General features: G+C 42.5%; 5 protein-coding genes across 7 annotated transcripts; 1 reads left to right on the top strand and 4 right to left on the bottom strand.

The window, feature by feature from the left end:
- Positions 1-1,644: 1,644 nt before the first annotated feature.
- On the bottom strand, positions 1,645-38,711 carry abcg4a (ATP-binding cassette, sub-family G (WHITE), member 4a). The gene is made up of 15 exons (XM_029701714.1): positions 38,040-38,711; positions 31,739-31,985; positions 15,098-15,215; positions 14,741-14,873; positions 14,307-14,357; positions 8,340-8,485; positions 8,050-8,173; positions 7,495-7,609; positions 7,173-7,318; positions 6,833-6,940; positions 6,469-6,637; positions 6,130-6,230; positions 5,760-5,918; positions 5,422-5,540; positions 1,645-5,171 (listed from the first exon to the last, which is right to left on the bottom strand). Exons 1-15 carry the CDS (start codon positions 38,085-38,087, stop codon positions 4,946-4,948), a joined length of 2,010 nt encoding a protein of 669 aa, XP_029557574.1. The 5' UTR covers positions 38,088-38,711; the 3' UTR covers positions 1,645-4,945.
- Positions 38,712-44,714: 6,003 nt separating this feature from the next.
- si:ch211-117m20.4 (inactive serine protease PAMR1) lies at positions 44,715-48,829 on the bottom strand. Of its 2 annotated transcripts, none has more exons than XM_029701713.1 (5): positions 47,879-48,829; positions 47,488-47,643; positions 47,045-47,212; positions 46,501-46,704; positions 44,715-46,190 (listed from the first exon to the last, which is right to left on the bottom strand). In XM_029701713.1, the coding sequence occupies exons 1-5, from the start codon at positions 47,967-47,969 to the stop codon at positions 46,177-46,179; spliced, it is 633 nt and encodes a 210-aa protein (XP_029557573.1). In that variant the 5' UTR covers positions 47,970-48,829; the 3' UTR covers positions 44,715-46,176. The 2 variants fall into 2 exon arrangements, with proteins under 2 accessions (XP_029557573.1, XP_029557572.1); XM_029701712.1 differs by having other exon boundaries at positions 44,715-45,057.
- A 77-nt stretch (positions 48,830-48,906) lies between these two features.
- Positions 48,907-53,938, bottom strand: hinfp (histone H4 transcription factor). The gene is made up of 9 exons (XM_029701711.1): positions 53,227-53,938; positions 52,786-53,012; positions 52,403-52,514; positions 52,005-52,157; positions 51,800-51,877; positions 51,559-51,679; positions 51,219-51,357; positions 50,847-50,971; positions 48,907-50,602 (listed from the first exon to the last, which is right to left on the bottom strand). The coding sequence occupies exons 1-9, from the start codon at positions 53,390-53,392 to the stop codon at positions 50,266-50,268; spliced, it is 1,458 nt and encodes a 485-aa protein (XP_029557571.1). The 5' UTR covers positions 53,393-53,938; the 3' UTR covers positions 48,907-50,265.
- An 18,234-nt stretch (positions 53,939-72,172) lies between these two features.
- dpagt1 (dolichyl-phosphate (UDP-N-acetylglucosamine) N-acetylglucosaminephosphotransferase 1 (GlcNAc-1-P transferase)) lies at positions 72,173-85,181 on the bottom strand. Its single transcript, XM_029701709.1, has 9 exons — positions 84,498-85,181; positions 84,253-84,373; positions 81,139-81,352; positions 80,639-80,785; positions 80,385-80,469; positions 76,098-76,286; positions 75,838-75,925; positions 75,514-75,669; positions 72,173-72,958 (listed from the first exon to the last, which is right to left on the bottom strand). The coding sequence occupies exons 1-9, from the start codon at positions 84,650-84,652 to the stop codon at positions 72,893-72,895; spliced, it is 1,221 nt and encodes a 406-aa protein (XP_029557569.1). The 5' UTR covers positions 84,653-85,181; the 3' UTR covers positions 72,173-72,892.
- Positions 85,182-90,527: 5,346 nt separating this feature from the next.
- c2cd2l (c2cd2 like) lies at positions 90,528-135,424 on the top strand. 2 transcript variants are annotated; one of them, XM_029701708.1, is made up of 15 exons: positions 90,528-90,809; positions 91,285-91,725; positions 110,540-110,635; positions 110,782-110,901; positions 111,583-111,690; positions 118,446-118,559; positions 118,914-119,025; positions 119,115-119,247; positions 119,484-119,548; positions 122,744-122,865; positions 123,115-123,283; positions 124,634-124,741; positions 132,998-133,131; positions 133,396-133,621; positions 133,928-135,424. In XM_029701708.1, the coding sequence occupies exons 2-15, from the start codon at positions 91,351-91,353 to the stop codon at positions 134,176-134,178; spliced, it is 2,133 nt and encodes a 710-aa protein (XP_029557568.1). In that variant the 5' UTR covers positions 90,528-90,809; positions 91,285-91,350; the 3' UTR covers positions 134,179-135,424. The 2 variants fall into 2 exon arrangements, with proteins under 2 accessions (XP_029557568.1, XP_029557567.1); XM_029701707.1 differs by having other exon boundaries at positions 123,115-123,298.
- Positions 135,425-144,179: the final 8,755 nt, after the last annotated feature.

The following is a 144,179-nucleotide window of genomic DNA, read 5'->3' as shown; positions in this document are numbered from 1 at the left end:
TTGTGAAGTGCACCAGTCCCTCCTGCAGCAAAGCACCCCCGCAACATGATGCTGCCACCCTTGTGCTTCATGGTTGGGATGGTGTTCTTTGGGTTGCAAGCCTCCCCCTTTTTCCTCCAAACATAACGATGGTCAGTATGGCCAAACAGTTCTATTTTTGTTTCATCAGACCAGAGGACATTTCTCCAAAAAGTACGATCTTTGTCCCCATGTGCAGTGGCAAACCGTAGTCTGGCTTTTTTATGGCGGTTTTGGAGCAGTGGCTTCTTCCTTGCTGAGCTGCCTTTCAGGTTATGTCGATATAGGACTCGTTTTACTGTGGATATAGATACTTTTGTACCTGTTTCCTCCAGCATCTTCACAAGGTCCTTTGCTGTTGTTCTGGGATTGATTTGCACTTTTCGCACCAAAGTACGTTCATCTCTAGAAGACAGAATGCATCTCCTTCCTGAGCGGTATGATGGCTGCGTGGGCCAATGGTGTTTATACTTGCGTACTATTGTTTGTACAGATGAACGTGGTACCTTCAGGCATTTGGAAATTGCTCCCAAGGATGAACCAGACTTGTGGAGGTCTACCATTTTTTTCTGAGATCTTGGCTGATTTCTTTTGATTTTCCCATGATGTCAAGCAAAGAGGCACTGAGTTTGAAGGTAGGCCTTGAAATACATCCACAGGTCCACCTCCAATTGACTCAAATGATGTCAATTAGCCTAACAGAAGCTTCTAAAGCCATGACATAATTTTCTGGAATTTTCCAAGCTGTTTAAATGCACAGTCAACATAGTGTATGTAAACTTCTGACCCACTGGAATTGTGATACAGTGAATTAATTATAAGTGAAATAATCTCTGTAAACAATTGTTGGAAAAATGACTTGTGTCATGCACCAAGTAGATGTCCTAACCGACTTGCCAAAACTATAGTTTGTTAACAATACATTTGTGGAGTGGTTGAAAAACGAGTTTTAATGACTCCAACCTAAGTGTATGTAAACTCCCGACTTCAACTGTATATAGGCTAGTGTTCCATCAACAGCTGTTGATCAGAGACAGGGTTGTTGCCTGAAGTAAAGTTCCAGTGGCAGCAGGGGGCTCCCTTACCCACAAACTGCTGTCGTCTGATGCTGAGGATGATGACATCAGTAGTTCAAAGAAACATACCGGTATCTGCCAAAATAAAGGAAACACTTGAGTAAATGAAGGATACAAAGTATACTGAAAGCAGGTGCTTCCACACAGGTGTGGTTCCAGAGTTAAGTAAGCAATTAACATCCCATCATTGCTTAGGGTCATGTATAGAAAGGCCCAGTTGCCATTATTTTGGCTACCATGGATACAATAAGAGATCTCAGTCACTTTGAAAGAAGGGTCTCAAAGGGACATAGGGTGTTTAAAGGGTTGTGTGACGGTGTGTGTGTGTCAGTCACCAGATCTTAACCCGATTGGGAGATTCTGGTGAGGTGCCTCAGATAGCGTTTTCTACCGCCATCAACAAAATACCAAATTATGGAATTTCTTGTGAAAGAATGGTGTCGCATATTCTTTCCTAAATTAGATCGGACATTTATGTATATTCTCTAATTAAAAAAAACATCTCACCAAAACATTAATATTCAAACAAATCTTATCTTGGAACAGGTTATAAATAATTGTCTTTATTGTAATCTTCTGAACTGCGTTCAGTACACAGAACTTGCATTGTTGAAGTTGATAGAACAATTACATCAACAGAATGATAAACAAACCAAATAAACACAACAAGATAAGACATTATAGTAAGACAAAAAATAAGTTTGGTGGTGTAAACAGTCTGTTATTCCACTGTAAATAATCCATATCCAGCAGCATCATTGCCCATCATACCAGTGCAACACTCGGAAGGATAATCAATGATCATCATTAGCCATGCATGAATACAGTGCAAAATTGTGCACTGACTGGCATTTCCCAAAATGTGTCATATGCGGAGCTTAACACAATGCAAACATAACATGATAGATTTTCTGGCTGAGCCACAGTGGCACGTCACATTCTTCTCGCCCTAAAATCAGTCTGCAAAGAGGTAAAATGCCCTTGGATGGGTATTGCACACATAGCATGGACAGGCTACAGCAAAAAATTCTATATCATTTGCAGAACATATTTTGGGGGGGATATCCAGCTCTTGTACAAAGACGTTGGATGTGCATCTTTTTCCATACAGAAAACAACTAAGCAGGTCAGAGACATAACATGAGCACTGTAAAAACATCTGAAGGGGAGAAATTAGGTAAAACTGACAAAGCAGAGAGACTATTGCTATTTGTAAGAGATTCAAGACAATCTGTTCTGTTGTCTTTCTTTATTAAGAGACTTAGACTAAGCCACAGGAACAGAGACTAAATATACATTATCATTCTAATCCTGCTTTAAGGCTGAATTCACATACAGCTCCCCAACCACACATGTAGCCTGGTCCCATACTGTATGTGAGGTAGCCAACTCTTCTATCTTGTCATGCCAAACAGAATGTATAATCGCATGGCAATGATAGAAGAGTTGGTTACAGCACATACATTTCTACTCAACTGGCTCTCCCTCTATAATAGAATATTGCACAATGGACTTTAAACTAGGTATAATAACATCCTGGTATTTTTTTGTAACAGAAATTACAATATCGGTAAGTACTATTCAGACAGCCTCAGACTTCTGTGTCTGCTGTCTAGTTCACATCTTTGTATCCCTGCTTTAGAATGTACACCATCACTGTCAAGGAATCATGGGTATCCAGAGTAAATGTCAAAAAGAGAGAACAAGTAAAACTCTGGTACCAACTTGGGTAAATATTTGGGGAGGGGATAAGACAATACTTTAGTGGGTCACCATTCCTCTATATAATGTTTCAAATTGTATAGTTCATTATTTCCTTCCACAAATCATCATGCAACATCTAGTTGCTGACCCCTTCAAGCAACACGTTTCACATGGATATATAAAAATAAAATAAAATACAAAAAAAGAAGCAATAAACATACATCAAAAAGTGCATATGTACATTTTCTTTACAGCATAACATACTCGCTGTACAATCATTTGATTATATACTGACATTATTATTATAAGTTCTGAATACACAGGACATGGTGGTGTTATAAATCCATTGTGCCAATTATAATGAGGATTACTACGTAGCATAGTTTGAGTCAGAAATCTTTCCATAGCAATATAGCCTATTGGAAAAAAAGATTTGCATTGCCTTGTGACACAGAGAAGCTTGGCTAAACATAGCTGTGTGTATGGTTGTTCGTGTGTGTGTGTGTGTGTGTGCGTGTGTGTATCTATGTCTGTGTATGAGTGTTAGCATAGGGTCTATGTGCAAATAATGTGCATTGAAGCGAACAGAGCTCAGACCATTCCAGTGCAGAGGCACAAAAACTGCCCAGCCAGTATCTCAAGTACCTAGCAACAATGTTTTTCACAACACACGTGACTGTCAGACTGCCAGAATGCAGAACAACATAGAATAGAACAGTAATTGAATTTCTCTAGAAGAGAAGGAGTCAACATTCTTTTAACAAGCAAAAACAAGCAGTTTACGCTTTTTGTCTTGGGTCCAAATGGTGACACCATTTGATTTGCAGGAAAAGCACACATCGTCTACCACAGAGTTGGCTATTGCAATTACACAAACAAACAAAAAATAAGTCACTCCTTAAGTTCAGCCATCAAGTCCCCCTCATGTCAAGAAAAACACTGTATTATCTTCTGTTGAGGAGGCTGCAGTCCAGTGAAATTTCTGTGAAGACCCACTATGTTTTAGAGTCCAGTTCTGGAATGTTCTCCCAATCAACTACAACACAGCATGGTTACAATAGAAGCATAATGTTGGGTGTCAATGTTTGGGCAGTAGACCCACACCCTCTCTCACTCTCCTCATCTGAAATGCATTCTGATTATGGGGCTGTGTCCAGATTCTCAACACTTCTCCAAAAGTGTACACAGTCTTGCATACCACCCTGTCAGGGAGTTCACATTCTCAAGTCCACTTATGTCCATCCATCTTTGATTTAATTGACAAAATGAAACCTGCCATATTCTGTGGTCCACATCCAGAATAGTCAGGGTGGTGGGCTTACCCAAAAGATCCTGGGAAGACAATGACATCACAGGAAATGGAGACAAATGACGACATATTGTTATGGATCCTCTGGCTGTCTTTCGGCCATGTCTGGTGTATACTCTTATAGAGAGAACACTGTCCAGTGATTTGAAATCCCTGGGACTCTGTTCCAAGACCAATTCTGTGATCCAGTGGGCCTCAGTTCCAGTTCCATTGCAAACAGCCAAAGGGAGAGGGAGGGATGTTTTCAGAGAAGTTTCTTTAGTCCAGACCTCCCCCAGCCCTGAAGAGTCCTCTTCTCATGTTCACCACATGTCTATATTTCAACCTTTTTGTCCGGGCACCGTGTTTGTGCAATTGTCCTTTGTGATGTCTTTGGGTTTCAGTGGGAATGTATAAGGACAGGAGATTTGTAAGTCAAGTGTAGCCTTGCGGGTGGAAACAAACTTACACAGTCCTGTCCCATCTTGGACCAAGAGGTTTGTGTATCCTTAACCTCCGTAAATAGGACAGGACTTGAGCTCTTGGACGCAGTGCAGTGTGGGATGTTGGGATTGTCCCCCACCAGCTACTGTACATCTCCTCTTCAATCCATAGAGACACATGCTTTATACTGTAATTACTATATTGGGTATCTGTTTGTTTGTGTATAGTTCTTTTACACAGTATTGTTGGATAATAAAGGTTAAATACTGTAAACAAATTGGATTACTGTAAGGACATTTTAAACTAAAATGACTTATAGTAAGGGAGGGGAAACTATAATTTGTGGTCTTAAGTTATTGTCCTTTTTTAATAAAAAGATAAAACCTTGCAAAAAAAATTCAATGTACTCTTCGTCTTATCGCTCTGCTATAACTTTATATTTGAGCACCAGGTATGTAGCCAGTCGGAGGACCAGGAAGAACACACCCAGAACCAGGAAGTCCACATAGAGCTTAGCATCCTCCACATCCAGTAGCTGTAGAACCTCCTCAGGCTTCTGGAACTTACACACCACCCCAGGACACTCCAGCTCCGAACGATTCATCCCATAGATGGACAGGATCACCCCCTCAAAGCCATACCTGGTAGGAGAAGTGGAGAAGGAGAAGTTGAATGAGTAACACAAACACCTTGCACAGAGTAACATAATGAGCAGGTTTGTCAGATTGTTGGAGAGCATTCCACATAACCCAAGCTGGAAGAAACAGCATAATATCCTCTTAACACATCATGATATTCTATAATTGGTTAATTGAATGTCATAGACAGGAGCACGAAGGTAGCAAAGGAAAGGATTCAAAGGATTTTATAGCCCCAACAGAGCAGACCCACCTGACATAGGACACATAGGAGCTCCACTGCAGGTACTTGGGGATGGTGTCAAAGTTGACAAAGAATCCAGAGAACAGGAGCACTGGGATGGCTGTGACTGGGCCCACGAAGGTCGCCACCTGGAGAGAGGGAAGTTCAGTTATTCACAAAACACCACCACAACTCCACTGAAGAGTGGGAAAGTGAGTGAGTCAGTGTGCAGGAGCAGACTGCTGTATCATTTTGAAATGATAAAACAGGAATATCTGCTGTGCTGCGCAGGCCGATTGGCCGACCGACGGTCGGTTGTGCGTGGTAGTACCGGTCTGTAAACAGCTGACCCATGTGATGTACAGTACCTGTAAGGAGGTGGAGGCGGCCCCAATGAGGAGGCCTAGGGACTGGGCTACCAGGGCTGTAGAGGTGGACAAGGCCATGAAGAGCAGGTACCGCACTGCCTCAGGAGGCTGCTCTGTCATCCAGTACACTATACTGCAGTACATGATGGGACAGATCACCTGGGGGGGAGGGATAGGGAGAGGGGAGACATAAAGACAAAGGGAGGGAGGGGAGAGTGGTAAAGAGAGTGAGGGAGCAAGAGGGAAACACATACAGAGATAGATTGAATGTAGTTGTGTCATACCCTAAGGAAGAGACCATATAGTATTATTTTCTCTTGCTGTTTTGTAAAGAAAAATAAATCAAAGTCAACTTAGCCACACAGCTCACCTGGAAGGGTATGTCCGCCATGGTTTTGGCCAGGAAGTAGGCCTTCAGGCTGTACCAGTAGTTGAGATGTTCCCTCAGAAACACTGACATCTCCAGAGGAACTGTGAAACACATAAACCGCGTATGAGTACAATACATTTCTTGTTAATAGTACAACAACTAGTGTGGTCTCAGATCTGTTTGTGCTGTCTTACCAACTCATATGGACACATCATAAAGTAGACCACAGGACCATTAGGCAAGACAGCACAAACAGATCTGAGACCAGATTGCAGATTGCAAGAACATGTTCACAAGGTAACATTGCTCCACCCTCCCCATGTTCTCGCTGTCCCTTACAGGTGAGGACGGTGGGCATCAGGGCAGCGAACATGAGGAAGAGCATGGAGAAGAAGAGGAAACCAGTGTTGTTGAAGACCTTGCTGGCATCATTGCCAATGTTGAGATAGAGCAGACCGATCAGAATTCCTATACATATGTGGGACATCACTCTGAGGTGGGTTAACACCTGCGAACACACACAGAAAAGCATGTCTCAATTTAGTACGCAACATAATAAACAGTACTTGCTGTTCACTCACCCACACAATGTATTGATTCACTCGATCATTTTCTTTTTAAGTTTACTAATTCATTTCAGACACACACAACGCAAGTCAATATTAAGATTAAGATTATTATTATTATTATGTGAATTGTTTACCGTATCCCTGCATATCGTTAATAGTGTTCTTCTGAACAGAACACAGAACTGTGACCAGGTACTGGTGGCAAAGCTGTGTTTCTCCATCGTTCCTGTGTACTGTGTATCCTGTGGACAGACAGACAGACATAGAGAGGACAGGACATAGGACACCATTAGATCCCTTACACAGTTGGAGTTGAAAAGGCATGCAATGAGTGAATAGGTAAAGACGTATGGGTATTGACTGAGTGAGTGACTCCTGAGTGATCTCATCACGCTGCATGACTGTGTGCTGCAGGTCAGTGGTGTGGGACTGTGATGGCGAGTGATTCCTGTCGGTCAGTGTGCCAACACTCACGCTGTGACTGTTAGAGTGGCCAGATGAGGCTGGGTCACTCTTGTCGCTGGAGTTCTTCTTGCCCTCTTCTGAGCAGAGTCCTCCCTGCACAGCCTCAAACAGCACCGAGTTCAGGTCGCCATACTCCCCAGAGGCCACCTCAATAACTAGAGACAGGGGACACAGAGGAAAAACAGAGAACAGAGGACAGAGTGAGTTAGTGAACTAAGAAGAAGAACCTTGATCCACTAAAAAGGACTTTGAAAAATGTTTGCATTGTCACACTCATGCACGCACGCAAGAATGCACGCACGCACGCACACAGGATCTTATGCTGACTCACTGAAGTCTGCAGGGTTGTGGTAGGTAGGACAGTGAAGGCCCAGGTTCTTCAGGTAAGGGATGAGGTAAGGGACAGTGCCATGGTATATACACTGGCCCTGACTGAGGATGTAAAGCTAAAGAAGGAAACACAGAGACATTCACAGTGTTATTTACATATCTTTGCCTGATGTAATATCAGTCTCTGAATTATACATGGCTAATGCCTTTATGTATTATGTATGCTAATGCTTTACATAACAACTGAGCTCGAAATACGGTCTAGAGCCTTCAAACTCAACTCTGGACCTTGAAGCCAGTTCCACTGCTTTTTTTCATTGTTCCCCTCTAATCAGAGACTGATTTAGACCTGGGACACCAGGTGTGTGCAATTAATGATCAGGTAGAACAGAAAACCAGCTGCCTCCGGACATCATACACAACAGTATAGACCTCACTTTCATTACGACAGTTCAAATAATGATTAGGCTAATGACAAAGCATATGGCAGTCAGTCCTAGATACTGTACAATATCATACATGCTGTGTAATGGCATAAAAGCTTGAATTTAGTTACCTTATCAAACATCTCAAAGAGCTTGGCGCTGGGCTGGTGGATGGTGCAGATGATTGTCCTTCCTCCCTGAGCCAAGGACTTCATGAGAGAGACCACCTGGAAACAGGATGCGCTGTCCAGACCACTGAGAGAGAGAGAGAGAGAGATGACAAACGTTAGTTTGTGCTTGGTGACTATTGCTTTACGCAGTGCAGCAACAAAGCAGATTCCCCACCCAACATCATTGTTATGCAGTATTTCCTCTGTGTCAGTGTGTACCAGGTGTGTCAGTATACCAGGTGTGTACCTACCTGGTAGGCTCATCAAAGAACATGACAGGGGGATTGTTGACCAGCTCCTGTGCGATGGCCAGTCTCTTGCACTGCCCACCAGACAGAGAGATGGTGCGGGTCTGGGCACACTCCTGCAGTCCCAGGGCCGTCAGGATCTCATCTACCTGGTGGTCAGACACAGAGAGACACAAACATACACTACTATAAACATTTGAACGTTAAGATTTCCAGGCAATGTCTTTCTAGTTGATATGGCGTTGCCCTGGAAACCTGGGATGTTATATGTACAGTATATACAGTATTGTAGCGCAGCCCGGCCCCCGAAGTGACTCTTCTTATCAACTGTATGCAAGAAATTCCTCTGTGTTGTCATTATCTCTCAAACCCCCATTGTCTCACCTCTGAGAAGCAGGAGTTGCATCCTGTAGGTCTGATATCTGATTGGAGTTTAAAGTAATAGTATTGGTCAACAACTCAGTTCATTGTCTGTCTCTCTTATTTGTTCCTGACCAACTGTGGTGACACACACACTCTCTCTCTCTCTTTCTTTCTATGTCTCTTCCATGAGCTATGGGCCATGGCATTATTTCTCCCTCACTCTCTGATCATGCCTAGAATAATGTTATTATTCCTTTTACAAAGTAATTAAATACACTGCAATTATATACACTGTATACACACACAATATTACCCCACTACAGTAAATGGTGACGTGTGTGGACACCTGCTCGTCAAACTTCTCATTCCAAAATCATGGGCTGATATAAGCCTCCACTCTTCCGGAAAGGCTTTCCACTAGATGTTGGAACATTGCTGCGGGGACTTGCTTCTATTCAGCCACAAGAGCATTCATGAGGTCGGGCACTGTTGGGCGATTAGGCCTGGCTCGCAGTCGGCGTTCCAATTCATCCCAAAGTTGTTTGATGAGGTTGGCGTCTGTGCAGGCCTGTCAAGTTCTTCCACACCGATCTCGAGAAAGCATTTCTTTATGGACCTCGCTTTGTGCACAGGGGCATTGTCCTGCTGAAACAGGAAAGGGCCTTCCCCCAAACTGTTACCACAAAGTTGGAAGAACAGAATCGTCTAGAATGTAATTGTATGCTGTAGTGTTAAGATTTCCCTTCCCTAGAACTAAGGGGCCTAGCCCGAACCATGAAAAACATGCAATATATTGGCATAAATAAGAGCAAATCTAAGATGTTAATTCTAGAGCTTGTTGAATTTTTACTCGGGAAAACAGAAAACTATGATACCACTGTGAAGTCCCAGAGGACATATGAGCTCAAAATAGAGCACTTCCAATCAAAACTCCAGGCATGTCATTTCTACTCGACATGCAGAGAGATTCAATATAACAGAGCACAAATAGGCACCATAGTGATTTGTCTGTTTCGTATACAGTCCAACCTACGGGTGTGGTGTGTGCATCCATGCTGCTCTCTGGTGTGCGAGCAGACCAAGCTACCTAAATATTGTCCATTGCAGTAACTGGGACAGGTACAGAGGTTAATCCCAAACAACGCACAAGGTTTTATTGTGATTTCTGTAAAAGGGAAGGGCATATGGTCAGGTGCTGTTGGAACGTAGGCAGAGGAAATCCTCCTGCACATTTTAGACAGCCTGCCGGCCCTCAGAGTGGTACCAACTAGGGAAAGGGGGATAACTAGTCAGTGGTCCAACAATGTATTCAACTGAAATGTGTCTTCCGCATTTAACCCAACCCCTCTGAATCAGAGAGGTGCGGGGGGCTGCCTTAATCGACATCCACGTCTTCGACGCCCGGGGAACAGTGGGTTAACTGCCTTGCTCAGGGACGGAACGACATATTTTTACCTTGTCAGCTCGGGGATTCGTTCCAGCATCATTTCAGTTACTGACCCAACGCTCTGTTAGGTTTTGTAACTCTTGCAGAAGTAGTAATACGATGCAGAAATGTTGGGATTTGGGGTTTGGTAGACCGTCTAGATTCTACTTTCAGCATAGGTTAGATTTGGAGCTTTCTCCTAAAACATTGGATGTTGATTATTTGACGATGATGCGTTAATAATTTCTTCCTTTGCAACTCAATCATTTCTATATCCATTTGTGATGGCTATATAGATTACTTTTGTGGATCTGCTTTCTTTGATGTATACAGAGTGATAGACAAAATGTAATGGCTACTGTTAAGACCCAAAGAATAGTTTGTTTTCCTATGCGTTATGTATAGATGTGTGTGTGCTATGAAAAGTCATTGCTTTGTTTCTCACAAAATGGCCTTATGCTAATGTTGGGTGCTTTAAACTGAGATGCTAAATGTGAAACTAGGCGCATGTCGCGTGTCACTACTTCACAGGAGTGCCATTTGAACGTAAATGTTTTTTTTGGCAGAAATGCCTTCTGGAACATGTGAACTTTCATGTGCCTTAAAAACAAACTTATATAACATCTGTAAATACGAATAAAATCGTTAAATTACGAGCCTAGTTGGTGTAGCCATGGAAAAAGGCAGCAACCGTCCTGCTAGTCATGATTGGCTGAGATAATGAGTGGGCCCGAAATGCCCCCAGATGAGTCTGCCATGTAGCACGCTTCTGTGTATAATATGAGCTGGTCAGTACGTGTAGGTAATCCATTCTAACACTGCTTTAAAAAGAAAATATATATCATGTAGGAGAACTGCATAAGTGTTGCTCTCCACTTTCTGGAGAACTGAGTTTTGAAGTAAGTGGAATTAGAGTATGATTGCTAAGGAGATGGAGAAAATTCTGCCTTTTGTTTGCAAATATGGGGAACACTTAAACAACACAATGTAACTCCAAGTAAATCACACTTCTGTGAAATCAAACTGTCCACTTAGGAAGCAACACTGATTGACAATAAATGTCACAAATCATTTTGAGCAAATGGAAGAGACAACAGGTGGAAATTATAGGCAATTAGCAAGACACCCCCAATAAAGGAGTGGTTCTGCAGGTGGGGACCACAGACCACTTCTCAGTTCCTATGCTTCCTGGCTGATGTTTTGGTCACTTTTGAATGCTGGCGGTGCTTTCACTCTGGTGGTAGCATGAGACAGAGTCTACAACCCACACAAGTGGCTCAGGTAGTGCAGCTCATCCAGGATGGCACATCAATGCGAGCTGTGGCAAGAAGGTTTGCTGTGTCTGTCAGCGTAGTGTCCACAGCATGGAGGCGCTACCAGGAGACAGCCCAGTACATCAGGAGATGTGGAGGAGGCCGTAGGAGGGCAACAACCCAGCAGCAGGACCGCTACCTCCACCTATGTGCAAGGAGGAGCAGGAGAAACACTGCCAAAGCCCTGCAAAATGACCTCCAGCAGGCCACAAATGTGCATGTGTCTGCTCAAACGGTCAGAAACAGACTCCATGAGGGTGGTATGAGGGCCCGACGTCCACAGGTGGGGGTTGTGCTTACAGCCCAACACCGTGCAGGACGTTTGGCATTTGCCAGAGAACACCAAGATTGGCAAATTCGCCACTGGCGCCCTGTGCTCTTCACAGATGAAAGCAGGTTCACACTGAGCATATGTGACAGACGTGACAGTCTGGAGACGCCATGGAGAACGTTCTGCTGCCTGCAACATCCTCCAGCATGACCGGTTTGGCGGTGGGTCAGTCATGGTGTGGGGTGGCATTTCTTTGGGGGGCCGCACAGCCCTCCATGTGCTCGCCAGAGGTAGCCTGACTGCCATTAGGTACCGAGATGAGATCCTCAGACCCCTTGTGAGACCATATGCTGGTGCGGTTGGCCCTGGGTTCCTCCTAATGCAAGACAATGCTAGACCTCATGTGGCTGGAGTGTGTCAGCAGTTCCTGCAAGAGGAAGGCATTGATGCTATGGACTGGCCCGCCCGTTCCCCAGACCTGAATCCAATTGAGCACATCTGGGACATCATGTCTCGCTCCATCCACCAACGCCACGTTGCACCAGACTGTCCAGGAGTTGGAGGATGCTTTCGTCCAGGTCTGGGAGGAGATTCCTCAGGAGACCATCCGCCACCTCATCAGGAGCATGCCCAGGCGTTGTAGGGAGGTCATACAGGTACGTGGAGGCCACACACACTACTGAGCCTCATTTTTACTTGTTTTAAGGACATTACATCAACGTTGGTTCAGCCTGTAGTGTGGTTTTCCACTTTAATTTTGAGTGTGACTCCAAATCCAGACCTCCATGAGTTGATAAATTGGATTTCCATTGATTGTTTTTGTGTGATTTTGTTGTCAGCACATTCAACTATGTAAAGAGAAAAGTATTTAATAAGATTATGTCTTTCATTCAGATCTAGGATGTGTTGTTTAAGTGTTCCCTTTATTTTTTTTAGCAGTATATTTTATATTCATCTGACTGATTTGATATAAATACATTTGAATTTTCTATTGACCAATCCAAACAGATAAACAGACAATTTTATGTTAATTGTAATGTGAATTAATCAGTGATGTTCCTTCATTTCTGTGTTTTGATCTTGCAGGAAAGGTGTAACATAACTACATTTACATGTCTAAAAAAAGACAATTCTACCCACCAAAAGGACACACCTGAAGTGATGCTGCTAGGACCATGAACTGCTGGTCTGAAGATTGTCTAGTGACTGTCCGGTTTTGAACACTTCTGTCTGATGCAGAATGAGATGTGTTCAAGAGAGGATTATATAGGGCAGCCCAGCCCCCATAGTGACTCTTCTTATCAACTGTAGGCAAGAATTTCCTCTGTGTTGTCTTAGTAGTGCCTCGTTATCTCTCCAACCCCCATTGTCTCATCTCTGAGAAGCAGAGGTTGCATCCTGTAGGTCTGATATCTGATTGGAGTTTAACTTTACAGTAATACTATTGGTCAACAAACTCCATTTTCGAATCCAAACAACTCAGATGCTTATAAAATATTTTAGATTAATTGTCTGTCTCTCTTATTTGTTCCTGACCAGCTGTGGGGAATTTCTCTCTCTCTCTCGGCAATGGCACAAGCCATGGTTTCTTTGTTTATTTCTCCCTCTCTCTCCGATCATGCCTAGAATAATGCCTTGTAATGCTTGTTAATGCTTTGTGACTTAATCTTATGCTTTGTATAATGTTATCAAGTAGTTAAATACACTTGTATTTAGAATTCCATTCTCAGGCATTTCTTGACCTTTCTATTACTGCAACTCAGCTATTGTCTCTTGCATATTGTTAAATAATCTTTATGGAGTCAGATAAACATTTTAATAGGACAATTGCACAGTCTTATCATGAGTCACATGATGAAATCACCAACAAACTATCATGGTCCAAACACACCAAGACAGTCGTAAAAAGATTTGGCATGGGTCCCCAGATCCTCAAAAAGTTGTACAGCTGCACCATCAAGAGCATCCTGACCGGTTGCATCACCGTCTGGTATGGCAACTGCTCAGCATCCGACCGTAAGGCACTACAGAGGGTAGTGCGTACGGCCCATTACATCACTGGGGCCAAGCTTCCTGCCATCCAGGACCTACATACTAGGAAGGCCCCCCCCCAAAAAAATCACCAGAGTGCTAAGTCCATGTCCAAAAGGTTCTTTAACAGCCATAAAAATGCTGAACAATTAATCAAATGGCCATCCAGATTATTTACATTGACACCCCCCCCCCCCCTTTGTTTTTACACTGCTGCTACTGGCTGTTTATTATCTATCCATAGTCACTTTACCCCTACCTAAATTACCTCGACTAACCTGTACCCCCACACATTGGCTCAGTACCGGTACCCCCTGCATATAGCCTTGGTATTGTTATCTTATTGTGTTACTTTTTATTTTATACTTTATTTTATTTAGTAAATATTTTCTTAACTCTATTTCTTGAACTGCATTGTTGGTTAAGGGCTTGTAAGTAAGCATTTCACGGTAAGGTCTACACCTGTTGTATTCGGCGCATGTGACAACATTATATTTGATGTGAGGTATTTATAACATTATATATATCAAATATTACCCCACTACAGTATATTAAGTCAAACTCACCAATTCCTTTTTCACTTCCATGCTCTCTTTCATCTTCAGATTGGCAGCCACCTAATATAAGAGAGACATAACATGAGAAAATGGACCCTAGAAGGGTGAGGTCCATGCCAACCACCTTATCCAACAACATTGTCTATTCATCAAACAGTGACCTCACCATCATGGTCTCCATGGAAGTAATAAGGTTACCTCACCATCATGGCCTCCCGCGTGGTGCGGCATGGCAGCAGCATGTTTAACTGTGATCTCATCATCCTAGCCTACATATCTGAGGTGACCTCACCATCATGGCCTACATGTCTAACAGAAGGGTGAGCTCACCATCATGGCTTCCTGTGTGGTGAAGTGTGGCAGCAGCATAACTAACTATGACCTCACCATCATCTCTGTGGTGATCTCACCTTCAACATGTCTAACAAGCAAGGTGACCTCACCATCATGGCCTCCCGCGTGGTGAGGTTTGGCAGCAGCATGTCGTCCTGCATGATGTAACAAGACATCTTCCTGAAGCTACGCAAATCCCTCGGCCGCCCGTTCACCAGGATCTGACCCTTCATCCCCGTCTCTCTGTTACACAAACATAGAAACAGACAGTAAATGAGTGATACTTGCATCTGATCTGAGTGATCAGAGACTGTTTTATTCAATATAGTCTTCCTGCATCTTGGCCACTTTCTCAGATCAGAAAAAGTCCATGGTTTCCTATCTCAGTACAGTAGTGTAAGACTGCTATGTAACAGTTCCCCCCCCACATGTCTCACCTGGACCAAGCCCATTCTGACCCGTCTCACCTGTACCCAGCCAGGATGTTCATCAGAGTGGACTTGCCAGCCCCTGACGGCCCCATGATGCCGATGAGCTCCCTGCTACAGAACCTTCCTGACAGACACTTTAACAGGGCCTTGTAACCTGGGGCGGGAAACACAACAGTCAGTAAACAACAACAGGCTCCAAACACTTGAGCTTCAGGAAGATGTCTTGTTACGGCTGGATAAAAAACGTACCCGATTTAATCTGATTATTAGTCCTGCCCAGAAACTAGAATATGCATATAATTATTAGCTTTGGATAGAAAACATTCCAAAGTTTCTAAAACTGTTTGAATGGTGTCTGTGAGTATAACAGAACTCATTTGGCAGGCCAAAACCTGAGAAGATTCTGTTCAGGAAGTACCCTGTCTGACCATTTTCTCCCCTTGTTGATTCTCTCTATCTATTACAAGGGATCTCTGCTGTTACGTGACACTTCCCACGTCTCCAATGGGCTCTCAGAGCCCGGGAAAAACAGGAATGACGTAATTCAAAGCCCTGGCTGAAACACACGAGAGCTTTTGCTAAGTGGTCTATCAGAGGACAAAGGCTTAGGCGCATGACCTGCCCCGCCCCCGTCTTTCTGTTTTTCCCTCAGTTTACAGACACGCAGATTCCCGGTCGGAATATTATCGCTTTTCTACGAGATAAATTGCATAAAAATTTATTTTAAACAGCGGTTGACATGCTTCGAAGTACGGTAATGGAATATTTAGAATTTTTTTGTCACGTTATGCACCATGCGCACGACCGTGATTTACCATTCTGATAGTGTCTAGAACGCAAGAACAAAACGTCGTTGATGGAACATAACGATGGATTATTTGGGACCAAACCTACATTTGTTATTGAAGTAGAAGTCCTGGGAGTGCATTCTGACGAAGAACAGGAAAGGTAAGACCCTTTTTCTTATAGGAAATGTGATTTTGGTGAAGGCTAAACTGGGTGGGTGTCTAAATAGCTAGCCCGTGATGGCTGGGCTATGTACTTAGATTAACGAGAGTCTTGTCTTTAAATAGCTGTAAAATAGTCATATGTTTGAAAAATGGAAGTTTTCGAATTTTAGAGGAATTTGTATTTCGCGCCACGCCCATCATTGGATATTGGAGCAGACGTTCCGCTAGCGGAACATCTAGATGTAAGAGGTTAAGGGGTCACTAAGGGGTTAACCTCTCTAGGGCAGGTGGCACCAAATCATCCCACCTACGTAACAGCCAGTTGAATCCTGTGGCGCGATTTTCAAATACCTTAGAAATGCTATTACTTCAATTTCTCAAACATATGACTATTTTACAGCTATTTAAAGACAAGACTCTCGTTAATCTAACCACACTGTCCGATTTCAAAAAGGCTTTACAACGAAAGCAAAACATTAGATTATGTCAGCAGAGTACCCAGCCAGAAATAATCAGACACCCATTTTTCAAGCTAGCATATAATGTCACAAAAACCCAGAAGACAGCTAAATGCAGCACTAACCTTTGATGATCTTCATCAGATGACACACCTAGGACATTATGTTATACAATACATGCATGTTTTGTTCAATCAAGTTCATATTTATATCAAAAACCAGCTTTTTACATTAGCATGTGACGTTCAGAACTAGCATACCCCCCTCAAACTTCCGATGAATTTACTAACAATTTACTAAATTACTCACGATAAACGTTCACAAAAAGCATAACAATTATTTTAAGAATTATAGATACAGAACTCCTCTATGCACTCGATATTTCCGATTTTAAAATAGCTTTTCGGTGAAAGCACATTTTGCAATATTCTAAGTAGATAGCCCGGCATCACAGGGCTAGCTATTTAGACACCCAGCAAGTTTAGCCTTCACCAAACTCCGATTTACTATTAGAAAAGTTTGATTACCTTTCCTGTTCTTCGTCAGAATGCACTCCCAGGACTTCTACTTCAATAACAAATGTTGGTTTGGTCCAAAATAATCCATAGTTATGTTCCAACAGCGGCGTTTTGTTCGTGCGTTCAAGACACTATCCCAATGGTAAATAAGGGTCACGCGCACGGCGCATTTCGTGACAAAAGATTTCTAAATATTTCATTACCGTACTTCGAAGCATGTCAACCGCTGTTTAAAATAAATTTTTATGCCATTTTTCTCGTAAAAAAGCGATAATATTCCAACCGGGAATCTGCAATTAGGTAAACAGCCGAAAGAAAATACAGCACGGGGTCGACTCGGGCACGCGCCTAATTCCTTTGTCCTCTTATCGGCCACTTGGCAAAGGCGATAATGTGTTTCAGCCTGGGGCTGCCTCGATATCGTTCAGCTTTTTCCCGGGCTCTGAGAGCCTATGGAAGCAGTAGGAAGTGTCACGTTACAGCTAAGATCCTCACTCTTCAATAAACAGAGACAAGAAGAACGACTCCTTGTCAGACAGGCCACTTCATGCATGAAATCTTCTCAGGTTTTTGCCTGCCATATGAGTTCTGTTATACTCACAGACACCATTCAAACATTTTTAGAAACTTTAGGGTGTTTTCTATCCAAAGCCAATAATTATATGCATATTCTAGTTACTGGGCAGGAGTAGTAACCAGATTAAATCGGGTACGTTTTTTATCCGGCCGTGTAAATACTGCCCACTAGCCCTAACAGGTTAAAGCAGGTGAGGGCATGGGGTTTAATAAAAGAGAGATGATCAGATGGTAAACAAGTGAAAGGTTGAGAGGGAGAGGGAGGGATGGAAACAGTGAGATGTAAAAGGGATAAGGGGCTGTCTGTCAGTTTCAGCCTATACAGTGTTCTGGAGCTCTCTCACTAGCAACATACATTCAGAGAGCATTACATTCATTCAGAGAGCAACAGTAGTACACAAGGTATGTCTGTCTGATAACAATCCAAAGTCTATACAGCATTGTGGAGCCCTCTCACACTCAGCATCTAACAAAAACACAACAAAATACAATATACAGAATGCTTGTTCACATATCATTGGTTACTGTTACAGGCTTTGGTTTTTCCATTTATATTTAGAGGTTGGACGTTAGCACATGGGGCGCACCGATTGGTTTCACCTCGTTAGTCAGTATGTGTTACACCGGCGCCCGTTTGTCATCTCATTAGTGGGAAGGTGTTTTACCTGTGCTGTCCCAGGGCTCCTGTTGTCTTGAGAGATGTGGAGGTTTAACACCTTTAGTTTGCTCTCCCTATTTGATTTCTAGACAAACAATGCTTTATCTGATCTTCCCTGTTTCTGTTTTGCTCCACTTTTTGGTTTGCTTCCTGTCTTAAGTTTGGTGTGGGTTTTTCTTTTGTTTGCCTCTTCTTGGTCAAATTTAGTGGCAGCTCATGGTGGGTGTCTTTCTGGTCCCAGTTATTGTTGCTAGTCAACTTTCAGTGGACACCCCCATGAGTGTCTTTTAGAACCCCTCCTAAAAGCCCTCCTGTTTTGTTTTGGTTGTTTTCAGTGACTCTGTTAGTTCCCCTTTCTGTTTGAACGACAATTCATTTTTTTTCTTGCTGGGGAACAGTTACATATCAGCACATAACATTGGCATAGATGCACTGTGCATTCCTTGCTCTGATGGAAAAGTAGTGATCAGACCCTGACCCAAGTAGCTTAAGAACACCTGCTCTTTCAATGACAGACTGACCAAATGAATCTAGGTGAACGCTATGATCGCTTATTATTGTCATTTATTAAATTTACAGTGCCTTGCAAAAGTATTCATCCCCCTTAGCGTTTTTCCGATTTTGTTGCATTACAACCTGTAATTTAAATAGATTTTTATTTGGATTCCATGTAAATTAACATACACAAATAGTCAAAATTTGTGAAGTGAAAACAAATTAAATAACTTGTTTCACAAAATAAAAAAAACTGAAAAGCGGTGCATGCATATGTATTCACCCCCTTTGCTATGAAGCCCCTAAATAAGATCTTGTACAACCAATTACCTTCAGAAGTCACATACTTAGTTAAATAAAGTCCACCGGTGTGCAATCTAAGTGTCACATTATCTGTCACATGATCTCAGTATATATACATCTGTTCTGAAAGGCCCCAGAGTCTGCAACACCACTAAGCAAGGGGCACCACCAAGCAAGCACCACCATGAAGACCAAGGAGCTCTACAAACAGAGCAGGGACAAAGTTGTGGAGAAGTGCAGATCAGGGTTGGGTTATAAAAAAATATCCGAAACTTTGAACATCCCACGGAGCACCATTAAATCCATTATTAAAAAAATTGAAAGAATATGGCACCACAACAAACCTGCCAAGAGAGGGCCGCCCACCAAAACTCACGGACCAGTCAAGGAGGGCATTAATCAGAGGCAACAAATAGACCAAAGATAACCCTGAAGGAGCTGCAAAGCTACACAGGGGAGATTGGAGTATCTGAGATGGGCTTTACGGAAGAGTGGCCAGAAAGAAGCCATTATTTAAAGAAAAAAATAAGCAAACACGTTTGGTGTTCGCCAGAAGGCATGTGGGAGACGCCCCAAACATATGGAAAAAGGTACTCTGGTCAGATGAGACTAAAATTGAGCTTTTTGGCCATGAAGGAAAATGCTGTCTGGCGCAAACCCAACACCTCCATCACCCCGAGAAAACCATCCCCACAGTGAAGCATGGTGGTGACAGCATCATGCTGTGGGGATGTTTTTCCATCGGCAGGGACTGGGAAACTGGTCCGAATTGAAGGAATGATGGATGGTGCTAAATACAGGGAAATTCTTGAAGGAAACCAGTCTTCCAGAGATTTGAGACTGGAACGGAGGTTCACCTTCCAGCAGGACAATGACCCTAAGCATACTGCTTAAGCAACACTCGAGTGGTTTAAGGGGAAATATTTAAATGTCTTGGAATGGCCTAGTCAAAGCCAAGACCTCAATCTAATTGATAATCTGTGGTATGACTTAAAGTTTGCTGTACACCAGTGGAACCCATACAACTTGAAGGAGCTGAAGCATGTTTTGGCTAGATGTACCAAGCTTATAGAGACATACCCCAAGAGACTTGCAGCTGTAATTGCTGCAAACGGTGGCTCTAACAAAGTATTGACTTGGGCGGTGAATAGTTATGCACTTTTTTGGTCTTATTTCTTGTTTGTTTCACAATAAAAAAAAAAGGTATCTTCAAAGTGGTAGGCATGTTGTGTAAATCAAATGACACAAACCCCCCCAAAAATCAATTTTAATTCCAACAAAATAGGAAAAATGCCAAGGGGGGTGAATACTTTGGCAAACCACTGTACTTCAGTCAGTGTAGATGAAGGGGAGGAGACAGATTAAAGAAGGATTTTTAAGCCTTGAGACAATTGAGACATTGATTGTGTATGTGTGCCATTCAAAAATGTAAGTACCTTTGAACGGGGTATGGTACTGTAAAAGGCGCAACGATTTGTGTCAAGAACTGCAATGCTACTGGGTTTTTCACACTCAACAGTAAACCGTGTGTATCAAGAATGGTCCACCACCCACCAAAAGGACATCAAGCCAACTTGACAACTGTGGGAATCATTGGAGTCAACATGGGCCAGCATCGCTGTGGAATGCTTTCGACACCTTGTAGAGTCCATGCCCCAACAAATTGAGGCTGTTCTGAGGGCAAAATGGTGGGGTGGGTGGTGCAACTCAATATATCCACTGGACTCGTCTCCAGCCGCTAATGTGAGAATACAATATGTCTGGCAACGCGATACGATACATCCACTTATCATGACACCTACTGAGTGCTAACAGTGCCCTATCAAGTCATTGCTACCCGGCTGACCCCATCCTCACCAGCCTAATAGACAGTTAGTTTAGAGTGAGTCTGAGGCCCAGTGATCTTTACTGAACGCTCTCCTGCCTGTCTATCTTCTGCCTCTCTCTCTATCCTGCCCCTTTCTCTATCCTGCCTCTCTCTCCTTTATCTCTATCCTGCCTCTCTCTCTCTCTCAAGTGGTCCTGTTGGAAGGTGAACAATCGCCCCAGTCTGAGGTCCTGAGCGCTCTGGAGCAGGTTTTCATCAAGGAAGTCTCTCTGTACTTTGCTCCATTCATCTTTCCCTTGAACCTGACAAGTCTCCAAGTATCTGCCACTGAAAATAATCCTCACAGCATGATGCTGCCACCACCATGCTTCACCATAGGGATGCTATTGGCCAGGTGATGAGCGGTGCCTGGTTTCCTCCAGACGTAACGCTTGGCATTCAGGCCAAAGAGTCCAATCTAGGTTTCATCAGACCAGAGAATCTTGTATGTCATGGGATAACAGTCCTATAGGATCCCTTTGTCAAACTCTAAGCGGGCTGTCATGTGCCTTTTACTGAGGAGTGGCTTCCGTCAGACCACTCTACATTAAAGGCCTGATTGGTGGAGTGTTGCAGAGATGGTTGTCCTTCGGGAAGATACTCCCATATCTCTACAGAGGAACTCTGAAGCTCTGTCAGAGTGACCATCGGGTTCTTGGTCACTTCCCTGACCAAGGCCCTTCTCCCCCGATTGCTCAGTTTGGCTGGGCGGCAAGCTTTAGGAAGAGTCTTGTTGGTTCCAAACTTCTTCCATTTAAGAGTGATGGAGGCCACTGTGTTCTTGGGAACCTTCAATGCTGCAGAAATGTTTTGGTACCCTTCCCCAGATCTGTGCCTCGACACAATTCTGTCTCGACCTCATGGCTTGGTTTTTGCTCTGACATGCACTGTCAACTGTGGGACCTTTATATAGAGAGGTGTGTGCCTTTCCGAATCATGTCCAATCAATTGAATTTACCACAGGTGGACTCCAATCAAGTTGCAGAAACATCTAAAGGATGATCAATAGAAACAGGATGCACCTGAGCTCAATTTGTAGTCCCATAGCAAAGGGTCTAAATACTTACGTAAATAAGGTATTTCTGTTTTTTATTTTTTATAAATGTGGCAACATTTCTAGAAACCTGTTTTTGCTTTTTCAATATGGGGTATTTTGTGTAGATTGACGAGGGGAAAAAAATGCATTTAATTGTCACATCTTCTCCGGCCTCCTAACCACCAGTCCTGTCAACCCATCTTTACGCACACCTGCGTCACACCTGGACTTCATTACTCCCTGATTACTTACCCTTTATATAGCTCTCTTTTGTTATCAGTTTTGGTTAGGCAGTATTGGTTGTTTTTTGTCTGACGTTTGTCTTGTATCGTTCTATGTTCGGTAATATTAAACTCACTAACTGCACCTGGTTCCTGACTCCCTGTGTCAACATTACAGAATACTGCCTCACCAAATGGAAGCAGCAGTTAATGACGACATCTCCCAGATGGTCAGCGAACAGGGACACCTACTTTGCCAACACCATGACCAGCTGGCACAACTGGATGAGGTCCTGCGCGTTCATCAACGTCTCAACATTTCACTCGGGGTGTCACCTCAAACAAGCGGAGGACAAGTCGACCCAGCACCCCAGTCCATCCCAACAGCCCGCCCAGGTCAGCGATGCCCGTTTGTCCCTTCCCTCTATTTCACTCATCAGATGGGAGCCCCCACCACGGAGAGGTCCAAGGTTGCCACGGTTATTTTCCTGCTGACCGGACAGACATTGGAGTGGGCTATGGCCATCTGGGAGAGAGGAGGAGCTGGGTTCCTAAGAGGGGTTCATGGCTCTGTTCACGGGGGTCTTCAACCATCCACTGGAGGGCAGAGAGGAAACGCTAACTACAGCAGGATGACCACAGCGGAGTACGCGCTCACCTTTTGGACAGTGGCAGCATGCAGCACATGGAATGAGCAGGTGCTCTGCACCCTATTCAGAAGAGGATTGCGTGAAGAGGTCCAGACGGAGTTGGCGTGCTAAGATGACAAACTAATCTTCTTCGCGAGCATTGGCACCCCCATCGCCTCTCTCCCTCCTTCGTTGACCGTTCTGAGTCAGAGCCTGAAGGGGCCACACGCCTCCCCGCGGTTGAGCGACGCCGTCAGAGACAGTTAGGGCTATGTCCTTATTGTGGCCAGGAGGGGCACCAGCTTCTACGGTGTCCGGTACGTCTCAACCCGGAATCCACAAGAGCAGAGGGACGGCCCTGTGATCATCCGTCTCCTGGGTTAGGCATGAGTACTCCATCACTTTGCGCCAAACCTTTTTTTGTACCGATTTCACTAGCTGGCTGTCCCTCATCTATTGTTTCTTCAGCTCTAGTGGATTCCGGTGCCACAGGGAATTTTATTGACCAGGCCCTTGCCTCCTCCCTGCACATCACCTCATACCCGGTCTCCTCTCCATTTCCAGTCCAAGCGTTAGACATGCAACCATTGGAACCCAACACTATTACGCACATCACAGCTTCACTCACCCTCACCGTGGGACCCAAGCACCAGGAAAGCCTTTCCTTCCTCATCACCTCCGCACCTGTGCACAAAGTCATCCTTCGCCTTCCGTGGATCCAACTCCATAATCTCACGATCTCCTGGTCAGAGAGGAGGATTACCGCCTGGGGACCAGGATGACATAGGACCTGCTTTTCCGCACCCTGTGGTTCAACGTCAGTGGAGGGCCCTGTGAGTGTCTGCCAGCCCATCAATCGGTCCCCCATATCAATGGCCACGTGTTTTGGGACGTGGATGTGGACATCCGCCAGGCTCTGGAGAGGGAACCCACTCCTGCCACCTGCCTTCCGGAGTGCATCTACGTCCCCATGGGGGTCAGAGATCGGTTGCTGACCTTGGCACACATATCCCTCGCCATTGGACACCCAGGTATCACCAACACCACTCAATCCCTTTCTAAGAAATACTGGTGGTCCACTTTGGCGCAGGATGATGCTGTGTCAACTCATGTCAACACATGTTCAGTATGTACACAATTTAAATCTCCCCGGCACGCTCCAGCAGGTAAACTCTTTCACTTTCCCGTGCCTCAGCGTCCCTGGTCTCATCTTTCCATTGATTTTGTCACTGATCTCCCCTCCTCTGATGGGTTCACCATCATTTTGGTGGTTATGGACAGATTCTCAAAATCATGCCGTTTCATCCCTCTCTCTGATCTCAATACCGCTCTCTAGGTCGCTGAGGCACTGTTCCAGCAGGTCTTCCAGCACTATGGCCTTCCGGGGGATATCGTCTTCGATCGTGGCCCCCAATTCACATCTCATGTATGGAGGGCTTTCATGGAGAAGCTGGGTGTCACGGCCAGCCTCACTTCCGGGTACCGGCCTCAATCTAATGGGCAGGTGGAGCGGTTGAACCAGGAGCTGGGGAGGTTCCTGATGAGTCACTGCCAGGACCGGCAGGGGGAGTGGGCCCGATTCCTTCCTTGGGATGAATACGCCCAGAATTCATTGCAACATTCCTCCACCGGGCTGACTCCCTTCCAGTGTGTTCCGAGTTATCAGCCGGCCCTGGCTCCATGGACTCCGAGCCAGACCGAAGCTCCTGCGGTGGAGGAGTGGTTATGGCACGCAGAAGAGGTATGGAACAATACCCACGTGAGACAGCGTGCCATCCGCCATCAGAAAGAGCAAGGGATCACCACCACAGTGAGCTGGCTATCAGATGTTAATGCAAGTGTAGCGAAATGCTTGTGCTTCTAGTTCCAACAGTGCAGTAATGTCTAAAAAATAATCTAACAATTCCCAACAACTATCTAATACACACAAATCTAACAAGTAATCTACAATTCCCCAACAACTACCTAATACACACAAATCTAAAGGGGTGAATGAGAATATGTACATATAAGTATATAGATGAGTGATGGTTGAGCGGCATAGGCAAGGTGAGCGGCATAAAATACAGTATATACATGTGATATGAGTAATGAAAGATATGTAGACATTATTAAAGTGGCATTATTTGGAGTGGCATTGTTTAAAGTGACTAATGATCCATTTGTTAAAGTGCCCAGTGATTGGGTCTCAATGTGAGCAGCAGCCTCTCTGAGTTAGTGATTGTGGTTTAGCAGTTTGATGGCTTTGAGATAGAAGCTGTTTCTCAGTCTCTCAGTCCCAGCTTTGATGCACCTGTACTGACCTCGCCTTCTGGGTGATAGCGGTGTGAACAGGCAGTGGCTCGGGTGGTTGTTGTCCAGGAACCTCCCGCTCCTCCTGTCCTGTAAGAAGCTGAGTCCCCGGGGCCATTCAAGGTCCTCCGGAGGGTCAACGAGGTAACTTACAAATTACAACTCCCCACTAACTACCGGATCTTACCATCTTTTCATGTTTCCCTCCTCAGGCTAGTGGTTCCTGGTGTCCTGGCTGATGCCGTCCCCCACAACCCCCCTCCGCCTCCCTTGGACATCGAGGGGAGCCCTGCCTCTGCTGTCAGATCACTCCTAGACTTCCGACGTCATGGGGGGGGGGGGGGGTGTACAGTCCAGAGGAGGGGTGCTGAGTTCCAGTGGACGACATTCTAGATCCCAACATCATCCGAGAATTCCACCTTCGCCGTCCTCATCCTGCGGCTGGAGCCGCGCGCCGGGGGCAGGTATTGTCACGTCTACTCCTGCTCCCCCTCTCCGGCGCTCGACGTCGCCGGTCTACTAACCACCGGTCCTGGCCACCCATCTCTATGCACACCTGCGTCTCATCATCAGTCACACCTGGACTTCCTTACTCCCTCCTTACTTACCCTTTATATAGCACTCTTTTGTTATCAGTTATCAGGCAGTATTGGTTGTTTCCCTGTCAGACATTTCTCTTGGTTTGTATCGTTCTATGTTCGTTAATATTAAACTCACTAACTGCACCTGCTTCCTGACTCCCTGCGTCGACGTTACATTAATTAATTTTATAATAAGGCTGTAACAAAACGTGGAAAAAGTGAAGGGGTCTGAATACTTTCCAAACGCACTGTATACAGCCAATACATACAGGTAGAAAAAGTGCAGTTCATAATCAACAATTCATCTGTACACTACATACATAGTACACATTAGTACACTATGTCAACTACAATATCAACTGAATGCCAGCCCGCTGGTCCTACTAGTGTCTTTTAATACAGTATTATATAGTATTGTATCCCAGTATTGTATGGAGAAGCTGTGTCTCTCATATAGAAGCTGAATGGGTTATTCAGTTCACAGAGATTATTTAGAGTCTGACTGTGACTGAAACCCTCTGGCAATATTACAGGTCACCTTCACCACATACAAACACACACACACCCTTCTTCATCCCCAGCACATTACTCCTGATGTCTAATGGCTGCCACCCACATCCTCACCCCTCCTCCCCCTCCCCTGCAGTGTATTACATCCATTGGATACATCACAGACAGACAGGGGAGCAGCCTCCTGTCAGAGAAATAGCTCTGCCTGCGTGTGGCGCATACTAATGATCTAACCTACTGCTGCGGGTGGAGTCTAACCCTGTGTTGCTGATGTCGCATACTGATGTGGTTATTCACCCTCACATTGTCTGCTGTGTCATAGACAGAGAGGTGAGATGACTTCCTCCATATTGTTTATGTCACATACGGTAAGACTTTTGCCCATTCACGCAGAGAGGGACAGAGACCCAAACACAGACACCAGCATGGGCACAGACGCACACACGCACCCACACACCCTTCTTCAGCCTCCCTTACACTGCTCTCATGTGGCTATGGGCTCAGGGTAGTCTGGAACTTTCAGTCTCTCTGTGGGACAGCACAGGAGATCAGAGTGCATCACACAGTCTTCAGTCCAAGCAAGCCTGGTTTGAGATGTGTCCATATACTGTAAACAGGATGATTAGGGAAATCGTTCTCGTTGCAAAGCATTTAAATGTTTGAAACAAACTATTATATTCATCTGACTATCCAAAATAATAGCATTATTCTGTGCATGTAAACATACTCAATATGTCTAAATGATTTAGTGCCAGTAGTTACCTACAAGCTGAAATTCCACAGGCCTTGTGAATGAAGCAGAGCCGTTGTGGGACGTGAGGAGTGAAGAAATGACCAGATGTGTGTGTGTATATGCGTGTGTGGACCAGATAACAGTAAATAACAGAAGGCAGAGCTCCAGACACCTGCGGGGGGGAGCTGCATGACAGGACCCACTCGAGGCTCTGTTCTGTTCAGAACGCCATCCACCCCCTCTCCTCAGCTTCAAATTACTCACACACCCACACTCCATGCCTGAACTGACGTTACGTCATCCGTAATCTCCCGTTGGAGGTATATGCCCTCCACACGAAACACCGTCTAAGGAGTAACCTTATTTATCCTCATCCATTCTCCCAGGCATAAATGGGCATCCCAGGGATGGCGACTATAAAAATGAATGAGAAGGGGTGGCTGCCATGCCCCACCTGACCCTCACATCTCTGGGTCTTTACTCCACTCGAGAGCCGACCAATCAAAGCAATGGTCCTCTCACTGATTGACTCTCCTTAGGCATCCAGTTCCACTTCATGTGAACCACAAAAATCCTCAGATATTACGGCTCCTTCTCAACCTTTATGTTCCGAGTTCTCTCTCAGCTGAATCTCAGAAATCATCTGTTATTACAGCTCCCTCTTCACCCTAATGTGTTGTGTTACTCTCTCTGAGAATCACACAGACTCCTGAGATATTATGGCCCTCTCCCTGGGCCCCTCTCCACAGCCTCCTCCCCCCACCCTTCTGCTGAGATCTTCATAATAACTCTTGGGTGCAAAAGCATACCCTGGAGCACCATGCTCAGCTCCATCACGTTTTTGCTGCTCATTATACAGGTTTAATTTTACACTGCAGAGGGATCTCATTCTCTCTCTGCTCATTTTGATGAAGGAATTTTTTTAAGGTGGCTCAAAAAAGGAAGAACCAAAAAATATTACTCAATCTAATGACTAAGCCTATTAGAATATAATGACATTTGAACCAAATGATAAGTAACAGGTAGTAGAGTCTTCTAGGGATGCAGTGGGTCTGTGAGAGAGATACGACGCAGTGAAGGGTTAAATAGGGCTAATGCCAGGAAGGTTTCAGTCAGACTCAAAATAGTCTCTGTGTGAACTGAATAACGTACAGTATTCAGCTTCTATATGAGAGACTCAGCTTCTCCATACAATACTATATTAAAAACCACTAGTAGGACCAGTTGGCTGGCCTTTAGTTGATATTGTAGTTGATGGCATGTACTGATGTGTAGAGTGTATATAATTTACAGATGAATCATTGATCGCTCATGAACTGCACTTTTTCAACCTGTATGTATTGCCTGTATATGTCCTTGTCTATGCTTGATTGTGTTTTTATTATGTATGCACACCCTCCTGTATTTCCACACAGGGATAACACAGTCATTATCTTATCTTAGACATCCACCTATGCATATCTATGTTATCTATGTTAGTCAAACTCTAAATAGTCTCTCAATGAACTGAAGATATAGTCTGCAGCCTCTATGCAGCCTCTATGGGAGACAGACACCACTTCTTCATACAATACTGGGATAGGCTACAATACATGTAGCTACACATATAAATAAGGGCACAGACCACAGACATACCTTGACATGTGTATATGGATAACGGGGAAAGGCTAGGAGAGGTTAGCTACATGCAGAGTTGAACAACAAAACAGTGGGTGAAAACCACTGATTGAATGGAGAATGCTGATGTAACAACGTTACAATTCAATGCATGAACAAAGGGGTTAGTTATCGATCAGACCAGCCTTCAGTCAGGAATCGCTCTCTCTACCCCGTTTCCCATTTGGACCCAGACACGCAGGCGCATACGCACATTCGCATGTGCGCATGCTGGCACTATACATACGTACGCACACACACGCACATACACACACTGTCTCCCAGTCTGACCATGTGATTCCATTACTGTCTGCCCCTTTTGTTTCTACTATCATTACTACTAGACATGAAGGTACTGGACCACTTCCACCACACTGTCCCTAATGGACATCAATAACATAAGACCAACAACAGTAGTGATGGAATGTAGATCTGACTTACTGCAACACCATGCTTCATGTTCAATGATTGTGGTTGTGTTATCTACTAGTTGAATGCACAGAGCCCCTCTACAAACACAGTGGAATACACATCTACCCAACACCCATAATGGACATCAATACAACATAAGATAAACAACAGTAGAAAGACAGGATGTATGATAAGATCAAACATACTGTAGTAATATGCGCCATGTAGCCTATAAACAAAGAACCCGTAGAAGACACAAAGACATGGTGTAGGGGTTGGTCTAAGGAGGACGTTGCCCTGACAGAGAGGTACGGCCAACCAGAACCATTTTGCGTCATTCTGGAGACTCCAAGGCTCCGAAGTTGCTCATTAATCAGGCTGGTGGGTTTAAATGCCATTAATATTTCATGTGCAGATCAATCGTATATTGGGCCTGTCTGTCTGCCTGGTGTAGCCCATAACCTGGGTGTATCGTACATCGTGAGATGGGTTGGAGGGGGCAGGCTGCTAGTGTGAATTATTTATTGTGTCTAAACTCTGCTGAACACAGCACAAATATACAGCAACCACACAGCCTGGTAGAACAGACGTGTGCGCGTGTGCATGTGCGTGTGCGTGTGTATTGCCTACAGATCATTGGTCCTTTGAGCTGGATACTCCAGACACACAGAGAGAATAAGAAGAGTACAAGGAGTAAGAAAATCTACCAAGATAGGTCTGCTAAGGTCTGCCAGGAATGATGCTGCTTTGGACATGATCACATCTCTATCAAAGTGTTTGAACACCAGTTACAGTAATGTGTGTACGGGTATAGCTTGAGTCTACATACAGTTTGAAGTCGGAAGTTAACATACACTTAGGTTGGACTCATTAAAACTTGTTTTTCAACCACTCCACAAATGTATTGTTAACAAACTAGTTTTGGCAAGTCAGTTAGTCTACTTTGTGCATGACACAAGTAATTTTTCCAACAATTGTTGACAGACAGATTATTTCACTTATAATTCACTGTATCACAATTCCAGTGGGTCAGAAGTTTACATACACTAAGTTGACTGTGCCTTTAAATAGCTTGGAAAATTCCAGAAAATGATGTCATGGCTTCAGAAACTTCTGATATTCTAATTGACATAATTTCAGTCAATTGAAGGTGCACCTGTGGATTCATTTCAAGGCCTACCTTCAAACTCAGTGCCTCTTTGCTTGACATCATGAGGAAATCAAAAGAAATCAGCCAAGACCTCAGAATAAAAATTGTAGACCTCCACAAATCTGGTTCATCCTTGGGAGTAATTTCCAAACGCCTGAAGTTACCACGTTCATCTGTACAAACAGTACGCAAGTATAAACACCATGGGACCACGCAGCCGTCATGCCGCTCAGGAAGGAGACATTTTCTATCTCCTAGAGATGAACATACTTTGTTGTGAAAAGTGCAAATCAATCCCAGAACAACAGCAAAGGACCTTGTGAAGATGATGGAGGAAACAGGTACAAAAGTATCTATATACACAGTAAAACGAGTCCTATATTGACATAACCTGAAAGGCTGCTCAGCAAGGAAGAAGCCACTGCTCCAAAACAGCCATAAAAAAACCAGACTACGGTTTGCAACTGCACATGGGGACAAAGATCGTACTTTTTGGAGAAATGTCCTCTGGTCTGATGAAACAAAAATAGACCTGTTTGGCTATAATGACCATCGTTATGTTTGGAGGAAAAAGGGGGAGGCTTGCAAGCCAAAGAAAACCATCCCAACCGTGAAGCACAGGGGTGGCAACATCATGTTGTGGGGGTGCTTTGCTGCAGGAGGGACTGGTGCACTTCACAAAATAGATGGCATCATGAGGAAGGAATATTATGTGGATATATTGAAGCAACATCTCAAGACATCAGTCAGGAAGTTAAAGCTTGGTCGCAAAAGGGTCTTCCAAATGGACAATGACCCCAAGCATACTTCCAAAGTTGTGGCAAAATGGCTTAAGGACAACAAAGTCAAGGTATTGGAGTGGCCATCGCAAAGACCTGACCTCAATCCCAAAGAAAATTTGTGGGCAGAATTGAAAAAGCGTGTGCGAGCAAGGTCTACAAACCTGACTCAATTACACCAGCTCTGTCAGGAGGAATGAGCCATAATTCACCCAACTTATTGTGGGAAGCTTGTGGAAGGCTACCCCGAAACGTTTGACCCACATTAAACAATTTAAAGGTAATCAAATACTAATTGAGTGTATGTAAACTTTTGACCCACTGGGAATGTGATGAAAGAAATAAAAGCTGAAATACAAAATTCTCTCTACTATTATTCTGACATCTCACATTCTTAAAATAAAGTGGTGATCCTAACTGACCTAAAATTGAATTTTTACTGGGATTAAATGTCAGGAATTGTGAAAAACTGAGTTTAAATGTATTTGGCTAAAGTTTATGTAAACTTCAGACTTCAACTGTAGATACATAAATTCATCTATATGATATATACAGCCATCACCAAATAAAGATTCTCATGACTTGGCCATCATGCTCTGTGATGTTATCAGGGTCGTGTTCATTAGGGATCAAATGAAAGAAAACTGACTGAAACAGGGAGGGACTATCTGAACTTGTCCAATAAGACTCTGGAAGACATTTTGCTACAGTGCGCCCTAACAAATATGACCCTGTTGTATTGTTTTTGTAGAGGTGGTGTATGTGTGGATGTATAGCTCAGCTACCTATCTATCATTAGTATGTGTGGTGTAGGGGTGGTGCATAATGTCTGGATGGTGTGTGGGCTGCAGTACCTCTCCTCCTCCAGCAGGGGCCCTCTCTGATGGTGTACGACAGCTCAGTGAACTCTATGTCCACAGCAGAGCGCCGAGGCAGGTGGGAGAACCGCTGGGCCTCCGTAATGTGGTTCTCCACTTTCTTTAGGTGGGTGAGCAGCGGGGCCTCCGTGGGCACACCCCCACCCCCAGGGAGTTTGGTTTCCTCCATGGGGATGCTGACAGAGACAGACGTCTCCAACGTCCTCTCAGCCATACTAACAGACTGGAAAAGAGGGGGAAAACTGTCAGTTATTATAATACTACAGATTTCATGTTATTATTACACATGTTATTATTGTGATGAGTGGGCATATGAGATGAGATTCTAAAAGTAGGTTACCCAGCAAACCAGGAACATTCCCAGAACATTGCCTAAAATTCCCATTAAGTTCTAGTTAGAATTTTATCTAACATTAGGAGAATATTCCAAGGAATATTCTCCTAACATTCACTAAAATGTTGTGCACAACATCTGTAACAACAACCACAGAACATTCTCCAAAAGCTATTAGGTTTCCAGAAAATATAATAACAGTAATGTTTTCCCAGCAAACCAAAATTGGTTCTGTGAAAGTTCCCAGAACATTTGTGAGGTTGCGGAAAATGTTCTCTTAAACCAAAAACTATCCAGTCATGCTGATGATTAAGGTTTGTATAAAACATTCACCTGATGTTGCAAGAACATTCCCAGAATGGAGATCCCAAAAGATATGTTCCCAAAACGCAAAAGACAGATGAAATGTGTTCTAGGAATGTTCTTGCAACATCAGGTGACTGTTTTTACACTATAGAAGAAACAATGTAGAATCATCCACACAAGTGGACAGAATTTGTGTTTTGGGAACATACCTTTAATGATGTCCCCACAATGTTCTCACCAGAATGTTCCAACAACCTAATGAAACATTCTGGTAACCTTTAAAGAATAGATTAAATGGGTTCTAGGAAAGTTCTTGCAACACCAGACAAATGTTTTATACAAATATTCTATAGTCATCAGCATGACAGGACAGTATTTGTGTTATGAGAACATTTGCTGCGACCTACCAAATGTTCTGGGAACTTTCACAGAAACAATTTTGGTTTGCTGGATATTCTGTTAAATCCCAAAGCAAATGGGGCAGAATAGATCCATATTATGTTATCATACCATGGGATATAGATAGACCCAATTCTCTGCCATGGGCTTGGAGGTTTGAGTATTGAAATGTAATAAAAGTGATAGATTATCAAGCAATTGAGTGAATGATGACATGACTAACTGACATTGATTGACTGAAAAACAAACTCTGCCAGGCCTACTCCATAAGGACATGACCTGGACAATCAGTTTGTAATGTAGGGATGGTGTTGCTCTATATAAAGCTGTGAATAGCGATGATGAGACAGTGGAAACAGTGTTGTAGTGATTGCAGACATGCTAGACAAGCTCTTAGAGGTTCGATGGTTTTGGCCGTGCTAATGTGATTAGGGCTATAGACGTCACAAGTCACACCCTATTCCCTATATAGTGCACTACTTTCTTACCAGAGGCCTATAGGGAATAGGGGGCCATTTGGGACACAGATTTGGTCTAGTTGTATAATGCTGTAAGAGGTTTTATTAGGTCTACAGTATAGACAGGCTGGATGTGAGGGATCTGATTCCCGGCCAGTACGAGGAGTGGAGGATTTGGTTACAGACTAGCAGAGCCTTATAGTGCTGAAATGGCTAATTCACGAGAAACCTCCTGGCCTACACGGAGTATCCCCCCTCCCCCACTCCTGACTCCCCACTCACTCTGGCCTGGGCAACGTGGAGACACGTAGCACCACACAAGCCAATTAAGAGGAAATACACCAATATTTCACATTAGCTTTCACACACACACACACATTTTATACTACCTGTACACCTACGCTTACCACACCACAAAAAAAAGTCCTTCCTATCGAAGGTTGGTTGGAACACGAAACCTGTCTGTTTTTTTCTGGTTCCCTTGTTTTGTAACTCGCATATCAAACCTGCTCTATTGATTCTAGCTCCTATGAATTATTCTAAGGGGGACTTGGTTTCCCTACTACAGCATGAAAGGCAGGCAGGCAGAGCAACACCAACACTATTTATGGGTTGCACGTTGTCACAATATTGTTGTGAATGTTTTTTGGAAGACTGACTCCCGACTGAACGTTCTACTCAAGCTGTCTGAAGCTCATAGCTAGGCAGTCATAATATACAGTACACTACAGTGCATTCGGAAAGTACTCAGACCCCTTGACTGTTTCCACAATTTATGTTACAGGCTTATTCTAAAATTGATTAAATAGTTTTTTCCTCCTCATCAATCTACAAACAATACCCGAATAATGACGACACAAAAACAGGCTTTTCGAAATGTTTAAACTGTATTACTAATAAAAATGGAAATATCACATTTATATGAGTATCCAGACCCTTTACTTAGTACTTTTTTGAAGCACCTTTGGCAGCAAATACAGCCTTGTGTCGTCTTGGGTATGACACTACAAGCTTGTATTTGGGGAGTGTCTCCCATTCTTCTCTGCAGATCCTCTCAAAATCTGTCAGGTTGAATGGGGAGCGTCGCTGCACAGCTATTTTAAAGTCTCTCCAGAGATGTTCGATCGAGTTCAAGTCCGGGCTCTGGCTGGGCCACTCAAGGACATTGAGACTTGTCCCGAAGCCACTCCTGCGTTGCCTTGGCCGTGTGGTTAGGGTCGTTGTCCTGTTGGAAGGTGAACCTTCACCCCAGTCTGAGGTCCTGAGCTCTCTGGTGAACGTTTTCATAATGGATCTCTCTGTACTTTGCTCCATTCATCTTTCCCTCGATCCTGACTAGTCTCCCAATCCCTGCCGCTGAAAAAAATCCCCACAACATGATGCTACCACCACCATGCTTCACCATAGGGATAGTGCCAGGTTTCCTCCAGATGTGACGCTTGGCATTTAGGCCAAAGAGTTCAATCTTGGTTTCATCAAACCAGAGAATCTTGTTTCTCATGGTCCGACAGTCCTTTCGGTGCCTTTTGGCAAATTCCAAGCCGGCTGTCATGTGCCTTTTACTTCCATCTGGTCACTCTACCATAAAGGTCTGATTGGTGAAGTGCTGCAGAGATGGTTGTTCTTGTGGAAGTTTCTCCCATCTCCACAGAGGAGCTCTGGAGCTCTGTCAGAGTGACCATTGGATTCTTGGTCAACTCCCTGACCTAGGCCCTTCTTCCACGATTGCTCAGTTCGGCCGGGCAGCCATCTCTAGGAAGAGTATTGGTGGTTCCAAACTTCTTCCATTTAAGAATGATGGAGGCCACTGTGTTCTTGGGGACATTCAATGCTGCAAAAGTGTTTTGGTACCCTTCCCCAGATCTGTGCCTCGACACAATCCTGTCTTGGAGAGCTATGGACAATTCCTTCGATCTCATGGCTTGGTTTTTGCTCTGACATGCACTGTCAACTGTGGGACCTTATATCGACAGGTGTGTGCCTTTCCAAATCATGTCCAATCAATTGAATTTACCACAGGTGGACTCCAATCACGTTGTAGAAACATGTCAAAGATGATCAAAGGAAACAGGATGCACCTGAACTCAATTTCGAGTCTCATAGCAAAGTGTCTGAATAGGTATGTAAATAAGGTTTCTGTTTTTTATTCTTAATAAATTTGCAAAAAAAATCTAACAATTAATTTTCACTTTGTCATTATGGGGTATTGTGTGTTGATTGATGAGGGGTAAAAAATATTTTATTCATTTTAGAATAAGGCTGTAACATAACAAAAGGTGGAAAAAGTCAAGGAGTCGGAAAACTTTCTGAATACAGACATGGGGCTTTACCTGTAAAGTACTGTCTTTTTGCAGGTTCAGATTTCTGTCTCAATGGGGTAGGAGGTAGAAATGCAGCAATTTATTTGCTCAACACCTAGTCCTGTTACAATATGTAAAGGCCCAGTCAGTGAGTCATCAGAGTATACTGTAGGTGCGGCTGGCTGCAGCCCCTTATGACTGCCTAGCTTCAGACAGCTTGATTTATCCACAAAGAGCTTTATAATAAGTTGCAGTGTGAGAAAGCACACTTACAAGCAATGGACGTATACTTGACAACATATTAGAGGTAGTTTGAAGTGTGTTATTGTGTATCAAGTCAATAGGAAGTCGCATAGGCCTAAGCTGCCACATACAGTTGAAGTCTGTAGATACTTTTGTACCTGTTTCCTACAGCATCTTCACAAGGTCCTTTACTGTTGTTCTGGGATTGATTTGCACTTTTCGCACCAAAGTACGTTCATCTCTAGGAGACAGAACACGTCTCCTTCCTGAGCAGTATGTCGGCTGCGTGGTCCCATGGTGTTTATACTTGTGTACTATTGTTTGTACAGATGCAGGCGTTTGGAAATTGCTCCCAAGAATGAACCAGACTTGTGGAGGTCTACCATTTTTTTTTCTTTGGTCTTGGCTGGTTTCTTTTGATTTTCCCATGATGTCAAGCAAAGAGGCACTGAGTTTGAAGGTAGGCCTTGAAATACATCCACAGGTCCACCTCTAATTGACTCAAATTATGTCAATTAGCCTATCAGAAGCTTCTAAAGCCATGACATCATTTTCTGGAATTGTCCATGCTGTTTAAAGGCACAGTCAACTTAGTGTATGTAAACTTCTGGCCCACTGGAATTGTGATACAGTGTGCCTAAGTGAAATAATCTGTCTGTGAACAATTGTTAGAAAAATGACTTGTGTCATGCTCAGAGTAGATGTCCTAACCGACTTGCTAAAACAATAGTTTGTTAACAATAAATTTGTGGAGTGGTTGAAAAACTAGTTTTAATGACTCCAAACTGTGTATGTAAACTTCCGACTTCAACTGTAGTTTCAACTGTAGTTGAAATGATACACAGCAGTGCAGCTAACATATCTCACAGCAAAACTGCAAAGAACCAACACTGTATCACATCAGTTTCTTCCCTGAAGGTAGAGTTGCCCTTAAGACAGACGTAATAAAGAAAACTCCAATCTGCATTGTGTGGTGCTGTTATAGGCCTACTGTAAAGTGTCAATTCTGTTTAGCATGGCTCGAACCTTACATCCTAGATTGTGGAAAAGGAGAAAACCAACTGACCATGGCTTCTATTGATTGACATTCCATTAGTGAACTTCAATTAGAACACTGCTTTAAGCACTAGAACCCGTCCGACCACTAGCACACTGCTTTAAGCCCTAGAACTCAACCGACCACTAGAACACTGCTTTATGCCCTAGAACCCGACCGACCATTAGAACACTGCTTTAAGCCCTAGAACTCAACCGACCACTAGCACACTGCTTTAAGCCCTAGAACTCAACCGACCACTAGAACACTGCTTCAGGCCCTAGAAGCCGACCGACCACTAGCACACTGCTTTAAGACCTATACAGAACCCTGACAAACCAATGGACTCAGCATTTTTACAAACCATTTGTATCCAAAATGGCACCATGTTTCCTATATAGAGTGCTACTTTTTATCAGAACCCTATTATCACATTATGCTCTGCAGAACCCTAACGAACCATAATGGGTTCATCCCAACAGAACCTGTGTATCCCAAATGGCACCCTTTCCCAAGTAGTGCACTATAAAAGGAATAGGGTGCCATTATGGACGCAGACAGACAGACCATAATGGGGTCTCTCTCTGTGAGATCAAGGCTGCCCTGTTCTTTCCTCTCTCATGCAATTGCCCTGCCGCCTGGCCACGTGATGGAATGGGGAGGAAATAAGGTGTCACATCTAAAGACATATGGTTAATGTCTTTCGTCCGTAGCCTTAGCTGATACATTCCTGGCAGTAAGGAATCCAGTGCTTGTCTGTCTTAATGAGTAATTACTTGGTAATAGCCTAGAGAAGTGACACAGGTTCTCTCTTTCAGAGGCACCTGTTACTATGTTCCCTATGATGAGGTAAACATCAAACCATCTATTGAAGCTGTGTTCTTTGAGCTCTCTACCTCTCCACTAGAACAAAGGCTAAACCTAATTATGGTTGTACTGCACATGGGCTAATATGAACATACTGTACAATCCTGAGGTGTTTGGAAGGAGGGTGGACTGAGTGAAAGAAGAGAGGTTGTTCCATGCTGTTCCATGCATTACATCACTAATACATGCATGATCTGAAATAGACTGCTATTCCACAAACACACACAGGCCTAGATGCAAGCATAAACACAATACACACAAATATAAACAGCTCATTTTCAATTCTACGCATTATGAAACATTTACAAATGATGCATTAGTTAATCCAACATACCTTTTCTTGAGTGTTGACTTGACCAACAATAGAGCACTCCGTTCCCATTTATGAAGAGAACTGCTCAGTTCATCACTTTACAATGAAACAGCAGACCCAGCAACAAGAGATGGTTCCCAACGATCTCAGTCCCGTGCCAGGCAAAGATCGTCACTGTGTTCCAGGCTCCATGAAGGTTCGGTTCGGTTACGGCGCGATGGAGGATGAGGAAACGATGTTTTCCCCCCCCAAAAAAAGATCACTCGGTGCTTGTTAGGCTACATAACGTTCTGCACACAATATCTACCGCAATTATTGTCGAAAATTATAAAATCCCCCTTCTGACCGGAACAAGTGTGGTATGATGATTGTCCGAGATTAATAATTCAACAAATGCTGCATCTTTAGTCAATCAAACAGGAGTGCGTTCGATTTCTGACAGGTTATAGGCTAAATCAGATGGGTTTTACTTATTTCATTCCCATATCCAGAACACCCATCAGACTACTCACAAACGTCCTTGCGGTGTAGATTATATTTTATTTCCTCCGTCTAGTCTCCACGTCCTCTTCTGGCTTGCTGCAGTAGCTCAATTGCACGCAGTACGGTTATCTTGCCGGTCAGTGCCTCTCTGGCACGCCCGTCGGTCTGGGTTTCAGGGCGTTACTGGCAGGTTTTGCGAGGAGATAGTCCACAGGAAGCCCGGGCTGAATGCTTTATAGAGCCATGATGATGTGTTTATTGTGTTTTATGTGTAGGACACATATGAATCGGGCTTATGGGTTTTCATCTGAATGAAATCAAAACAGAAATTGGTAGACCTATAGGCTACCGACCCCACACAAAGTTGCATTATGGGGTGCCAACAGTAGTTTACAAATGCGATTAACATATAACACAGCAGAATAATACTTGAATTGTGCAATTACAAATATTTATCGCACTATTTTTGCTATTCCTTATTGGGCAGAACGATTTGGAATGATTTGGCACATAGCCTATAAGCATTGACGAAAATGTCGTAGCCTATGCCTGTGCCGTTGTCCAAAGCTACAAAAAAATCTGATTGAAAAGTCGATACACCAATCCATTGTTTGTTTATTTCATCTTAGTGATGTAAGCAATACAAACGTAGGTTGTAGGCTATCGAATGCACCCACTGATGTGAATTTATCCGCGCGCGGTCTCTTTAAAGACCGCACCTGCGCATCTGTCTGGTGCTGATGCTGCAGTGCCCGGGTTATTTTCGGTGAAACAGCCGGGGTTACTCCCGTTCAAATAACGCCCTAAAAATCACTCCGTGGGAAGAAACCAAAACATATTTGGTCTGAGTGTTTTTATTTCACCAGCCAACGTTGAATATTAGCCTACCTCATAAGGTACCATAAATAAGCAATTATGTCATGCTCGTCTTGAGCGGGGATAAAGTACCTTACGCGTGTGGATGCTTGCAAAGACAGGCTAACCATTTAAAGACGAATAAGACACTATCTGTTTAAAAAGATAGTTGCACAATGATAATTGTGATAGTCCACTAAGTCCAATGATAAGATTAATGGCTGCAATTGCAGTTATTCCGTACAATAGCCCTATAATTAAATAAGAAAATATAAATACAATGAATAACTATTCTAGACATATCTGTTTAAGAAAATACTAGGCCTACTCCCCTCTTCTGATGTAATTTGCTGTGACTTTGTGCATCATAGATAAAGTCAGTAATTGATCTAAGATGAGTATATGCATATTGGACAGCTGACCTATAAAGATGCACTCCTTACATTTGCATAGGAACGATTTCATAATACAGTTTTTTTTATAGCGTTGGTGCAATTTTCACAAGTATGTGGTACATTGTCAAAACTCCTAGTACAAAACTCTAAACAGATTATCAAAAAGGCAATTCTTTTGAAACTAAGGACAATATAAATTGACTAAGGACATTACACTAAATCATAGTCACTTTTTCACCAAACTTAATCAGTGTTTCATCTAGAAATACATGTTTGACATTGCAATACATGTTAATATAAAGTAATTGCCTTTCACAATGCAATGCTCATATTACTTTTAATATGATTCTCTTCTCTTTTGTTAAGACATTTCACCATTACTTAATCTGACTGCTCTTAATTGATGATCACTTACATTTTAGTCATTTAGCAGACGCTCTTATCCAGAGCGACTTACAGTAGTGAATGCATACATTTCATACATTTTTTCCTGTACTGGGCCCCCGTGGGAATCGAACCCACAACCCTGGCGTTGCGAACACCATGCTCTACCAACTGAGCCACACGGGAACTTTTGGTAAACCTATAGATTTTACATGTACATATTTCTACAGATTGAGAACTAAATAATGAAAATGTCTGAAATAGAAACATGAAAAATAGGATATATATACACACACTTGAACATACTACTATAATTATGAATTTACTTCACAGTAAGTTTAAAAAAAACTGATAGACAGGAACAGATATACTGTATGTAACAAATCAAATCAAAGTTTATTGGTTGCGTAAACAGATTAGCTGATGTTACAGCAGTTGCAGTGAAATGCTTGTGTTTCTAGCTCCCACAATGCAGTAATACAATATCCAAATAATCCAGAAAGTCCAAAACAAATAATAAATGCATCCCCTATACACTGAGTGTTCAAAAGACAGTGCTCTTTCCATGACTGATCAGGTAAAAGCTATGATCCCTTATTGATGTCACCTAAATCCACTTCAAATCAGTGTAGCTGAAGGGGAGGAGACAGGTTAAAGAATGAGTAGCGCATATGTGCGCAAATTTATAAAAAATAAAACGTAAATATCACATTTAGATAAGTATTCAGACCCTTTACTCAGTACTTTCTTGAAGCAACTTTGCCAGCGATTACAGACTTGAGTCTTCTTGGGTATGACGCTACAAGCTTGGCACAACTGTATTTGGGGGAGTTTCTCCCATTCTTCTCTGCAGACCCTCTCAAGCTCTGTCAGGTTGGGTGGGGAGCGTTGCTGCACAGCTATTTTCAGGTCTCTCCAGAGATGTTCGATCGGGTTCAAGTCCGGGCTCTGGCTGGGCCACTCAAGGACATTGAGACTTGTCCCAAAGCCACTCCTGAGTTGTCTTGGCTGTGTGCTTAGCGTCGTCATCCTGTTGGAAGGTGAACCTTCACCCCAGTCTGAGGTCCTGAGCTCTTTGGAGCAGGTTTTCATCAAGAATCGCTCTGTACTTTGCTCCATTCATCTTTCCCTCGAACCTGACTAGTCTCCCAGTCCCTGAAAAACCGCCATGCTTCACCGTAGGGATGGTGCCAGGTTTCCTCCAGATGTGACGCTTGGTGTTCAGGCCAAAGAGTTCAATCTTGGTTTCATCAGACTAGAGAATCTTGTTTCTCATGATGTGAGAGTCTCGGCGCCTTTTGGCAAACTCCAAGCGGTTTGTCACGTGCCTTTTACTGAGGAGTGGTTTCCGTCTGGCCACTCTACCATAAAGGCCTGATTGGTGGAGTGCTGCAGAGATGGTTGTCCTCCCTGACCAAGGCCTTTCTCCCCCGATTGCGCAGTTTGGCTGGGCAGCTAGCCCTTGGAAGAGCTGGTGGTTCCAAACTTCTTCCATTTAAGAATGATGGAGGACACTTCTTGGGGACATTCAATGCTGCAGAAATGTTTTGGTACCCTTCCCCAGATAAGTGGAGAATCCTTTCTTGGAGCTCCACAGACAATTCCATCTATCCCATGGCTTGGTTTTTGCTCTGACATGCACAGTCAATTGTGGGACCTTATATAGACAGGTGTGTGCCTTTCCAAATCATGTCCAATCAATTGAATTTACCACCGGTGGACTCCAATCAAGTTGTAGAAACATCAAGGATGATCAATGGAAACAGGATGCACCTGAGCTCAATTCAGTCTCATAGCAAAGGGTCTGAATACTTAAGGTATTTCCGTTTTTACATTTTTTTTTATAAATTAGCAAAAAATGTCTAAAAACCTGTTTTCACTTTGTCACAATGGGGTCTTGTGTGTAGATTGCTGAGGATGAAACAAATTATACATTTTAGAATAAGGCTGTAACTTAAGTAAATGTGGAAAAAGTCAATGGGTCTGAATACTTTCCGAAGGCACTGTAAGTGCCTTTGAACGGGGTATGGTAGTAAGTACCAGGCGCACTGGTTTGGAGTATGTCAAGGAACTGCAACACTGCTAGGATTCACGCTCAACAGTTTCCTGTGTGTATCAAGAATGGTCCAGCACCCAAAGGACATCCAGCCAACTTGACAACTGTGGGAAGGATTGGTCAACATGGGCCGGCATCCCTGTGGAACACTTGACACCTTGTAGAGTCCATGCCCAAAGGATTGAAGCTGTTCTGAAGGCAAAAGGGGGTCCAACTCAATATTAGGTAGGATTTCATGTATCCAAAATTAAGCTGCTGGGGTATTTTTAATTTGGCGGGGGGGGGGGGGGGGGGGGGGGTCACACCACTTTACTAAAATTGCACTGGCCAATACAGTACTCTAATACCATGATACAGTATATGCCATTTACGTAAACAGACACTTTTGTCCAAAGTGACAACACTCCACATTTTGGTATGTGACCCCATTGGGAATCGAAGTCACAACTCTGGTGTTGCTAGTGCCATGCTCTTATGAACTGAGCCATGTAAAGGACCACTACAATACATAAGTACCATACAATGTAGATGGAAGATGTATGACTGCCATCCCCATAGGCGTACCACTCTCCTTCAGGCCATGGATGAGGCATGCAATGATTTTGATCCAGACCTATGTGAGGCTTGGATTCACCATGCCAAAAGGTTTTTCCCCAGGTACATGAAAAATGAGGATGCTCAAGACAGGTTTGATGCAAACTAGCGCCTGCTAAACAATGTATTTCATTTGATTACATTGTGAAAGATGTCTTCAATGATCACACATGGGATAGAAATGATGGAAATGCGATGTTCAGTCAATTTTAAAATGGGTAGTGCAAGTATATTGCCGAATGAGAAAAGTGTAACGCACTGTCAATTTACAGTACTGTAGCATACTACATACATTCAAAGGTATCTTACATTTTTTGCTATTACATTAACTGGTTGTTAAAATAATTTGTCATTATGTTGTGTTTTGGTGATTAAACCAATGTACTCATTGTATTTCACAGTAGGATTATATTGTGGCTCAATGGTTGTGTGGTATGTCTCCCCTCAAAAAAATGAATGAACAATGAAAGCTTTTGAACAGAAGACTGGCTGCGTTACAAATGTTAAGTTTGGAGTTCTGTCCTAAGAGTTTTGAAAATTCACCACATAACACTTGTGAAAATAGTACCAAAGCGATAAAAAAAGAACTAAGAAACTGTGTTGCAGCGGTTTCCAAGCCTTTGATGTTGGGACTGCAGCAACACCATGTGGTTATTATAGATATTAAAAACACAGTCATGGGTTACTTTGAGATTGTTGACATTGAGCACAACACAGCAATGCTAGGAAAAGCTTTAACAACAATATATCACGTTTTGGCCAGTATTGAAACTCTGGATTCTGGAAAACTGCGGAAAAACATGTTTCAACAATACAGTTATTGCAAAGCCTTCAGAAATCAACTGCTAATTTGATCAAGGAAATTCATGCATTAAGAATAGAGCAGAAAGCTCCCCGAGGTTCTATCTGAGGAAGGATTAAGTCCACTTAGTGTCCATTATCTCCAGGCCACCATGACACCTGAGGGGAACACGGGGTCAGAGGGCGAAGGCAGATCATTACTCAACGCCAATGCAGGTTTCCGCTTCATTATATCAATGACAAGCCAACACATCACTTTTTCACAACATGCTTGTAGAATGGCCTTGTGAAAAGTTGTTAAAATGGAGCAAAAGGGAACATTTGAAAGAAAAGCCATTTTCTTAGGCGCAGTCTTGACTTATCATACACGTGAGTTCTTAAAGAACGTGCTGACCTTATTCCACAATGCCTTTTGCTGAATGGATAAATAAGAAACATAAACCATGGCATCATGGGGCTGGAATGTGCTCAAACTGGGATCACTGGGGTCAGGTACAGTAGTAGAAGTGCTCTTGTGCATGTGACAAAGCAAGAGACATCTGGATTGAGACGCAGGTAGAACCATCGTAACGGCACCAAGACTTACAACTCTCCTCTCTGTGGTTCTTCTGCAGCTGTTGATACTGGGGACACTCGCACAGGGAGGTGAGTTCCAATTATATTTATTGGGTGCTCTGACATATTACAGTTATAGTGCCACATTCACATCTATATATTGTGCTGCTATAGGTCGTGTCCTGCAAACAGTATCGCTCATTTCTGTTGATTGAATATGAAAGTAAAATTCTGCGTACACATTAAACTGTCACTAATACTACATAATACTATTACTTGTCTTTAAGTTATGGTTATCATTGTTTCATATTGAACACTAAAGAGAGTACATACCCACTTGAAGGGTCATAATAAGCCTTCATTATCTTGGGTTCTTGTTGCATCTTGTAGGTCCAGTGAGGGTGGCAGTGCCTATCAGGCTGTCTGTGTGAGAGTGAGCTGTCCAATGGAGAATTGGTCAGGTATACTCCAGCTCTGTGGTGGAAGGGGGAGTACTATTGGGGCCCATGAGGAGACTGGAGGACACAGACCACGACTTTAAGTAAGGAACATTGGTCAGTATTAGCATCATTATTAACACTAATCACTAATTTAAATACGTTTTATTAGACAGAGAAGTCTAAATAATCTCTTGTATAATCATACATTTTCAGGCTTAATTCTTGTCAATTTTACAATTACATACTTCCAGAAATCAAAGTCAATTTCTCTTATCAAAATGTTGTACGGTATGGTCAGTCATCATAGCCTATCCTGCCTTGTTGTGCATGATGAACTTACACTTGTTGCTCTCCATTTAATAGGTTCACAGGGAAGGGAAAGAGTTACCCAGACGTTAGGCTGCCCCTGGAGCGTGTGAATTGAGTGGCTGGAAACGAGGCCAATCAGACCTCCTGGGAGCTACTGTCAGAGTCCTCTGGGGTTCAGACCAAGATGGATGCAGGTTGGTGTGGGTCTAAAACAGTGCTTATGAATCATCTCTTATTCTTCTGTTCTCCCTGTATGTGCAACGCTATTGTATTGTATTCTATTCCATTCTGTGTGTAATAAGCAGTTGTTAGCATAGCATTACTAAGACAAAATAATGTTTGACTTGGTCATGTTCATTTCATTGCAGGAGTTGGCTGCTACAAACCCAAAGAAAAACATATCCTGAGGCTCAGCTCTTGATCTAAACCACATAATTAAATAGATTGGATTCAAAATAGAATGAATCTAAATCCCTATGGTCTAAACACAGAGTTGAATTTATAGGACAATGACAAATCATCATTGTTAGTGAGGAAGCACCTTTGACTTTGGACAACCATCTACATCTTAAAAGCAATACAGACAGTCCAACCAATGGCTGTAACATAAGGAGAAATGAAGATACACTTTGTTAATATTGTATATCCCATCCATTTAGAAATACACATTGCATATTATGCATTCCAAGCTATCTCCACATGCAGTATAGTAAACATGCTGTTAGATGGTTGAACCTGGTCCTCCTCTCTGACTTCCACCGACACCTCTCCTCTGGGCTGCGGTGGGTAACAAGATTAAGGTCTCAGCTCAACAACTAGCTCATTCTAGGTTCCAGGACAGATTGAATGAGCAGGTTGAGCTAAAGGACAACTCATTAATCCCAACAGAACCTCTACACTCGGAGAGGCCTCCCCCTCTACCGTCAAAACTGTTCATATACGCTGCGTGATGAGTCCTTTATGTGGTCAGGGAGTTTGTTTAGGAAAATGAGGAAAAGTAGCGTCTTCGCCTCCACTGTGTTCTATACGTTAACCCTATGAGGTTGTTGAGGTTAGGACCGCCGTCTCTGGCGACAGACTGTTGTTAGTTCCACAGAGATGTCTCTCTAGGTTTCCCTTTCATCCTCCTTCTGACAGCAGATGAAGCAGCAATAGTCCGATGAGGATTCGAGCATTCCGATTGAGATTCCAATGAGGATCTGTGATGTTAGGCTGTTCACTGATATTTCTTGTGATGGTTTTGGAATACATATTCTAGTCACTCAATAGTGGAATTTGTCCGTCTTTTAACCTAAAGATGCTTGAAGATAAAATACATTGTGGGGAAGTGTTTGTTGTGTGGGCCAAAGATTTTAGAACTTGTGAAATATGAATGGGTTACCTTAAGTTGGATATAAACACGTTGTGAACAAATGTAATGCTAACAAATTATTAACCACACTCTAGAGTATACATTTTTCAAGAACTCAAACTCACACCCATTCCATCCATCCATTGAAACCAGCTAATCTGGTTTAACTTCATTGCCTGCCAGTTGACATGTCCAGTTATTTAGCCATCGTCAGTCAATGGACTGTACCACTCAAGGGCGTAAAATGTTTACTACTTACCACAGGCGATGTGGCAATCACACAGGCACGTGTCACAGCGGGTGAACCAGCGCTTCCAGTCAGGATTCATCTTCCTGCAGTTGTCCATGCCGTAGCAGCCCTGCTTAAGAGGCCCCATGTAGGACTTAAGGGGACAGGTGGAGGAGCAGGTAGCTGTTTCTAGCTCCTTCTCAGTGATCTCCACACGGCCCTGACGACACACCCCTGGCCCAGGGAGAGAGGATGGACAGGGGTAGAGGGGATGGGGTGTGGAGGAGCAGAGACATGAGGTGGAGGTGAGAGAAGGAAAGAAAAGGTAAAGGACTTAATGTAGTACGATAGTGAGTGTACTAAAATGTGTGTTCCCTGAGGTGTTAAGGCAAAATTAATGGTGATCAATAAGCCTGTATGAACAAACAGGCTACTCACTGAGACTACTGTGAGCTGGCTACATTCACACAAACACATCAAACGCTACTTCTTCACACCTACAGGGAGTAGTGATGTGTAGTGGAGGCAAATTAGTGGGGTGTTTGATCACTATTGAACAAAATGGGCAACTCACTGAGACAGGAGGGTTTGGGGGTCCAGCCTCCATTGGATTGGCAGGCTCGGGCAGGGTCCCCCACCAATAGGAAGCCAGAGCGACAGGCGTACCGGACAACTGAGCCCACCCACCAGTCGTTCCCGTACACCATCCCGTTATAGTCCACGTCAGGCCTCCCACAGTTCACTGAACCACACAGGACAGAACAAACACCATAGAACAAGAGCAAACAGGACAAACAGAGCATGAGCAAAGTAGAGAATAATCCACATGACTAATATACTGTATGAGAAGATAAAAGGTAGTACAATGCATTTCCAATTTTAGTATACTGACAAATTCATTTCCTGCTGTTAAGGAAAATACAATTTGATGGAATTTTTATGTAATTATTGTGAATGTGCAACACTACAGTGAGAGAGCAGGGTACGGCAGATACAGGTTACACGTGTGAGTGGTACCTCTGCAAAGGGATTTATAGCCAAACCAGCAGCAGTCAGAGTCCCCACAGCGATCCTTCTTCAGTTCCTGGTGTCTCCCCTTACAACCTCCCATACAGATGGGGGCTGTGCCTGACCAGTAGGTGTCATCCACAGGTTCTGGCTCTGGAGTCACACCTGAATCAGATCAGTTCCATCAGATAATATACACCAAGTTACCTGTCAAATCTGAATGAATCATTTCAATTTCATCAGATTACATACATTCTGGAGCTGACTTAAGTCACTTTGGATAAGACAAATCGCTAAATGACTAAAATGTATGTACTGAACCAAGGGTAAACCTCACGAAAGTTAGGCACTTTCATTCAATAACCATCACGAGTAATACTGTTCTAGTAAAATATCTTACCGCTACCTTCCTCCTCCATTAACTCAGGCAGCTGTGTGAATACCCATTGTGAGGACCCCAGGAGCAGTAGCAGCAGTGAGTACAGTCTCATGGCTGCCTGTCTTCAGTCCCTCAGTAGCAGTCTCTACAAGCAGGAGAGGTAAACACCTCTCACAGCTTAGTTCTGAACCAAAGAAAAAGCATGCATGGATGTTAATGAGTTTATCTTCAAACTTCCATTTAAATCTCCATAAAAAGGCACAGAAGCATGCTTAGTAGTCTTCAGGTGTTCTGCATGATCTCTATCTGCAGAAGGGTCCAGAGATAGCGACAGAGTGAGGAAGCAGAGCACAGTGAGTGCTGCTTACACTAAGCTCCTAGGACTGGTTAATCTTTTAAACACAGCTAACAACAACCCATCCACTACTACTACCACCACCACCACAGATATAATACTGTGTGCTGTGCTTACACAGAATCATAGCATGGGTTGCAGATATATTCATGTACATTATACAGTTTTGTATGGATGTGCAATTGTAGTGTATAAGAAATGGAGGCGAGAAATAAGATATTGTTATAAGAACGGCTTTCTTGAGTGCATTGCAATAGCTGCACGACGGCTGCAGACTTACTAGAGAAAAAAGTATTGATTCCATCTCTGCCGTTGAATAGAGTGGCAACAATCAAGAGCCTCTGAACATCCCATTTCAGCCCTGTACATAGCCTCTCTGTGTCTGCCAGTCTTGTCCATCATTGGAGGAAGTGTCTGACGGGCAACAAGCCGGATGTAAGAACACCACTAAGTGGATTAGATTCTAGGCCAGAGAATGCGCTCTCTTTCACACCATGCACACACACGCAGTAAATCTATTTCTGTAGGATAATTAAGTGCAAAATATAGATAAGTATTATACACAGCGTTCTGCTTCACTTGATAGAGAATCATCAGTTCACATCTACAAGCAATGTCCTGAAATTTGCATCAAACTAAATATACAAGCTCGAAATGGTGAGTGACAGCAATGCAAAATACGATACAAGCCAATAAAAAGCACAATCTGTTTATTGCGCAGAAAAAAATACAAATGTCAAATCAAACAGCTGAGGGGTATAATAAAAAGCAGGATCAATGAGTTAGCCAGCCAACTTAGATAAACAACCAGCAATAACTATTGATTTTCTGGTTCAACACTTTATTTTACTTGAATCAATTGTGTTCCCAACACATTTTTGTTGTACCCTCAATGAGTTGAATTCGAGGAAATTCTCCAGAGCAACAACAAAATCATGTGTTGTTGGGTGTATTCGAGGACTGGAGTTGGAAAACACTGAATTAAGGCGTCCGCATGCTTCCCAGCCAAAACAATTTGGCAGAGTTAGCGCATATATTAAGATGACATTTTGTGACGTTTTTGGTTCGTTTTGGACTTCGTGAGGGTTTTTTCAGCTGTTCGGTCACAAAAACAATTCTGGAGGAAAGCCGAAGTTCGGAGCCGAAGTTCACACCCCTTTGTCTGTGATTGGTCAACAGTATGGATTCTTGAATAGTCTGTTGTCATTCAACGAGAGACGACTCATTTTCATGCACATTTTTTCCTTTGAAAAATACTGCACCAAAACCTCTTAGTTTGATGTAAAATTGCGCGACTAAGATCTCTTCGTCAAAAACATCAAAATTAATGACGGATTTCTTGAGTCATCTTAGATTAATTCTGATTAGACAAACAGTACCATTGTCGCTTTTTTTCCTCATTTTTCAAGCAAAGGTCATTTAAGGGAGTATGCGAGCACACTCATTCGGCTAGCCAAGTTTGGCTAGGTGCCAGCCGAACTGAAGCATGCTGACGCCTTTAGACCAACCCATTTCAAACGTAAAAAAAAAAAAAAATAAATAAATAAAAAATCGATATATAACAAGTTATATAAGACTACTTAGTCAGCTGGCTAACTCATTGATCCTGCTTTATAGTATATCCCTATGAAGTCCATTCAGCTCAGCTCAAAGTTGTTCATAATGCAAAACATAGCAACTGTCTTGGTCTCCAACAATGGCAGATCAGACGTTGGAAAACAACTCTTCAGTCCAAGAAATCACATCCACAAAATCAACTCCATATCTTCTGACAGAGTGCTATGAGGAGTGTGGGCCCTGCAGTGAGGGCAGCTAAGGCCAGTCCTGCTGGTTAAATCCCAATATTTAGGAGCCACTGTTCACTTCAATCCACACTATGTGAATCCTTGAAGAGTTCCCCCTCCTCATCCTCAGTAGACAGGTGTGCTCAAAAAACGGTAAAGCTCTCCCATCCTTCCCTTAGTCCTGGTACCTCTGTGCTGTGTCACTGCTCAGTATCTCAGAGGAACAAGCCATTAGATGAGCAGCATGTCTATGTGAGGGGTTGTAGTGGTTATACTACCTGCATGCCCAGCTGCTGAGCAGTGTCCTGTAGCTGCAGGATCACAGTGTCCTCCCCTGCCTGAGACGAGTCCCCCCCAGTCAAATCATAGAACACACCCTCTCCCTGCTCCCCCTCCAACAGCACCCCTCTCAGCTCCACCTGTACCTCCGTGGAGTGTGCTACTACCCTGGCATCCTCCCCAGGCCCCAGGATATCTGTCCGGGCAGCGTCCTCCCCCTCCCCCTCATGGCCCTCCGGTCTCTCTCTCATCAGTTGCTCGGTCAGCTCCACGCTCTCATAGCGGATCAGTTGCAGACGCATGAAGCCGTCCTCATGCTCCCTATACCTGGGAGAGAGAAGGAAGACGGAGGTGTTAGCCAGAAGACCAAAATGATGCCCGAACGATGCTCAAGACTTTCTCATTCACCTAGTAATGATTCTGGAGTCAAACTACTTACATTGAATGAGGCCTTGTTAATACAGACCATCTCCACATAAACATGCTGTTAGATGCAATCTCAACCACATGCACTTCAGAATTGGTTGTCCTAGTATGCTGGCTATAAATGTTACGCTTGCTGTGTTGGTACCTGAATCGGGGGTGTCCAGGGGGCCATTTGAACTGGTGCTTCTTGCGGAGGTGGGCAGTGAGGTTGTTTCCCCTAGTGAAGCACTGCTCACAGACATGACACTTGTAGCGAGCCACAAAATCTCCCTGAGTCATCAACACAAAAATCAAACATCTTAGAAAATAGGTCACGCATCGTTTTGGAATTGATCACAATTAATAGAGTTGTTTTTTCATGCCTGACTTACCATATAGAGCTGACACAAACCGTACTGGCTTCATATTGTCCTTTTCAGCACATTTCCACCAACTATGATGGACGCATAACCAGGCCAGCCCAGCACAGTGCAGCAGTGTAAAAAGGGGTAAACATTTGTAAATCTCCCTAACTCACCTCATGTACTTTCTTGTAGTGGTTCTTGATGGAGTGCAGTGAGCGTGTGGTGTAGTCACAGTTGGTGAAGTCACAGCGGTAGGCCGGCTCAGTGCTGTGGGTGTCCAGGTGTTTACGAAGGTCGATCAGGTTCTTACAGCTGTGGAGAGACACACACACCACAGGGAAGACGGGTTAGGATGGGTTCTGCCTGTACTATCGTTAACACTTTTGCACACACTAAACAGGTACTCCTTCAATATAATTCACTTTCGTAATATTGAAATGGATGGTGTTGGCTTATATTACTGACCGGGAGTCCTGGGCATTACCTAAGTATTTGTCTAATTTATTAACCTACCTGTACTCGCAGTATTCACAGCTGTAAGGCTTCTCGTTGCTATGGCGGAACTTTATGTGGTTCCGCAGTGATGAGGGGGACGGGCAGGTCATGTCACACAATGGACACTTGTAGTGATTTACTAACAGCAGAGAAGGAGAGAGAAGAAGAAAAAAAAGATACAGATCAGAGCACAGTACTACTAGGCATCAAACGACAGCAACGTGTAATAGAAATACAAAAGGGAGTTCAAGGGACTGACCATGATTCCTCATGTGGTCCCTCAGTAGTCTCTCCGTTGCAAAGCGTTTGGAGCAGTGGGAGCACTGGAACCTCTGGCCTAGGAGAGACAAGGGACCACAGACACACAGTTACGGTCAGTCATTAAGTAAATGTGTTACTGGGTTATACTCCACAGTGTTAGCAAAGCCATTAATCCAATCCACCCCGGACCTTCCCCCTCTCACCCTCGATGGTGGTCTGCCGTCTGATGTGGTCAAAGAACTTGGTGTTGTTGGCGAACATCCCTCCACAGATTGGGCAGGCCACCACCTTCTCCCCAGTGTGGCTCCGCAGGTGCTCCCGCAGCTTAAACCGCCCTTTAAACATGGCCTCGCAGTCTGGAGAAAAGTCAAGGGAAAATAAGTACGGGTGATACTCTCAGTAGCAGTTACACTCTGGTTCCAGGTCACATGACATCGGCAATAACCTGCTTTTACCTATTTTATCCACCCGCAATTCCAAAAGAATCAAAAGCCCCACATCCTTCAATTGAAACATACAGACACCTCTGTTTCTCCTGAAAAGTTGTAAACTAGCCTGTGTTATTCACTGCTGCCATTTGTACAGGGGTCAGTGGACTCACCCTTCCAGCCACAGCGCACCAAGAGCTCCTTATCAGCAGAGGGTACATCCATACACATACTATGCATCTCCACATGGCGGTAGAACCACTCTGGGTTGGCAAGGGAGGGTTGCTGCAATCACATACACACAAAAACATGTTGCTCTCATAGTAATGAACTTATTAAGACCAACAAATGTGTGAAAACTTCACCACTTAAACTGATATGCTTAAAAATCGGTCCACTTGAATAGATTTGAGCCCATCTAAATGAAAGAGTTGTGTGTGTGTGTTTTCGTGCCGGACTGTTCACGTCCCTGGTCTATGCCCGGCTTAATGCTATGTCTGTCTGTCCACAAGCTTCACATCTAAGCTATATATAACCCACACCAACAGTGTCTCACCTCACATTGCTCCCACTGGCAGATGAAGTTGTCTGTGATGTCAGGCACGATGTTGCGGTTGTGGAGGCCAATGGTGCAGGTACCGATGCCGGGCTGGGCCTTGAGTACCCCCTGGCCCCACTGCTTCAGCTTGGTGTGGTAACAGTGGAAATAGACGTGGCGCTTAAACTCCTCAGCATTCTCCACAGAGCAGAACCCACAATCTTTCCATAGACAGCTGTGCTCCTCTAGTGACATAAAACGAACAAGATACATGCACATGGCATTGTACAACATGAGTGTCTTCCACAATAGCCTTTGATAGCTACTTTATCTCAAATAAAATGAAAGGTTTGACTTTTCCTCTCTTATGTATTGCATCTCTCACACAGAGCGTCACTCCACGTCGGAGGTACAGTGGCTGTGAAAAGAGAGTAATCCATGCTCCCCTTGCCCGCTCACCAAATGAGTAATTTCCCCCGTCCTCTATGTCCAGCGCCTTGAGGTGACCCTCCACATGCTCGCAGAACTCCTGCATCCGATCGAACGACTCTTGGCAGGACCCCCACTCACACGCCAACTCCAGTGGCGAGTCCTCTTTTCTCGCCCGTTTGCTTGCAGGAGGCATCGAATCTCACACTATTACGTTCACATGAACGGTCGTGTCTAACACGCAAAAAGCTAACCTTATACGGAAACGAAAACGTCCTTCCCAACAAACGGTAGCTAAACTAGGAATTAGCAAATTAGCTAACTAACGGCAGTAGTATCCACGTGTGACAACGTTATGATATCGTGTTGAAAAGTAATGTAGCTAGCAAAAAAACGATTTTAATGAAAAATCGAAAACACAATGGCTCAATTATTTAGACTAGAAAGAATAACCAAATATACAATTGAACTAGCTAACCTGGATGTTGTTAGACAAATGTTTCGCGATGAGTTACTGAGCTCCTATCAGAAATCTTCTCCTTCTTCTTCGTTGGAATTGGGTTGGCCGATCGCATTCTACTTTCAAGGTGCATACATCGCCAGCTACTGTACTGGAGTGTAAGGCTAGTCGAGGCCTAACTACATTAAATTCTCCTGTTCCACTACACCACTTCCCTCCCGTTTCCTCCCCCCACTTAGTGGCGACCCATCATTCAGGGCAGGTGGGGCGTTTTGAGGCCCACATTTTCAGCAAAAATAAATAAAACCAAAAACACGTCACATATCAGTTTGCAAACCATGTAAAAAATGATATATATCATTGAGTTAATAAAACCATTTTTGTTTTCTTGAGTAAGGTAGCTCCAAAATGCAGGTGTTTCAGCCAAGCTCAGTGCTTTCTGTGGTGGTGGGGCAAGCCAGCAGAAAATACAGAGCGTTGCGCCATGATTGGCTCAGTGCTCTGTCACTCATGGGGACACTACGTCACCTCGAAGTCTAAGGGTAAACTATGGAAATTCTAGCCCTTTGGGTGCTGCCATAGAGTTACATTTGAAGTGTCCATCCAAGAAGGCTCACGGTCATTGATAAAGAAGGCTCACGGTCGTTATATGATAAAATGAAGTCAAATCATGTTATATGTACAGTAGCTTTGATTGGACTGAACATGTCAACATCATACTTTCAAAATCTTAGAGATATGTACAGTTGAAGTAGGAATTTTACATACACTTAGGTTGGAGACATTAAAACTCGTTTTTCAACCACTCCACAAATTTCTGGTTAACAATCTATAGTTCTGGCAAGTCGGTTAGGACATCTACTTTGTGCATGACACAAGTAATTTTTCCAACAATTGTTTACAGATGGATTATTTCACTTATAATTCACTGTACCACAATTCCAGTGGGTCAGAAGTTTACAAACACTAAGTTGACTGTGCTTTTAAACAGTTTCGAGAATTCCAGAAAATGATGTCATGGCTTTAGAAGTTTCTGATAGGCTAATTGACATCATTTGAGTGAATTGGAGGTGTAACTGTGGATCTATTTCAAGGCCTACCTTCAAACTCAGTGCCTCTTTGCTTGACATCATGGAAAAATCAAAAGAAATCAGCCAAGACCTCAGAAAAAAAATGGTAGACCTCGACAAATCTGGTTCATCCTTGGGAGCAATTTCCAAACGCCTGAAGGTACCACATTCATCTGTACAAACAACAGTACGCAAGTATAAACACCATGGGACCACACAGCGGTCATACCGCTCAAGAAGGAGATGCGTTCTGTCTCCTAGAGATGAGTGCAAATCAATCCCAGAACAACAGCAAAAGGCCTTGTAAAGATGCTGGAGGAAAGAGGTACAAAAGTATCTATATCCACAGTAAAACGAGTCCTATATCCACATAACCTGAAAGGCCGCTCAGCAAGGAAGAAGCCACTGCTCCAAAACCGCCATAAAAAAGCCAGACTACGGTTTGCAACTGCACATGGGGAAAAAGATTGTACTTTTTGGAGAAATGTCCTCTGGTCTGATGAAACAAAAATAGACCTGTTTGGCCATAATGACCATCGTTATGTTTGGAGGAAAAAGGGGGAGGCTTGCAAGCCGAAGAACACCACCTTCAACTGTACGTAGCGTTAGAAATAAGGTTCATGAAATCCTTCATATATTTGCCATTTCTCAGACTCACTTAGATCATTCATTTGATGATACAGCAGTAGCAACACATCCTGTCTCTTCTGTAGAAGAGACAGAAATGCTTATGGGGGAGGTGTTGCTGTATATATTCAGAGCCATATCCCTGTAATGCTGACAGAAGATCTTATGTCAAGTGTTATTGAAGTCTTGTGCTTTCAGGTTCACCTGGCACATCTAAAGCCTTTGCACTTATTGTAAGAGTAGGGGTGTTAACCCTGGTGTCCTGGCTAAATTCCCAATCTGGCCCTCATAACATCAAGGCCACCTAATCATCCCCAGCTTACAATTGGCTCATTCATCCCCCTCTCCCCTGAAACTATTCCCCAGGTTGTTGCTGTAAATGAGAATGTGTTCTCAGTCAACTTACCTGGTAAAATAAACAAATGCCAGCGCTTAGCAAAATGTTTGAAAAAATTGTGTTTGACCAAATACAATGCTATTTCTCGGTAAAAAAAATTAACAACAGACTTTCAGCATGCTTATAGAGAAGGGCACTCAACATGTACTGCAATGACACAAATGACTGATGATTGGTTGACAAATGTGATAATAAAAAGATTGTGGGAGATGTACTGTTAGATCGTGGATTCAGAGCTATCTATCTAATAGATCTCAGATAGTTTTCTTTAATGGAAGCATCTCTAATGTTAAACATGTAAATTGTTGTGTACCGCAGGGCAGCTCTCTAGGCCATCTACTCTTTTCTATAATTTTTTTTTTACCAAAGACCTGCCACTGGCATTAAACGAAGCATGTGTGTTCATGTATGCCGATGACTCAACCGTATACGCATCAGCAACCACAGCTAATGAAGTCATTTAAACCCTTAACAAAGAGTTGCAAGCTGTTTTGGAATGGGTGGCCAGTAATAAACTGGTCCTGAACATCTCTAAAACTAAGAGCATTGTGTTTGGTACAAATCATTCCTTAAGTTCTAGACTTCAGCTGAATCTGGTAATGAATGGTGTGGCTGTTGAACAAGTTGAGGAGACTCAATTACTTGGTTTTACCTTAGATTGTAAACTGTCATGGTCAAAACATACTGTCGATTCAATGATTGTAAAGATGGGGATTGGTCTGTTCGTAATAAAGAGAGGCTCTGCTTTTTTGACACTACACTCCACAATGCAAGTCCTGCAGACTCTAGTTTTATATTTTATCAGACATGCAACCAGGGGTCTTTTCACAGTCCCCAGGTTCAGAACAAATTCAAGGAAACGTACAGTATTATAAAGAGTCATGAGTGCATGGAACTCCCTTCCATCTTATATAGCGCAAGTGAACAGCAGACCTGGTTTCAAAAAAACAAATAAAGCAACACCTCATGGCACAAGTCCTCTCCACCATGTGATCTACTTGTTGTGTGTATGTACTGACATGTATGTGTAACTGATAGATGCACACACACTACATTTTAATATTCTGAAATATGTAAATTGTAAAGTATTTTGTCTGTAATGTCTTTTTCGTTATGTGTCGGACCCCAGTAAGACTAGCTGTCGCTAATGGGGATTCTAATACATCAAATCAAAATCACATAGATTCTAATTTTAAATGTAATTTCACCAACCATGCTGTTGGTGGCGGTGACGCACCATCCTCTCTGGCACAATTCAACCTGTCTGAGCTCATATGTCTCACAGTGTCTGTGGCATGAGACGGTATCTGCTGGAGCCAGACCCTATTGGGACCGCCTACCTGTCTGCCTTTCGGACAACGACTCCCAGTGTCCCAAAGCCCAGACTATGTTAGGGCGGAGTCAAAACCATCTCGCCATTATATACAGTATTTCCAAAGACAGTACCAAAGATTTTAACTAACCCAAGATGGACCACAGCCTGTCGTTTCAAATGGGAACAAATTATTCATATTGGGCAGAACAAGCAAGGAGCGGTGCAGAGCCAAGCACGAGCTAGCGAGATCCTATTGGCGGTTCTAGCATGTATTTGCTTATTTTCATTAGGGAACACCTACTCTGTGAAGTGAGCATGTGCAATAACTAAATTCGCCCTTGCATTCCTAAACAACGCAATTTTTTACAACTTTGGAAAAGGGTAAAAATCTACGAACTGTCCACTCTGTTCGTAACCAATTTGAGTTTTGGGAACAGAAAACTGTGTTGAGATAAAATCTCTTCTGCACTGTTCAACCAATTCAGTAAATGTAGAGGATGAGTTAAACTGGAGTGTCGCCAAAGATGATCTATTACATTGACAAGATAGTCAAGTGACCACTCTTACAATGGAAATAAATGTCCTCAAATATGGAAGGCAGGCGGGAAGGAGGATAGAGGCGAGATCAGGTAGGACCTTTCTAGCCAATGAGAGGGCAGATATGTGTAACGATGTGCGCTGAGAGTCAGGAAACAAGTTCAGGGAGTGAGTGTTTTAATAAATAAACGCAACATAATACAAAACAAGGACCACTAACAGCACACAGACAAGAAACAGAAACATTAACGCCTGGGGAAGGAACCAAAGGGAGTGACATATATAGGGAAGGTATTCAGGGAGGTGATGGAGTCCAGGTGAGTCTAACGATGGTGACAGGTGTGCGCCATAATGAGCAGCCTGGTGACCTAGAGGCCGGAGAGGGAGCACACGTGACAGTAACCCCTCCCCGACGCGCAGCTCCGGCCGCAGGACACCGACAAAAATGACAATCCCAGGGATCAGGAGCGGACCGGTCACTCCTGCTAATGCGCGGGAACCTGTCGCCGGCTGGGGCGCAGGAACCGCAGCGCAGGAACCAAAAGCGGAAGTTTTTGGATGGTTATTGCTATCCGGGATCCTTGGAACAGTCCTACCCTAAAGCCTAACCTTAACCATAACCCTTACCTAACCCAAACCTTAACCATTGAAAATGTCTACTTCAATGGGGTAATATCAGCGGTATGTTGTCATTCAGCCACGACTCGGTGAAACATAAGATATTACAGTTTTTAATGTCCCGTTGGAGGGTGGACGGTCGTGCTCGGTTTTTGTAGTCAGCAGTCTCTTTCATGCGTTGCTTTGCACGTTGATCAGTGTCACGTTGCTTGGTGTTTGGTGCAAAGTGAGGCATTGTGGGAAGTGTAGTGCAGAGTTTTCTTCCAAACATCAGCTCTGCTGGGGTTTGTTGAGTAGTTCGGTGAGGGGTTGCGTGGTCGTTTCTCAGAAAACTGTAGAGATTTTGTTTCCAAGGTTATCCTACAGAATTTGTGGCGGTGACAGTTTTCTTGAGTGTTCGCATGAAGCGTTCTGCTTCGGCATTAGCTCTCGGCCAGTAAGGTGTTATTGAAGGGAGGTCCATTGTCCGTTTTTACAATCGCAGGTACTCCAAAGGAGGAGAAAACTTTGTCAAGTTTGGGAATGACAGAAGTGGCAGATGTGGACTTTACGATTTCAGTTTCCAGACACCTTGAGTATTCGTCGACAACTACAAGTAGGTAGTCACCCGATAGGAAAGGACTGCAGAAATTGACTGATACTTCTAGCCATGGACCTTTGGGTAGTTTCGACATAGACAGTAGTTCCATATGATTTTCTACAGTGGCAGCTTGACATGGAATTCAGTGTGAAATTGCTTTTTCCACCATGTCATCTATACCTGGAAACCAAACCTTCTCTCTCAGTAGCTGTTTTGTTTTCACAATGCCAAGATGTCGTGTGTGAGCTAGGTTGATTGTTTTTTCTTGGAGAGAGATTGGAAGAACGAGCAGTGTTCCTCTCAGAATGACGTTTGCTTGTGTATTGATTGTTAGTTCATGTTTCATGCAAAAGAGTGCTTTTAATGTTTGGAAATCAGCATCTTGTGTGTCATGTGGTGAATCTTTCCAGGTTCCTGTGGACAATAGGCGCATCACCTCTGTAGAGCTGAGCCTTTTCTTTGTTTCTTCTCACACCTCTTCTAAAGTCATCACTTTGGGAACTGTGTTGTCAATGATAACGTTCACATATTCCTGCCATGTGAGAGGTTCTTTGTGGGGTTTCCTTTGCGATGGGATGCCTTGACATGGTCTGTGATGACCGTGAAGTGAGCTCTGTAGAGAAACAAGTGAAAGTTTTCGCATGAACAGATGATCGCCAAAGCTTCTCTTTTGGTTTGTGAGTAGCGCTGGTCAACCTCTGAGAGCGCTCGGCTGGCATATGTAATGATATGGGCGTCTTTGTCACTTGTAGGGTTGTGCTGACTTAGTATGGCACCTAAACCAATTGGGCTGTCGTCAACTAACAGTGTCGACCTCTTGGCTGGGTCAAAGTAGGCTGTCGTCGTGTGCTTCATCAGACGTGTTCTTCATTTTTTTCATCGCAGACTGATGCTGTGGTCCCCCCCAGATGCGATCTTTTCTTGGGAGCTCGCGAAGAGGCTGTGCGGTTGTTGCAAAGTCTGGTATGAATCGTGAGCACTATTGTGTCATGCCCAGGGGACTGCGAACTTCCGAGGCGCTTGCAGATTCTGTATGGCTTAGATTTTCTTTGGATCTGCGGGAAATGCCTTGCTCTGAGAAAACATAGCCATAAAAACTCAAGTGTTGTTTTGCTGTATTTACATTTTCCTTTGTTCAGCGTGAGATTTTTTTCTCTCTCAATCTCTGAAACACAGCTTTAAGACTTGCGTTGTGTTCATCTTGAGATCTAGGATGTCATCACTCATGTTTCTCACGTTGGGAATGCTTTGTAGCACTTGCTTTATTGCTTTATTGCATTTTGAAACACATCGGCAGCTGAATTTATGCCAAAGTTCAGTCTGGTGTATCTCTAGAGGCCAGTATGCGTAGTGAAGGTTGTGATGTACCTTGAGACTGGATGTAACTTGGATTTTTAGTGTGTCAAGCTGCTGTTGAACTTTTTCTCTCATGTGAAAAGGAATCCTCCTGTGTGGTTGTACTGCTGGTTGCACTGTGTCATCAATGTGCAGCTTGACTTGAAAGTCTTTGAGTTTTCCTATATCTTAGAAGAGGTCCTGGTATTCATTGGTAAGCTGGCTTATGAATGAACCATCAGCTGGTTCACTTGGAGTGGATAGAGAGTTGATTATTTTTAGAAGTCCAAGGTCTGTAGTAGTGAGCCAGAGTCACCTTTGGATTACATAGAAAGTGGTATCTACCATCTTAGTCTTAGAGCGGACTGGCGCTGTGAATTGTCCTCTCAGTGGAAGTGGTTCGGATGGGCCATAAGCAAAGATGTTTGCCTTGGCCTGTTTTAAATCACAGCTGGGCATTAACTTGTCATATGTGACATCATCAACAATGTTAACACTTGCTCCCGAATCAATAATAACATCCACAGTTGTGTTCATAATGGTAACTTGGATGTGTGGTTGCGACGGTTTCTTTCTTATACACATAAGCATCATCATGAGCTTGGCGAGATGTCTTGTGTTTTTGTCTTATTGTCATCATGTGACTGCACTTTATGCACTTTGTGTTTCGGATGCCGTTGGGTTAGTTTTTCAGCAACTGGAGGAGTGGACTCTGTGGTTTGTGACCTACAGCATTTTAGAAAGTGATTCAACTTCCACATCCTTACCATTTTTTTTTCACCTTGCAGGGCAGTTTGTTTGTCCTCTGTCGTGTGGGAATTTTCCTCTGCGGTTATTGCATGTTCTGTTTTGACGTTTGTCACTTTCATTTATGTAGCCCTGGCTTTTGTTATATTTTTTTATTTTGTACAGCGCACACTGAAAGTTATTTTTGTGATTTTGATTGAACATTCTCCATGCCTGCAGCTTGTTTATCCGACATCTTGTGCACTGCCTGTATCAAGTAGTTGTTGGAGAGCCATTGAACCACCCTTTAGCGCCACCCAGCGGAGGAACGAGGAACTGCAGCTTATTATTATCTGTGGCTTTATTTCTTTATCAACGTTTGCAAACTCGCATGTGGATGCTAGATCTCAATCTTGTGTGGTAAGCGTCCAAAGTTTCGTTTTCATTTTGTCTTGCTTGTCTGAAAACATATGTTTCATATTCTGTGTTGACTATTGGACCTAAATATGCATTGAGCTGTATCATAGTCATCAGCTGCTCTGGTATCTTGCTGTGTGTCAAATATATCGTACACATCCGACCCTGCATAGTGTAACAGTAATGTCCTTGTCCTTTCTGTTATCCGCGATGTCTAATCCCACTAGAACATTGTTGAATATGTTCATCCATTTTTTCCACGTCGAGCCGATTGAGCTGGGTTCTGTGTGCACATCAAACATCGGAATGTTCGGTAAATTAGCCACCCTGGTATTGTACAGTAATGTACAATGTTAGCTGGCTAATTCCGACGTTAGCTAGGCTCAGTTTACTCACATAGGCACGTAGTTCGTCCTGTAAATTGCATTCTTCTCTTGTGCGTTTCACTCGTCGCCAATTGTAACATGCACAGTTGTTCATTTTGCTTATGTTTATAAGAACTGAGGTCGGGGCATTCGTATACTTTAGTTTAACTTTACTCATAAGTATGCTGGCATTACATAGTTCACATGGCATATAACTCTCACTGTCTGTCTATTGTAAAACATGGAACTGGAATCCCACAGTACCAATACACGGACTGGATTATCGCATAATGTTCACTACATTACACCTGTTACTTTATTTGGCACCTAGGCAGTTACTATAGTCATTGATTTATTTAACTTAACATAGCCTTGCAGTCCACCTTGTTGGTATTTTGTACCAATTACCATCTCTGTACAAAGGCATGGTCTTCAAGCAATGGAAGATGGCAAAGCATTTAATAATTGGACTTGGCTCTTTTCTAGACACCCAAAGCTCATTACAGTGTAAAGGGAAACTCACCAACCTAACTCTACTTACACACTCTTTATTTGTATTTTATTGGCCCATCCACCCCCCTCTTCAGAGGACAAAAGTAACTTTTCTACATTTTAGTTTTTTTACATATATTTTAATGACAAAGTGAAAACATTTTTTAGTAATGTTTGCAAATTTAGTGCAAATAAAAAACAGAAATTACAAAAGTATTTAGACCCTTTGCTATGAGACTTGAAATTGAGCTCAGGTGCATCCTGTTTCCATTGATCATCCTTTAGATGTTTCTACAACTTGATTGGAGTCCACCTGTGGTAAATTAAATTAATTGGACATGATTTGGTAGGGCAGCAGGTAGCCTAGTGGTTACAGTGTTGGGCCAGTAACTGAAAGGTTGCTGGATCGACTCCCCGAGCTGACAAGGTAAAAATCTGTCGTTCTGCCCCTAAACAAGGCAGTGCCCCGGTAGGCCGTCATTGTAAATAAGAATGTGTTCTTAACTGACTTGCCTAGTTAAATAAAGTGAACATTTTTGGGAAAACACCTGTCTATATAAGGTCCCACAGTTGACAGAGCATGTCAGTGCAAAAGTCAAGCCATGAGGTCGAAGAAATTGTCCGTAGAGCTCCGAGACAGGATTGTGTTGAGGCACAGATCTGGGGAAGGGTACCAAAAGATGTATGCAGCATTGAAGGCCACCAAGAACAAACTTCTTCCATTATTAAATAGAAGAAGTTTGCAACCACCAAGACTCTTCCTACTGCTAGCCGCTCGGCCAAACTGAGCAATCGGTGGAGAAGGGCTCCGACAGAGATGGCTGCCTCGCTTTTAGTCCTTAGGAAACTTTGCAGTATTTAGTTTTTTTATGTATAATTTCTTACATTGTGAGCCCAGAAAATCTTAAGTGTAATTACATACAGCCGGGAAGAACTATTGGATATCGGAGTGACCTCAACTTACCAGCACTACGACCAGGAATACGACTTTCCCGAAGTGGATCCTTTGTCCGCACCACCCAGGGCATTTGAACTGATCCCAGAGGCCGACCCAAAACAACGTTGCCAGAGAAGAGGAATATGGAGCGGTCTTCTTGTCAGACTTCATAGGCGCATACACCACCCATCGCTTCCTAGTATATTACTCGCTAATGTCCAGTCCTTAGATAACAAGGTCAACGAAATTAGGGCAAGTGTTGCTTTCCAGAGAGACATCAGGGATTGTAACATACTCTGTTTCACGGAAACATGGCTCTCTCAGGACATGCTGTCGGGGTCGATAAAGCCACCATGGTTCTCGGTGTGTCGCGCCGACAGGAATTAACATCTCTCCGGGAAGAAGAAGGGCTGGGGTGTATGTTTCATGATTAACGACTCATGGTGTAATTGTAACAACATACAGGAACTCAAGTCCTTTTGTTCACCTGACCTAGAATTCTTCACAATCAAATGCCCACCGTATTATCTCCCAAGAGAATTCTCTGTTGTTATTGGCACAGCCGCGTATATCCCCTCTCAAGCCGATACCACGACGGCCCTCAAGGAACTTTACTGGATTTTATGCAAACTGGAAACCATATATCCTGAGGCTGCATTTATTGTAGTTGGGGACTTTAACAAAGCTAATTTGAGATCAAGGCTACCTAAATTCTATCAGCATATCGTCTGTAGCACTCGCGCTGGAAAAATGCTGGACCACTGTTACTTTAACTTGCGTGATGCATACAAGGCCCTACCCCGCCCTCCTTTTGGCAAATCTGACCACGACTCCATTTTGCTCCTCCCTTCCTATAGGCAGAAACTCAAACAGGAAGCACCCGTGCTAAGGACTATTCAACACTGGTCTGACCAATCGGAATCCACGCTTGAAGATTGTTTTGATCACGCGGATTGGGATATGTTCTGGGTAGCCTCAGAAAATAATATTGACGTATATGCTGATTCGGTGAGTGAGTTTATAAGGAAGTGTATAGGAGATGTTGTACCCACTGTGACTATTAAAACCTACCCTAACCAGAAACCGTGGATAGATGGCGGCATTCGCGCAAAACTGAAAGCGCGAACCACCGCATTTAACCAATATGGCCGAATACAAACAGTGTAGTTATTCCCTCCGCATGGCAATCAAACAAGCAAAATGTGAGTATAGAGACAAAGTGGAGTCGCAATTGGCTCAGACACAAGACGCATGTGGTAGGGTCTACAGGCAATCACAGACTACAAATGGAAAACCAGCCACGTCACGGACACTGACGTCTTGCTTCCAGACAAACTAAACACCTTATTTGTCCCGCTTTGAGGATAATACAATGCCACCGACGCTGCCCGCTACCAAAGACTGTGGGCTCTCCTTCTCCGTGGCTGACGTGAGTAAGACATTTAAACGTGTTAACCCTCGAAAGGCTGCTGGCCCAGACGGCATCCCTAGCTGCATCCCCAGAGCATGCACAGACCAGCTGGCTGGTGTGTTTACGGACATATTCAATCTCTCCCTATCCCAGATTGTTGTCCCCACATGCTTCAAGATGGCCACCTTTGTTCCTGTACCCAAGAATGCGAAGGTAACTGAACTGAATTACTATCGCCCAGGAGCACTCACTTCTGCCATCATGTGCTTTGATATTGTGCTTTGAGAGACTAGTCAAGGATCATATCACCTCCACCTTACCTGTCACCCTAGACCCACTTCAATTTACATACCGCCCCAATAGGTCCACAGACGATGCAATCGCCATCACACTGCACACTGCCCTATCCCATCTGGACAAAATGAATACCTATGTAAGAAAGCTGTTCATTGACTACAGCTCAGCATTCAACACCATAGTACCCTCCAAGCTCATCATTAAGCTTGAGGCCCTGGGTCTCAACCCCGCCCTTTGCAATTGGGTCCTGGACTTCCTGAAACAACATCTCCACTTCGCTGATCCTCAACACTGAGGCCCCACAAGGGTGCGTGCTCAGCCCCCTCCTATACTCCCTGTACAACCATGACTGTGTGGCCATGCACACCTCCAACTCAATCATCAAGTTTGCAGACGACACAACAGTACTAGGCTTGATTACCAACAACGACGAGACAGCCTACAGGGAGGAGGTGAGGGCTCTCGGAGTGTGGTGTCAGGAAAATAACCTCTCACTCAACGTCAACAAAACAAAGGAGATGATCGTGGAAACAGGAGAGGGAGCACCCCCCGATCCACTTCGATGGGACAGCAGTGGAGAAGGTGGAAAGTGTTAAGTTCCTCTGTGTACACATCACAGACAAACTAAAATGGTCCACCCACACAGACAGTGTGGTGAATAAGGCGCAACAGCGCCTCTTCAACCTCAGGAGTCTGAAGAAATTTGGCTTGTCACCTAAAACCCTCACAAACTTTTACAAATGCACAATTAAAAGCATCCTGTCGGGCTGTATCACCGCCTGGTACGGCAACTGCACCGCCCACAACCGCAGGGCTCTCCAGAGGGTGATGCGGTCTGCACAACGCATCACCAGGGGCAAACTACCTGCCCTCCAGGACACCTACAGCACCCGATGTCACAAGAAGGCCAAAAAGATCATCAAGGACAACGACCAACCGAGCCACTGCCTGTTCACCCCGCTACCATCCAGAAGGCGAGGTCAGTACAGGTGCATCAAAGCTGGGACAGAGAGACTGAAAAACAGCTTCTATCTCAAGGCCATCAGACTGTTAAACAGCCATCACTAGCACAGAGTCTGCTGCAGACTTGAAATCATTGGTCACTTTAATAAATGGATCACTAGTCACTTTAATAATGCCACTTTAATAATGTTTACATATCTTGCATTACTCATCTTATATGTATATACTGTATTCTATGCTATCTATTGCGTCTTAGCCTATGCAGCTCTGTCATTGCTCATCCATATATTTATATATTCCTATTCCATTCCTTTGCTTAGATTTGTGTGTATTAGGTATCTGTTGTGGAATTGTTCGATATTACTTGTTAGATATTACTGCACTGTCGGAACTAGAAGCACAAGCATTTCGCTACACTCAGAGCCGGGCGGCACCATACGTTCACTACGCAAGTTGCGTTGGGCCCCGCAAAATACGCAAGGGCTCCGCCTCCCCCTCGTGTCATTGCAGGTGTCAATGTTTACAACTTCGATGAGAGGATGAAGCGGAACTATCCTTCTGGTCACGAAAAGTGAAGAAAAAAAAACATAATGAGAGTGAATTGCGGGAACAATCAGTTAAACGTGTGTTCTCTCCTCTCCAAGTTTGATGTCAGCAAATAATAGTAACGTTAAGTTGATGTGCTAGCTTGCAGTGTATCTCTGTCTGTCTGTCTTGCTAACCTAGCTCGGCAGTGCATCTCTTGGTCTGTCTGTGTCTTGCGAAATGAAACTCGCGCTTTCCAGCAGCAACCTCTGTGGGGACCAGTCCAGACAATATATGAGCGTGATGGCACTCCTCATAGGCGCACATCATTTTAAAACAAGACAATGATTATCTAGTCTCTCAGTCAAGGTTTTGTTACAGCTCTGGACTGATGCAAGATGGAAAGCAATGGATTGACATTGACTATTGATTTATACATTGAATTCAAAATGTTGATTAGCTGGGCATACTGGGCAATATGGATGCACATTTATCAGTAAATAATAACCACCAAGTATTCAGCCAAGCCATAGTATAAATAGTATTTCATATTTGAAAATGTATAAAAGGACATCTGGGGGAGCCAGTTTGAATGGGCCTGATGCAGCTGATTAAATTAATAGTAGTATTGTTGTCTATAATTTACAGGTGCTATGCTTAAGTTTGTCAGTAGAGGAGATGCTGGATCATCGGCCAGTACAAGAACAGACTCAGTTAATCCACATCCAGCCTCAGCCAGTACTAACACAGACCCAATACAGCCGTCTTCAGCAAAGACTAACACAGACCCAGTATAGCCGGCTTCAGCAAATACTAACACAGACCCAGTACAGCCAGCTTCAGCGAATACTAACACAGACCCAGTACTGGCAGATTCAGCAAGTACTAACACAGACCCAATACAGCCATCTTCAGCAAGTACTAACACAGACCCAGGTGAAGTACAGGCAGCCTCAGCCAGTACTAGCACAACCAGAGGTGTTCAGCCAGCATCAGCTACAAGTAGATCAGACCCTAATTTAACAGTTGCTGCTCCACCAAATGACCCAGCAGATTGGCCCCCAGTCTTAACAGACTATATGAGGACTGAGTTAGTGCACAGAGGTCCGTTCAAACCAGGACTGGATTTTTCTTACCCGAAAGACAAGTCCAGAAGAGGTTTCCTTCAGGCTTATTGCAGTGTTGGGTTATATTTTATTAAACTAGATGTGTTGCATAGCATATGAATACATTAATGTTAAACATAATAGGTTTGTATTGTATTAACATAGAATAGACGTGACTAACTGGAGGGTTGCTGGACAGCTAGGGTGTAGGCTGAGTAGACTCGTGACACACACACACACACACTGCCTGGTTGTGGAACCACTCAAGGACATGTGTACGTGGGGGACTGGTAGAATGGAAGATAGCTGTAGCACAAAAGCAGAAACTGTCCTAACTGTAGCATAAAAGCAGACACTGTCCTTGGGTGTCTGACTCTCGGGTACACACACAAAGATAAGCTAGAAGACAACTATGCTTGGCAACAGTGATGCGCCAGGAGGCTGGGACCAGCCTGCACGCCAACGATAGGCTGAGTAAGTCTAAACCACACTCAGCCTCTACTCTGACAGGCCGGCTCTGAAGCAGGAACTATCTCTGTCAGAGTATTAAAGAAGAACTTTGGGTGTGACAGTTAGTTCTCTGTCTGCCCTGCGTGGTGTCACAGTGAGCCCGTATATATGAACATCATATTTACCATTTATATATCATTGAATTAATTAAAGTACAAAGAAATCAGAAGTTACTCTGTGCTGACTATTTTGTTCTAATACCAGATTCGAATTGACGCAACCTAACAAGAGACAGCTGTCAAATGGGGAAAAGATTACCAGGAGCTGGCTTTCATACTCAATCAAAAACAACGCTGTGTATTGTTTTTGCTGTAAGCTTATTTTCTACAAAAGACTACAAATTAATAAAGGAAGGCGTGAATGACTGGTCAAATATCAACGGCACTCTGAAACACCATGAGGGTAGTCCTGAACACACAACCAATATGATTAAATGGAAAACTTGATTGGCACCTAAGTCGGGGACAGACTCTTGACCAGATACAAATGACAATTTTGGAGGCTGAAAGAAAGAGATGGTGGGATGTACTTACACGTTTAATAAGTATCACCCAGTCTCTGGCTGAAAGAAACCTAGCATTCAGGGGTTCAGACAAACTCTTCCAACTAGATAATGGAAACTTCCTAAGAGGTTGAATTACTGGCAAAATTTTACCCCATTATGGAAAATCATTTTTTTTTCAGCAAAATTAAAGATGTTGAGAAACATGCTCATTACTTTGGGAAGTGTGCACAGAATGAGCTGATACAGATTGTGAGTGACAAGATTCTGGAAGCAATAGTGACTCAAAGTACTTCTCCATTATCTTGGACTGTACACCTAACATTAGTCACCAGGAGCAAATGTCCATTATTCTGAGAAGCGTGGCTTTAAAGGGAAAGCCAGAGATCAAGGAGCACTTCCTTGGCTTTGTGAATGTTGAAGTTACAACAGGCTTCAATCTGTTCACTGTCATCTTAGATAAGCTGAACGAGCTGAAGATTCCATTTGAAGATTGCAGAGGGCAAGCTTATGATAATGGGGCCAGCATGAAGGGCAAGCACCAGGAGTACAAGCCAGACTGCTGAAAAAAATCCCAGAGCTGTGTTCATCCCATGTAGAGCACATACTCTAAACCTTGTCATTGCAGATGCTGCCAAATCTTCAAAAGATACAGTTGGGTTTTTTGGGCAAAGCACTTCACCTTATTTTCAGCTGGCACACAAAGATGGAGTGTTTTGAAGAAACACTTGAACATAACCGTGAAGTCATGGAGTGACACAAGATGGGAGAGTAGGCTCCAAAGTGTTCATGCAATCGGGTATCAGGCTTCTGAGGTTCGGGAGGCATTACTGGAAGCCAGACAGACGATCAACGATCCTGTGGCCAAAGTGGAGGCACGAGCACTTGCAGAGGAAGTTGGGTCCTACCGCCTCTTGATTTGCTGTGTCGTATGGTGTGAGATACAGACAATGACCAACAAGGTGAACGAGCTCCTCTAATCCCCCTCAATGCAGTTGGATATCGCAGTGAATTTAATCTCAAATGCAAAGGTCTCCCTCACTACATACGTACCAGGAAACTGGATTTTCTGAGGCCCAGACAACAGCCAAAAGCATTTGTGAAGAAATGAATGTGGAGGCTGTTCTGAAAGAGAGAGACTGAGAAACAGCAAGAAGCTCATGATGAACCAGTGACTGACGCACTGAAAAACCTTTAAGTCAAGTACTTCAACATTGTGGTCGACTCTGCTGTGACATCCATGGATGAGAGATTTGAAACACTCAACCAGGTGAAAACCAAATATGGAGTGCTGCTGAACTTCAGCACTGCCTCAGATGTCCAGTGAATCTTTAAAGGGCTCACTGCATGGAAGTTGAAAACACTCTAACCTTCAGAGATGACTGTGACATCAGTGGAATGGATCTGGCACACGAGATTCAGAATTGACCTGATCTGCCTTCAGATAAGATGACTGCCTTTGAGCTGCTTTATTTTCTCTGTGAGAAAAACCTGGAGGAACTCTATCCTAACCTTTGGATAGCCCTAAGAATTGCAGTCACCCTACCAGTAACAGTAGCATCGGCAGAGAGGAGCTTTTCCAAATGAAAGCTCATCAAAAGCTACCTGAGGTCTTCCATGTCACAGGAACGTTTGAGTGGCCTGGCCATCATGACGTGGGGAAACACATCTCCTATGATGACATCATTGATGATTTTACCTCAAGAAAGTGCAGAAGAGGAATATTTTGATGGTAAGATTTTAATTCAAACATTCAAATGTTTACACACTTAGTAACATTTTAAGATTGTATGTCGGAAGTGCTTTTGTGTAAATGACTGCTTAACTATGTGACATACTTTCTCAATATCTTCCACACAGTCCAGATAGACTGGTGCCCATGCGGATGCTGAAAATGCCCAGGCTGTAGAGGGAACCAAAGCTAATCACACAGCTGTATAGGTTTTATTTAACTTTGAGACCTATACCTGCAGCCATAGACTATAGACTTATGTTTACATTGTATTGACAAAGCTGATTGTATAATATTGTGAGGACTGGACTAATTACCAGGCAGCAGAGCCAAAGCTCAGTGTGACATTTAAATCTTTTCTACATTTGATATTTTCTACAATTTCTTATTTATGTTAATATTCACTTATCTTAAGATTCTATAGAAAATATTCTATTCAATAAATATTGTGTGTTTATACCTCATTCTGCTCTGTATAGACAGATGGAGCAAACTGTTTTAAAGGAGGGAAGATTGTAGTGGGAGCACTAGGGTGTCAGGTGTGACTGTGTGGCAATGGCAAATGGTTTACATGGCTCACGGGTCAGGTAGGAGGGCCCCTTAGTAGAATTTTGCTTAGGGCCCCAGGGAGGTCAGGACCGACTCTGGTACTCTCGCAATAACATCTGCTAACCATGTGTATGTGACCAATAACATTTGATTTGGTCAGGGAGATGATCAAGAAACCGATGGTCCCTCTGACAGAGCTCCATAGTTCCTCTGTGGAGATGAGAGAACCTTCCAGAAGGACAACCATCTCTGCAGCACTCCATCAATCAGGCCTAGTGATTGATGGAGTGGCCAGACGGAGGACACTCCTCAGTAAAAGGCACATGACAGCCCACTTGGAGTTTGCCAAAAGGCACCTAAAGGACTCTTAGACCATGAGAAACGCAGAAGTGGCTTCAGGATATCTCCGAACATCCTTGAGTGGCCCACCCAGAGCCCGGACTTGAACCCGATTGAACATCTCTGGAAAGACCTGAAAATAGTTGTGTAGCAACACTCCCCATCCAACCTGACAGAGCTAGAGAATCTGAGAAACTCCCCAAATACAGGTGTGCCAAGCATGTAGCGTCATACCCAAGAAGACTTGAGGCTGTAATCGCTGCCAAAGGTGTCTCAACAAAGTATTGAGTAAAGCATCTGAATACTTATGTAAATGTGATTTTAATTATTATTATTTTTTTAATAAGTGTGCAAAAATGTATTTTTTTTTCTTTGTCATTATGGGGTATTGTGTGTAGATTGATGAGGGGAGAAAAAAAACATTTTAATCCATTTTAGAATAAGGCGTAGCAACGTAAAAATGTGGAAAAAGTCAAGGTGCCTGAACACTTTCCTAATGCACTGTATATTTACAGTTTATGACTGTGTGATATGGGGGTTGGAGACTTGTTTATTTAGACATTACAAAGAAAAACTTTTATAAACAATAGCAACACTGCCCTGTTGCGCTGAGCCTTGCTGTTGAAAACCAGTGTATGACTTTTGGCTGTAGTAGATGCATCTCCACCGACTTCACTCCTTGACTTTCATCTGCAGTCGGTTGCTTCAGGCTTACCACTCAAACAAGGCCACGGACTTCTGCTCCATTGAATCGTGTGCATCTTTTTAGTGATGTCAGCATACCAGTCTATAAGCCGCAGGTAGCAAATTAGCAATAAAAACAATGTTTGTGGACCTTATTTTCGTGGATATATTTTGGCCGGACAAAAACCTCTAGCTTCGCCTCTTCCTCTCTGCTGTACTGTCTTCATTCATACTGCACTGTCTGAGTCAGTCCCAGTTCTGTCTTGGCCAATCATGTACTGTAAGGTAGTTCTGTACAACTAGAATATTGTCCTCAAAAAACAGGAACGTTTCAAACCTTCTGGTTAGAAATATCAGTAGTGACTGTATTCAGCATTATTTCAGTGTCTCACAATTATTAAATAACCATTTCAGAAAGGAAATGATTTGTTCTGAGCACTTCCTGGTTGGAGTATTCCATTGCAAGAGTAAAACATCACTCATCAAGTTTTTTACACTTGTATTTACATTCCTACAACCAGCAGAATTGTCCAGTGTCAAAAGAAATTAGCATTACGAAGGCAAAGCTTACAAATACATTATAAATTGAGAAAAGTTCACATTCCATGTCCTTCTTGTTCATAAAAATTCACCTCCTAATCAATAATACTAAGAAAGGTAACATCTTCATGTAGCCCTTGTAATCTCACCACTACTGCTCTGAGTTCCCTCCACCCTCAACTCCTCTAGGACCAAAGAAACGCTTTAAACCCCTCAGAGAATAACAAAATATCCTGCCAATCCCTCCATATGCAATCTGTCTGTCACAAAGAGTAGCCATCCTCAATATAGACTGGGTTTTGACCTGTACATGGACCTCTTGCCTTTCTTTTCACAACAGTATGATTGCCATTGATTTAGTGCTTAATTGCTCATCCTGAAATAGTTAATTTAGCAGATCCTGAATTCTATCAATTGTGATGCCTTTAAGTGGCATGATTTTTCACCTGTTCTTTTTCCTTTGAAGAACTGAGGTCATCCTCAGCTGTCAGTCTTGTTGTAAACAGACCCATTTTAAAGCAGATAAGGATAGGTGAAGCAATAATCAAGGAATCAATAGTCAATAGGCAAAATCATCATCATGGATCAGACGTTGTTGGTCCAGCATAGTTGGACATCACTCTCTGTAGTCTCTCAGCTTTCTCTCTGTAGCTGTGGCGTCTCTAGACGTCGTAGAAGAGGCGAACCAGGTGATAGCGGATCCCGAAAGCCAACACACTCCCCAGTACCTGAGACGGAGACAAATATGAATTATGCGTTAAAGGTTATTCAAAGATATCTTAGAATTGCTCACAAAGGGGCTTCATATACACTACATTACCAAACTGTTGCCACAAAGTCAGAAGCAAAGAATCATCTATAATGTCATTGTATGCTGTAGCGTTAAGATTTTCCTTCTCTGTAACAAAGGGGCCTAGCCCGAACCATAAAAAACAGCCCCAGACCATTATTCCTCCTCCACCAAACTTTACAGTTGGCACTATGCATTGGGGCAGGTAGCGTTCTCCTGGCATCTGCCAAACCCAGATTAGTCCTTTGGACTGCCAGATGATGAAGCGTGATTCATCACTCCAGAGAATGCGTTTCCACTGCTCCAGAGTCCAATGGCAGCGAGCTTTACACCACTCCAGCCGATGGTTGGCATTGCGCATGGTGATCCAAGGCTTGTGTGCGGCTGCTCGGCCATGGAAACCCATTTCATGAAGCTCCCAATGAACAGTTCTTGTGCTGACGTTGCTTCCAGGGGCAGTTTGGAACTCGGTAGTGAGTGTTGCAACCTAGGACAGACAGTCCCGTTCTGTGAGCTTGTGTGGCCGACCACTTCCCGGCTGAGCCGTTGTTGCTCCTAGACGTTTCCACTTCACAATAACAGCACTTATAATTGACCGGGGCAGCTCTAGCAGGGAAGACATTTTACGAACTGACTTGTTGGAAAGGTGGCATCCTATGACGGTGCAACATTGAAAGTCACTGAGCTCTTCAGTAAGGCCATTTTACTGCCATCTATGGAGATTGCATGGCTGTGTCCTCTTTTATACAGCCTGTCAGCAAACAGGTGTGGCTGAAATAGCCGAATCCACTAATTTAAAGGGGTGTCCACATAATTTTGTATATACAATGTACCTTAACTTATTGATAAAATTATAACAATATGGCAATTTTAGCAGACTAAGCGACTTACAGAACTGTCAACATTGACAGTGATACATATGTCACATACATAACATGTATGAATTACATAACATGTATGTGACAGCCGATGTGACTAAGACCTTTAAACAGGTCAACATTCACAAGGCCGCAGGGCCATACGGATTACCAGGACGTGTACTGCGAGCATGCACTGACCAACTGGCAAGTGTCTTCACTGACATTTTCAACCTCTCCCTGTCCGAGTCTGTAATACCAACATGTTTTAAGCAGACCACCATAGTTTCTGTGCCCAAGAACACTAAAGGTAACCTGCCTAAATGACTTCTGACTTGTAGCACTCATGTCTGTAGCCATGAAGTGCTTTGAAAGGCTGGTCATGGCTCACAACACCATTATCCCAGAAACCCTAGACCCACTCCAATTTGCATACCGCCCCAACAGATCCACAGATGATGCAATCTCTATTGCACTCCACATGGCCCTTTCCCACTTGTACAAAATGAACACCTATGTGAGAATGCTATTCATTGACTACAGCTCAGTGTTCAACACCATAGTGCCCTCAAAGCTCATCAATAAGCTAAGGACCCTGGGACTAAACACCTCCCTCTGCAACTGGATCCTGGACTTCCTGACGGGCCGTCCCCATGTGCTAAGGGTAGGTAACAATACATCCGCCACACTGATCCGCAACACAGGGCCCCCTCAGGGTTGCGTGCTCAGTCCCCTCCTGTACTCCCTGTTCACTCATGACTGATCAAGACAAAGGAGATGATTGTGGACTACAGGAAAAAGAGGACCGAGCACACCCCCATTCTCATCGACGGGGCTGAAGTGGAGCAGGTTGAGAGCTTCGAGTTCCACCAACAAACTAACATGGTCCAAGCATGAAGAGGGCACGACAAAACCTATTCCCCCTCAGGAGACTGAAAAGATTTGTCATGGGTCCTCAGATCCTCTAAAGGTTTTACAGCTGCACCATTGAGAGCATCCTGACAGGTTGTTATGGCAACTGCTCGGCATCCGACCGCAAGACACTACAAAGGGTAGTGCGTATGGCCCAGTACATCACTGGGACCAAGCTTTCTGCCATCCAGGACCTCTATACCAGGTGGTGTCAGAGGAAGGCCCTAAAAATTGTCAAAGACTCCAGCCAACCTAGTCATGGACTGTTCTCTCTGCTACCGCATGGCAAGTGGTACCGGAGCTAGGTCCAAGAGGCTTCTAAACAGCTTCTACCCCCAAGCCATAAGACTCCTGAACATCTAAACAAGTGGATACCCAGACTATTTGCATTGCCCCCCCTCTTTTACACCACTGCTACTCTCTGTTGTTATCATCTATGCATAGTCACTAATAACTCTACCTACATGTACATATTACCTCAACTAACCGGTGCCCCCACACATTGACTCTGTACCGGTACCCCCCTGTATATAGTCTCACTATTGTTATTTCACTGCTGCTCTTTAATTACTTGTTACTTTTATTTCTTATTCTTATTTTTTAAAACTGCATTGTTGGTTAGGGGCTAGTAAGTAAGCATTTCACTGTAAAGTCTACACCTGTATTCGGCGCATGTGACGAATACAATTTGATTTGACTCAGAAATTAGACCTGTTGTCAATACCTGTATGAGCAGCATGATGGTGGTGAGATCTCTCTCGTGTGTGGGTCCCAGTATCTTCAGCACCAGGTTTATTAAGGTCATGTTGTTGCACTCCACAAACTCATCATCGCCCTCCTGTCCACGCTTCACTTCCAGCACCCGCAGCATCTCTGCCACCTGATGGGTGAAAAATAGCACAAACAGCACATTATCCACTCAAGTCAAAGCTTTCTTTCATTCATATCAATCTACCTGACCCAAGTCAAACATTTGCACTGATTCCACTCTTTTGGACAACCAAATAAATGTCAAATTCATACCCCAACATGTGCACATATTGATTACCTGTAAAATAAGATTTCCCAATTTGGAGAGGTCCCTCCTTTTGAATTTAGACCAACTCATTCCTAGTTTTCCTGTGTCTGGGTTCAGTCTTCATGCATCAGGCAAATTTAGGAGGGAAAAAAAACAATGAGGATCACTTTTATAACAAGGGATTATAATCTGAAAAGAAAAGATCATGGAATTGTATCAAAAGTACTATACGATATGTATACTATATCAATGCTATCATAGGAGTGAGGGAGATAAAGCTGAAGTGTTACCTGGGGAGGCGGTGCCTGGGACAGGGTACTACATGGAATAGCTGGGGTAGTGAGTAGACAAAGTTGACCACTTGAGGAATGAAGAAGAGCAGCATGGTTTTGCTGAAGTGCCCCAGGATTCCTACCACTGCGAAGGTCATCCCCGCAAAGTAGCAAAAGGTGTCTCCCACAAACACGGATGAAGGGTACCTGTAGTAAAGGCAACACATGTAGTGCATGTTGGCAATAATTTACAACATGCTTTATAACAACATAAACAATAGCCGTGTCTGAATACCTATACTTGCATTCTAAATAGTAGGCATTTTAGGTATGCAAAAAAATAACGTTTTATAGTAAAAAAAAAAAACGAGTTTGCTTAAATGCCAGGATATTATACTCATTTCGGTTTTTCACTTAGTAGAATTAACTGCACACTTTTGAGGAAGAGAATTGTCTTTTGACATCAGCTGATAATGAGATAAGAGACGCACTGTACCCAAATGAACAAATGGCGGTAACGCGCAATTGCACATTAGATGACACACTCTTAGGATGGGTGAGCCTAGTACAGTGCCTTCAGAAAGTATTCACACCCCTAGACTTTTTCCACATTTTTGTGTGTTACAGCCTGAATGTAAAATGGATTAAATTGAGATTTTGTGTCAATGGCCTACACACAGTACCCCATAATGTCAAAGTGGAATTGTTTTTAGAAATGTTTACAAATTAATAAACAATTAAAAGCTGAAATGTCTTGAGTCAATAAGTAGGCAATGTGTGTCAATCTAACATAAAGAAATCCATCAAAATCTGTCAGTTTAAGATAGAGATATGCGTTTTTTTTTGCATGGGCTGTGTCTCAATCCACCACATCTGCCTATGTTGGCCTTCCGCATCTGCAGTGGAAAGGGGCCGAGGTACAGCGGTGTTTGTCAGACCATTAGAGATACCGAAAATCGTTCTTCTCACGGGAACGTCTGTAGCGTCCGAACGGTTTGGCCTACAAAAAGAGGAGACTCTCGAACACCATGGTGTTCTCCGTTTTGCACTACTACCCCAACAAGTCTCAGTGGACTCGTCTGAAGGTAACTAATACAAATGAATGGAAATATGAAGGTAGTTTTGTGCCCCAAAAAATAAGGGGTTAAATATGTGTCCAAAAAAACGTTAATATTTCCTGAGCTTTCTTATATCTCCTAGATATAGGACAGACACTTCAAAACCTAATTATTTATTTTGTGACTTTCTTTTTTGCCATTTCTGAATGTGTTTCTATGGGCTATAGTAGTAAAAGCCAAATTCAATATTTTATCAAAACATGTTCTTAAAATATTTGTTTTGATACTTTTGATACAATTCTACATGAAATAGCTAAATGAGCCATGGTATGACCATCTTAAAACAATTCCATATGTTAGCTTAGTAGGACCCCCCCCCCCCTCCCCAACGGCTTAGACTTTTAGAGGTTAAAACCTGTTGGGGACACCCCTTCCCGTTGACAAGATACATGGCGCGAAATTCAAAACAGCAAAAATCGAATAATTTCAATTTCTCAAACAATCAACTATTTTACACCATTTGAAAGATAAACATCTCCTTAATCCAACCACATTGTCCGATTTCAAAGAGGCTTTACGGCAAAAGTATAAAGTTAGATTATGTTAGGAGAGTACATAGACAAAAAATTACACAGACATTTTCAATGCAAAAAAAAAGCAGAAAACCAGCTAAAATGATGCATTAACCTTTGACAATCTTCATCAGATGACACTCCTAGGACATTATGTTACACAATACATGCATTTTTCGTTCTATCGAGTTCATATTTATATCCAAAAACAGCATTTTACATTGGCGCGTGACGTTCAGAAAATGTATCTCCCCCAAAACTGCCGGTGAATTTACAAAAATACTCATTATAAACGTTGATAAAATATTAAACTGTTATTCAAAGAATTATAGATTAACATCTCCTGAATGCAACCGCATTGACAGATTTCAAAATAACTTTACTGGGAAAGCACACTTTGCAATAATCTGAGTACTGCGCTCAGAAAAATACACTAGGCAATACAGATAGCCGCCATTTTGGAGTCATCTAAACGCATAAATAACATTAGAAATATTCACTTACCTTTAATAATCTTCATCAGAAGGCACTTCCAGGAATCCCAAGTCCACAACAAATGTTGTTTTGTTTGATAAAGTTCATAATTTATGTTCAAATAACTCCATGTTGTTAGCACGTTCAGTAAGCTACTCAAAATGTAGGACGCGCGAGGAAAGTGTCACGACGAAAAGTAAAAAAAAAAATCTATTTACGTTCGTTCAAACATGTCAAACTTTGTATAGCATCAATCTTTAGGGCCATTTTAACGTGAAACTTCAGTAACATTTCAACCGGACCATTCCTGTGTCTTGAAAAACGTTTTGGAACTGAGGTTCCTCCCTCATGAACGCGCGCCAATGAAGTGATGTCCTTCCCTGGGTAACCAACTTCCCAGCCTTCTCATTCGGTCTCTGTTCATCATAGCCGCCTCAAACAACTTTCTAAAGACTGTTGACATCTAGTGGAAGCCTTAGGAAGTGCAAAACGAATCCTTAGTCACTGTGTGTTCCATTGGCAATAACTTGAAAATAGTACAGCCACAAGATTTTCATTTCCTGCTTGTATTTTTCTCAGGTTTTTGCCTGCCATATGAGTTCTGTTATATTTACAGACACCATTCAAACAGTTTTAGAAACTTCAGAGTGTTTTCTATCCAAATCTACTAATAATATGCATATTCTAGTTTCTGGGCCAGAGTAGTAACCTGTTCAAATTGGGTACGTTTTTCATCCGCACGTGAAAATACTGCCCCCTAGCCCTAACAGGTTTTAACATGATTTTAAAATGACTCATCTCTGTACCCCACACATACAGTTAATTGTAAGGTCCCTCAGTCGAGCAGTGAATTTAAAACACAGATTCAACCACAAAGACCAGAGACGTTTTCCAATGCTTCGCAAAGGCCACCTATTGGTAGATGGGTAAAAATAAAAAAAGCAGACATTGAATATCCCTTTGAGCATGATGAAATTATTAATTACACTTTGGATGGTGTATCAATACACTCAGTCACTACAAAGATACAGGCGTCCTTCCTAACTCAGTTGCTGGAGAGGAAGGAAACCGCTCAGGGATTTCACCATGAGGCCAATGGTGACTTTAAAACAGTTACAGAGTTTAATGGCTGTGATAGGGGAAAACTGAGGATGGATCAACAACATTGTAGTTACGCCACAATACTAACCTAAATGACAGAGTGAAAAGAAGGAAGTCTGTACAGAATAAAATTATTCAAAAACATGCATTCTGTTTGCAATAAGGCACTAAAGTAAAACTGCAACAAAAAAATGTGGCAGAGAAATTAACTTTATGTCCTGAATACAAAGCATTATGTTTGGGGTCAAATCCTACAACACGGAGTACCACTCTTCATATTTTCAAGCATGGTGGTGGCTCCATCATGTTATGGGTATGCTTGACATCGGCAAGGACTAGGGAGTTTTTTAGGATAAAAAGAAAGGGAATAGAGCTAAGCACAGGCAAAATCCCAGAGGAAAACCTGGTTGTCTGCTTTCCAACAGACACTGAGAGACAAATTCACCTTTCAGCAGGGCAATAACCTAAAACACGAGGCCAGATATACGCTGGAGTTTCTTACGAAGATGACATTGAATGTTCCTGAGTGGCCTAGTTAGTTTTGACTTAAATCGGCTTGAAAATCTATGGCAAAACTTGAAAACAGCTGTCTAGCAATGATCAACAGCCAACTTGGCAGCTTAAAGAATTTTAAAAAGAATAATGTGAAATATTGTACGATCCAGGTGTGCAAAGCTCTTAGAGACTTACCCAGAAAGGCTCACAACTGTAATCGCTGCCAAAGGTGATTATAACATGTATTGACTCAGGGGTGTGAATACTTATGTAAATGAGATATCTGTATTTCATTTTCAATACATTTGCTAACATTTCTTAAAACATGTTTTCAATTTGTCATTATGGGGTATTGTGTGTAGATGGGCGAGATTTTTGAAATTTATTTAATCAAATATGCCTTCAGGCTGTAACACAAAATGTGGAATACGTCAGAGTATGGATACTTTCTGAAGGCACTGTATATTGATATTTGTTGCTTAGTGCATTCATTTTTACTAAACAGTGCGTTCTAAATAGTATGTAGTACAATTAGTACAGAGTATGTCATTTTAGTAAGCAGTAGGCAAGACAGATTTCAGACACGGCCAGTGTCTCCAACTCACCAGTTGTGGTAGAAAAGTGCTAAAGTTGTGAAGAAGAACGGGAGCATGAAGTAAAGGGAGAAAATGTGGTCGTCTCTGTAGTCTCCTGCAAAAGTCAAAAAGAATGTGCACAATTACATCCACATTTCTATATATTAGACCAGGAAAGGTTCCTTGATTTATTGATTTTTTTTACATTTGGTAGGATGTGTAGACACATAATTGAAGCACTGAGAACAGGGGATATTGATGAAAGACAGAAAAACACCACTTACCACCAAGCTCAAGCAGGTTGAAGATGATGATGGAGCCAGAGATGAAGAGTGCCTGTCCTGACTCGATGCCGTTGATGCCTGCCAGGATGTTGATGGCATTAGTACAGAAAACTGCCAGCATGCCCATGTAGACATAGTAGAGAATACCTACAGAGAAGAGATAACATCAATCAGCATAAGATGTACAACAAAGCATGGAGGATGACTTACAATGTTAATGAAATTGATACAACACTGCCAGCGGGTAAAACTGGTTGAAATGATGTCATTACAACGAGATAACAAATAAATATACTGTTTGTAAAGTAGTTGGAATTTATATAATTTCAACCAGCTTTGCCTGAAGAAACACTATGGATATTTCTAATCCAGCTCTCCTGTGGCTGTGTGCAAACTAAGTGGACCTTCAAGAGAAATTTGCATTGTGCCCAAAGGAAATATGTGATACAGATGACGTTATGTTTGCCTCTCCAGTCATTTTTACTGTGACATTCACTCACCCAGATCCAAGTGCATCCCCAGTAAGAGCCTGAAGGGCTTGGGCACCACAATGACAGTGTTGCCGAAGTTGGTGAAGTAGACCATGAGCAGCGGCAGGGAGGCTATGGTGGGCAGCAGGAGCTTGTGTCTCCAGCGCAGGTTCAACACGTCATCAGCGAAACCCAGGAAGATCATACAGCAGATGGCGAGTAGAGCACCGATTAGCTGGACAAACTGGTCAGGACAGAACAAGCAGACAGAAATGTTGAGCAATGTCAGCCTGTCACGTTACGAATGTTATGTGCTACAGATCCTGAAACAGGCCAGAGATACTTTGTCTGGGATTTTCTTGTCTTGCAGTCTCTGATTTTTGTGTATCGTGTTTTGTGTGGACTGCAGGAAGAGTACCTGTTGCTATCGATGGGTTAGCTGATGACGCCACAAAAAACAATTAGCATGCTTCAATGGGGCAGAAGTCCATGTGTTGTTGGGATTCTGGATGGTCAGATAGCTAGCAACAATGACAATAAGCTGCTATGTGGGTACCGTAGGTGGCTTGTTTTAGCTAGTTTTATCTTGTTCTTGATACCATCTCTTGTTTTAAGGTGTTTTGACTGATGTAACGTCTATGCTAAAATTATCTAGCTAGCTAAACAACAACTACTGATGTATGAGCGAAAACGATCTATGCCAACCCCCTCTGTTTTGCACCATAGTGCACTTGTCAGTTCTCTTTCGTAACGGGTTGCCAAATTACTTCATATCAAAGATGTTTAAAGTCACACCACCTGTCACTATAAAAGGCAGTGTGGCGTGACATACATCAATCAGCATAAGACGTACAACAAAGCATGGAGGATGACTTACAATGTTAATGAAATTGATACAACACTGCCAGCGGGTAAAACTGGTTGAAATGACGTCAAATTGGTGGATTCAACTATTTCAAACACACCCGTTGCTGAAAGATGTATCAAATCGAGCCCACAGCCATGCAATCTCCATAGACAAACACTGGCAGTAGAATGGCCTTACTGAAGAGTGACTTTTAACAAGGCACCGTCATAGGATGCCGCCTTTCCAACAAGACAGTTCGTCAAATTTCTGCCCTGCTAGGGTTGTCCTGGTCAACTGTAAGTGTTGTTATTGTGAAGTGGATACGTCTAGGAGCAATAACGGCTCAGCCGCTAAGTGGTAGGCTACACAAGCTCACAGAATGGGACCACCGAGTGCTGAAGTGCGTAAAAATCACCTGTCCTCAGTTGCAACACTCACTACAACGCCATTGGATTCAGGAGCAGTGGAAATGCGTTTTTTTGGAGTGACGAATCACGCTTCACCATCTGCCAGTCCGATGGACGAATCTGGGTTTGGCGGATGCCAGGAGAACGCTACCTGCCCCAGTCATTATGGGGTATTGTGTATAGATTGATGAGGGGAAAAAACGATTTAATCTATTTTAGAATAAGGCTGTAACGTAACAACATTTTGAAAAAGTTAATGGGTCTGAATACTTTCCGAGTGCACTGTATATACTCTATTCTAGTCAATCCTCATCCTATATAACTAATGCTGTACACACCTTTTCTATTTATATACTGTCCATGTCTATACACACCATCATATACATTTATATTCCAGACTGTCATTGCTCGTTCTGATAATTCTAAATTCCTTTCTTTTTATGTTTTGTATTTGTGTGTATTGTTAGGTATTACTGCACCGTTGGAGCTAGAAACATAAGCATTTCGCTGCACCTGGGATAACATCTGCAAAATATGTGTACGTGACCAATAACATTTAATTTGGGAGCTAGATCTTGTCCTACGATCACTTATGAGATCACCATTTCAGCCACGGTTTTCACTTGAGCTATGTGAGCTCTCAGTCAAGAATGCCTTTCTATTGGCTATTGTTTCAGCCAAGCGTGTTAGAGAATTACATGCGCTTTATTCCCATCCTTCATGCCTCACATTAGCAGAAGATGGATCTAAGGCAGTGCTTCGGCCAAATCCAGCATTCTTACCTAAGGTGCTTTCATGACTAAACAGCCCTTAATCATAGCGACATTTCACCCGCCTCCCCACAGAAGAGTCGTGAGTTGCATACACTTTCTCCGGTTAGGGTATTGAGTGCCTATCTTGCTGCAAAAAATAACTGTTCATCAAACAGAACAGCTTTTTGTGTGTTATGAGGAGAACACCAAAGGGCACGCTGTCTCAAAGCAGAGATTGGCACATTGGGTTACGCTGCAGCAGGAAAACCAACTACAGACGGCGCGGTAGCACACCAGGGGTATGGCCACTTCATGGGCCCTGTTGAGAAGGGCCTCCCTGGACTCTATCTGTGCTGCTGCAAGTTGGGCAACACCGATGACTTTCATGAGGTACTACAGAATCAATGTTATGTCCACACCATCAGTGGGGTCTGTGGTTCTGGACACGGCACGCTCTCTCAACACAGATAAGTGAGCATACCGTGAACCTTGAACCTCATGTTCTAAGTTCTAACTTTCAGCTTGCTTATACAGTTGTATACCACCGTTGTAATTCTGTGGTATCCTTTTGGGTAATTATATTCTATTGTATGCAACTCACGACAGGAGAGTCGTGAGTTGCATACACTTTGTCCGGTTAGGGCATTGAGTGCCTATCTTGCTGCAAAAATAACTGTTCATCAAACAGAACAGCTTTTTGTGTGTTATGAGGAGAACACCAAAGGGCACGCTGTCTCAAAGCAGAGATTGGCACATTGGATTACGCTGCAGCAGGAAGACCAACCAGAGAGCCGTGGTAGCACACCAGGGGTATGGCCACTTGGAAAGAGAACGTTGGGTTATGGATGTAACCTTGATTAGAGTAATGGGTCGCCAAGCTTTCATGTCATTCCTCCGCCTCTGGGGTTCAAGTGAAGTAATAGACAGTATGTCACGCCACACCGCTTTTATAGTGACAGATCACGTGGGTACAGTAAGGGTGTGGCATAACTTTAAACATCTTTGATATTAAGCTTCCCAATCACATCGCTAAACAACCAAACAGTCTATTGCAACAGCTAATGAGGATACAAATAAACAAATTAATAGACAGAATAATAGGTACAGTATAGTTAACTCCCCCAGTTCCCTCACCCACCTCATTGTGTGGGAAGCCAGTGCACTGCTCTTCTACAAAGCAGCTGAGGAAAGGCACTGGGATGAAGCAGAACATGATAATGAGGAACACGGTCCCACTGATGACGCCCTGAGACTCTGGCCTGCAAAGAGGAGAAATTAAAATAAGTCAGGACAAAACCACAAACAACAAAAAACGAGCCAATGTAAAATAGATTAAAATAGGCTAGTAGATCATTGGTAAACAATTTATATTGATAAACGTACACTTCCTTCTTGTTCGTTTTGTTCAGATCGATCCCATAGAGCCTGGCTGAGATGAAGTGGTCTTTGAAGGCTGGAATTAGCTTTAATGTGGCCAAGGACCCAAGTGCAGACATACACCCGTTGATAACAAGGGGTAGGACAGGAATTGGCGACATGTTTTCTGGATATTCTTAAGACTTGCCTGGATGAGGTTATATCTGATACCTATCTAACTACCTGTGTTAGATAGCTAGAGATATGATAGTTAACTTGCTAACTAGCTGAAGCCAAACCTCAAACTTTGAGCAAGCTAGCTTACACTGTCAACAACCCCACATAATGTATCTTCATATTGAGCGAATGAACTTTAACAATAGTAGCTAGAAACTAAAGTTATGTTTATCTGGCAAGCTAGTTAACAAGCAAGCTAAATGACCTGACAAGTAGCTAGCTGGTACAGACTGTCTCTCTTTGCATCATCAGCATTTGCAGAATCGTCTACCGAAGAATGTGTCTAAAGATTTTTCAAATGATAGAAATCGCGAAATGACATGCATATTATCTGAAAAATACAGCTTGCTAAAACGACAATCCCTATATTCTCAGTTCTTTCCTAGTTTATAGCGCAGTAGTTCCAAGTCGAAAGGTGGGACAACCATAGAGAATGCTAGAGAGTGCATCGCTATGTACTATTATTATGGCGTCTGTGAGCGCACAAGCAGCGCTATTGAGGCAATCTCCATTTTGAAGTAGTCAATGTTCTTCTTCACAATTGGCTGATCCCTCCTGATGACCCGGTTGGACATGACTCCAACATGGTCATCAGGAAGGATCAGCCAATGAAGTTGGAAATACCACCCAGTTGACTACATTAAAATGGTGGAAATTACCTTTTAGCTACTAGATGCCTTTATCATTCTCTATGGGGACAACCGAAGTTCCACGTCTACTTCCGGTTATGTGAACTGCTAAAACCCTGGTAAGGTTATTATTAATGTGACAACAACTCTCTTCACAATTATTTCTCACGTAATTGGTTTCACAATCTATCAAAATTAGACCTCTTCATTTAGATCGAAAATGGGTCTTAATCAGTTTCAGACGGACGCATTACAGGGTAACACGGAAGTTTGCTGTAACTCTTCTTCGTTTCTGAATGTATCGTAAATCCGATGACGTTGTATACAATGACACTTACTCAGTGGCGGTTGTAGCTTGTATGGCTCCCTGGGCGACCCCCCCTGCAGCGCGCCCCCAACCCCCCAAAAAAGCACCATTCTACACTAACTGTAATTTTTATTCAGACATTTGGAACAGCACAAATAAATAATCATAACATTTAAAACTATATAAATATGAATATATCTACAAAAATAAGACTCATAAATATCAAAAAGAAGTAACAAAGACAAATAGAAACAAATTGTATATAAATACAAATTGAAAAGATAATCTAATAATTACACTTATCCTATTGCTAACAAAAAACACAAATAAAACTACATTTCACAAATCCTATATCACACAAATAGAATAACACACTTATAAGGAAGAGAACCTGATTATTACACTATTGCACTTCAAACAAGAAACACACAAAGTAAATTGCATTGAATTACTAATTGCATCAGTACTGTACAAAGTTAGAGGTGCGCTATTTGTTAGCACACCTTTGTTAGCGCCCCCCCCCCCATACCTCGGGCTTCCAGTGTTGAGACCTGAGGTCAACCTACCCCCGCCCCCCTCCCCATCTCGTACTTCTGAGTGGGAGACCTTCCCAGGCAGTAGCCTGCCTAGCTCACAAACTAGAATCAGGGCGCCCACTCCGACCAGGTTAATTGACCCACAGTCCCACACGGTGACATGATATCATTGATGTAACTTGCAAATGAGCGATAGAAAACGGATCGCGCAAATGTCACCATTCGGAATATTTATTTAAATGTGTTTATTTATTTATTTTGTGCGGGTGCCCCATGCCGCCCCCGGCAAGATGCCGCCCTGGGCGGCTGCCCATGTCGCCTATGCCTAAATCCGCCACTGCGCTTACTGTTGGACTGTATGAGCAGCAGTAGGTGCGACTTTTTCCTCTCCTCTGGTAATACTTTAGTTAGTTTGCATTATTATCAGGTTGTTGTGTTGTCAATTTATGACTGGCATAACGGGATCGCTATATTCTCCTCCATTAAAACATGTTACACATATTCTTGTACAAGCCTTCATTTCTATAAAATGTGCGCATATGCCTGACAATGGCTGAATGCCATGGAAAGTTCCAATCCTTCCACCAGCAGTAGCGGTGCGTGGGTAAAATCACTGAGGAAGCCTAAAAAAAAGCCATATGACAACCTACAGTTGAAGTCAGAAGTTTACATACGCTTAGATTGGAGTCATTAAAACTCGTTTATCAACCACTCCACTGTAACGCCCTGGCCATAGAGAGGGGTTTTTGTTCTTTATTTTGGTTAGGCCAGGGTGTTACATTGGGTGGGCGTTCTATGTTCCTTTTCCTATGTTTTTGTATTTCTTTGTTTTGGGCCGTGTGTGGCTCCCAATCAGGCACAGCTGAAGCTCGTTGTTGCTGATTGGGAGTCACACATAAGGAGCATGTTTTTCCTTTGGGTTTTGTGGGTAATTGTTTCTGTTAGTGTTTGCACCTGACAGGACTGTTGGCTGTCGGTTTGCTCTTTTCTTGTTTTTGTATAGTGTTCTTTCTATAATATTAAATGATGAACACTAACTCCACTGCGTTTTGGTCCACTCTCTCTTCAGACAGCCCTTACATCCACAAATTTCTTGTTAACAAACTATAGTTTTGGCAAGTTGGTTAGGACATCTACTTTGTGCATGACACAAGTAATTTTTCCAACAATTGTTTACAGACAGATTATTTCACTAATAATTCACTGTATCACAATTCCAGTGGGTCAGAAGTTTACATACACTACATTGACTGTCCTTGGAAAATTGCAGAAAATTATGTCATGGCTTTAGAAGCTTCTGATAGGCTAATGGACATCATTTGTGTCAATTGGAGGTGTACCTGTGGATGTATTTCAAGGCCTACCTTCAAAATCAGTGCCTCTTTGCTTGACATCATGGGAAAATCAAAAGAAATCAGCCAAGAATAGAATTGTAGACCTCCACAAGTCTGGTCCATCCTTGGGAGCAATTTCCAAACGCCTGAAGGTACCACATTCATCTGTACAAACAATAGTACGCAAGTATAAACACCATGGGACCATGCAGCCGTCATACCGCTCAGGAAGGAGACGCGTTCTGTCTCCTAGAGATGAACGTACTTTGGTGCGAAAAGTGCAAATCAATCCCAGAACAACAGCAAAGGACCTGGTGAAGATGCTGGAGGAAATGGGTACAAAAGTATCTATATCCACAGTAAAACGAGTCCTATATCGACATAACCTGAAAGGCCACTCAGCCTGACTCAGCTACAAACCTGACTCAGTTACAACAGCTCTGTCAGGAGGAATGGGCCAAAATTCAGCAAACTTATTGTGGGAAGCTTGTGGAAGGCTACCCGAAACGTTTGACCCAAGTTAAACAATTTAAAAGCAATGCTACCAAATACTAATTGAGTGTATGTAAACTTCTGACCCACAGGGAATGTGATGAAAGAAATAACATCTGAAATAAATAATTCTCGCTACTATTATTCTAACATTTCACATTCTTAAAATAAAGTGGTGATCCTAACTGACCTAAGACAGGGAATTTTTACTAGGATTAAATGTCAGGAATTGTGAAAAACTGAGTTTAAATGTATTTGGCTAAGGTGTATGTAAACTTCCGACTTCAACTGTATATATATATATATATATATATATATATATATATATATATATATATATATATTTATATATTTTTTTTTCTTGGTCAATTTTTGGGGGAAGCCTGGCTTCCCTTGTCATCCATGAATACACGCCACTGTCCACCAGGAAGAAAAGGTGATAATGTATCATGTTATCATGTGCCAGTAACCATGTCAGTAGGCTATCATATTTCGTAATTGTCTCTCGGTGTTGGGGCATTTGATTGTCGCTGCCAGGACAACCGTAAAACAGTGCAGGTTCCGGTCAAGGCACACTGATCTGAAGATTAAGCATTCTAATTATATGGACATAACATGGACCAATAAAAGACCAGTTCTCATTTTGTTCTGAATTTTTACAGTAATTGACTCCATCTTGGCACTCCCCCATTGTAAAAAATATTTTGTAAGTTATAGAAATGCATTTATTAATGTCTACATTCATTTTTTGCCATATTTATTATCTTACAAACAACTTAATGTATGGGCTACTTTTAAGGTATACAATGTGAGCTAAACATACACCAACAAATATAAAAAAAAAAATTTCCTTGGAGTATCATTTTTGAGATGACTAATGTTACTGTCCCCACTACAACAACAAAAAATACATGTCCTTGAAACATGTAATTGAAATACTGTAGAATTCCATTCATTCCATATGGAGGCCTGCTTCTACTGGGAAGTGCCAATATGGCCGACCGGCGGCTTTGAAAAGCCTTGAAATGGCCGATAGTATTTTTTTTTAGTAAAATTTTTAATTTTATTAACAACAAATCAATACAGAGAGTACATGAGGGAACACAAGTATTTATAGATTATATACAATGGACAATTGAGCTAGGGGGTACAATATCACATTACACAAAGACCTTAAGGGACATACATACACTTATAATTCTAACAGCTTTTTTGTTAGTAGAGTATTTAATTGTCTTAAAATACAGTTCAATTTATTTTGTAGGTTAAGAAAATTTGTTTTTTTGTTTGTAAATTTACATTTGTGAATATGAAATTTTGCCAAAAGAATAATGAAATTAATTACATAAAAATGTTCCAGCTTATTCCTATCGTAGGTAAAGAATCCAAGCAGCACATCTCTCCACAATAGTGTAAGACCTTCATAAAAGTGTTCAATTATAAATCTACTGATGTCTTGCCACAGTTTTCTTACATGAATACAATGCCAAAAAAGATGCAACACTGTTTCTGGGTGGTCATTACAAAATGAGCAATTTGAGTTGATGTTTTCCTTAAACTTCTTCATATAGTGGTTGGCAGGATAATATTTAAGAATCATTTTAAAGGAAACTTCCTTCATTTTGTTAACAAGTAGGTATGTGTGTGGCAACATCCAAACTTTTCCCCAACAGATATTATCAATAAATCCATTCCAATAAGGCATGACATAAGGTATAGATACAACATCCTGCTGAAACAAGGTTCATATCGCTCTGTTGTTGAATGGACCAAAAGAGAAACAAATATTTCCTACTGATGAGTCAACAGGGTCAATAGAAGGTAGGCTCTGAGGGTCAGGTCTTGACAAGTTCCTGAATAACATCGCAACACCTGAGGGAATGGCATCTAAAACAATTGCAAAATCTTTAGGTGTTACAGGGACCTTGTAAAGTGATAAGAATTCCTTATAACTGAGTAAAAGACCCTCTGCATTTACCAGTTGGCTCACCAATAGGATATTATTTACCAGTTGGCTCACCAATAGGATATTATTTACCAGTTGGCTCACCAATAGGATATTATTTACCAGTTTGCTCACCAATAGGATATTATTTCGGAACCAATATTCTAAAAATAAATAAGTATTTTTATACAATATGTTCCGATTATTCCATATATAATATCTGTGTGGAGAGAAATTGTGTTTATAAATTAAGGACCATGACAAGAAAACCTGCCGATGAAAAGCAGAAAGTTTCACTGGAACTTTGTCAACATTATAATTGCAAAACAACATGAAGTTAAGGCCACCAAAAGTAGAGAAGACATGATGAGGAATAAAATTCCAGATAGAAGTGGGTCTTCTTAGGAATTGTTTTATCCAATGAAATGGCCAATAGCAGCAAAAGCAATCCAGGGTTGATATACATCATTGGTGCGCGCCCAAGGAGGACTTGCCGAAAAATAAAATGTTGTTTGGCCCTTTAAATGTATGGTTCAGAGTGGTTGGGCACGCGCTGTTTGTGCGACTTGACAGTTTATCAGTTCCTGCGCAATAGCGTACCATTGCCGAATTTGTACTGGATCAGATGATCGGAGGGCATGCAGGCTATACAACAGTTGATATCCAATCATGCAACTTATTGAGGATATAAATAGCAGTTGCACGTTAATCGGGAAACGGCACAACCGCTGATCATGACAACAGAAGCACATTCGGATGACGGACTCAATGTATCCCGCTGTTACCGATTTCTTGCTGTCGATGCCTCCACTGACTTAAATGGTGGCGCTGTCAGATCCGACCTTTCGTGAATTACACTGTAGGCTAATTCCGTGTTTTACTATTTTAAAGGCTATTGCAATAGGATACACTCACTCTTCAATCAAGAGCAATAATATAGCACCAGCATTTGTTTTATTTATGCATGGTTTATTCTACTGTAGAGTTACGTAATGTATGTGGTGTTACTAAATATGGCAACCTTTTGATATGACGACGCAATGTGCCTGCAAACGCACATGCAGCGTTTTGCATGTGACTACAGCCTATACTGCCATACGTGCACAGCATTTTAGTAACGCACAGTTGTAATTACAGTTTTCATGCATTACAAATCAAACGTGTGATTCTTGTCATGGCTAGATCTATTCAGGCAGAGTTCATTTCAAATGACCAACCTAATTCATCCAATCTTTCTTGAATATTTCTTAATAGATTATTAATAAATATGCTCTTGAAATATGTAGACCTAAATGACTCATGAATGACTGTTCTCTGGCCCTCCACCCCTATAGGCATACAAAAGAAGACCCAAACTTAATCCTCCAGTCTGATGATATGAGAAGCCCAAGAAGGTCTGCATGATGATGGAGATGCTCCAGTACATCAACTGGCTGTGCCTGGTGGGTCTTTTCCTGGCCTCCCTACTCATCGTGTTGGCCTGGCTGGTCCAGTACTCCCTGGCCGTACTACGCCCCAGGAGCCCCAAGTCACACACCCAGGGCTGGGGTGCCACATCCAGCCTACTCCCACCTATCACCCTCTCCCACCGGACTCAGGCTGGGGGTGTGTGGGGCACCCTGCTCAAGCTCTGGCTCGGACGGGATCGAGGAGGAGCAGCGTCCCAGGCCGGGGTGAAGGGTCTGCTCACGTCCCTGTTCTCCTTCAAGTGTTTCCGGGAACATTGGCAGAGGGCTTGGGTCAAAGTGCTCAATGAACAAGCCTGCAGACATGGGGTAAGTTATTTTTGTTGTTGCTCCTGGCCGTTCTATGGCAAGATTTACTAATTCATTAGACGTGGAAGAAATCATGTCCATAAGAGCATTGCGCATCAAAACCCAATATATAATTAGCCTGTTACAGATTGCTTGTGTTGACATTAACTGTCAAGCAACACAGCAGCAGTTGCAATGTTGAAATCTGAAAACATTGTGCCATAATGTGTGTCTGTGTGCTGTAAGTATGTGTAGGCACTGGTATCTCCATCATTCCAGGCAGCAGGCAGGGAGGCGGGCAGTGCTTCTCATTGTTGGAGTTTTGTGTGGGAGTTTGAGTGTCACGATAAGCAGGCGAGAGAGAGCGGTTATTGTGTAACAGCACTGAATCAATCCACATGTGAGTGGTGAGACCATAGAGATGTGTTATAATATGTTCGACTTATTTCTGTGGGTGTGAGACAATCCCACAAAGCCCAAAGTATGAACCTTCAGCTGTGTCCCAAATGGCACCCTATTCCCTACATGGTGCACTATTTTTGACCGGGGCCCATAGGGCTCAGGTCAAAAGTAGTGCACTATGTAGTGAATAGGGTGCCATTTGGAATGCTGACCATATGTTATTGATTATATAACTATCCCCTTTTCACCTGTATGGAAACACAGAGACAGTGGTATCAAGGAAAGGGCTGAAATAAGCAGCCACTCTCTCTGATGAATGTATGCACTCAAATGGATGCCTATACACAATTTCTCTATCTTCTCTATTACTGGGTAATGCACATCCACTTTCAGTACAACGTCCGAGCCTAGAAAACCCTTTGATTTCTCCCTGTCATGCCGCCAGTCACAAAGAGACAGTCTACCCCCTACTGTTGTAAGTCCTGTGTTTGCGGTGGACACCAGCCTGTTAATGTACTCTTACTTCATTCAAACTCTACGTTTGATGTGCCTGTATCAAATCCCACTGCTCCGACTACTGCCCTAGTGGGCACCTTCGACCATCACGATCTGTATGTGTGTGGGCGAGTGCATGTGTAAGGACGTGTGCGTGTTAAAGTTTAAAGGGGCTCAAACTACCACCAGTCAGCTCAAAATGTGTGTGCCGTGTGCGTGCGCAATTGTACGTGCGCAATTGTACGTGCGCGTATTTGCGTGTGTATGTGTGTTAGTTTAAAGGTAGTCGAACTGCAACTCCCTAGGGTGAAAGGGGACACTGCTCAGAGCTCTCCTCTTGTTCTGACCTACAAAGGCCATTGTAGACCCGAAGATGGTACTGTACAAAGACCAGAGCGTCAACAAAACCCTGTAAGTCCAGTCCAGGAAGACACTGGAAAATCCAGTTTGTGTGTTACGTCAATGCAGCCAACAATAACATCCTGGTGCAATTGATCAGATGCAATTGTAATGTTGAGGCATGGTCCAACAGCATTCTTGTAGAATGTATCTCTTCATATATTCCACACTGCTTTATTCCTTCAACAAGCTCTGCAACAGAACTCTCTTTCTAATCAAAGAGGGTCAAATGGGTGTTTTGTAGAGAACAGAAGGCTTGTTAAGTTAAATGCTTTGCACACCGTTTGCACTAATACTAGTGCTTGTTCAGCAACCCAGATATAGCCTCCCCGTTGTCAGGGGGTTAAGAACATGGTTACATTATTTTTTTGCTTACATTTCACAGCCAGTTTGCAAATAAATGCGCCAGGAGAAGACGAGGACAAGACCGAGTCAGAAAAAAAGCTGTTTACCCATGTGGTGTTTAATTTGTAATCTGGCCAACTGCCAAAGCTGGTAGAGGCACCTAATGTTGCTATTTCCTCTGCGTTACGAAAAAACCCTCAATCAACTCTCATTGGTGTCATCTGTGCGGTATCTTGGATTAGGCCAAGAAGTATTTTGTGTGGACAGCTGGGCATCCCAAGCACATCAAAGTCTCTGGTTAATTTTACATCTGTGAGTAGGTTGGTTGAAGAAGGAATGTCATTGTATTCTTCACCGACTAAAGCCTTACATGTTGACCTCACACAATCATCCAATAACACTTGACTTCAAGTGTTCACCCCCTCGTTTTGCTAGGCCCAACAACTGACTCTTACTGTACTTAATGGACTGTACGTATATTAACCTACATTTTAACCTATAACCTACTGTATTTGAAGGCAAAACACAGCTCCACAATGAACCTGTGGTGTTTAGCACGAGGTGGTCACATGACTGTGTCTTAGTAAGAGGTCTTTGGTTCCTCCTTACCAGCTCCCCTCATCTTCAAATACACCTGACCTGACAAAACAGCCAGAAGGGTTGTGCTGCTACAGTATGACAAGTGTTAGATAACCAAGGGTAGGGCTGTGGCGGTCATGCCATTTTGTCAGCCGGTGATTGTCAAGCAAATATCTGCCAGTCTCGCAGTAATTGACTGTTAATTAACATAAACACATTTAGCATCTCCTGTCTTCTACGCATAGCCTACAAGCCACTGATGCAGGCCTTTGGAACATCTACATTTTAAAAAGTCTAATAAATCCATGTAATGTAGCCTAACTACTGGCACACAGCCATGACTACATGGAACTCTATTCCACATCAAGTAACTGACGCAAGCAGTAAAATTAGATTTAAAAAACAGATTAAAAAAACGCCTTATAGAACAGAGGGGACTGTGAAGCAACACAAACATTGGCACAGACACATGCATACACACACACACACACACACACACGATAACATACGCATTATACATACACATGGATTTAATACTGTAGATATGTGGTAGTGGTGGAGTAGGGACCTGAGGGCACACAGTGTGTTGTGAACTCTGTGAATGTATTGTATTGTTTTAAAATTGTATAAACTGCCTTAATTTTGCTAGACCCCAGGAAGAGTAGCTGCTGCTTTGGCAGCAGCTAATAGGGATCCATAATAAATACAAAATACAAATATCCCTTTTGTCATCCAACACCATGAAGAAAACAAAAGAACTGGCAGTTCAAAAGAGACAGATGGCCATAGACCTTCATAAATCTGGTAATGACTACAAGAAGATCCACAAACGATTGAATATATCACTGAGCACTGTCAGGGTAATTGTAAAAAAATTCAAAAGATACGGAACAGTTGAAAACCTCACTGGTAGAGGACGCAAATGCATTTGACAGAGATGCATTCGAGGAGAGGCACCTCATACCCACAGTGAAATATGGTGGTGGGTCAAAGATGTTTTGGTGCTGTTTTAATTCCAGATGTCCAGGGGCACTGGTTAAGATTGATGGCATAATGAATTTCACCATGTATCAGGCAATTTTGGCTGACAATCTGGTTGCCTCTGCCAGAAGGCTGGGACTTGGCCGTAGGTGGACTTTCCAACAAGACAATGACCCGAAACATACCTCAAGATCCACACAGAAATGATTTTGTTGTCACAGAACCAATGTTCTGCCATGGCCATCTTAGTCGCCGGACCTCAATACAATCAAAAACCTGTGCGCTGAGTTGAAGAGGGCAGTTGATAAGCGCAAACCCAAGAACGTGAAGGATCTTGAAAGGATCTGCATAGAGGAATGGTCCAAAATCCCTCCAAATGTGTTCCTTAACCTTGTCAAACATTACAGGAAAAGACTCCATGCTGTTATCCCTGCCAGAGGTGGTTGCACTAAGTACTAAATGAGGAGTGCCAATAATTATGAAACCTTGATTATCCTTATCCAATTCCGAGACGCATATTGAAGATATTGGAAGAACTGTCCACATTTACTTTTCGTCAGCCAACAAGATGAGTAGGCCTAACGAACAGCAAAAGCACTAGCCTATGCCAATCTACTATCCCCCATAGTACAAAAGTTGACCTATTCTGTGGGACAAATAAATATTCCAAACATAGTCCGGGACAGTTGTGAGATGTGATAGATCCCAAATGAACACAACACCAGCATAAAACAAACTGTTTTAAGCAATGAGCCTGACGCAACAGATGAGAACGTTTAGCTTAAAATGTTCATAAACTATTAGGCTATTTCTTCCCATTATAAGCACAGCAATGTGCATACAGCAGTAGGCTATAAGTGCGAATGTCCCAGGGATGCAAACTAGTCACCTTTCGGCGAAATGTATTGTTTTGAATCCAAAATAGACTGGATGCCACTTTCCATCTTTCTCACTTTTTCAATACAGTGGATAAAAAGGGGTATGCCAGGTGTACTCTCTGCCTGAAAGAGATCAATTATGCCAACCAATGGTATCATGCTCTGCTGGCACATTGTAGAACAGATGTCCACAGGCAGAAAGTGTACAATGTAATAATGTGCAGTGTAGTCCAAAGATATTGTTTTTGTTGTGTTGAATTTGACAGTAACACGTGTGAGTGTGGGGGGATTATTGCATTGTTTTTTACTCAGTGAACGTTATTTTTGCACACATGTTGCCTTGTGCACTTGATCGATGTCTACTAAGATTACCACCAAGATTACCATTACCATATCGTACAAAGCATCATCAGATATGTGATAGTCCACTAAAGGCTATATTTTGTAATAGAAATGAGAAAAGTTGTATCTTACTCATAAATAAGTATGTCGTGTCTGTCTTTGTCTTCCGATACACTTAAATCCTTACACTCTAGGCATACAGTATGTCACCACCTGACATCACACGGTAGAGTCCCATGGCCTTAGTCTTGCATTACCAAACTCCCAGGTCTCATTCCCACGTGTCGTGCAGGGAGCGTGGAATCAATTGAGGCTACCATAGCCTTGACCTGAGTGTATACCCAAGTCCGTCTTTGCTTGGCACTAGGCTGTCATGCTGTAAACCATGGCCCAAACACGCAGCCACTTTGAGGCTAACAGCTGTGGTGAAGAAGCTATGAGTGCATACAGTGCATTTGGAAAGTATTCATACATCTTGACTTTTTCCACATTTTGTTACATTACATTCTTATTCTAAAATTTATTAAATTGTTTATTTCTCATTAATCCACACACAATACCCCATAATGACAAAGCAAAATCCGTTTTTTTTTTTTTTTTTGCAAATGTATTAAAAATAAAACACTGAAATATAACATTTCTATAAGTATTCAGACCCTTTACTCAGTACTTTGTTGAAGCACCTTTGGCAGCGATTACAGCCTCATCTTCTTGGGTATGATGCTAAAAGCTTGGCACACCTGTATTTGGGGAATTTCTCCCATTCTTCTCTACAGATCCTCTCAAGCTCTGTCAGGTTGAATGGGGAGCGTCGCTGCACAGCTATTTTCAGGTTTCTCCATAGATGTTCGGGCTCTGGCTGGGCCACTCAAGGACATTCAGAGACTTGTCCCGAAGCCACTCCTGCGTTGTCTTGGCTGTGTGCTTAGGGTCGTTGTCCCGTTGGAAGGTGAACCTTCACTTCAGTCTGAGGTCCTGAGCGCTCTGGAGCAGGTTTTCATCAAGGATCTCTCTCTAGGCCTCCCGAGTGGCGCAGCGGTCTAAGGCACTGAATCGCAATGCTTGAGGTGTCACTACAGACCCGGGTTTGATCCCAGGCTGTGTCGCAGCCAGCCGCCAGGGAGACCCATGAGGCGGCGCACAATTGTCCCAGCGTCATCCGGGTTAGGCGAGGGTTTGGCTGGCCGGGATGTCCTTGTCCCATCTCGCTCTAACAACTCCTTGTGGTGGGCCGGAGCGGATGCACACTGACTTCGGTTGCCAGTTGTACGGTGTTTCCTCCAACACATTGGTGTGGCTGGCTTCCGGGTTGAACGAGAAGTGTGTCAAGAAGCAGTGCGTCTTGTCAGGGTTGTGTTTCGGAGGACACATGACTCTTGACCTTCGCCTCTCCCGAGTTTGTACGGGTGTTGCAGCGATGGGACAATACTGTAACTACCAACTGAATATCACGAAATTGGGGAGAAAAAAGGGTAAAAATGAAAAAAGGATCTCTCTGTACTTTGCTCCGTTCATCTTTCCCTCGATCCTGACTAGTCTCCCAGTCCCTGCCACTGAAAAACATCCCACAGCATGATGCTGCCACCGCCATGCTTCACCGTAGGAATGGTGCCATGTTTGACGCTTGGCATTCAGATCAAAGAGTTACATTTTGGTTTCATCAGACCAGAGAATCTTGTTTCTCATGGTCAGTGTCCTTTAGGTGACTTTTGGCAAACTCCAAGCGGGTGGCAGGCAGCCTAGTGGTTAGAGCATTGGGCCAGTAACCGAAAAGTAGCTAGATCGAATCCCTGAGCTGACAAGGTAAAAATCTGTCGTTCTGCCCCTGAACAAGGCAGTTAACCTACTGTTCCTAGGCTGTCATTGTAAATAAGAATTTGTTCTTGACTAGTTAAATAAAGGTTAAAATAAATAAAAAATGCTGAAGAAATGTTTTGGTACTCTTCCCCAGATATGTGGGGAAGGGTACCGGATTCTAACCTCAACATCCAAACCTTACTACCAAGGATTATCAAGAAAAAAAACTTCTAACAAACAAAACCTGCAGAAGAAACACAGCAGAACCTGGAAATACTATCGAACTCAAAACTGAGTGAGTAATGTTCAGTCTGAACCTATTTCTGAAGTCAAGTTTTTTTTTACTGAGAAGTGGCTTCTGTCTGGCCACTACCATAAAGGTCTGATTTATTTGAGAGCTGCAGAGATGGTTGTCCTTCTGGAAAGTTCTCCCATCTCCACAGAGGAATTCTGGAGCCCTGTCAGAGTGACCATCGGGTTCTTAGTCACCTCCCTGACCAAGGGCCTTCTCCTCCGAATGTACAGTTTGGCCGGGCGGCCAACTCTAGGAAGAGTCTTGGGGGTTCCAAACTTCTTCCATTTAAGAATGATGGAGGCCACTGTGTTCTTGGGGACCTTCAATGCTGCAGAAATGTTTTGGTACCCATCCTCAGATCTGTGCCTCGACACAATCCTGTCTCGGAGCTCCTTGGACAATTCCTTTGACCTCATGGCTTGGTGTTTGCTCTGACGTGCACTGTCAACTGTGGGACCTTATATAAACAGGTGTGTGCCTTTCCAAATCATGTCGAATCAATAGAATTTACCACAGGTGGACTCCAATCAAGTTGTAGAAACATGTCAAGGATGATCAATGGAAACAAGATGCACCTGAGCTCAATTTTAAGTCTCATAGCGAAGGGTCTGAATACTTATGCAAATAAAATATATCTGTTTTTTACCTGTTTTCACTTTGTCATTATGGGGTATTGTGTGTAGATCGATGAGGAAAACAATTAGTTTAATTCATTTTAGAATAAGGCTGTAATATAACAACATGTGGAAAAAAGTCAAGGTGTCTGAATACTTTCCGAATGCACTGTAGGTGAGGAAGCCAGGGACACACGAGTGTGTGTATGTCTGCGTGCGTGCACCGTGCATGTGTTATTCCGCAGCCTGGCCTGGTCTGACATCCAAGCGTCTGATACTATGTGACGGATGTATTCCATGTCCACACACAGACTTTGGCGTTGATACCCACACATAATTTGGTGTGACGGACACTGCTGTCCCCCTTGTTCCCCCACTCTCCTGAAGATACTGGATCAGGAAATTGTCATTTGTTAATTGGTTCTGCAAACACAATTCCGCAGTGCCATTTTAGTCCGATTACCACCCGTGTGCTGCTGATAGAGAGGGATCACAGGAGTGCATATGCCTATGTGAATGGGAGAAAGACTGGAGAGGAGGAATGCAGAAGTGTGTGGGTGTGTGTGTCCGGTTCAATGATGATGATCAACAGGGTAAACTAAGAAGCTTTGCCGTCTCTCTCGCTCTCTGTAATCCAGGGATTTGGCGTGAGGCCTCAGCACAGCTGGTTACGTGTGACGCGGATGTCAACAGAAGGACGTCCTCTGGGCGGACACACACAATTACACATGGTGCTGTGTAATTACAATTATAATCACCTCTATTGACTAATACTGTACAAAAACATAAGTACATGCCTCTGGCTAATGTACCAACACATGCTCCTATCCACATGGTGGGTAGCCCATATGATGGCGGATCATATAGATTTTCATTTAACACACAACGCAGATGAACACATCAGACAGACTCATTCCACAGCGTAATGCTCCAGGCTAATGCATGCAGAGAGAGTAGAGCAGATGCTTACAAACACTAACATAGTGGCTCCAGCTTCACTTATACATGAGAATGCTAAAGTAAGAGCAATTAAGCACACACACACACACACACACACTGAGCTCTTTGATACTGCGTATGTAGAAAATGCACATATACAGTACTCTCCTCTGATGGATGCACATGAGGGTCCTCTCTCTGATTTAATGCTGCACAAAAATAGAACTTAATTTAACATGTAAAACACACAGTATGAGTCACGGGTAGTAGCGTATCCATTGAAACATGTGATTTGCCGACTGCAGTATGCCATGTGGGCAATTCCACTCGAGCGGGAAAATATGTTGTTGTATGCCAGATTGTGTTTCCATTGCAGTCATTTAGCTGTGGCGCTGTCATTATAAGTGTGTGTGGGTAGAGTCCAGTGTGTGTGCATAGAGTCAGTGCAACAGAGTTAGTTAAAAAAAAGGGGTAAATGTAGGCATCCATTTGAATAGCTATTTAGCAGTCTTGTTTAGAAGTCTTATGGCTTGGGGGTAGAAGCTATTCAGGGTCCTGTTGGTTCCAGACTTGGTACCGCTTGCCGTGCAGTAGTAGAGTCTGTGGCTTGCGTGGCTGGAGTCTTCCTCTGACACCGCCTGGTATAGAGGTAATGGATGGCAGGGAGCCCAGCCCCAGTGATGTACTGGGCCGTACGAACTACGCTCTGTAGTGCCTTGCGGTCAGATGCCAAGCAGTTGCCATACCAAGCGGTGATGTAGCCAGTCAAGATGCTCTCGGTGGTGCAGCTGTAGAGCTTTATGAGAATCTGAGGACCCATGCCAAATCTTTTCAACCTCCTGAGGGGGATGAGGCATTGTAGTGCCCTCTTCACGACTGTGTTGGTGTGTTTGGACCATGATAGATCCTTGGTGATGTGGACACTGAGGAACTTGAAGCTCTCAACCCACTCTAATACAGCCCCATCAATGTGAATGGAGGTGTGCTCGGTGATCAGCTCCTTTGTCTTACTGACGTTGAGGGAGAGTTTGTTGTCCTAGCACCACACTGCCAGGTCTCTGACCTCCTCCCTATAGGCTGTCTCATCGGTGTCGGTGATCAGGCCTACCTGCGTCGTGTTGTCGACAAAGTTAATGATGGTGTTGGAGTCGTGTTGTGAACAGGGACTACAAGAGGGGACTAAGCACGCACCCCTGAGGGGCCCCCGTGTTGAGGGTCAGCGTGGCGGATGTGTTGTTGCCTACCCTCACCACCTGGGGGCGGGCCATCAGGATGTCCAGGATTCAGTTTCAGAGGGAGGTGTTCAGTCCCAGGGACCTTAGCTTAGTGTTGAGCTTCGAGGGCACTGTGGCGTTGAACGCTGAACTGTAGTCAATGAATTGCATTCTCACATAGGTGTTCCTTTTGTCCAAGTGGGAAAGGGAAGTGTGGAATGCTATAGAGATTGCGTCATCTGTGGATCTATTGAGGCGGTATGCGAATTGAAGTAGTTCCAGGGTGTTTGGGATGATGGTCTTAATCATGTATTGATGCTTTGCTGGTTTGATGGTCCGTCGGAGGGCGTAGCAGGATTTCTTATAAATGTCTGCCATGTTCTTTATACCATGACTGTGGAACAAACCAACATATCCATTAACTTCAATATTCACCAATTTACATGTTACCTCATTATCCTTAATTAATTAACAGTTATACAACTTTGCCAAATAATATCAAACGTCATGACTATCAATTTCTTCTAGAAATTCACATGATCAACAGTGATGGGAACCCTTTCATAAAAAGCGGCTGAATGTGCCGTCACTTCCTTTACAACACCCAGGGTGAGACGAAGCAAATGGAATGCACATCACACTAAGTACACGGCTCAGCTTCTGAAAACAAATGCAGTTAGCGAACAGACATTCAAATACAGAAAGAGCACAACATAACGACTCTTAACAATATTAGGGGATTGGTTTAACAATGGACCAGAGATCACTAAAATGTGGTGTTTGTTTGTTTATGTTACAGCTTGCTGTGTGCCCACTGTTTGTCTTCCCCCGGCTCCCAACACCTCGCGGATATGGCACTCTGTTGCACATTACACACCGGTGCTCAATAAACAAATAAATAGTAACTTGTAATTCGTGAAAATTTCTAATAGATGGTGACGGAAATGAGAACCGTCACAGGGTGTGAATAATTTCTGAAGGCACTGTAGTTACCCAGAGGCCCGTGGGCCTTAGGACAGTGACACAAACACAGTGACACCCTGGACATCCTCAGGAAGGATCTCGCTCTCTAAATTCCCCCTGTAGAGACTCCCACTCTCTCAAGAACAAAGCTGTAACTGTGACTGTCAGTTCTCCCACATGAGGAGTAAGCCAATCTTTAACGACTCGGTTGTTAAACCATATAGCATCAGGTGCAGTAAAGAATGGATTTAAGAGGATTTAAATAAGAAAAGTTTCATTGTAATGACTCAGGATATATGAATGTAGTCTCATTGTATTACACAAATGACTGAGGATGATGGTATTGACCATTCAATGTTTTTTTTGCACAGGGTTGGGATTCAAAGTGAATGATAATAGTGGGGGAAAGTACAGTAGATGCTGCTCTACACTAGCTTAACCTCGTGGTGAGGGTAAATGTTTGTCATGCCATGTTTTGATTTATGGAAATGATATGGTCATAGCTATTATTGAAGGCAAAGTGATATCCGAGAGTTATGCAAAGTTATATAAACTGGATGGTCGAGTCATTGTCTAATCAAAATCCTTCACTGCACACAGCGTAGCTATGGGGGGGGGGGTTGAGTAAGCACTCCATATGCCAGGGAAAACGGATGTTGCCTCATGACTCAAACTGAATTATTCTGCTGCTCTATGATCGCTACATATTTCTGTCTGAGACTGTCATCATTGAAGTCGTTTGTGGTGATGTCAAAATGAGGGGCATTGTACAAAACAAAGTCATCAGCGATTGGATCGTCTCTAACCAATCAAGAGTAATAAAAATAATAACATATACATATTTACAACTGTAACAATGATAAATGTCCATTGGGGGATGTGAGCAGGGTAAATGTCCATACAAGGTGCAGTAGGAGGGGTAGGTAGCTGCCTAGTATTCAGCAGCCTGATGGTCTGGGGGTAGAAGCTATTGGCCAGTCGGACAGTTTTTGCCATGATTTTATTTAATTTTTTTATTTAACCTTTTATTATTTATTTATGATACTCTTATACTGCATGCGTCTGAGTGATGGAAGCGGGGAGAACAGGCTGTGGCTCGGGGGCTGAGGTACTTCATGCTCTTTTTGGCCTTCCTGTGACACTAGAGATGTAGGTGTCCTGAAGGGCAGGCGGTGTGCACCAAATGTTGCGTTCGGCTGAGCGTACCATCCTCTGTAGAGCCTTGCGGTCAGTTGCGATGCAGTTGCCGTACCAGGCTGTCATGCAGCCTGACAGTATGCTCATGATGGTGCTTCTGTAGAACACTGAGGGCTCTCGGTGACAGGCCACATTTCTTCAGCTTCCTGAGGTTGAGGAGTCGCTGTTGGGCCTTCTTCACCATGACGCACCCTTGTGGGGTCCCCGTGTTGAGTATCAGTGTGGAGGAGGTAATGTTGCCTACCTTCACCACCTGGGGATCGCCCATCAGGAAGTCCAGGACCTAGTGGCATAGGGAGGAGTTCAGTCCCAGGGCCGTGAACTTTGTTGTTTGCTTAGAGGGCACTGTGGTATTGAAGGCTGAGCTGTAATCAAACAACGTCCTCACATATGCATTCATTTTGTCCAGGTGGGTGAGGGCAGTGCATTGGCAAATGCATCGTCCGTGGATCTGTTGGTGTGGTAAGCGAATTGGAGAGGGTTGAGTGTGTTGGGGAGGGAAGAGGTGATGTCTTTTACTAACCTCTCAAAGCACTTCATGATGAAGGGAGTGCTACGGGTTGGTAGTCATTCAGTTCAGTAACCTTCCCTTTCTTGGGCATGGAGATGATAGTGGACATCATGAAGTAGGTGAGGATAACGGCCTGAGCTAGAGAGAGATTGAAAATGTTTGAAAACAAAACAGCCAGCTGGTCTTCACATGCCATGTGGGTGCGGCTAGGGATGCCGTCTGGGCCGGCAGCCTTGCGAGGGTTAACACGCTTGAATGACTTTCATATGTCCTCTGTGGAGACCATAAGCACGTAGCCCTTGTTATCCTATGGGGCTCTCCTCTGCAGCTCAGAGTTTTTACGCTCGAAGCGTGAAAGAAAGGTGTTTAGTTCGTCCGGTAGGATGGCATTGGTGTCCGCGACGTGACTGGCTTTCTTTTTGTAATCCGTGATCTTTAGAAGCCCCTGCCACATACCTCATGTCCTACCCGCTGAATTCCTCCTCCACTTTATCCTTATACCTGTGTCTTGCAATCTTGATCGATCTGCGTAGGTCGTATTTGTGCTGTTTAACCATACAATTCTCCCTGGTCACCTTCTCGTGTTAATAAGCAACATCTCTCTCCTTCAGTTTTCTGACAAGGCTGCAATCAATCTATGGTTTTTAATTCAGTACGTTTTGAAAGACGCCATCGGTGTCACATCATCTGTATGTATTGATGAATCCGGTGGCTCAGTCAGTGCATACCACAGGCCACAATAATCATCCTGATCAACTCTATGCGAAGGAGAGGTGTCGCGTTGCATGAGGAAAATGGTGGTCACACCAGATACTGACTGGTTTTCTGATCCACGCCCCTACCTTTTATTAAGGTATCTGTGACCAACAGATGCATATGTGATATTGTGTTGTTTTTTTTTTACATTGAATAAAAGCAGAGACACAGAGCTACAAAATGGTATATCATACACTGCAGTTGAGGAACAACGGGAAAGTAATCCTGCTTTGAAAGTTGATAAACTTGTAACTTCACTTTTGAGAAAATGTCCTTTTGAATGTTTTGGTACCTACTGGAGAGCTCTTCTTTGTCTACACCCATTCAGCATCGTTCATTAGCCCCACCCTTCTCTTTAAGGGTTGATTGAGTGTTCTGTCCTAACAACAACAGTCAGGCACTCAAGCTAACTGGCTAGCGTAAGAGAACCATTCACTGACCATTTTACTCACCCTAGCAGAGATGTTTAGGCTGTTTTTATGTTATCCAGAGCATTGGTGACTGAAACTGTGCTGCTGGCAACAATTTACGCTTTTTTGCCAACGTTTACTGACAACGCCCACATTCAAATGGTGTTGAGCATTTGTAAATTCGTCAGTTATTCTGCGCTCTGGCACACTCAAACAAGAGTGCTCTGAGATCGGAGTAGATAGCCCGAGTGAATTTACCAGCTACATCTATCAACAGTTGTCACAGTGATATTCTATTTAAATGGTTACTTGTATAGTGGAGTCTTTTGTTAAGACATGTAGCTAGCTAGCTAGCTAGCTAGCTAGGTAAACAATGAACCATAATCCTAACTCATGGCATTACTACCCTGCATTTATCTGCAGGTAGCTAACCAACCAGGTTCAATGTTAACTAGCTGACATTAGGCTATAACTAGCAAAGCAAATGGCTCTGAGCTACAAATAGTAAGATCAGACGCATAACGTTAGCTAGCTAGCTAACAGTACACTAACTTGAAATGAAAACAACTTTGTCAAAATTAGAAATGTGTAATATCTAAAAATGTAGCTATCTGAAATTCCAAATACTGTACCACTTGGCAGTTGTTATGTACATATTGTTGTTTTATTCCTTTTGCTTATTTTCTGAATAACTGTAAGATGTAAATATTGTGTCGTTCCTGAAAGCTGTTGCCGTAGTGATAACCAAAAGAGACCTGTGTTGTCTCTCTGTCTGTAATAGTAAGGGTTTATTCTTCTATGCTGTCACAACGTTTAGTTGCTCAGTTTTAATCCGAACCCATACTAAACGTTGTGACAGCGTAGAAGAATAAACCCTTACTATTACAGACAGAAGCAACAATGCTAGGACCAATATGTACAGACAATAATCTAAAGATATATTTTCCCCCCAGGTCAAAGAGTTCAATCTTGGTTTCATTAGACCAGAGAATCTTGTTTCTCATGGTCTGAGAGTCCTTCAGGTACCTTTTGGGAAAACTCCAAGCGGGCTGTCACGTGCCTTTTACTGAGGAGTGGCTTCCGTCTGGCCACTCTACCATAAAGGCCTGGTTGGTAGAGTGCTGCAGAGATGGTTGTTCTTCTGGAAGGTTCTCCCATCTCCACAGAGGAATTCTGGAGCTCTTTCAGAGTGACAATCGGGTTCTTGGTCACCTCCCTGACCAAGGTCCTTCTCCCCCGATTGGTCAGTTTGTCTGGGCAGCCAGCTCTAGGAAGTGTCTTCTTGGTGGTTCCAAACTTCTTCCATTTAAGAATGATGGAGGCCACTGTGTTCTTGGGGACCTTCAATGCTGCAGAAATGTTTTGGTGCCCTTCACCAGATCTGTGCCTCGACACAATCCTGTCTGGGAGATCTTCAGACAATTCCTTCGACCTCATGGCTTAGTTTTTGCTCTGACATGCACTGTCAAATGTGGGAACTTATATAGACAGGTGTGTGCCTTTCCAAATCATGTCCAATCAATTGAATTTACCACAGGTGGACTCCAATCAAGTTGTAGAAACGTCTCAAGGAAAATCAATGGAAACAGGCTGCACCTGAGCTCAATTTTAAGTCTCATAGCAAAGGGTCAAAATACTTTTTTATGTAAATAAGGTATTTCTCTTTTCTATATATTTTTTTTTGTGTTTCGATTGATGAGGAAAAATGTTTATTTAATCTATTTTAGGATAAGGCTGTAATGTAACAAAATGTGGAAAATGTCAAGTGGTCTGAATACTTTTTGAATACCACATCTGGAGTCAATGTGACTTTTGGTTCATGAGAAGATTTGAAAGTATTTTCTGCGTTAGCATATGTGCTAACAAGCATCTATAGGTCCAGTGCGACCATATTTGAATGCAGCATCTATTGAAGACATTAAAAAATGTTGTAATGAGTCTAAATACAAAATCTGGAGGGAATCTGACATATGTTTCAAGAGAATAAGATGATTGCAGATAACTTTGAGCATTAGCGTTACATATGCAAAGAATGAGTTGTTAATAGTTTCCTAGTTTTTTTTAAATATCAATACCAAATTCAGTATGGTTCATCTTAGGGACGTCCATGATAGCGATGACAAAATTGGAGTGGATTTACAGTAGCTTAAATGGACAAGTAAAATCAGAATACTTTTTTTTACTCAGGCATCTTTTGACCAATTGCTTAGCTTTTCTCAGACTAAGTAAACCTTTTACTGCAGTGGGCAAATCAGGGTCACGCAGAGTGTTTCTTGGTAGTCTTAAACAAAACTACTTTGAAACAAAAGTTGACACCTCAAACACATGGTTATGGGCTTAAAAAAAGAAGACCCCTGTACCATGTCAGATATAGAAATGTATAAAAAAATGAATAACATTCCACCCATCTACTGGTGGCCATCTTTGAATGCATCAATGTTATTTTCTCAAACTCTTTAGGGACTCCCATACGTCTGTCAGCTTCATTAAGTAGTACCCGCAAAACACCAGTCTCAACATCAACAGTGAAGAGGTGACTCGGGATGCTGGCATTTTAGGACAGAGTTCCTCTGTCCAGTGTTTGTTCTTTTGTCCATCTTAATATTTTTTTTTTATTGGTCAGTCTGCGATATGGCTTTTTCTTTGCAAGTCTGTCTAGAAGGCCAGCTTCCCAGAGTCGCCTCTTCACTGTTGACATTGAGACTGATGTTTTGCGGGTACTATTTAATGAAGCTACCAGTTGAGGACTTGTGAGGCGTCTGTTTCTCAAACTAGACACTCTAATGTGCTTGTCCTCTTGCTCAGTTTTGTACCAGGGCCTCCCACTCTTTTTTTTATTCTGGTTAGAGCCAGTTTGCGCTGTTCTGTGAAGGGAGTAGTACACAGCATTGTACGAGATCTTCAGTTTCTTGGCAATTTCTCGCATGGAATAGCCTTAATTTCTCAGAATGAGAATAGACTGCCAAGTTTCAGAAGAAAGTACTTTGTTTCTGGCCATTTTGAGCCTGTAATCAAACCCACAAATACTGATGCTCCAGATACTCAACTAGTCTAAAGAAGGCCAGTTTTATTGCTTTTTTAATCAGAACAACAGTTTTCAGTTGTGCTAACATAATTGCAAAAGGGTTTTCTAATGATCAATTAGCCTTTTAAAATGATGAACTTGGATTGGCTAACACAACGTGCCGTTGGAACACAGGAGTGATGGTTGCTGATAATGGGCCTCTGTACGCCTATGTAGATATTCCATAACAAATCAGCCATTTCCAGCTACTATAGTCATTTACAACGTTAACAATGTCTACACTGTATTTCTGATCAATTTTATGTTATTTCAATGGACAAAAAAATGGATTTTCTTTCAAAAACAAGGACATTTCTAAGTGACCCTAAACTTTTGAATATTTTTCCAAAGGTTTTCCAAAAAGGAAAATCTATCCTGATGGACCTTATGGGTCCTCATGCAAATTTGTTCAGCATGAGGAAAGACACCTACATACAAAGTTGACATTTTCTAGGTCAAACGAGGTGGCGAATATGAGGATTTAAGTGAGACTGCTTGTAACTGCGCCACCTATAGGCCAATCAGTGACATTCTTTTTGACAAAGTTTCTATGTCCCTGGCCATTCCCGGCCCTAGTCAGTGTCATCGCCTTGATTTTTGCCTCATTTACCTGGTCCTCCATCAGTGCGATCAATGGGAATATGACAATGATTATGGGCTTTTGACAACCCATTTCTTTGAGTACCAGCGGGGGCTGCTGGAAAATTAAACTCTTCCCAAACCCTGTGGGAAGAATCCCGAAAACGTCTTCTCCTCGAAGGAAGGTCTTCAACACTGAAAACTGTTCATCTTTCAGAGCATGTATCGCCTCCAGTCTTTGTAAAACTGCTTCGATAGCAACACATTTTTTCTTCAGTAGCTGCCGCCATTGTTGTTTGCTTAACTTCCACCAAACTTCCACGCATGTTGATAATGTCATCATGTAGGCCTGCTCTGGCCCAACCCATCGGTTTCTGGGACCAGTCAGACAGTCTAGAATGTGTTCACATTTTAGAAGGGATCGGGAAAGGGTGTCACATCCAGACTCCTATCGGAGAAGAAACATTTGGGGGGAGTGGCTGGGCGTTTGGCAGGAGCAATGTGGCCAGGCAAAAACTGAGGTACACAGTAGGTTAGAATGATTGAGCTGACAGTACTTTGTTTCTCCCTTCCATGCGCTCATGCTGCATCTATTTTTGTCTCCAGCCCTTTTGGTTGGCACAATTTCTCCTTCCGAACCTCTCTTACTACACATGCACAAACAAGCACATGTGTACTTACACACACACACACACACAGACAGACACACACAACCTGGCCGCGTCACACCAGCCACCTCTTGCTTCCCTGCAGTTCCATTTGATGGAGATTTCAGTAAGACGATGAGCAACACATGCTCTGACAATAGGGGATTTGTTTCCCCCTCCCAGCCCTCTCCTCCTGAGCCAGTTAAAGCTACCCATTGAAACTTAACTTCTAATCCTCTGGCACAGGTACACAGAGATTCACAAAGGGGTCTCCAATCTCAAGTCATATTGGGGGGCGACAGGTAGCCTAGTGGTTGGCCAGTAACCGAAAGGTTGCTGGATCGAATTCCTGAGCTGACAAGGTAAAAATCTGTCATTCTGCCCCTGCCCCTAAAGGTTAAATAAATACAAAATAAAAAAATTGAAATATCAGAGCTCTGCTCAGAATCTAGTTGACTGGGTTATGTATTACAAATTGGCAAAATATATTTAGCAGAATTTGATCAACACGAACTGACAACTCTCCGACTGTGGGATTTGGTTTTCATCATGGAGACCAGAGACTAGGATGCGATTGCTGCAGTCAACCACATGCACCTGGTCTGTGATGATGGCACTGGCCCTGCCCACAACACAACAGGGAAATGAACATGTGAATGTATCATGGCAGTTCATTAAAAATAAGCCTTTTCAATGAGCGTGCCATGGCAGCTGAGCCGGGCTACTGGAGCATTCAGAGCATATGTTTCATCTCCTTGCCAATTCCTATGCACTTGCCAGCAGCACAGAGAATCTAACTGTATTTTCCTTTGTACTAAAGTGACTGCAGTCTTTGCGCTGTCATTCTCACATGGCACAGATGGTGGTAGTGGACAGACAGACGTATGGGAGCACCTGTGTGGTATTATGCCACAGAATGGATTCAATGGGTGCATGACGTCATGGGTCTTGAACTAATGTACTATGACAGAGAATGTGTCCCTATCCTTACAATAAATATATTCTGTTGTTATTGCAAGGAAGCATTTGCATTTTTCACATACAAGCAATGGATTTGTGTCAGCCACATGCTTTGCATAGGCATTGTATCTATCTGTATCGGGTGGTACAAAGTGCTGTGAATTGTTTAATTGATGGGAAGCATATGCAATTTCTTTCAAGAGGAGTGTTACTAGAGGTACTTTTCACTGCAGGAAAAGCTCAGAATCTGATGTATTTGCATTTCAATGAAGTCAAGTCGTAGTGAAGTCTCTTAGCAGCTGTTGGAGTTTAAGCCTGAGCAGGCAAGGCCATGCAAGGCCAACTCTATTATAATCTGTATCATTGCTACAAAAATCTTCTTAAATACTTCCTCCTTGCGTGTTTAAGCCCTCTAGATTAGACTGATGTACATTGTCTGATGTTTTTGCTTTTTGCTCTCTTCCTCAGAGCTCCATCCAGATCACCTTTGACAACAGTCTCCAGCTCCCTGCCTCTGCTATTGTAGATAGTGTGACCTGCACAGACCAATCACCTACCACTATGGTGAGTATCAACTAAACATGCATGCCTTTTCTAGAGGTTAACGTGATATAGAACCCATGATTTGTTATTTTTAGACTTCTCATAGATCCATTTCTTCTACAACATTATAGATTCTAATGGTTGTCTTTTCCCTCTCCCTGCTCCAGGTCTTACAGTGTAAGTGTGCGGTTGACACTGTAACGTTCCCAGTGACTGTCACCCAGCAGTCACCTGCAGCTGTTTCCATGGATACCTACCAGATCACCATAAAGCCAATGCTGGCCCAGGTATGGTACATCACCATGGTTTTGCATTTGTAAGTTTGCATGTGTGTGCGCCTCAAAAAAAGTTAACCCTGTTGAGCTTTCACTTCATTGAATTGCCCTCAAGTGGAATGGTGTACCTGCGTTGGATGAAACCTCATAGGCTTACGTATGCATATGTAAAATCACTTTCATTATAATTAACTCGCCCACGCTTCATGAGTATTCCATTGAGTTGAACTATACTAAGTAGGGATAGTTCACTCAAATTACAAAATGACATTGGTTTCCTTACACTGTAAGCAGTCTATGGACAAGGTATGAAAGCAATCCATGCTTTGGATTTGTTTACCTGGCCACAGTTGAAAATGCAAACCTTTTAGCATTTGTGGCAATAATCCAATACAGGTCAATTTGCACCTTTGCGCTTCATGTCCAAATCATCCTAAAGTATCCAGAGATGTATTGTGTAACTCAATGAAGTTACTTTAAGATGGTTTGGACATGAAGTGACAAAATGCCAATATAGATACCATTGACTTGCATTGGAGTTGTGCCACAAATGCTAAAAAGTTAGCATTTGAAACAGTGGCCAGGTAAACAAAACCAAAGCATGGATTGTTGTCATACCTTATCCATAGACGGCTTTCAGTGTAAAGAAAGCAATTTGTCCTTTTGTAATTTGGGTGAATTATCCCCTATCAGATGGTGGTGCGTCTGGAGGAAGTAGAAGAAGAGGGTCTGCTGGTGTCCTGGACTTTCTCTCAGCAGCCGATCTCCCTCACCGTGGCACCACGCAGGATCCAGAGAGAGGTGAGAAACAGTCACACTAAAGGTCCGTTTATATCTTGCCAAGTCTGAAGAATGAAGTACCGTCGCTTATATGTGAATTAAATTCGGAGCATGTTGGGACCATGTCGGGAATGTGTTGGAGGCCGTTGGTTGAAATCGTCCCCCTTATGGAGAATCTGATGGTCTCATCGGTTCGGCCTCCTATGACACTAGAACATTACGATGGTCCTAGTGACAACAGACCTAGATATGGGGGAGGTTTTAGTCGGTGAAATTGTCATGGAAATTGCAAGATTATGTTATAATGCTTGTATTGCATTATAAAGGTTGTTTTATTCGGCAGAATAGAGTATTCTGTTAACTATTGTGTGTGTGTGTGTGTGTTCTACTGAGGATGGGCCTCTATGAGAACACTGACAGAGGAGATTTACGATGTCTTTGGGGGATAAAACCTAAAGAGCATTCCAGAGAACATGAGTTAATGTTTCTGCTCTATAACCGTACCAGGGAGAGATGGCTATCCAGTTTGGAGTCTTAACCTTGTGAGACATTCTATGTATGTGTTGTTTGTCATGTAGGTTGAAAGGGGTGTATCTTGGCTATAAAAGACCTTTGTACTGTTGTCTTGCCACTCTCAACGGATCATTAGAAATGGTGAACCGTTGACAAGTCATTGCTATTGCAAAGCTCTTATTATTAAAGATTTAGTTTAAGTATAACTCTGACTTGTGTGATAAGTTTGTCTCCTCATTTGATAGTAAAGAAATAAACCACCACAGAATATTAGGACAATTGGAGGTTTACAAAGTTGCAGCTACAGTATGCTTAACAGTGCAAATATTATGGTACAGCTATGTGGACACTCAATCATCATGGTGCTTTTTAATGGTACGTTTTTCAAACATTGGTTGTGGTAAGTATAATTGAAACTTATCATTATGGTAAGTGGGGAAATACAGTTGAAGTCGGAAGTTTACATACACCTGAGCCAAATACATTTAAACTCAGTTTTTTGCAATTCCTGACATTTAATCCTAGTAAATCCCTGTTTTAGGTCAGTTAGGATCACCACTTTATTTTAAGAATGTGCAATGTCAGAATAATAGTAGAGAGAATGATTTATTTCAGCTTTTATTTATTTCATCCCATTCCTAGTGGGTCAGAAGTTTACATACACTCAATTAGTATTTGGTAGCATTGCCTTTAAATTGTTTAACTTGGGTCAAACGTTTCGGGTAGCCTTCCACAAGCTTCCCACAATAAGTTGGGTGAATTTTGGCCCATTCCTACTGACAGAGCTGGTGTAACTGAGTCAGGTTTGTAGGCCTCCTTGCTCGCACACACTTTTTCAGTCCTGCCCACACATTTTGAAAAGGAATGAGGTCAGGGCTTTGTGATGGCCACTCCAATAGCTTGACTAAGTTGTCCTTAAGCCATTTTGCCACAACTTTGGAAATATGCTTGTGGTCATTGTCCATTTGGAAGACCCATTTGCAACCAAGCTTTAACTTCCTGACTGATGTCTTGAGATATTGCTTCAATATATCCACATAATTTTCCACCCTCATGATGCCATCTATTTTGTGAAGTGCACCAGTCCTTCCTGCAGCAAAGCCCCCCCACAACATGATGCTGCCACCCCCGTGCTTCACGGTTGGGATGGTGTTTTTCGCCTTGCAAGCCTCTCCCTTTTTCCTCCAAACATAATGGATGGTCATTATAGCCAAACAGTAGTCTGGCTTTTTTATGCCGGTTTTGGAGCAGTGGCTTCTTTCTTGCTGAACGGCCTTTCAGGTTATGTTGATATAGAACTCGTGGATATAGATACTTTTGTACCTGTTTCCTCCAGCATCTTCACAAGGTCCTTTGCTGTTGTTCTGGGATTGATTTGCACTTTTCGAACCAAAGTATGTTCATCTCTAGGAGACAGAACACCTCTCCTTCCTGAGCGGTATGACGGCTGCGTGGTCCCATGGTGTTTATACTTGTGTACTATTGTTTGTACAGATGAACATGGTACGTTCAGGCATTTGGAAATTGCTCCCAAGGATGAACCAGACTTGTGGAGGTCTACAATTTTTTTCCTGAGGACTTGGCTTATTTATTTTGATTTTCTTATGATGTCAAGCAGAGGCACTGAGTTTGAAGGTAGGCCTTGAAATACATCCACAGGTACACCTCCAATTGACTCAAATGATGTCAATTAGCCTATCAGAAGCTTCTAAAGCCATGACATAATTTGGAATTTTCCAAGCTGTTTAAAGGCACAGTCAACTTAGTGTATGTAAACTTCTGACCCACTTGAATTGTGATACAGTGAAATAATATGTCTGTCAACAATTGTTGGAAAAATGCCATGCACAAAGTAGATGTCCTAAACGACTTGCCAAAACTATAGTTTGTTAACAAGAAATGTGTGGAGTGGTTGAAAAACTAGTTTTAGTGACTCCAACCTAAGTGTATGTAAACTTCCGACTTCAACTGTAAGTATAGCCAGTTATAATTGTAATAGCTTAGCAGATCATAAAAAAAGATACATATTTACCTGGCTAAAAGAGAAAGAATATAATATCTATTGTTTACAGGAAACTCATTCTACAAATATAGATGACATTGGGTGGAAAAAGGACTGGGAGGGAGAAATATATTTTTGTCATGGGCAAAGAAACTCAAAATGGGTGATTATACTAATTCATTAATACAAAATGTTGATCCGATTGTGCAAACAGATTTGCAAGGAAGATGGATTCTTTTAAATATTTTAAAACAGATCTGGCTAATTAATCTATATGGGCCAAATAATGATGATCCACACTTCTTTGAAAATATATATAATAATCTATTGAGCTCACAAGCAACGAATGAATCTATTATTATGGTGGGAGATTATAATGCAGTTTTTAGTACCTCAATGGACCGTAAAGGAAATCACACTACAAACTGTCACCCTCAAGCACTTAAGGAGATCATGAAGATCATGGATACATTAGAACTAGTGGATATATGGAGGCTGAAAAACCCTGACCTAGTGAGGTATACATGGAGGAGGCTTAATCAAGCTAGACGTCTTGATTACTTCCTAGTCTCATTCTTGCTGGCATCAAAAGTTTAAAAAACTATTAATAGGAGACCAAATGTGATCTGACCACCATCTAATTGGCCTCCATATAACTCTTACTGTCAGAACCACTCTAAATAGCAGGAGGGTGAAGTCAGGCGCAGGAGGCCGAGGTACGTGAAACACACGTTTAATGAGTAAGTCCACAATAGCAAAAAACAAGGCAGGGTAACAAATCTCCAAAACAACAGGAACAATGAATCCTAGAAAGAGTCGGGACGCAGCCCAGCAACCCTAATGCCCAAAATGACAGTGGCAGAGGAAGACACAAATCCCCAACCTACTAAACGGACGACACGAAAACTGTCCCGCATAATACCCCACTAATGACCTAACACAAAACAGGTGCTACCCTAAACAGACATAACCAAATGACACAGAAACAGAGATTGGTGGCAGCTAGTAGGCCGGCGACGACGACCACCGAGCGCCGCCCGACCAGGGAGAGGCGCCACCTTCTGTGGACGTTGTGACACTTACAGAATTTCCAGATGGATGGGGATATTGGAAATGTAATCAAAGCCTATTGGATGACAATTTGTTCTTAACTAAGACAAAATCATTAATTATTTACTTTTTTTGCACAGCATGGGTACAGCAGATCCCCTTATTGTATGGGACACTTTTAAATGTACTTTTAGAGGACATTCAATGCAATACTCATTAAAAGATAAGCAGTTTAGATCAAAAGGTATTAGACTAATAAAGGAAATTGAGGAAATAACAGTGCAAGTAGATGGTAATGGAAACTGTACTGTAGAGGCACAAAATAGGTTAGAGGAAAACAAAAAGAAATGGAGGTACTTATTCAAGAACGATCACGTGTAATGTATTACAAAGAAAGAAAGAAATTCACAACATGTTTCTTGAATCTTCAACATAGAAATGCTACCAAAATGAATTTACAGAAACTCGTTACAAATAATGGAGTCACCCATGATTCACCAAATTATATTTTGAAAGAGGAAGCAAAATATTTTGAGCATATGTTTTCTTTTCAGTCTCCTCCATTTCCACTGAATGATGTTAACTGTAAGGATTTATTTCATAATAATAATAATAATGTAAAATAAGCAAATTTACAGAAGAGGAACTTTGAGGCAATAAAATCTTTAAAGTCTAGAAAAATACCAGGGCTTGATGGTATACCAGTAGAGGGATATCAGACCTTTTTTGATGTACTCAAAGATCCATTATTAGCATGTTTTAATTACTACAATAAAAATGGTAGACTTTCAGGTACTCAACAAGAAGGTCTGATTTCATTACTACTAAAACAGGACCCAGGTGGTAAGTATAAAGATTGAGTCCATTTAAAAAAAAACTGGAGGCCTCTTACATTTCAATGTTGTGATGCGAAAATCCTGGCGAAATGCATAGCACATAGAATTAAAAAGGTTTTACCAGATATTGTTTATCCTGATCAGACAGGTTTTTTACATGGATGATATATTGGAGGTAATATATGACAATTACTTGAAACAATAGAAAATTATGAAACATCAAAGATACCAAGCATGGTCTTCATAGCAGATTTTGAAAAGGTGTTTGATAAAGTATGACTAGAATGTGTATATATAAATGCCTGGATTACTTTAATTTCGGTGAATCTCTTATACAATGGGTTAAAGTTATGTACAGCAACCCCAGAGGTAAAATAGTAAATAATGGTTCCTTCTCAGAAAGTATTGAACTTTTTAAGAGGAGTAAAACAAGGCTGTCCGTTGTCTCCCTATCTATTTATTATGGCCATTGAAATGCTAGCTATTAAAATTAGATCCAACAAGAACATCAAGGGGTTAAAAATCCAGGGGATAAAAACAAGTGTCGATGTATGCAGATGACTCATGTCTTTTCTTAAGTCCGCAATCCGGATCCCTGCACAGTCTCATTGGAGATCTTGATCACTTTTCTAGCCTCTCTGGACTAAAATCTAACTATGACAAGTGTACCATATTACGTATTGGATCATTAAAAAACAGTGTTTACTCTACTTTGTAGTTTACCAATAAAATGGGCGGATGGTGAAAAAATATAAATTAACTTACCAGAATCAACTTCAAAAGAAAACGTTCAAAAATAGATAAGATTCTGCAACCATGGAGAGGTAAATACTTGTCTATTTATGTAAAAATGACATTGATTAACTCTTTGGTCCTATCACAGTTTACTTACTTACTAATGGCACTGCCTACTCCAGATGACTCGTTTTTTAAATCATATGCATTTTATTTGGAATGCTAAGGCAGATAATTAAACGTGCCTATTTATATAATGAATATGAGTTTGAGGGACTAAAATTATTAAAGCTTTAAACCTCTCACTAAACGCTTCACTCATACATAAGTTATACTTAAACCCAAAATGTTTCTCCAGTAGATTATTAAGAAAGGCTCATCCTTTGTTCAAAAATTGCCTTTATACAGATTACAACTTCTCATTTCTGACTAATTGAAAATTAAATTTTGTTTAAAGTATCGCCCTTTCTTAAACAAGGCATACAAAACTGGTTACAATTTAAGTTTTATCCTCCAGAAAAGATAGAAGAAATGTTATGGTTAAAGTCAAATATACTGATTAATAAAAAAACATTCTTTATGGAAAAAATGTTTAGAAATTGCACCATACAGGTTGCAAAATAAGTAAGAAAAAGTAAGAGATTTTCAATGTACCGATTCCATGACACATGAACTGGTACAAAAAACACTTGATTCAACACTTACAGTTTTTCAATTTAAATAATTATATACATTTCTTGCCAACAACAGAATGCTATATATATGGGGCATACAACAATCTCAGCTCTGTAGACTTTGCTGTGAAGAAACAGAATCAATTGATCATTAATTCTGGTATTGCCCCTAAGTAGCTTGTCACTGGTCACAGGTTCAGGAATGGTTAAAAATTAACAACATGCACTTAAAATTAACCTTACAGATAGCAGTGTTGGGTGATTTGGAAAGCCATAGTCAGTTAATAAATAATATTTATTTTATCTTTATTTAACTAGGCAAGTCAGTTAAGAGCAAATTCTTATTTTCAATGATGGCCTAGGAACAGTGGGTTAACTGCCTTGTTCAGGGGCAGAACGACAGATTTTTACCTTGTCACCTCGGGGATTCGATCTTGCAACCTTTCGGTTACTAGTCCAACGCTCTAACCTGCCGCCCAATAAATAATAAAATACTCGTAGAAAAGGTTTTCATCTTTAGCTCACAATTTGTCGATTACTATACGATTAGAAAGGTACATTTTGTTTTAGATTTTTTTGGATCTTGTGCGTATTGTTTTGTATTGCTAGGTATTACTCCTGCACTGTTGGAGCTAGACCTGCGATAACATTTGCAAATCGGTATACATGACCAATAAACTTTGATTTGATTGGAACCCTCTATGGAAAAGGTTCTACATGGAACCCAAAAGCAAAAGGGTTCTACCTGGAACCAAAAAGGGTTATTCAAAGGGTTCTCCTATGGGGACAGCCAAAGAACCCTTTTAGGTTCTAGATAGCACTTTTTTTTCAGTGTGGGGCCCAGAGTTTTTTTCTTCAGTCCAGGTCACCATACACCTAATCTTTTTACTATCTAATATATGTTAGTCTGTTTGGTGTATTTCTTGGTGGCAGGTAGTGCTTACTTTAGTGGTGTTTTGTGCTCAGGAGAGTGATGCAGAGATAGACCCGGACATGATTCGGGAGCTGGTGAAGGATACTCTGTTCAGCACACAGCCAGCCATGATCCTCAACCTCAGGGCCTGTGTGTCCAGCACTACGGTAAGACCGTTGCACTACAACTACGCTGCAAGTGTTTTCCTTCCATTAGCGTTGTTTTTAGCCTGCTACATCAGACTAGAAGCATCAAAACTGAGGCAGAAATCAAAAGCAGCGAGAGCTCGCATCACTGACTTGATGCTTCTGCATACGGAATAGCGTGTCACATTGAAACGCACCCACTGTAATGAACTGTGGCTAATAGGCATGGGAAAAACCAACATGCAAAACTTGCAGTATAATTACCATTACCATTGGCAAAACCTTCCTGATAGGATGAACCAAGAGCTATGACTAAATGTTCTAGTGATTTGACTCTCTGGTCTTTAATTCCATTTCTCTCTTTATTACTTCCAGTTCTCCAGGGGAACAGGTCTAACCCCGACAGGTCTGACCCCCCCGTCCCAGAGTTTACCCCCCATACGAAGGCTCCTGCTTCGCCAGCTCAGGGGAACCTGCCTCAGAGCAGGTCAGCTATATCACATCAACCACGACCCACCATCTTCTCTCAAAAACCAGAGTCGATTACTGTGTGTGTGTGTGTGTGTGTGTGTGTAGCCAAGTCATGCAGTTCAGGGGAGCTGTGCTGTACTGTGAGTCTGGACCAGCCATCAACAGAAAGGAGGACCTGCTTCCTACCTGCAACCCCCAGCCCTGACACCTCACTGGACTGGAGTGAGGACATCTCACTGTAAGACAGCCAGCTATAGCCCAGCCAGCCGCTGGCAGTCACACACATACGACCCGATTTATAGATGTGAATTATTGATATTATACAACAACAATATTTCTACAATAATAGTTCAACAATGATTTTACCATCAAGTGAAAACTCTAAATGGCATGCACTCATATTGTTTGACACTGTTATGTCTACTGTGAGTCTAACATATACAATCTTTGATTATCTGTGATTGTGTTTTTCAGGGATCTGGCTCCAGAAACCAAAGAGCTGAGAGTGAGAATGCTGGAAAAGACCACCAAGGGGGAACGTAAGGCTCCTCTCAATTAGATACTTATTATTAACAGTCATAGATTAATGAGACATTTTGGGGAACCTGCCTCAGAGCCGGTCAGCTATATCACATCAACCACGACCCACCATCTTCTCTCAAAAACCAGAGTCGATTAGTGTGTGTGTGTGTGTGTGTGTGTGTGTGTGTGTGTGTGTGTGTGTGTGTGTGTGTGTAGCCAAGTCATGCCGTTCAGGGAGCTGTGCTGTACTGTGAGTCTGGACCAGCCGTAAGGCTATAGACCCTCTAGATCAGTGGTTCCCAAACTTTTTATAGTCCCGTACCCCTTCATACATTCAACCTCTAGCGCCAGGGTCAGCGCACTCTGAAATGTTTTTTTTGTTGTTGCCATCATTGTAAGCCCGCCACACACACTATACGATAAATTTATTAAACATAAGAATGAGTGTGTCACAACCCGCCTCGTGGGAAGTGACAAAGAGCTCTTATAGGACCAGGGCACAAATAATAATATAATAATAATCAATAATTTTGCTCTTTATTTAACCATCTTACATATAAAACCTTACTTGTTCATCCAAAATGGTGAATAACTCACCACAGGTTAATGAGAAGGGTGTGCTTGAAAGGATGCACATAACTCTGCAATGTTGGGTTGTATTGGAGAGAGTCTCAGTCTTCAATCATTTTCCACACACAGTCTGTGCCTGTATTTCGTTTTCATGCTAGTGAAGGCCGAGAATCCACTCTCACATAGGTATGTGGTTGCAAAGGGCATCAGTGTCTTAACAGTGCAATTTGCCAAGGCAGGATACCCTGAGCGCAGCCCAATCCAGAAATCTGACAGTAGCTTCTGATTAAATTAAATTTTCACAGAACCGCTTGTTGCAATTTTGATGAGGCTCTCTTGTTCAGATATCGGTAAGTGGACTGGAGGCAGGGAATGAAAGGGATAACGAATACAGTTGTTTGTGTCATCTGTTTCGGGAAAGTACCTGCGTAATTGCGCACCCAACTCAGGTGCTTCGCTATATCACATTTGACATTGTCCGTAAGCTTGAGTTCATTTGCACACAAAAAATTATACAATGATGGTAAGACCTGTGTGTTGTCCTTGTTAATGCAGACAGAGAGGAGCGCCAACTTCTTAATCATAGCCTCAATTTTGTCCCGCACATTGAATATAGTTGTGGAGAGTCACTGTAATCCTAGAATCAGATCATTCAGGCGGGAAAAAACATCACCCAGAAAGGCCAGTCGTGTGAGAAACTCGTCATCATGCAAGTGGTCAGACAAGTGAAAATGATGGTCAGTAAAGAAAACTTTTAGCTCGTCTCTCAATTCAAAAAAGTGTCAATACTTTGCCCCTTGATAACCAGCGCACTTCTGTATGTTGTAAAAGCGTTACATGGTCGCTGCCCATATCATTGCATAGTGCAGAAAATACACGAGAGTTCAGGGGCCTTGCTTTAACAAAGTTAACCATTTTCAGTGTAGTGTCCAAAACGTCTTTCAAGCTGTCAGCAAGAGCTGCCAAGGGAATGGTGGATGCTGCAGTGTACTCAAGTAGCTTCGGGAGCAACTGCTTGCGTGCGCGTTACCACTCCACTATGTCTCCCTGTGATGGCTTTTGCACCATCAGTACAGATACCAACACATCTTGACCACCAAAGTCCATTTGATGTCACAAAGCTGTCCAGTATTTAAAAAAATACCCTCTCCTGTTGGCCTGGTTTCCGGTGGTTTGCAGAAGAGGATGTCTTCCTCTTCTGCAAACCACTGGAAACGGACATACACCAGGAGCTGTGCCAGGCCTGCCACGTCTGTTGACTCAGCCAGCTGTAACGCATAGAATTCTCTGGCTTGTATGTGAAGCAGTAATTGTTTCAAAACATCTCCTGCCATGTCACTGATGCGTCGTGAAACGGTGTGGTATGATGATAGCATTGTCTGTATTGTTTTTTTGGCCACTCGGTAGCTCACCATATATGACGCTTCTAGCCCCTTCTTATTAATGGTATCTGTTGCGTCTTTAGAAGGACTGTGGCTCAGTTGGTAGAGCATGGTGTGTGCAACGCCAGGGTTGTGGCTTCGATTCCCACGGGGGGCCAGTACAAAAAAATTAAAATGCATGAAATGAAATGTATGCATTCACTACTGTAAGTCGCTCTGGATAAGAGCGTCTGCTAAATGACTCAAATGTAAATAAGGCGAGACCCAAATGCAGACACAGGAAGCAGATGGTTGATCTCTGATATTTATTAATCCAAGGGGTAGGTAAAAGGTAGGTTGGGGACAGACAAGAGTTCAATAACCAGATCCGAGTCCAAACAGTACAAGGGGATAGGCAGGTTTGAAAACAGAACAGGCAGGCGGGTTCAGAGTCAGGACAGGCAAGGGTCGAAACCAGGAGGACTAGAACCAAAAGAGACTGGGGGGAAAAAAATAGGAGCAAGGAAAACTGCTGGTTGACTTAGCAAACAAGATGAACTGGCACAGAGAGACAGGAAACACAGGGATAAATACACCGGGGCTAATAAGCGACACCTGGAGGGGGTGGAGACAATCACAAGGACAGGTGAAACAGATCAGGGTGTGACAGTCTTAATTCTCGCTCCAAAAACTCCTGTGGCTTTTTTTTTCCAAATTTTGTTTTGTTTCTAAATGTCTGTGAAAGAGTAAAGGTTTCCCGCGAGAGAGTACCGGGTAATGTGATTGGATGTTAATTATTTGACTAGCCTACCTGTATTTGACATTGTGTTGTTATTTCACTGAGCACTGGATGGTTTAATTTTATTTTGGTCAGTGAAACGAGGCTATTCAGGCAAGAAAAAAACTTCACCCAAATGTATAGCCCTGTTAAAAAAATTGTTTTTAATGTGAATCACATTTTTATTTGGCGTACCCCCGACGGCATTGCGCGTACCTCTGGCATGTCTACCTACAGGTTATGGTAAGACTTTTTCATGAGCACAATTCCTGCCTGCATTATAAGCCAAAACTTGTGCCCGAACTTTTGATTTTTTGGGAGATTTGTCCAAGAGAATCCTTTGTGATTCCTAGAAGTAGGGCTGTCGCCCTAGTTTGGGATTTCCGATACTATAAAGACTATATTCAAACCATTTGTCAAATGTCATGTTATACTCTAAGTAAGCAAAACACTGTGATGTTGTCTTCTCTGTATTTCTATGCTTAGTCTTTCTCTTTTGGCAGAATTCTTGTCTGGCTTTGCCTCGCTACCCTTGGACCTCGCCCGCAGAGCTCCTACTGGTCAGCATGTGCTGTCAGTCAGCCCAGGGCACGGCCTGGCACCCAATGCTACGGTCACCTTTGAGGTGAATGGCATGTGATAGGTGGAATGCTGTTCCAAAATGTGTAGATAATTAGTTGGTGTGTTACAACATAGATGACATAGAAATACAATTACAGAACATTGACTTGAATGGAGAGTGTTCTCTCTTATCATATCAATGTATTGTGGAGCACTCCACATGATAATCCTAGAGGGTATAACATAATACATAACAATACTTCATACACAGTCCATAACATTTATGGTAATTTGGGTCCCTCTCCACCTGTAGCTGGTGTACCTGGAGGTAGTGGACCCCCTTGGAGCTCACCACACCACGCCCCTCCGCACCTCCATCACCCCGACCAAGAAGGTGGATGTGGACCGAACCATCATGCCAGACGGCACCATCGTCACCACCGTTACCACCATACAGTCACGACCCAGACTGGGAAAACTAGGTACAATAGGTCTGGGTGAGTTAGCATATGGAGGGGCTGGAGAGTGGACTGTAGCTAATGATAATGGCAAATATGATATTGATTTCTTGATAGTACTGATTCTATGAAAAAAAAGAGGATTGCAACCCTGCACGCCAATCCTTCATTTTACTATACTCTATTGCAGTGGTGGAAAAAGTACTCAATTGTCATACTTGAGTAAAAGTAAAGATACATTAATAGAAAATGACTCAAGTGAAAGTCGCCCAGTAAAATACTTCTTGAGTAAAAGTCTAAAAGTATTTGGTTTTAAATATACTTAACTATCAAAATTAAATGCAATTTCTCAAATGTACTTAAGTATCAAAAGTAAAAGTATAAACCATTTCAAATTCCATATATGAGGCAAACCAGACGGCACAAATGTATATTTGTATTTTTATTGACGAATAGCCAGGGGCACTCTCCAACACTCAGACATGATTTAGTGAGTCCACCAGATCAGAGGCAGTAGGGATGTTCTCTTGATAAGTGTGTGAAGTTGACCATTTTCCTGTCAAAATGTAATGAGTACTTTTTGGGTGTCAGGGAAAATGTAAGGAGTAAAAAGTAGATTATTTTCTTTAGGAATGTAGTGAAGTAAAAGTTAACAAAAATATAAGTAGTAAAGTACAGATACCCCAAAAAATGACTTAAGTACTTTAAAGTATTTTTACTTAAGTACTTTACACCACTGCTCTATTGCAGTGGTCACCAACCTTTTCTGAGTCAAGATCACTTTCTGAGTCAAAATGCAAGCCGAGATCTACCACTCAGAATGTACGCCTATGCAACATTAACCTCTAAACATATGGAATAGGGAGAATGTGTATTTTATGGCTTATAAAAGTGTTGAACAAAGCGTTGACAGTGCTGAATAAACTAAATCATAAATCTACTCATAAAAACATCCGCTCTTTGCTGTATTCATTGAGTCGCTCTCTAGTCATGGTTTTTAAATCTCACAGTATCAACTTTGCTGTGCGTTTGAGGCTTCTTTTTACAGTCTATGGCTTGAGGAAATCTGATTGGCCAGCGGTAGGCCTATAGGTGCACTTGATTTGCTCTCTGGGCCTGCCGGGTAGGTGGAGTTCTACCTTCAGACACATGACATGGTTCAAAATGGGAACACTTTTCCTTCCCGGTGCTAGGGCTGCTGAATCAAGTGCACCTACCGCCATCAGCACGAGACAAAAAAAAAGGCTTTATCATTGGGTTTTTTATCAAAAAGTTTGGTGATCGACTAGGAATGCGTTGGAGATCGACGAGTTGGTGACCACTGCTCTGTTGCTTCTATTGACCCTCACATCCTCTGTCTCTGCGTTTACTCAGGTGACTCTCCCTCGCGGTCCCCGTCCAAAGTGGAGGTGACAGAGAAAGGGACCATGTTCCTCACCGATGGCTGCCATAGCAGGACCAGCTCCAGCCCGACTCTAAGCAGTGAGTTATGTTCCTCCATCGTTTCATAGCCTGGTCTCAGATCTGTTTGTGCTGTCTTGCCAACTCCTATGATCATTGTTACAGCCATAGTCATTATTATCACAAACAAATCTGGGGCCAGGCTAATGGCTCCACACCCCTCAACACTTACTTCCACAGATATTTATTCTAGTATTTTTCAACATGATACATCCAGTGGGTCCTCATTTAGTAGTTGTGTCACGTTATGGTGCACTACAGAGCTTGCCGTTAATGCTCATTCAAGGCACCAGAGGGCATCTTTGAGCACATCTACTCCAGCCTGAGTTAAATAAATACTGAGGTGAGCACTAGTGGTGCGTGGGTCAGCTGTTTGTTCACCCGCACCCGCAATTACTAATAACCCATCTGCAACACCCGACTATATGTGAAAATCTGAGGCCCGCACCCGACCCTAACCCTCAAATATAGAAAACGAAACGTGCTGTAGGCTACAGTTAGAGACGGCAGAAAGATTTCTTGACAAGTGGTGCAGGATTTTCTGTTGTTGCCTAATTTATATATGTTTGTGCTTATAATTTCCAGCATTTTGGTAGGCTATTTGTTAATCAACTTGTCTATAATTAGATACATGCAGCTTCTCTTCTGTCATTATATGTTGCCCTAGAAGACTTCAGAAACCCTTGCTCACCAGAATAATGTCATAAATGATCAAATGAATGCTTCAATCTAGTTGACATCAGTAAAGTTTTCTCTGTCATCTCTGTTTCTTTCATGGTGCAAAGATGTGGTAAGGAAATAGAAAGCTGTGAAAACGATCCAACATGTTTCTGATGAGATTTCAGTTTGCATATATTATGTGGTTGAAATACTATCAGCTTTTATGACGCAGACGGTCCCTAACTGCGCATTCACATTCTCTCAAGCTTAAATGCATAATGAAATAAATCATATTTCCCCACTCTTGTTCCCGAGTGAAAATGTACAATTTGTGTATTATTTTACTGCAAGAAATGCTTAATTCTGCAGGAGTTAATATTAAGACTATGCGAGTGGTTATAGACCTACAGTCAGTGTAATAATGAAAACATAAATTGGATTGATGTTCTCGGGGTGATGAGAGGTGTTGGGTTTGCGCCAGACATAGCGTTTTCCTTGATGGCCATAAAGCTCAATTTTAGTCTTATCTAACCAGAGTACCTTCTTCCATATGTTTGGGGAGTCTCCCACATGCCTTTTGGCGAACACCAAATGTTTTTTTTCTGGCCACTCTTCCTAAGCCCAGCTCTGTGGAGTGTACGGCTTAAAGTGGTCCGATGGACAGATACTCCAATCTCCGCTGTGGAGCTATGCAGCTCCTTCAGGGTTATTTTTGGTCTCTTTGTTGCCTCTCTGATTAATGCCCTCCTTGCCTGGTCTGTGAGTTTTGGTGGGCGGCCCTCTCTTGGCAGGTTTGTTGTGATGCCATATTCTTTCCATTTGTCAATAATGGATTTAATGGTGCTTCGTGGGATGTTCAAAGTTTCTGATATTTTTTTATAACCCAACCCTGATCTGTACTTATCCACAACTTTGTCCCTGACCTGTTTTGAGAGCTCCTTGCTCTTCATGGTGCCCCTTGCTTAGTGGTGTTGCAGACTCTGGGGCCTTTCAGAACAGGTGTGTGTGTGTGTGTGTGTGTGTGTGTGTGTGTGTGTGTGTGTGTGTGTGTGTATATACTGAGCTCATGTGACACTTAGATTGCACACAGGTGGACTTTATTTAACTAATTATGTGACTTCTGAAGGTAATTGTTTGCACCAGATCTTATTGAGGGGTGTCATAGCAAAGGGGGTGAATACATATGCACGCAGCACTTTTCCGTTTATAATTGTGTGAAACAAGTAATTTTTTAAATTTCACTTCACCAATTTGGACTATTTTGTGTATGACCATTACATGAAATCCAAATGAAAATCCATTTAAATTACAGGATGTAATGCAACAAAATAGGAAAAATTCCAAGGGGGGATGAATACTTTTGCAAGGCAATGTATACAGGGTATTGTTAGAAAATGTAATATTTTGGAAGTTTGGAACAGTGCTGAAGTTGTCTATCAACTGTTAAAATTGAGCACAACAGAACCAGTTAAAACTGAAGTATCTGACCATCAATGAATTCAAGAAAAAGGCATCCATTGTTTAACACATCAGCCGCATATCATCAGGTAGGCCTATGTGCACTTGTAAAAAATGATTTGTGTTGACTGGGCATGGTAATAATATAAGAGCAGCTGCTAGGCTAAATTAACTAACTAGGCATGCATAGCTCACCACATGATCCTCAAACCAAAGACTGGCCAAACTCGTGTTTCTAAAAGTAAATTCAAAAAGGCACTGTAGATTGACTGTATAGCCTAATTTTACATTTCATTATTATTTAATTCTAAGTAATTATTTTTTTTACATTTCATTTTATACAGCCAAAATGCTAAATGTATAGACATGTTGTTGAAATGCTGTTGTTAATGTACGCTGATGAAATGCTGCGCGCTCCTACCAGCCTGTAGCATGTAATAAATGCTTTACAATAGATTTCTTTAATGGCAGGCTAGCCTTGAAATAATAATAATAATAATGTAGCCTAAATAATTAATTTTAATTCCTTCTTGTCTACCTGGCTTGCTCCTGACTGATTTAGTGCTAGAATGCTGTTTAATAGACTGTTGAAATGTCTAAAGTCAAATGATAGTGACAGAATCACACATTAGGCTACTTCCCAAGCAAAGTAATTTCTTTGTCGCCTATAGAAGGTTGTAGCGCAGCCTCTGAATATCATAGAAACAAACCCAAGATATCCCATATGCATCAGTCACGTCTTTCCCTGCCATTTTACAGCTTGAGGTAGTAAAACTGAAAGCGCGAACCATCGCATTTAACCATGGAAAGAGGTCAGGGAATATGGCTGAATATAAACAGTGTAGTTATTCCCTCCACAAGGCAGTGAAACAAGCGAAATGTCGGTACAGGGACAAGGTGGAGTAACAATTCAACGGCTCAGACACGAGACGTATGTGGCAGGGTCTACAGGAAATCACGGACTACAAAAAGATCAGCCACGTCACGGACACCGACGTCTTGCTTCCAGACAAACTTTGCCCGCTTTGAGGATAATACAGTGCCACCGTCGCGGCTCGCTAACAAGGACTGAGCACGTGAGGCCAAAGTGAGTAAAACATTTAAACGTGTTAACCCTCGCAAGGCTACTGGCCCAGACGGCATCCCTAACCGCGTCCTCAGAGCATGCGCAGACCAGCTGGTCTAGAATTTTTTTTTTTCTGAGGTCTTGGCTGATTTCTTTTGATTTTCCCATGATGTCAAGCAAAGAGGCACTGAGTTTGAAGGTAGGCCTTGAAATACATCCACAGGTACACATCCAATTGACACAAATGTCAATTAGCCTATCAGAAGCTTCTAAAGCTATGACATCATTTTCTGCAATTTTCCAAGGACAGTCAATGTAGTGTATGTAAACTTCTGACCCACTGGAATTGTGATACAGTGAATTATTAGTGAAATAATCTGTCTGTAAACAATTGTTGGAAAAATTACTTGTCATGCATCAAGTACACGTCCTAACCGACTTGCCAAAACTATAGTTTGTTAACAAGAAATTTGTGGAGTGGTTGAAAAACGAGCTTTAATGACTCCAACCTAAGTGTATGTAAACTTCAGACTTCAACTGTATTTAAGGAGTGCATGGAGACTAGGGTTGAATAGCAGGAACCAGGTTACTGAGATTTACCACCCAAACCCACTCCCTTTTCCAGGAATAAATAACTGCGAGAAACCAGGAAATTGTAATACATTATTTATATGATGAACAACATGACGTAAAATGGAACTGTTAAATTATGCGATGTCTTAAACTGGCTTTTCTACGGCCTCTCTGCCCCCTGCATGATCAGTCATCAACGCTCAGTGTGGGGACAGACAGCTCATCTCAGTATGGAGCGCAGTTCACATTGCATGTAGACCTATAATGTCATCATGGTAACATTTTTGTTCTTGTGACAGGTAGACCTACATTTGCTGCAGCATAGCTTATTCTACAGTAATATAAATACTGAATGTGTGTGAAATTTACACATCTCCATCTGTCACCTTATTTTTTTTATAGTAAAGATAAAAACAGCTTTAAAATAGCTTGAATATCGTTGCTTTTTTTTTTTTAAATCAAGCTGTTTCTCGCAGTCTTTCTCCATCAATTCTATTAATATTGCATCCAAATAGATAATCCTGTTAAGATTTCTATACAGTACCTGTTAAAGTTTGGACACACCTACTCATTCAAGGGTTTTTCTTTATTTTTACTATTTTCTACATTTTAGAATAATAGTGAAGACATCAAAACTATGAAATAACCCATATGGAATCATGTAGTAACCAAAAAAGTGTTGAACAAATCAAAATATATTTTAGATTCTTCAAAGTAGCTACCCTTTGTCTTGAGGACAGCTTTGCACACTCTTGGCATTCTCTCATCCAGCTTCATGAGGAATGCTTTTCCAACAGTCTTGAAAGAGTTCCCACATATGCTGAGCACTTGTTGGCTGATTTTCCTTCACTCTACGGTCCAACTCATCCCAAGCCATCTCAATTGGGTTGAGGTCCCCTAACTCCACCTGGTATAGAGGTCCTGGATGGCAGAGAGCTTGGCCCCAGTGATGTACTGGGCCGTACGCACTACCCTCTAGCGATTTGTGGTCGGATGCCAAGCATTTGCCATACCAAGCGGTGATGCAGCCAGTCAAGATGCTGAAAAGGGTGCAGCTGTAGAGCTATTTGAGGATCTGAGGGCCCATTCCAAATCTTTTCAGCCTCCTGAGTGGGAAGAGGCATTGTCGTGCCCTCTTTATAACTGTGTTGGTGTGCTTGGACCAGGATAGATCCTTAGTGATGTGGACACTGAAGAACTTGGCAGCTTCATTAAATAGTACCCGCAAAATACCAGTCTCAACATCAACAGTGAAGAGGCAACTCCGGGATGCTGGCCGGGATGCTGCAACTCTGCCTAGAAGGCCAGCATCCCAAGTCGCCTCTTCACTGTTGACGTTGAGACTGGTGTTTTTTCAGGTACTATTTAATGAAGCTGCCAGTTGAGGACTTGTCTGTTTCTCAAACTAGACTCTCTAATGTGCTTGTCCTCTTACTCACTTTTGTACCAGGGCCTCCCACTCCTCTTTCTATTCTGGTTAGAGCCAGTTTGGCTGTTCTGTGAAGGGAGTAGTACCCAGCGTTGTACAAGATCTTCAGTTTCTTGGCAATTTCTCACATGGAATAGCCTTCATTTCTCAAAACAAGAATAGACTGACGAGTTTCAGAAGAAAGTTCTTTGTTTCTGGCCATTTTGAGCCTGTAATTGAGCCCACAAATGCTGACGCTCCAGATACTCAACTAGTCCAAAGGCTATTTCTTTTGCTTCTTTAATCAGCACAACAGTTTTCAGCTGTGCTAACATAATTGCAAAAGGGTTTTCTAGTGATCAATTAGCCTTTTAAAATTATAAACTTGGATTGGCTAACACAACGTGCCATTGGGACACGAGTGATGGTTGCTGATAATGGGCCTCTGTATGCCTATGTAGATATTCCATAAAGAATCTGCAGTTTCCAACTACAATAGTCATTTACAACATTAACAATGTCTACACTGTATTTCTGATCAATTTCATGATTTAATGAACAAAAAATTAGATTTTCTTTAAAAAACAAGGACATTTCTAAGTGACCCCAAACTTTTGAACGGTAGTGTATTTTTTTCTTTAGGTTTTGGAGTTTGAAAATGTACTGGCCCAAGCGGGCCATATGAAAGCTTGGTTAACTGGCCAGGTTAGCTCTGCCGTACTGGGCAAGCGGGCAGCCCTGAATGTCATGTACCAAAGGATTTTTCACACTAATGTAAAGTGTGAAAAACAATAATACTGTTTGGGTTTGCCTGGCTGAGTTAGGCTACTTGCAATTCGTGCCAACCTTTTCATTATGCGACTGGGGTGGAAACAAGCAAGATGGCCTGAAGCAATACATGGTGCAGAGTTTGCAGTTCTACCTTACTTGTGCTACACTCGGCATCTTCAAGATGGTCAGGAATAAAGGGAACCAACGACAAAGTTAGCTTTATGCTGCAAAATAGCCTACTAAATAGGCCAAGCCTAAACAAATAAATTACACTGACAAACAAACAATTTCAAAGATTTGAGTTACAGTTCATATAAGCAAATCAGTATATTGAAATAAATAAATTAGGCCCTAATCTATGGATTTCACATGACCTAAGAATACAGATATGAAGCTGTTGGTCAAAGATACCTTTTTTTTTTTTTTTTTAAGTAGGGGCGTGGATCAGAAAACCAGTCAATATCTGGTATAACTAACATTTGCCTCATGCAGCGCCACACATCTCCTTTGCATAGAGTTGATCAGGATGTTGATTGTGGAATGTTGTCCCACACCCCTTCAATGGCTGTGTGAAGTTGCTAGATATTAACGGGAACTGGAACACGCTGTCATACACGTTGATCCAGAGCATCCCAAACATGCTCAATGGGTGACATGTCGGAGTATTGTCACGAACCGGCTTGAAGTCCGTAACAAGAGGAGACAACGTGGAGATTAGGAATAACAAAAATATATTTATTAACTGAAGTTAAGTAAATACAATTAACAATGGTGTGTGTAAGTGAGTGGTTGCATGCATAAATGTGATAACGAGGGGTGTTGAAATGTGCCAAAGCAAACAAACAAAACGGCCACAAAAATGCCACAACCAAAATCTAACAGTGTGGTCTGCAGGGAGAGAGTCTCCTCAATGAATGGGGAAGAGTTGTATTTATCCCAGGACACACCCGAGTCCAGGTGTGTCCCATGTCGCTGACGACCCTCCCAGCTCCGCCCACCGACATCCTGTTAAGGAAAACAAGAGCAAAGAGAAAGAATTCGGCAGACAGAGTGGGAGGGTTGTCACAGTATTCAGGCCATGGAAGAATTGGGACATTTTCAGCTTCCAGGAATTGTGTACAAATCCTTGAGACATTATCATGCTGAAACATTAGAAGATGGAGGCAGATGAATGGCACGGCAATGGGTCTTAGGATCTCGTCACAGTATCTCTGTGCAATCAAATTGCCATAGATAAAATGCAATTGTGTTCAATGTCCATAGCTTATGCCTGCCCATACCATAACCCCACCGCCACCATGTGGCACTCTGTTCATGTTGCCATCAGCAAACCGCTTGCCACACAACGCCATACACTCTGTCTGCCATCTGTCCGGTATAGTTGAAACCGGTATTCATCCGTGAAGAGCACACTTCTCCAGTGTGCCAGTGGCCATCGAAGGTTAGCATTTTCCGGCTGAAGTCGATTACGACGCCAAACTGCAGTCAGCTCTAGACCATGGTGAGGATGATGAGCACGCAGATGAGCTTCCCTGAGACGATTTCTGACAGTTTTGCAGAAATTCTTCGGTTGTGCAAACCCACAGATTCATCAGCTGTCCAGGTGGCAGGTCTCAGACGATCCCGCAGGTGAAGAAGCTGGATGTGGAGGTCTTGGGCTTGTATAGTTACACGTGGTCAGCAGTTGTGGGACCGAGTGGACGTACTGCCAAATTCTCTAAAACGACGTTGGAGGCGGCTTATGGTAGAGAAATGAACATTCAATTCTCTGGTAACAGCTGTGTTGGACATTCCTGCAGTCAGCATGTCAACTGCATGCTCCCTCAACTTGAGACCTCTGTGGCAATGTGTTGTGTGACAAAACTGCACATTTTAGAGTGACCTTTATTTGCCCCAGTACAAGGTGCACCTGTGTAATGCTGTTTAATCAGCTTCTTGATATGCCACACCTGTCAGGTGGATGGATTATCTTGGCGAAGTAGAAATGCTCACTAACTGGTGTAAACAAATTTGTTAATAACATTTCTGGGATCTTTTATTTGAGCTCATTAAAAACATGTGACCAACACTTTACATGATAGGTTTATATTTTTGTTCAGTGTAATTGCCTAATACAGTGTGCATAAATGAGGCCCATACAGACGACTTGCCTGTCAGTCGTCTGAGGGAGAGAAAGCAAATCAGCATTCTAACTCCCCCTTGCGATGGTGTGACGCAATCTACCACGATCTGCCACAGTTTACCGCAAATGTGCTACGGCATAACCTCAACTTTTAGTTGAGGAACAACTGTGTATGACTAGTGTTTTGTGACTGTGTGTTTTGTGACTGTTTGTGTCTAGCTGATAGTCCGCTGTCCAATGGGCTGGACCCGGTGGCTGACACGGCTATAAGACAGCTGACAGAGAACGCCAGCAAGGTGTCCAAGAAGACTCCCACTAAACGGAGCACGCTCATCATCTCTGGCGTGTCAAAGGTTAGAAACAAACAGTGGTGTCCAAACCATAGAAATAGAATCTAGAGCAGCTAGCTGTTCTCTGCCAATCTCACAACACACTGCGCTGAAGGGTCTGGTGCTGAAGTAGCTAGGAATACATATATTGTGTACATACTGTATATACATATTTTTACATTTAGGTTTTGTAATCATGTAGGACATTAGGCTCAAATAGAAGTACTGTAATTTGGGCCTCAGTGCCTTGTTTCCTGTGTGTGAATTTAAATTAATTTAATACCTCAGGTCCCCATCTCGGAGGATGACTGTGGCCTGTCTTGTGGCTACGCTGCAGCCATGGATGCTGCCCTGCAGGGAGGAGGAGCCTCCAACTACTATGGGGCGGGGCAACATCAGGAAGCAGACGAGACCACGCCCTCGGATGTGTCTGAGCGGCCGTCTGTCGATGACGTGGAGTCAGAAACGGGCTCCACTGGGGCCCTGGAGACACGCAGCCTCAAAGACCATAAAGGTACCAGGCTGCCAGAGCCCTGGCTGGGCCTGCTCCAGACTAATTCTACAACATCTCTATGGAGAGATACTCTGGCTGTCCCGAGTACTTCTCTCTGGAAATGTACAGCATTTTATAGAATCAAGAAAATACGATAAGAGGAAATTGTGTTGTGGTTTGCATAATCTTATGAGCATAATTGGATATGGATGTAAATGTTTTGATATAAATTTATGGTATTTATGTAAACTGCAATATCAATATAGTATTTTCCAAATCACCGTAATAAACCATGATGTAACTCCTGTCTCTATTACGCTCTTCTAGTGGGCTTCCTCCGCAGCGGAACCAAGCTACTATTCCGTACAAGACACCGAAAGAAGGACCCGACCTTCAGCCAATCCCACGAGGACCTCTCCAACCTGGCCAGTGTCTCTGCCTCTTCTGCCTCTGGCACCATTGTGCGTAAGAAGTCCGGCAGCTTCTCCCGACGACTCATCAAGCGCTTCTCCTTCAAGTCGAAGTCGAAGGACAAAGCCAGTGCCACCAATGGAGGGCCGAGCACAGCAGACAACTGATAGACAACTGAATGGTGTAGCGGATGGCTAATAGCATTGCTACCGCCTTCCTGAGACCTAGAAGTAGGCTACTGTTGCCGTGGACCCAGAAATCGCCCTGGCTTTTCTGGGTCAATGGTATTGGGTTGGGTAGGATCGTAGGACTGCTTGAAATGGTTGGAAGATACTTAGCATTGGTCATCCTGTCCCACCATTTCTTCCTCTGTGTTCCCCATCAGAGGAGGAACCCAAATTTGCCACTTTTATCCAGTTTTTGCAGGCAGTACACGTACACCCCAGGTTGGTGGTTACCTATCCTGCATCTCTTACCTCTGATAGGACTCATTTTCCTCTGGATGAGAAACACACACGTCAGGGACAGATAGATGGATCCAGGCACTGTTTGCTTATTATTAAAGCCATTTATTTTCAGAAGTGGCCTCTGCTGCTCTGGTGGATGTAAAGGGGGATAACGAAAGTAGGAATAAACTTGAAGATGTTGCAATTCAACGCTAAAGGGGCAGTAGGTAGAGTGAGTGTGGCCTCTTCCAAATCAATTTATTTAAAAATATGATTTTCTTGGTTGCACTTTATTGGATTGTTTACAGCACTTGAAAGCTTCTTCTGATGTTAATTTTATTGGTATTTGTATTGTTTGCTCTCTGATTCACATGATTATCCTTCTGTCTCCCCCCCAAAATATTGGGTCACAGTTGGTGGTTTGCATTATGTAGGCCTAGTAGAGACATGACTATCTTTCTTTCCTGCTTAGTTGTAAATGTAATCTTAAATAACAAACTTAGTTGAAGAACAAATATCAACCCCTCGCATAGGTCTTCAGTTGGTGGTAATGTTGACATTCATAGTGGCTTATACATTATGTTTTAACAATGTTGTTCATAATTGTAAGTTGTACAAAAACCAAATGCAGGCATACTTATGTCTGTGTTTTGTATTTTGTTATTTTAGAAAGAGAAACCTTCAAGGCAAACTGTTATAAAAAAGGCAAACTGATTTAAATGATCAGCTTAGACCCTTTTTAATTTGTATCTACTAGGCAAGTTGAAATACCTCCATCGCATGAGTACTAACGTTACACATTCTCTGGGTCAGAATTATTGATGGAGGATATGCCATAAATATCGTTAATAGTTGAATGGTAAATTATATACAGATTGAGTCCTCTTAATATCAGGGAATTATCATGGTTGAGGTAATAAAAAAAGATGGTCAGATGGTTATCATGACTTTCTCCCCTGTAATGCAAGATTGTTGCTCCTTAATTCAAGTTGAGCTTTTAAGATGTCACAGTCCTCCAGGACATGCGTTGTCATGCACAGAACATAGGGTAGTGTAAAGATGTACATAAAAGTAGTTATCTTGTACAGTATTGGCATATGCGTTTTGTAAGACAATTATTTTGCCATCCTCTCAGAATTTGTATTGTGTATCCCTAAAGTTTATTTGATGTTATAGTAAGGGAATGTGGTGCAGTAGTAATAGACAAGTAAATATTGTTACTTCTGCCCCACCTCTACTCTTTAAGACAGACTCCCATAATCATCATCACATAGTATTGTTTGCCAAGCAAAGTCACACACAAAGTTTTCTTTATGAAATTGTCACTGAGGTTACATTAACTTTTTTGTTGGTTGAAACCCATAAACATTACTACTTGAATTTGCAGCTTGTCTGAAGACAATGTATAACAGCATACAGTGCCTTCAGAAAGTATTCACGCCTCTACAAATTGGGATTAAAATTGATTTAAATAGGGGAAAAAAATCTAAATTGTTCAAAGCTTAATAAAAAAATAAAACACTAATATATCTTCATTCGATAAGTATTCAACCCCCTGAGTCAATACATGTTAGAATCACCTTTGGTAGCGATTTACAGCTGTGAGTCTTTTGGGTTAAGTCTCTTAGGAGCTTTGCACATCTGGATTGTACAATATTTTCCCATTTATTATTTTTTAAACTCTTCAAGCTCTGTGAAGTTGGTTGTTGATCATTGCTAGACAGCCATTTTCAAGTGTTGCCATAGATTTCAAGCAGTTTTAAGTCAAAACTGTAACTAGGCCACTTAGGAACATTCAATGTCGTCTTGGTAAGCAACTCCAGTGTATATTTGGCCTTGTGTTTTAGGTTATTGTCCTGCTGAAAGGTGAATTTGTTTCCCAGTGTCTGTTGGAAAGCAGAATGAACCAGGTTTTCCTCAAGGATTTTCCCTGTGCTTAGCTCTATTCCGTTTCTTTTTATTGAAAAAATAAAATCCCTAGTCCTTGCCGATGACGAGCATATTCATAACATGATGCAGCCCCCACCATGCTTGAAAATATGAAGAGTGCTACTTAGTGATCTGTTTTGTTGGATTTGCCAAAAACATAATGCTTTGTGTTTAGGACAAAAAGTTAATTTCTTTGACACCTTTTGGGGAATTATTACTTTAGCGCCTGCAAACAGGATGCATGTTTTGGAATATTTGTATTCTGTCATTTAGGTTAGTATTGTGGAGTAACTACAACGTTGTAGTGCGCTAAGAACAAATTCTTATTTACAATGACGGCCGACTTGTAAAGCCCAAACCCTCCCCTATCCCGGACGACGCTGGGACAATTGTGCGCTGCCCTATGGGACTCAAGATCACGGGCGGTTGTGATACAGCCCGGGATTAGACCGCTGCACCACTCGGGAGGCCTGTAACAGTTTTAAAATCCCGATTGGCCACATGGTGAAATCCTTGAGAGGTTTCTTTCCTCTCCAGCAACTGAGTTAGGAAGGACGCATGTATCTTTGTAGTGACTGGATGTATTGATACACCATCCAAAGTGTAATTATTAACTTCGCCATGCTTACAGGGATATTCAGTGTCTGCTTTAAAAAAAAATTGTACCCATCTACCAATAGGTGCCCTTCATGCGATGCACTGAGGGACCTTACAATTATCTGTATGTGTGGGGTTAATTTAATTTATTACCCCTTTTTCTCCCCAATTTCGTGGTATCTAATTGGTAGTTACAGTCTTATACCATCGCTGCAACTCCCATACGGACTCGGGAGAGGCGAAGGTCGAGAGCCGTGCGTCCTCTGAAACACAACCCAGCCAAGCCGCACTGCTTCTTAACACAATGCCCGCTTAATCCAGAAGCCAGCCACACCAATGTGTCGGAGGAAACACCATACAGCTGGCGTCTGAAGTCAGCGTGCATTTTGCCCAGCCCGCCACAGGAGTCGCTAGTGCGTGATGGAACAAGAACATCCCTGCCGGCCAAACCCTCCCCTAACCCGGATGACGCTGGGCCAATTGTGCGCAGCCCCATGGGTCTCCGGTCGCGGCCGGCTGCGACAGAGCCTGGACTCGAATCAGGATCTCTAGTGGCACAGCTAGCACTGCGATGCAGTGCCTTAGACTACTGCGCCATTCGGTTGGCTGTGAGGTAAATGTTTACTCCTGAACGTATTTAGGTTTACCATATCAAAGGGGTTGAATACATATTGACTCAAAACATTTTAGAATTTTTTTATAAAATCTAAAGCTGAAACTAAATTCCACATTGACATTGTAGGGTATTGTGTGTAGATCAGTGGCAAATAATCTCAATATAATAAATGTTAAATTGAGGCTGTAACACAACAAAATTTGAAAAAAGTCAAGGGATGTGAATACTTTCTGAAGGAGCTATATGTTTTTTAGGGGTTCAAGCAATTTGGTGAAAAAACTCAAATTCCTGTGAGACGGTAAGCCACGCTGGTGCAACACTGTAGGATGGTGAAGGGCCATGCCAATTTCCCACATGGTGGCGCTAAAATAAACCATTGAAAATGGAAACTTTGAAAGCTCACGCCCCTCTGCCCGTGTGATGTAGCGTCATAAATTCGGTACATAGGTCCCTCTCCTCACAAGGAACAAGTTTGCGTTAAGGACCCATAAAAAAAAAAAATGTTTTAACTAACCCAAGCTAGACCACATCCTGTCGTTTCCAATGGGAACAAATGAATCAGTGGGCAGAACCAGCAAGAAGGGGCGAGCTAGATCCTTTCTATTTGAATCCTATAAAGTATGGTGTGATCATTTAAATGTTTAATTTATTTGAAATAAATTAATTTTTTAAAACACACTGATACTCATCATTTGTCACATCTCTAGTGTAGTGATGTGTTGTTTGAATGTCATACTGTATGTTGAACAATACTGAACATTATGTTGAATTGACCAACTTTAGGTTTCCTACCCAAAATACTTTCTCTACCTCCAAGACAATGGGTCGTAATAATGGCTCTAGACGCCTATGTGTGATACCATGTGATCTGGCAGGACTAGAAAAGTAATGCTCCCCTTTCTCTCATTCTCTTAACTCTGGACCCAAACGAGGAAGAAGCACCTCGAGCTCCAGCAGGCTGACGACAGGCCCTGGTCTTTGCCTTTAATGGCCAGAACTGCTAACTGATAAATTAGGGGGGAAAGTACCTTTTAGGGAATTGTACTTGTAATCCAGTACAAAAATTGGGACGGAGGTTCCCACGCACTAAACAGACTCAGAAGAAGACATAAGACTTAAAAGTGCTAGTGTAGCCTGAACGGTACACTTAAGCTAACCTTCAAGGAAAGAAGGAGAAGACTATTACAGCACATCCTCTGCAACTCAAGCAAGGAGCCAACAGAGAAAAGCATCAAGCATAAGGACACCAACGCCGCACCAAAGGAGCAACCTGAAGGAGGAACCCCAACTCAAGCAGAAAGGACATCTTCTTCCTTTGTTCTTCACATGCAGCCTGAACAATCACGAAGCCACAACAGACTATGATCACAGACTGAGAATAACATAATTTAATGTTCAGGATCTCAAGCCCTTCAATTCTTGTCTTTCATTCTATTTCCTAACTTTTCATGATCATTATCATTATGTTTGTAAATATTTAGATTAGTGTTATTAAATGGTGATTGTATAAATAAATCGTGTTTGTCTTGTTATTCTGGTAAAGAACTCTCAATTGATTCTCAAAATAATTCATACCTTCAGATAAGTCAACTATTACTATTGTTCTTATTTTAGTCTTATAGAGTTATTCCTAAAATATCTCATAAACCACATCTTCTTAGAATACTATTTTTGTCCAATACTGGACTGATGCCTTGTTAATAATCTAATAGAAATGTGTACCACTACCACACTAGGCTAAATGTGTGACTGAGAAAGGAACCCCAAAGATTCACTTTCGCGTGGGGGTAGAATGACAGAGACGGTATAGATTGCCCAGTGAATATGCCGACCAGTGGAGGCTGCTGAGGGGAGGACGGCTCCTAATAATTACTGGAACAGAGCAAATGGAATGGCATCAAACATATGGAAACCATGTGTTACATGTATTTGATACCATTCCACTGATGCTGCTCCAGCCATTACCACGAGCCAGTCATCCACAATTAAGGTGCCACCAACCTCCTGTGGTGCCGTCTCCTGTGAATGTCTACAGAGAGAGACTACAATTTCCATAAGTGATGGAGGCAGGCGATGGCCCATACCTAGCCCATTTAGCCATCTAATCAAGGGACACATTACATTTTATTCATTGATGAGGGATAATTTTTTTGCAGCTGGGGTGAGCAGATTATGTTCCAAAACAGATTCCAAACTAACAACACGGCTGTGCAGACATATTAATCTTTTTTTATGGAAAATAAATAATGCATTTTATTTTTCAAAAAGCAGATCTGACCTACCCTATATACCCAGCTACCTCAGGAGTAGCCCCAAGGTGGCAGCAAATATATGACTCACAAGCAATGAAAAGACAAAACTACTTTGCTTGAATTGTTAACCCAACCTGTAAACGGTGACTGTACACTAGATTGCGGTAAATTGCCGCGTGCCGTTTAGGCCGCCCATTGTGACTCGCTTGTGGGTGTGCTGGCAGCATGATCGATTGTGCGTCAAGAATTCAGCATAGCAAGTTTGTATGAAGGTCTGGTTATTAAATGGGTACATAGTTCAATAGTAAAATCCTATAAAATGCTATGGTGATAAACACTCTGCTGCCCTGTTTCCAATTGTCCACATGGCTGGGAGAACCTATTAAAGTAAGTAAATACTTTTCGAAAATGTAAAAAAAAAATTGGTATTATTAGCTAACTAGCTACAGTGCAGGCTAGCTCAAATGAGCTAGCTAGTTGGCTAGCCAACATCTAGCCAACTTCACATACTGTATAGATAGCCAGCGAAGTGAATTAAATATCACCAGCTACCTAACTTCATATTAGCTAGCTATCTTGATCTATTTATCACTGTAAAAAACAAACTCCAAATGTATTTGTAGGTAGCTAGCTAACAGCCATGGAGGAGGGTGAAAGGATAGCAGCCCCAACTGTCAAAGTGAGAGAGTAGGCTTTTCTGGATAGGGCAGGTAACGTTACTTTTGTGTTGTTCCTGTCCCTAGAAGTGAGGACGGAGATAATAGTAATATCATATTCAGTGCTGTGTAATTTGGCTATATTGAAGTCTGTTTCTTGTGAGGTTTTCTGTCCTCAGATAAAGAGAGCTATGAAAGCCTGTCTACATATGAAGAGGTCCCAATGAAGAGCAGTGGTTCTCAGTCCTGGTCCTGGGGACTCAAAGGGGTGCACATTTTTGTTTTTGCATTAGCACTGCACAGCTGATTCAAATGATCAACTTATCATCAAGCTTCAAGTGGTATTTATGTATTAATTTGTGATGCTATCCTTGATAGGATCCTGTTATCACATGCACATATGTGTGCCCATGCATCTATCAATCCAATGCAAATCAATTTATAACATTTTTGACATGCATTTTTCTGGATTTTTTTGCTGTTATTCTGTCTCTCACTGTTCAAATAAACCTACCATTAAAATTATAGACTGATCCTTTCTTTGTCAGTGGGCAAACGTACAAAATCAGCAGGGGATGAAATACTTTTTTCCCCCACTGTAGAGGGCACAGCATGATCAGAGGTGAGAGGTCACTTGGTCAGGTCAACAGGAAGTATTGTTAGAGATGCTTTACATTGAAATACAGATAGATGCAGTAGTCCCAGAATTAATGATCCAAGGTCAGTTTTGCATTTCACCTCCTGATTATTATGATGACTAACAATGTTAGAATAAAAAATAAAAACAAAGCTTAAACATGCTCTCTCTCTCATCTGCAGATATGTTTTGATGTGAGAGGATGCCAACCCCCAGTCCCACCATCGCCACCTCACCCGCTTTTAAGATAACCTTCGGGCTGACTAGAGATTTTGTAATTGTGATGAACTGAGAGAATATTTGGGTGTGATTCATTAATCATATGCTGCCTTCCCTGCTCCTATATTCTTACCTCTTTCCCTGTCTGTCTTTTACACCTCTCTTGCCACCTCTTTCTTCCGGTTTTTATAATGCACAACAGAAGTACAGATTGAACTTGTATTTATAATATTACAATTATAATATTTATAATGCATGTATTCATAACACTTGAATAATGAACTTTCAATAAGGTGTTTCACATTCTCTACTGGTTGAAATTAAGTCTAATTTGATGAAATACTACACCTATCCTGTTTATCAGATCAATGCAGATGAAGGGCATTAGATATTGAGATGAACCGGTTTTAGAGTATTTACATGATGCATAGGAAGTGTAGTGTACTGTTTTTTAAAATTATATTTCTGTATATATGAATTACAAATCAGCCATTAACTAGTAAAATCCTGTTTCTAGTCTATTAGTTACAATGTGTAACGATTGATGTCCCAGGACCAAATTGGTAAACACTGTTGAAGTGTATAATTGTAATACATACATGCAGACACAGCATCATACAAAGACTGGAAGACTGAGGTTCATAGCTAGGCTCTGAACTAATATGTATACCAAACATTTGGGTCCATACACAGATCGGCTAGATAGCTAGCTACACATCCATAGGCATACAGGTATTTTTATCTGCCACTGCACAATAAGCAAGAACATAGCTAGCTACACATCCATAGGCATACAGGTATTTTTATCTGCCACTGCACAATAAGCAAGAACACAGATTAAATAACGTAGCTAGCTATCTGCATTGCATAGCAAATATCAGCAAGGCAAGCTTACAAACTTGTACATTCAATTTGCAGTGAATGCTTTAGCTAGCAAGATTATTTAGATACACTGTTTCACAAGATGACAGCCTGGTTTGCTGGTTGTTTCAGGAGTCCCTAAAACATGAAACAACCAGAATTACAATTTCATACTCATGTCACAACACCCATAAATAAAGCTAGCCAACCAGCTGGCTAATGTTAGGTAGTAAGCTAGTTTGCTAAATTGGGATTTTCATAAATGAACTTTATGATAAAAAAATATGCATAATCGTTTGTCTCTACATTAACTAACATATTCCTGTCAACTGTACATTTTTTGCATGATTCATCATGACGTTATAATCACTTACATTTGCTTCCATCCTAGTATTTTTGTCAGCCATCTTTGCTGAAGAAAGTCTCCAGCCTTGGGTCGCATAGCGTCAAATTCGTCATGGGAACCACTCGATATGATTGGTCATCACCCAGCAGTCGCCGCTGGTGATTTGCATAATGTTGGGAAAAGTGTATTTTTTTCACCGCCTCCCACACTACCTTCACACCGCCCAAAGGTCCCCTGCCCTCTCCACTTTCCTTCCATTGAAATGAATGGGAAGCGGTGTTTCACCGCGCTGCATCCTGTGCTAGTGTATCATGCCCGTAAGGGTGTTGCACCCATTCATACTTCTGTAGGCCTATACATTTTTTCATTCTTCTGTTTTTGTTGGGGAGGGGGGATACAATGAAAGGATGCATTTTTCAATGCATGAGAAGCTAAAATTGTTTGTTTCTGTCGTGCATGTTTACTGCAGGTTTGAAAGCATAGCAAGACTAAGCCTACTTTGCGGGTTTGTGGTGCTTTCAAGACAACTGGTGCCATGTTCAGAACAACTGGGAACTCGGGAAATCTCCGACTTCAGTGTGTTCAAGACAACTGGGAACTAGGGGAAAAAATGAGCTCCGACTGGGAAAAATCGTTTTGAAAGAAAGGTCATCCAACTCGGGAACTCCTGTACTCTTTCTAGAGCTCTGACTTTCCGACCTGAAGATCACTGACGTCATGATTCAACCTCGTATTTTTCTGTAAAAAAAAACGAGGTCATATCATTATGTTGGTGATCAGAGCTTGAAACATGGCATTCCGAGTTGGATGACCATTCAAAACGATTTTCCCCTGTCGGAGCTCATTTTCTTCTGAGTTCCCAGTTATTTTGAACACATTGAAGTTAGTGATTTCCGAGTTCCCAGTTGTTTTGAACGCAGCATAGAGCTCGCCAGTTTGTAGTCTTAAAATCGGGAAATAAATTACCTCTGGTTCATTCAGCCATCCCTTTGGGAAAAATAAATAGGGAAAGATTAACGTTTTGGAATTAACAGCGAAAATAAAGTCTGACGTTAACACAAGTTTAGGAGCAGGGTTGGAAACTAACACCCCCAAAAGCTCAGTCAGAGCTCAGTGTAGCTGCTCTTCAATGGCGGTGTTTGTGGACTCACGCGACCTATGTTTCTTGGGTTTGGGACCACAGCACACCAGGAGCGGCCTCACGGATCCCCCGCAATGTGCCTGCTGCGCCCTCCATCCTTTGAAGGAGAGGAAGCAGCGGTGGCCTTTTTTTTAGGAGGACATCCATCTAGAGGACGTACTCCTGGTGATAGCCTCAGCTTCTGAGGCATAATCTAAGGACGCCGTCTCAGGAGATGAAGGGATATTGGGGAAGACATGGACATTCCCTTGGAACAGTCCATACCGTTGACTCAAACACGTGAGCCCTCCTCCCTAGAGAGGGTGTGCGGGCTCACACATCCATAGGCGATGACGATACGGGCTCGGAATTTTCAGCAGCCCCGTCCTACAAGGCTAGAGATTAAGCTGACCCATTCCCTCCAACCCGGAGGTGGATATGATGGAGGGCAGCCCTTACTCTCGGCCAAAGAAGACTGTGGAGCCCATG

Source organism: Salmo trutta, chromosome 19, assembly GCF_901001165.1.
Source record: "Salmo trutta chromosome 19, fSalTru1.1, whole genome shotgun sequence".
NCBI classification, from domain to species: domain Eukaryota; kingdom Metazoa; phylum Chordata; class Actinopteri; order Salmoniformes; family Salmonidae; genus Salmo; species Salmo trutta.
The sequence above is the reverse complement of the archived record's forward strand: the minus strand, read 5'-3'. Positions and strand labels throughout refer to the sequence as shown.

Excerpts from the sequence above, each read along its gene's own strand:
- c2cd2l (XM_029701707.1), top strand. The coding sequence starts at position 91,351 with ATGATGATGGAGATGCTCCAGTACATCAACTGGCTGTGCCTGGTGGGT. Across the intron at positions 110,902-111,582 it reads TAAAGCCAATGCTGGCCCAG|ATGGTGGTGCGTCTGGAGGA; the intron begins GTATGGTACATC and ends ATCCCCTATCAG. Across the intron at positions 124,742-132,997 it reads CTCCAGCCCGACTCTAAGCA|CTGATAGTCCGCTGTCCAAT; the intron begins GTGAGTTATGTT and ends GTTTGTGTCTAG.
- si:ch211-117m20.4 (XM_029701712.1), bottom strand. The coding sequence starts at position 47,969 with ATGAGACTGTACTCACTGCTGCTACTGCTCCTGGGGTCCTCACAATGG. Across the intron at positions 47,644-47,878 it reads AATGGAGGAGGAAGGTAGCG|GTGTGACTCCAGAGCCAGAA; the intron begins GTAAGATATTTT and ends GATCTGATTCAG. Across the intron at positions 45,058-46,500 it reads TGATTGCCACATCGCCTGTG|AGGACTCTGACAGTAGCTCC; the intron begins GTAAGTAGTAAA and ends TCTGAACCCCAG.
- dpagt1 (XM_029701709.1), bottom strand. The coding sequence starts at position 84,652 with ATGTCGCCAATTCCTGTCCTACCCCTTGTTATCAACGGGTGTATGTCT. Across the intron at positions 81,353-84,252 it reads CTGGCTTCCCACACAATGAG|TTTGTCCAGCTAATCGGTGC; the intron begins GTGGGTGAGGGA and ends TGTCCTGACCAG. Across the intron at positions 72,959-75,513 it reads CCATCATGCTGCTCATACAG|GTACTGGGGAGTGTGTTGGC; the intron begins GTATTGACAACA and ends TCTCCGTCTCAG.
- hinfp (XM_029701711.1), bottom strand. The coding sequence starts at position 53,392 with ATGCCTCCTGCAAGCAAACGGGCGAGAAAAGAGGACTCGCCACTGGAG. Across the intron at positions 53,013-53,226 it reads CGGGGGAAATTACTCATTTG|AGGAGCACAGCTGTCTATGG; the intron begins GTGAGCGGGCAA and ends TTATGTCACTAG. Across the intron at positions 51,680-51,799 it reads GGACCACATGAGGAATCATG|TAAATCACTACAAGTGTCCA; the intron begins GTCAGTCCCTTG and ends CTCTGCTGTTAG.
- abcg4a (XM_029701714.1), bottom strand. The coding sequence starts at position 38,087 with ATGGGAACGGAGTGCTCTATTGTTGGTCAAGTCAACACTCAAGAAAAG. Across the intron at positions 8,486-14,306 it reads TGGAAGTGAAAAAGGAATTG|GTAGATGAGATCCTGACGGC; the intron begins GTGAGTTTGACT and ends TCTGACCACCAG. Across the intron at positions 7,610-8,049 it reads TCTTTGAGATGTTTGATAAG|CTTTACATCCTCAGTCAGGG; the intron begins GTAACTAAATTC and ends TTCCTTCTTTAG.